The 144,179-nt window shown below is 45.1% G+C and overlaps 1 protein-coding gene across 1 annotated transcript; it reads right to left on the bottom strand.

Annotated features, from left to right (window-relative positions):
• Positions 1–43,719: 43,719 nt before the first annotated feature.
• RYBP (RING1 and YY1 binding protein) lies at positions 43,720–115,754 on the bottom strand. The gene is made up of 5 exons (XM_060163889.1): positions 115,621–115,754; positions 114,751–114,876; positions 44,921–45,097; positions 44,728–44,826; positions 43,720–44,285 (listed from the first exon to the last, which is right to left on the bottom strand). Exons 1-5 carry the CDS (start codon positions 115,650–115,652, stop codon positions 44,033–44,035), a joined length of 687 nt encoding a protein of 228 aa, XP_060019872.1. The 5' UTR covers positions 115,653–115,754; the 3' UTR covers positions 43,720–44,032.
• Positions 115,755–144,179: the final 28,425 nt, after the last annotated feature.

The following is a 144,179-nucleotide window of genomic DNA, read 5'->3' as shown; positions in this document are numbered from 1 at the left end:
ACAGTGAGAGGTGGACGGAGAGGTGAGTGGGGACAGCCCGCAAACACATCTATCTCCCAGCTCCAAGATTCCATCTGGGCTTGCCCCCAGCAAAAGATGACTTCGCTGCGGAAGTGTTCATGGGCCCTTGTGGTGGAGTCAGTTTTCTTCCCCTTGGCCTTTGCCAAGCACTTGACGGAGGGAGCGGAGGAAGCCCCGGCAGCAGACCCCTGGCTGCAGCCCTAAGCATCTTCCTCCCCAAGGAAGCTTTCCTTTGATCCTGCCCAACATGCCCGTTGGAGGACCAGGGGGATAAAAAGAGTCTGAAAAATGCAGTCCTTTTGTGAAAAGATTGGCTGTCTGGGGGGCTGAATGGAAAACAGTCAACTTCAATCCAATGGGAAATTCTTCTTTCCCCAGGCGTTCTATCTGATGAGTTTGCTCAGCCCATCTTGAGGCCCCGGCAGCCCTCTAGGGATTGGAACTGCTTGTGCAGGGGCTGCGGCTCCTGGTGGGAAAAGGCGCCCAAGCTGATGAAACTGCAAGGCTCCCAGTCCACGACCTGCGGCCTCGGACAGGCCAGGTGGTGCCCAAGATGCACAGCCGTGAGGGCTGTTGACCCCTGGAGCTGTCGCTCTGAGTTGAGGGGGAGCCAGCGCCAAGGGCTCGCCAGTCTCTGGTGGGTTCCCAGGGTGAGCTGCTAAGTGACTTCACAGCTCGAGGCCTGGACAGCCCCATCCGTCAGATGGGAGGGGGGACGCCTGCTCTTGCCAACTGGGTGTCCACCTAAAGATCACTGTTCCTGTGTTGTGGTGTGTAGTGTTTTGGGGGGCTGGACACCTGGAAGTAGCACACTGCATCAAAGGGCATACCACTGGATCAAAGGGCATACCACGGAACATGCTGACAGATGGGCAAAGCCCTCACGGTTTTCACTCCTGGGTCAGGCAACTTCTACTGGGTAACAACCTGGCAATTTCAGCGGCACAAAAAACAAGCATTTATCTTTCAGCTCACTTACCTGCAGTTCCGCAGGGGCTGGGCTGCTCCAGGCCACGTCTCCCATCTCCTTGGATTCGTAGCTCCCTGGGGAATGTCCCTCTTCTGGTGACGGCAGAAGGACAAGACGGACGATGGGAAACATTCGAGGCGTCTGAAGGCTTAGGGCACCGTCACCCCTGCCCTCACTCCACTGGGCAAAGCAAGTCCTGTGGCCAAGCCTGGCGTCAATAGGACAGGGAGGCATCCTCCTGTCACAAAGTTCAGAGTAAGGGAGGAGTGAGTACGGGCTGAACTGTGATCTGGTCTATACAAATCTGTCTGTCACGTGTGTGTGTCAGCTTATGCTCACCGTGCACAAAGAGGTGCAGACAAGAACGTTTGCTGCAACACAGATTGTGTTACTGACACCTAGAGAAACAAAAGTATCCATCAGCAAGGAGTGATTAAATAAACTATACCACGTGGCTATGGTGGGATACCATGCAGCAGTTCAAAGGGAATGGGGCCGAACTCCATGAACAGATAGGGCAAGATGCCTTAAGACAGGGTAAGTGAGAAAAGCAAGTCACAGAAAAACAGATTTACTATGACCCCTTTGGGGGCAAAACACCCCACCTATGTGTCTGTGTGCGTGTCTCTGTGTGTGTGTCTGTAACTGTGTGTGTCCGTGTATGTCTGTGCGTGTGTCTTGTGTGTCTATGCGTGTTTCTGTGGTCTGTGTGCGTCTGTGCGTCTGTGTGTGTGTATGTGTCTGTGTGTGGTCTGTGTCTGTGTGTGTCTGTGTGTATCTGTGCATGCATATCTATGTTGCCCAAGAAGGCCATGGGCAATTTCACCTGTAGGGAAAACCTTCTGAATTATTTTAATCTTTTACACAGGGAATGTGTTCATATGTTATATACAAAGTTTTTTTTTCAATTAGAATACCAGAAGAAAAAATTAGAAAATACCCGTGTTAGGGGCTTACGACCTCCTTAGGTGCAAATGTTTTAGAACCTCGGGTGTGCGAGGACCCTGCCGACACAGAGCCACCCACTCTGCCCCGCCACACACACTTCTGTCCCACAAAGTCCCTGTGGAAGACAAACTCACACGAGAGATCAGGAAAGAAAACTAAAAGTGGCTTTTTTATTATGAGCTGGGCTGGTGCCCAGGCAGGCGGAGCCCTTGGCCGGGACACCGAGCTGGAGCATAGGCGCGGCCCCACGACCTCCATGGGCTTCTCCACTGAGCCCCGGCCTCACGTCCTGCTGTCTGCTGGGTGGATAAGACACGGATGTCAGAGATGCTCCTGGGAAATGGAAAACAGAGAGGCCAGGGTGGGCATGTGGGCCCCAAGGGGGCAGCCCAGGCTCTGCTTGGCTATCCAGCCCCGTGAGGAGGGAACCAGGGCAGAGGAGAATAGACTCTTGTCTTTATAACCATGCCAGTTTCTTGCAAATCTCTAGACCTGCACTGTCCACTCAGGCAGCTGCTAACCCCATGAGGCCACTTACATTTAAATTAAATTAACTAAACGATCCCACTGCCCAGCCACACTCAACCGCCTCACGTACTCGATAGCCACGTGTGGCCCGTGGGTACTGTAATGGGTGGCCCGGATGGAGGGCACCGCCATCGATGTGGAGACTTCTAGCGGGCGGTGCTGCTCCAGGCTTTCACAGCAACTCCCAGTGGAGGGCCTGCGGTGTCCGGCCGAGGCTGCCCTTGGTACGGGAGTGCGGGCAGGAGCCATAGACCTGAGTCTTCCGTTGTGAACGTGGTTAACATTTAATTTCAAAATGTCTGTGATGTGCAGTATCCCAGGAGGCCTTCGAAGGACGTCCACATTTCAGCCGCCCTTCACGGGGGCAGGGGGCACTGGCCTCACGCTGGCTGCTCTGTCCCGGCCCCATTCTCTTCTAGGGGCCGCCCTGGTCTGAAGCAAAGACACTGCCATCTGTCTCCCCTTGGTCGTCCCTTGCAAGGAAGGTGGAACCCTTTCGGTACAGGAAGGCGGAATCTGGCTTCTGCCCCTGCCATTCCACAGAGCTGCCTTGTGAGGCTCTCCTGTGAGGCCCTGAAGGCCGCGTTTCTGTTCTAAGACTCTTGGCCCTCGCCTGATGTTCAGCACTTCAACCCACTGCTGGCTGAGCGTCTCAACCTCCTGTGCCTTCGGCCACGCAGCACCCCCTGTGACTCCATCCCCCAGGTTCTGCCTCAGGCCCTTTCCCTCATGATGTCAGCTGATTGCCCATGGGCTGAATCTGGCTCACAGACAGGCATTCTTTGGCCCATACAGCACTTTTGCAAAGCTTGAATAAACTATCTCAAAACAACAATGAATTTCACATGAAAATCCAGATTTCCGGCTTCCATCAACACACCAGAAGCTCTTACAAGCCCAGACCTGTCTTCCCACCTGGCAGTGAGCCGGCGGAAGCCGAGACAGGCTCCACCTTCTCCCGGCAGGGACACGGGCACTTGTGTTTGCTACAGGTCCCAGTCCTCCCTCATGTGACCCGCCTGGTTCCTGGGGGCCTCTGTCCTCACTGTTCTCTCTTTGTTCTCACAGTCCGATCCCTCGGGGCTCCGCCCTCCTGGGATTCCCAGGATTCTTCCATGCCGGGGCTTTCCACTACACCCCGTCCTCACTTCCGTCACTGACCTAGACCTCACTTGGACACCCCAACAGCACCTCCACCTCATCCCACACCAACACAGCATCTTCCTCTCCCTCCACAGCCAGCCAGCTCCTCCCGCTGTGTCTCCAGGGAGGGGAGGCTCCCCGCATGGACCAGAACACCAGGAGTCATCATCACGCTTCCCGCCCGCCACCAGATTCCACACAGATTCACCTCTGTCCTCACCTGGAATAGCTCAATAGTCTCCTACCTGGGCCCCCTGATAATAACAGCCAACAGCCATTCATTCATCACTTGGCAAGTATTTATTGAGCACCTACTGTGTGCCAGGCACTCTCCCAGGGGCGGTGAGCAAAACAGACAAAGATGCCTGTCCTCACGTGCTCACATTCTGGGGGACGGAGACACAGAAAACAAGGTGAATGAGAAAAAAAAGACATCAGTGTGTTTTGTGGTGATGGGTGCCATGGAGAAGAATGAAAAGGGGGAGGACAGTAGAGAAGGGGACTGTCATTTTATTTGCTTTTTGGTTTTCTGTGGTTGTTTTTGGCCGTGTGGCAGGTGAGGTCTTCGTTCCCCGACCAGGGATCAAAGCTGAGCCCCTTGCAGTGGAAGCGTGGAGCCCTAACCACTGGACTGCCAGGGAAGTCCCAGGGGCTGTCATTTTCAACAGGTGCTGAGGAGAGCCCACCAAAAGAAGGTGACATTTGAGCCATGGCCTGAAAGAGGTGAAGAAGTGAACCACGTGGACGTCGGCAGGCAAAGCAATTCAGGCCGAGAAGCAGCCCAGGATGGACCGGCTTGTTCTAGGAAGAGCAAGGAGCTCCTGTGATTGCAGTAAGTACATTGGGCCTGGCGGGCACCTCATGACATGCGTCAGGGCGGAATGTAATGACGAGGGAGTCGCAGATCACGTAGCACCGTGCAGGCCACTGAAAGGACTTGTTTACGCTGACGGAAATGGGCCGTTCCCAGAAAGTCCGGGGCAGAGGTGAAAGATCTGACTCAGGTTTTATCAGGATTTCTCTGGCTGTTTTGTTGAGAAGAGACTGAAGGGACCAGGATGGGAAGGAGGGAGAAGGAATGACTTCCTGCATCCAAAGGAAGTAGCACCAGACGGATGTGCAGACATGTTAGATGGGTGATGGGAGAGGAAGAGAGCATGGCGGCTTCAAGGCAGCCCGACGTCCTTCATGAAGGTTCAAGGCTTCAGAGGCACATGGCTCAAGAAAGGCAGAGCCAGGAGGAAGCTGTACCGCCATCCTGATCTAGTCTCAGAGGTCACATCAGCCATCTCTATCTCATTCTACTCTTCAGAATCCAGTTGTTAATCCCAGCTCGTATTTAAGGGAAAGAGAATCAGACTTCATCTCTTGAAGGGAGCATCAGAGGATTTTCAGGCATGTTTTAAAACCATTCTAGGACTTTCCTGGCGGTGCTGTGGTTAAGAATCTGCCTGCCAATGCAGGGGACACAGGTTCGAGCCCTGGTCCGGGAAGATCCCACATGCCGCGGAGCAATTGGGCCCGTGAGCCACAACTACTGAGCCTGCGCTCTAGGGCCTGCGTGCCACAACTACTGAAGCCCGCACGCCTAGAGGCCATGCTCCACAACAAGAGAAGCCACCGCCATGAGAAGCCTGCGCACCACAACAAAGAGTAGCCCCCACTCGCCGCAACTAGAGAGAGCCCGCGCACAGCAACAAAGACCCAACGCAACCAAAAAAAAAAAAGAAGAAAGTTAATAAAACCACTCTAACAACTTCTGTCCCTCAGTTTCCCCGTCTGTAAAGTGGAGAAGATGATGATAATACCAGTCAACCTCAAAGAGCTATCGCAAGGATGAAATGAGATATTTCAGGTGAAGGATTTATACAAGGCCCCATACATAGCAAGTACTTTTTTAAAAAAAACACATGGTTAATCATTTCATTCAGATCAAAACCAATTAACTTTCAAGCCAACAACCTGCCTTTTCCTAGATTTTTTAGGCACCCACCTAGGTTCTGGCTAAGATGCTCTGAATTCTTTGCAGGTGCCTGTCAGCCCTGGAAGGACGCCGCAGCCGAGTGGCACCTGGCTGGGCCTGGGAGTTGGGCCCTCCAGGTTCTGCTGTACACCTGGCAGATCGAGGTTAATTCACTTCCGGCTTGTTAGTGAATTCAGTTGCCGAGCATAGGTGCCAGGCTTCCAGCCAACCTCCCCCGCTCTCCCTCAAGGAACCATGTGAGAAGGGGAAAAATAATTAGTCATTAAAACAAGTGCTTCAGGAACATGACAAACGTCAAGACCCAGTCTCCCAGCTGGGTGACATCCTGACATTTAAAACAGTTCCACAGCCCCCTCTCGACACACGATGCGTCACCCACCTGGCTTCCCAAGTCATGGCTGGTGGCCCAGAGAACCCTCGGGCTGCCCTGCTGGCTGCAGACTCCATGTGCCCTGGGCTTCCGTACATACCTCACCCTTTGTCGTCTACCTGGCAGAAGTGGCGTCACACACAGAGTGCCCATGCTAACAAGGCCAAAGTCATGGACCTGTCTCCCACCCACCCAGCTGCTTATCTAATCATACACCCACCGACCCACCCAACCATTTCTCTATCTATTCACCCATCCATCCAATTATACACCAACCTACCCATCCATCCATCCATCCACTCATCCACCTATACTCCCACCCATCCACCCAGGTACTCACCCACCCACCCGTCTCTTCATCTATTCACCCATCCACCAACCTACCCAACCAGCCACTCTGCCATCCAATCACCCATCCATCCACCTACAGCCCAACCCATCCAGCCGTGTACCAGCCAAGCCATTTATTCACCCAGCCAGGCAAGAAACACTTAATGAGCACCAACTGGCCATTCAGGTATTCATTAATATATCCAGCAAGCCTTTATTAGTAGCTACCATCTATTCATTCATTCAACCAACACGTCTAGAGAACTTACTATCTCATTCATTTATTCCAGCAATGAGCACCTGCTCTTTATGCATTCACTTAAGAGTGATCAGGCAAGAACCATTTATTCATTCACTCAACAAACATTTAAGTAACCATTATTCAGTCAGCCAGCCAGCTAGCAAGCATTAATTGAGCACTTACTAATGCCAGACCCTGTTCCGGGCACTTGCGATGCTATGAGTTAGGACAAAGTCCATGCCTTTAAGCAATAAACATTCTAAGCCAGCAGACAGACCCATCAAAAGATAGCTATTCTACGAGGCTGCCAGTACACTGATAAAGACACACATGGAGTGTAGTGTGGAATCCAGCGTGGAACCTTCAGGGGAGGCTTCCAGGGGAGTCAGGTGAGCTGTGACTTACCTACGGGCTTGAAATTCAGACCACCTTAAATCCCAGCTGTTCTCTAGCTCTGTGACTTGGGGTTATGACTTGCCATCTGAGTGTCAGTTTTCTCATCACAGAATTGAGTTAGTGACAGTGGACAGAATGTAAATAATAACAGTGCCTACCACATAGCATTGGGGAGAGGGAGGCCTATATGGTTATTCATCACTAAGCAGTCATTCTTACCACCTACACTTAAAACGTGAGTAGCAGTTAGCCACTGCTAACTGGTGGAAGTGGGGGGAGGCGAGGCAGCAAGACCCAGATCCAGGCCAGAAAGTCTTATCGACGGCAAGGCCAGGGCACTGTGGACTAACAGTGATGTAGGGCGGCTACAAGAGGTGATGCGAACGGAGAAGGAAGGGAAGGAGCGACTCGGGGAAAATATGGGCCACAGCATCTAGGGCAGCGGTTCTCAAAGTTTGCTTCCTGGAGCACAGTGTCCGCATCTTGTGGGAATTAACTAGAAATGCGAATCCTTGATTCCAACCCCACACCAGAGCCTGGATGACAAACTCTGGGGCAGGGACCAGCATCCAGTGATTGACAAACCCTCCAGGTAACTGTGAGGTACTCAAGTTTGGGAGTCTGGAGACTGGTCTAGCGGACTGGGAGTTATACTGGGAGGAGGAGGGGCGGAGGTGGGGGGAGCCCAGCAAGCTTTCCGTGGGGGAATGTTTGTCCACAGGTTTACTTTCATTACCAAACAACAGAATACCTTTAGTTGCAAGCTGTTGACAGGAGAACAAGGGGTAGAAAGTGTAGGTAACAGAAAAAACCCCAAAAAACCAAACATCTTTCCTGTTGGCAAAGCAATTCCCTGCCTGCTCCCAGGTGGAAGGATGGGGTCAGAGGGCCCACACGTGGGGAAGCTCTTGCCTTGGGGTCCCCCTACTCCTGAAGGCGAGGGGCGGCTTCCGGCTCGGACCCAAGGGCACCAGGCTGTGGAGCTGACAGCTGTAGGGCCTCTGCCTCCGCCGTGCCCTCACCCTCTGCCTGTCACACACGGGGATGTCACAGGAAACAATGTGCTTTTGCTAGCACCCTGGCTGCGTTGGCGGAATGACTCTCATTTCCTAGGAAACAGGGAGTCGCACTTGTACCTTTGCTGGGAGCCTCCGCATTTGGAGCTGTCATGTGACTCGGGAAGCTATTTTTAGCCTCCCCCAGCCCTGTGTTGTAGGAAGAATGATTTGATGAAAATACTAAACTCATTAAAAGCCTGGGGGGTGGGGACGGGAGGAGGGGCTGCCGGGGCAGAGAAACTGCAACCTCCAAGCTTCTGGTCCAGGCTGAGCAGCACAGAGGGAATGACAGCTGGGAGCCGGCATTTCCTTGGCATCTGTGCCCTGGGGAGGTGGGTGGGGGAGGGACGATTAACTCTAGTACCTGCTACTGCTGCTATGAACTGTGGACCAGGCACCGGGCTCAACACTTTACCTGCATCATACTACTTCCACCTCACAATACTCCTAGAAAATAAGAGCTAACAACATCCCACTTTGCAGATGAGGAAACTGAGGTTCAGAGGGGTTAAAGAAGTTACTCAGGGTCATTAACTAGGAAACTGGGAATTCAGGATTCAAATGCAGTCCACTTGACCCTAGAGCTTGCCCTGTACTCATCCTGCCACAGAGAAGTCCCTCTGTGCAAAGCAGGAGTACAGAGCCAATGACCTTACAGGTGTGTGACCCAAGTGGTCACACAGGTCCTGCACTTAGAAGGGCCACGCATTCAGTTTAATGCTGTGCTGTCGCCATCTTGAAATTCTCCATTGTTTTGTAACCAGGGGCCCCATATCTTCAGTTTGCAAATTATGGAGTCCAGCAAATTATGTAACCAGTCCCGCTGGAGAATTCTCCTGCCCTCTTTGCAAATTCCTCTGAGCTGCGTGCTAGACTAGTTCATCGCTTGGTTTTTCCTCCTGTTCAGAATATAGCAAGACTTTCTTTTCATTGCATTTGTGGAGAAGATCCATATTGTAGAGTCACCCCCCCAGACATGGGTTCAAGCCCAAACTCTGCCACTTATTAGCTGTGTGTCCCCCCGGGAACCTGCTTCTCCTTTCTAAGCCTCAGTTTCCTCATCTATAAAACAAAGGCAGTAATAGTCCCTACCTCATTTCATTGCTGCATGGATAAAATATGATTTTTTGTGGTAAGCACTCAGCATCGTGCCGAGCACGTAGTAGACACTCAGTCAAGACTAGTTTTTGTGAGTAAAACAGCAAAGCATTGGGACTTCCCTGGTGGCGCAGTGGTTAAGAATCTGCCTGCCAAGGCAGGGGACACGGGTTCCAGCCCTGGTCCGGGAAGATCCCACGTGCCGCGGAGCAACTAAGCCCGTGCGCCACAACTACTGAGCCTGCGCTCTAGAGCCCACGAGCCACAACTACTGAGCTCGTGCGCCACAATCACTGAAGCCCACGTGCCACAACTAATGAAGCCTGAGCACCTAGAGCCCGTGCTCCGCAACAAGAGAAACCACCGCAGTGAGAAGCCCGTACACCGCAACGAAGAGTAGCCCCCACTCGCCGCAACTAGAGAAAGGAAGCGCGCAGCAACAAACACCCAACGTAGCCAAAAAATAAATAAAATTAATTTTTTAAAAAAACTATCCTATTAGGGCTTCCCTGGTGGCACACTGGTTTAGAATACGCCTGCCAATGCACGGGACATGGGTTTAAACCCTGGTCCAGGAAGATCCCACATGCCACGGAGCAAGTAAGCCGCCCGTGTGTCACAACTACTGAGCCTGTGCTCTAGAGCCCGCGAGCCACAACTACTGAAGCCTGGGCGCCTAGAGCCCGTGCTCTGCAACAAGAGAAGCCACCGCAATGAGAAGACTGCACACCGCAAGGAAGAGTAGCCCCCGCTCGCCGCAACTAGAGAAAGCCCACACGCAGCAACAAAGACCCAACGTGGCCAAAAATAAAATAAATTTTTTAAAAGAGGCCCAATGCCTTCTTTAAAAAAAAAAAATCTGATATTAAAAAAACAAAACAAAACTACTCTATTAATTAAAAAAAAAAACACAGCAAGCATCGTGTAGCTCCATCCCCACGGCACCACCAGGACCCCTCCTACTCTGCCCTGTTTTCCCTGCGTGTGGTGAGTTTCACACAGTCTTATGAACCTGCTGCCTCCAGAGTTTGCCACGGACACCCTCCCCTCTGCAGCTCCTCCTCCATCAATCTGCATTGCCTGGAGTCTCGGGAGGGGGTCCTCAATCATGTCCCCATTGCCAAGATGGCCAATAGCGTGTGTGCCTCTCTGGATCCTCAAAGGCTCAAATCCTCCAGGAATACACCCCTAGAAGCCTCGGTTCCAGGCTGCAGTGGGGGACACTCTTCAGCCCACTGCATCATTTACCAAACGCATGCAGATCTAGTGCCATGCTCACGTTAGCCCTGCGGGGTAGAGGTGAAGAACTGGCCCCGTTTTACAGATGCAGAAGGATGAGCCTGGAGAAGAAAGTAACTTGTCCAAGGTCACGGCCAGAAGGTAGCTCAGCCAGGCTTAGAATCCAAGCCTGACATCAAGTGCAGTGCCGAGGTCAGGCCCCATCCTGTGCTAAGCAGACAGCTTCTCGCCTCATCCCACAGAGAAGGGTGACCTCAGTCTCTGCTTGTAGCCCCTTGCTCCGAAGGACCCAGAGCCACATGTGGGGCTGCAGGGAGGAGCTGGGGAATGCCAACAACAGGCCAGTGGTTCGTGCCCCACCTCCAGACACCCGTGTAGGAAACCTCCCTCTCCTTTAGCCAAAAATGTTTTAAATGCTCTCGTCCAAACCGGCCCCTCCCAGACCTGTCCGCCAATTTCCCAGCCGGCCCCAAATCTGCAGAGGCTCCGGTGGGATGACCTGGTTCAGAGGCTATGGGGAGAAAACGCCGGAGAAGATGGCAGCAGGAGGAAGGTGGGCTCAGACAGATACCCATCGTTCTGTGGGGACCTTCAGACTGTAAGGGAGGGCGGAAGACCACAGGGTGACCATGCACAGAATCATGTGTTGCCTTTGAAGGACGTCCAGAACCAGGGAGCCCTGAGAGCCCATACTGCACCCATAGGTGCTTCACCTACATCCCTGCTCTGCCACCCAAAGGCTTCTCAGGCAAACACCTGGGCTCCCTGTCCATGGGAGCCCCTGGCCTCTGGAGTGAGCCTGGCCGTGCAGAGTTTATGCCCTTAACGTCCCCAGGAGCAGCCTCAAGCCAAACAGTCGGGAGGTGCGGATCGAATACCCAGCTTTCTCACACCTCACGAGGGACAATTCTCCCGGGGAACCAATGGCACTGAGTCCCAGTTGCCCACAGCAGTGACCTGTTCGTTAACGTACCCTGTCTAGGCTGCTTCCCTTCCCTGTCTCGTTTCTCCACACCCCTACCTCTGTTTTCTGGGGTCCTCCCCGATCTTGGCATCAGAGTCTGCTTCTGAAAGGACCCAGCCTAAGACAGAAAACATCCGTTCATTCATGCGTGTATGTCACAGGTCCTCCTGGCATTTCTGCCTTTGTATGGCCATAAACAGTGATTTCAAGGAGCCCCTCCGTGGGCCCCGCCTCTGACCCAACTCCGTTTCAGGTGCCTGGGAAGCAATGGATACGCATAAAAGTAGACACCTTTACAGAGGGTGTCACGTGTGCCGGGGGTGGTCCTGAGCAAAGACCTCCCCACGCACCATCTCCTTCCCTACCCGCAGTGAAGCACCCATTCTCAGACTCCGTTTTCAGACAGGGAATTGAGCCCTCGGGGAGGTTAAGTGCTTTCCCAAGGGGACACGACAAGTAAGTGGCACGAGCGAGGTCTGTGGGAATCCTGAGTCTGTGGGAGCTTGACGTGGTCACCAAGCTACTCTCTTGGAAGCCGGTCACCATGCTGTGAGGAAGACCAAGCAGCCCCATGGAGAGAGTCACGCGAGAAACCAAGGTCCCTGGCTCCCAGCCCTGGCTGAGCTCCCAGCCAGCATCTACTTGCTGGGCACACGAATGAGTCACCTTAACTCCAGCGTCACTCAAGCCACTTCAGCATTCGTCACATGGAACCGAGAAAAGCTCTCCCCACCGAGCCCTGCCCGAATTGCAGATTTGTGAGCAAAACGTATGATGGTGGTTGTTTTAAGCCCCTAGACTTGGGAGTGCTTTGTTGGCTGCAGTAGATCACTGACTCAGAGGAGGTGAAGGGACTTGCCCAAGGTCACAAAGCTGGTCAGTGGAATAAGCCTTGAACCAAAGTCCCCAGCATCCTGGAGCAATGCTTTTCCCTTTCACAACCCTCGTTGAACACATGGGAAAAACAGGGTTCAGAGAAATTAGGTAACACACCCAAGGTCACAGAGTAATTTTAGGGGTTGAACTGTGTCTGCCCCAAAAGATACCTTGAAATCCTAAGCCCCAGTACTTCAGAATACATACAACCTTAATTAGAAATAGGCTTTTTTACAGAGGTGATTAAGCTAAGATGAGGTCATTAAGCTGAGCTCTAATTCAATATGGCTGTTGTCCTTATAAAAACAGGACATTTGGACACAGAGAGACCACACAGAAGGGAGACAGTGCAAAGACACCGGGAGAAGGGCATTTACAAGGCAAGGAATGCCTGGGGCTCCCACAAGCTAGGGGAGAGGCACGGAACAGCTCACAGCCCTCAGAAGAATCAACTGGGCTGATGCCTTGATTCTGGACTTCAAGAACCCAGAATTATGTGACAATAAATTTCAGTTCTTTGAATCACCCAGCTTACGGTACTTTGTTACAGCAGCCCTAGGCAACTAATACAGCCAGTAAGTGGGAGTCTAACCCAACTGTGCCTGAACTCCTAGCAGTTATAAACTACTGTCCCTCCCCTGAAGCATTCTGGGAAGGTTTCTTGGAGGAAGTGACGTCTCGGTCCTGAGGGCTGCATAGGAGTTGGCTAAAAGCTAATGGGAGGGAAGAGTGTTCTCTAAAGACGGGGTAGCTTGGGGTGCCAGGAGACCTGTTCCAAGGACTGAAGAAGTTCTAGTGGCTGGAATAGGCTGCATGTGACAAGGGCACAGGCTGGAGCAGTGCCCAGGGGCGGGATGAGGATGGCCTTTGTGGATCCAGCAGGCAGGCCATTTGGATGTCATCCCGAGGGCAGTGGGGAGCCCTCTGCCTTTTCCTTCTACCTTGTCACCGCCGCAGGATTCCTCTAAGAGCATTTCACACTGTGGCCTGGCCCTCCTACTTGGAACCTGGAAGCGAGGGAAATGGTGGGTTTGCACTCAGCAGGGGAGGAACCGTCTTTGCAAAGCCCCCTCCTCTTGGAATTAAGGGCTTCTGATGCTGCCTTCCACCCTGCAGGCCCTGCAAAACGTCTCATCACTGCCAAGCGTGAATCGAAATAAAGGCCTCCACGGAGATGCTGGGGACGGGAAGGGGAGCAACGTTGCTGGGAGGCCACCAGAGGGTCCCTTCGAGAAATCTCTCCTACAGGGCAGCCCCATCTCAGGAGGCACTGGGTGGGATCCTAGGCCCTTATTGTTAATGGGCAAGTTTACAGATTAAGACACAACCCTCACCCCCTGCAAAGCTGGGGCCCGTAAAGAGCTGCTGTTAAGATTCCTGTTGTCTGGACCAAGGCTCACATGATGTGGAGATGTGGACGCCGGAAGCCTTTCTCCTACCACCTCCTGCACACCCAGAGGACAGCTTCTCTGTGTCTCCCAGTCTTTGCCTACATTCCTTTCATATCCAAATTCCTCCGCCAATCCAGAGTTTCTGAAGTGTCCCTGGGGCTGCCATGTCCCCCTTCCCAGTCTCGCGAGGGCCTTCTGTCTCCACTGATATCTGCTCAACTGTTCACCCACCCCAGGTCAGCAAATCTCGTCAGCAAACATCCTACCAGGTACCTACGAGATGGAGCAGAAGCCTGGTGGGGGGTGGGGGAGGGAGGCGTCGCTGGGATAAGGAAAACAAGCACCCAGCCCCTCTGCAAAGGCCCCCAGCGCTCTTTCCTTAGAAAAGCTGGAGTTGTCTTTAAACCGGGAGACTGTCCAAGTGGAGGCTGTCAGGAGAGCCTAGACGGCTGGGTGGTGGTCCTGGCGGGAACCTGGTTGAACGGTGCTCCCACGTGGGCCCGCTGCACATCCCCTGCGGGACACAGGGGCTGCCTCCCACACCTACACCCAGACGGGGGCAAGGCTCAACGGAGATCAAGGGCGTGCAAAACAGGGACTTGGGAGCAGAGAGAAGGAAGCGGGTGGGGAGATGTTTAACTGAGACCTCTGTTTATGTATGTTTGTTTTGTCTCTGCTGCCGGGAAGGACCAGAAGGGAGGAGAGCTGTTTGTGCTGGTTCACAGTAGCTCCAGCAGGCAGCCAGGCCCTTCGGGGTGACTGCAGGGCTTGGAGACGGCCTCTGGCTGCTGTGGAATCTAGCAGAGGAGGCTGGGCTCCCCCGAGGGAAGAGAGGGGAACGCTGCCTAGGAAGGGGAGGGAATGGGAAAGTGCTCCGGGCACCCCCAGGGTGGTGGGCGGGGCTGGAGTGAGCCGATGATGGCCTCTCCAGTGGGGTCCCTAAGGACACTGATCCCCCAGATCTGATACCAACAAATGCCAGACCTGACTGTGGCTTAGAAGAAACAGCCCTGGGAGACTTCAAAGGATGGGCTGGACTTGGCGATGAGGCGGCCAGGGTGGGGAAAGGCTGGAGGCGGCCCTATTGTGCAGACAAGCCCTGCAGGAAAGATGCTGGGAAGGCTCCATGGGGACAGACCGACGAGACGATCCTCCCGTCCCACGAGCATGCAGCCTGGGGCTTGGTTATCTTACAGAACATGCAGACGTGAGGGCGGCTCCTGCACACCTGAATTCACCAGAGGAGGAGGGAGGGAAGGAAGGAAGCGGGGGGAGAGCTGAGAGGCAGGGAAGGGAGCCGAGGAGGGCCGGGGAAGAAAGGCCGAGGGGCAGGGGAGAGAAGCTGAGTAAGGACAGTCCCAGGCCCCAGAGCTCCCGGGCAAGCACTCCACAGTCCTCTCACACTGTGCCTGGGGCTGGGCCCGAGGACTGATCCCCCTGCTGCCCCCGGCGCCAGGACTGGTTTACACGGTGGGAGTGGAGACTGAAACCCCAGTCCACACTCAGGTCCCGGGGCTGCACTTTCCAATCTACACAGAGCCAGCCACTGGCCCAGCCCTGGGCCACCGGAGCCCAGGCCGAGACAACCAAAGGCTTTTTCTGATTTACAGAAAAGCCATCCTGAAGCCAAGGAGCAGGCCGACTTTGCATCCTATCAGCCCTAACGCAGGCTACACACTGCACTGCAAGGGCAGCTGGGGAATGTCATCTCGATCCCAGGGCGTCATGTGCCCACCTAGTATTTGGAGGTTCCATTTCTTAAAAAGGAAGAACAAATATTGAAGAACATGAAGCAGAGAGCAGAGTCCCGGGGAGTGGGAGCCAGAAAGGGGAGTCAGGAAGAAAGGGAGGCTGACAGCGAGGCTTCTCCGGGGAGGAAAGACCAGAATGAAATGTTGGGGGCCAGCGCATGGGGTGCGCATGTGGCTCTCAGTACAGGGGGAGGCGTCCCCTGGGCCTTAGGAGTCGGACAGTCCTGGCTCTGCCGCTCACCACTGTGGCTTTGGGCAAATGACTCCAGCTCATGGAAACTCAGTTTCTTCTTCTGTAAAATGGGCACAGCAGAAGCACGGCCTTCATGGGGTTACTTTGCGAGTAAAAGGTTGACAGCCCATCCAGCGGCGCTGGGCACACAGGAAGCCCTCAGCGACTAGAACTGATGACAGGGCCCGCTGTGTGGTGTGTGGAACCAGGTTGAGAAGGACCATGGGAAGAATCTTCCAGGAGCCCCTTTGGCCTGGGCCGTCAGTTTGCCTGCTTGGAAAACATTAGTCCCAAGTCAGCAGGGACCTAATCTCTTTCCATGTTTTCTTAATTTCATCCCCACCCAGACCCTAGGAGGTAGTATCTGATCTCTGAAAACCAACTACTGTGCCCAGTGTTGTCACAAGCCAGTAAGTGGGTGAGCCCAGGTGCTAGAAGGGGTCCAGAGCCGCCCTGCCAGGAGCACGCTCCACTACAGCAGGAAGCAGCCTCCGTGCCTCCGAGATGAACACTCCTCCCCTCAGGCTGAGAAATCCTGGTTGACGCCCCAGCTGGACTGGAGCCAGCGTTTGCCCAGTAATGAGCACCGCTGCCTGGCTCCAGGGAAAGCCTGAGGTCAGCACAGGAGCTCAGGGAGCGGGACACCACCATCCCGGGCTTTTCCTTGTCATCCCTCTCCTCCAGGAGAGCTGGGAGGACGAGGCAGAGGAGGGAGTGGTGAACAAGAGGTGGGGAGAGGCACGAGGGAAAGGAGGGCGCCAGGGATTTCAGGGGCATCTCCTGTTCCCATTGTTCCCCGCCCCCTTCCTCTGGGAAGAGCACTGGGGTGGTCCCTGCTCTCAGAACACCCCCCAGAGCATAGAGGTGGTGCGGGTCGAAACATGTCCCAGGGTCTCCTGCCCTTTCCCACTGGCCCTCAGCATCTCTGCCTGACAAGTGGGTTCCACTGGAGTCCAAAGTCAGCTTCCTTGCCCCTCACCGCCCCCCTTCCTGAAATCAGGAACAAAGGCTGATTTGGGACCATTATTTCTGGACACTGTTGAAGGGGGTTAAGCCATGTTTTGGGTTTGATTTAGGATTTCTCTCGGATTTGCTAGTGATTCATTTGGTTCTGTGAGAAGCCGGCCTACACCTTGGTGTGGACGAGGTTAAGTGACTGACTGATGGTGGCCAGCTGGCTGGGATTAGGATGGACCTGGCCTCAGACCGTGGGAGCCTGCAATGAGCTACAACTGACTGGGCTGCCCGCAATTGGGCTGACGGATGGAGCCTGACTGGCCAAGGGGCGGGGTGACCAGCGCACTGACTCACGGACTCCGTGACTGACTGGCTCCAACGATGGGCCTGGTGCTGGGTAGTTGGCGGGTTGGTTGCCCAATTCAGACTGAATGGATAACTAGGAACTTCCCGGGACTTACTGTTTTGACTGCCCGAGTCCCGTGGCTGACTAGTTCAGTGCGGCTGGTGGCTGATCCAGACCAGGTGACTGGGTGACTGACTGCGACCCCCTACCCAACAGCCTTGATCAGTCATCTTGCCTGAAGGACTCTGGCTGGGGGCGGGGTCGTCTCTTTCGGACTGACTAGACGACTGGATGTCTGCCTGCGACCCCAGGGCCTTGGCTGGCGCTCCTGCTTGCACCCCTGACTCTTGGAGACTGACCGACCGGCTGGCTGGTGTTTTCTTGGGGCTGGAACCGACCTGGCCACGGACGATGGCTGCCGGTGACTCAATGTTCAATGGATAGAAACTGTGCCCAACTGACCGGTCTGGCTGAGTGGACCGACTACCTGCCTCAGTCACTGAAAAGTGACCGTCCAGCCGCCTTGACGGCCGTGGGCAGCCTGAGACGGACCGGACAGACGGATGCCCGCCTGCCTGTACAGCTGAGCCTGGCCGTGAGACAACGTCCTACCAGCTGACTGACTTCGATGGGCTGTTGGAAGACAGAGGATGAGGTGACGCAGGTGATCGGCGGGCTGTTGGAGGTGGGCTGACCGGCCCGGCCTTGACTGACCGACTGGTTGGCAGGAGGCCCGCTGACCACGGCTGTGACCCACAGTGTGAGTGGCCGTGTCTGCCTGGGGCAGCCCTGGCTGTACAGAAAGCAGCGACGGACTGGCCGACTGACACTGGCTGGGCCAACAGTGGTGACTGCGTGTAGCCAAGTCCGTCTGTGAGTCACGGCCCGCCCGGTGGAGGCTAGCCAGGCGCCCGGCTGAGCGCAGCTGTAACTGGAGTCCTGAGGGGCCCTGCCTCACTGTGCGGCCCTGGTTGTGCGTCGGGGGCTGTGACACACAGACCGCCTGCAGACACAGTCCCTACTTGGCCCAGAACCGTCAGGGGCCCTACAGGGAGCCGGCCCAGCCCAGGGGACCCAGCGGCTCCTGTGGAACAGCGGGAGAAGAGAACAGGCCCTGCCCAGGGCTGGGCCCAGGTGGAAAGTTCTGCATGTTACTTAGCCGCCTCACCGGGGCTGGGCCACAGGCACACGTGCTCTGAGCTGTGTGTCTGGAGTCTTACAGCTCCTGTATTAGGGGCAGGGGAACTGGGGGGAACCTGTAAAAATGCTGAGCCGATAACCCCCCCAGAGGACGCCAATTACAGGAGCTCGTCGCGGGGAGGGGAAAGAGGAAAGCCAGCTGGGCCCCCGGGCTTCCCGTTATATACAGGGCTTGGACGGGGGCCACACACGGCCCTAGAAAACGCAGGCTTCGTAGCACAGGGCTGGGGAAAGCTTAGGAAAGAGCGCGAGTCTGCCAGGCGCACCTCTGTTACCGAGGCCATTCTACAGCTGAGGAAACTGAGGCCCACAGGGCCCGGGGCATTTCCCAGAGCACAGCCCTCCCGGGGCCACGGGAGCCCAGGGAAACGGTGAACCCCAGGCCCCTCTCACTCTCTCGCAAGGCACTGGACCGCAGGTTTTCAGGGGCAAAGTTCATGACCTTGGCCAAGGCACTCTACCTTCCTGAGCCCCAGCTTCCTGTCTGTTAAACAGGTATTTCTAGTCGGAGGCCATTTGGTAGAACTGCGATTGGGTTCACAGAGGCCTCTGCTACTTACTGAATACGTGGTTTCCTCGCCCACCAAGGGAATAATATCAATCATGGCTCTTACTCTATAAGCTTCTCATGAGAGAAAAAAAAAACCAATCCAGATGAAGACTGCAGCTCAGGGCCTGGCACCCAGTAAACAACCGAGAACGTGAGCTTTCAGGATTAGGCGCATTCCTATCACAGGAGAGATACTGGGATCAGTGAAGATCTTTGAAGGGAAGCCGGGAAGCTCAGCCCCAAAGCGCTGGGAGCAGCCCCTCAGCCTGGCGACAGACCCTTGACGGAGCCCAGCAGGCCCTCGCTGGCGGCCCTGAGATGCCCCCTGGGCCCCCAAAGGATCCAACAGACTCTCTGTGGACACCAGCTGCTGCTGCCACTGCAGCTACTGGGCCTGGCCCCCGAGGGACAGGGAGGTAAAAACAGGAGGAAATTCTCAGGGGTTCTCCTGGGAAGAGGCAAGGGCCCGGGGGTTTTGAGTAGCCGTGGTAGGGCAGGGGCTTCTTCCAGAAAGGCCCAGGGTCTCAGGCCCTCCAGCGCCAGGAGAAAAGGCCAGGCTCGCCTCAGAGCCAGGGCAGACCGAGGGGTGGGATTTCGCCAGGAGTCTGAGCAGCGGGGTGTGAACCCAGAAACACCCACTCCCCACCCCCGTGCTGCTGCCCTGTTCTCAAAGTGCTACCGATGCGGCCTCATTGGATCTTCCGAGCCACCTGTAGCTGCGAATTCCAGCCAAGCAGGATCAAACAGCCTCCAGGGCACAGCCAAGGAACTGAAGTTCCCCTCCTGACTCTTTCCTTCCTCAGTCATTTCTTCCTGAGGCTTAAGACCTCCGACTCGGGAGCTGGGCAGACCTGCCTGTCTGACTCTGGCAGCTCAGCCAGCGACTTCTCCCCTGAGTCTCACTTTTCCCATCTTAAAATGGGGGTGACTGTAGCATCAATCTCACCGAGTCCCGGAGAGGACTGGACAAGATGCTCCGTCAATGCTTTACAAACGTAAGGCTGAGGGAGCTGAGAGTCTGTCCCTTCTCCCCCACACCAGCTTCCTCGTCTGCAAAACGGGCTTAACCTCACCCTGCAGGTCACTGCGATGAGTAAGTGGTCGCTTAGCACAGTGGCCACCACCTTGCACGGCTCCAGACGGTACTCTTCACAGCCTACTCGATCAGCCATGGCCTCCGCAGCTCTTCCCAGCGACCCTGACTGCACGCAACAAAGGCTGTTTGTCTTCCCCTCAGAGGGGAAAGCAAAGAAGGAGATAAGCCTTTAAATACCAAGGGTGTGCTAAGGGCTGAGTTAAGGAGGGTGAACATGCCTCCACTTAACAGAGGAGGGAATGAGGAAGGACTAGACGGGTCACAGACAGGTAGGGCTAACCCGAGGCCCAGGCTATGCCAGCTGGGGGGCTTCGGCAGAGGGGACGCCCTGTGAAAGGCCTGGAGGCTAGAGAGAGCAGGACATCTGGGGCCACGCGGACCAGCTAGGGGAGCCGGACCTGGAGTTCCAGGGGGACGGGGCAGGAAAAGAAGCCCTAGGTCTGTGGCTGGGGAGGGATACGGGCAGAGTGAAGGACCTCACTCCTGGCCCCCAGAAACACCAGGGGAGGGAACTTTTCGGCAGTGGCCAGGTCAACAGGGAATCTCTGAGCAGCTCCCCTGCCCGGGGAGGGGCTGCTGGGTTCCCCGCACCCCCAATTCTACGGCCCCTCAGGCAGGAGCTACCACTGTTCCATTTGACCAAAGAAAAAAGGAGCTACTTCTTAGATTCATCTCCTCGGGACGCTGTTAGAAATTGCCACAAACGTGATAGTTTAAAACAACACAAACGTACTCTCTTACAGTTCTGGAGGTCCGAGGTCGAAAGGAAATCAAGGTATCAGCAGGCCTGAGCTCCTTCTGAAGTCCTCAGTGGAGAAATTGGTTCTTCGTCTTTTCTCGTTTCTAGAGGCCAGCTACCTTCCCCAGCTTGTGGCCCTTCCTTCGATCACGCGAACCTCTCGCTTCCCTTTTCACGCTGCTTTCTATCCCGCCAATCTCCTGCCTCCCTCTTAATGACGACCCTCGTGATTACACTGGCCTCACCTGGGGAATCTCCCATCTCAAAATCATTAAGTTAATCACATTTGAAAGTCTCTGGTGACCTCAGGGCCTCTGCGCTTGCTTTTTTCACTGCTTGGCATGCTTTTCCCCCAGACAGCCGTTTGCCTCATTCCCGCACCGCCTTCAAGCGCTCGGATGAAACGCCTCACCCACATCCTGGTACTCCTCATTCCTCTACCCTGCCTTACTTTTCTCCATTCCACTCATCACCAACTGGTGTCTTAGAAATTCACGTATTTGTTTATTGTCTCCTCCAACAAGAATGTAAACTGCACAAAGACTGGGATTTTGTCTGCCCTGTTCACTGCTATATCCTCAACACCTGCAATAACCAATAAACAAATGGGGCACCTGAAGTTCAGAGAGGTCAAGTGACTTGCCCAAGATCACACAGCTACTAAGGGGCAGCGCTAGGGATCTGAACCTAGGTGGGTCTGGCTTCCATACCTTCCTGGTTTGGCTCAAGGATGCCTGTCAGCCTCTTAAAATTCACTTACGTAGATACCAGGCCATCAGGCCCTGCCCTCTGCCTTCTTCTGGTTGATGATGGGGTAATTGTGGGCTGCTGGGTGATTCACCCTACGAAATAACCAGAGGAATAAAAATCGTTTCTGTTGGCCCAGGGCATTAGATTTCACAACAGACTGAGGGTACCGTGAGAGCAGGGAGCACGCCTGTTTCACCCGGCGCAGCGTCCTCATGCCAGACAGTGCCCGGAACATGGCTGGTGCTCGAGTCGTCTTTGTTGTCGAATGAATGGCTGTCACTTGATTGCACAGAGAAGACGTGCTCTGTAACTAAGTATCTACGTGTCGATTACCTATCTATCATCTATCTATCTGTCTATCATCTATCGCTCTATTCTTCCATCTGTCATCTCTCTCTCTCTCTGGGTTTGGGGACCACCCATTTTTCTGCCCTGATGTCCTGGCCACACTCCTTGTCTCTCCGTGCAATCTCCTCGCCTCTGCCTCTCTGAGTTTCACGACAGGGTCCCCCCCAGCAGTACCTCAGGAGGAGCCCCGCCCTCCCCTGAAGTACGTGTTCTCCGATGTCAGTGCCCATGGTAATGACCCCCAACAGCAAGGGGAAACGTGCTGGTAAAGGCCCCACATGAGCCTCCCTGTCTCTCCTGAACCGTCCCCCCGGATCGGCCAGAGCATAAGGTAAAGGGGCTCTCCCAGACTCTCCCATACACTTTTCTGTCTTACCTCCCCCTTCCCCAGCCAGGATTTTCAAGAAAAACAGACCCTTACCTTTCTCCGTAGTTTCTTTCCAACGAAGCTGCCGGAAAGAGAAGTCGAGAAATCTCCCATGATGAGAGAGGGGGAAAAAAAGGCACAGGAAGGTATGAACAAGGATTATGGAGTTAAACCCCATCTGCAGCCCAGAGGGGCAGCATAGTGGCAGCTGTGGCTACAAAGATATCTCCCCAAAGGGGGAAGAGAATGCAGGAGCTGGCCATGGCAGGTGAGTGATGCCACACTGAGGAAAAGGGAGGAAAACATGCAGAAGGAACGTCGTCCCCACTGAAGAAGAGGCTCTGACCCACGGCACCGCCAGCTTCATGCAATTCCATGCTCAAGCATTTCAATCAGCCACTGAAGCACCACGACGACCAGCAGGTGGTTAACGCTACTGACCCCATGCTTTCAAGCCTTCGCTTTACACATTCAACCACCTGGTTCCATGCGGTAAGAGAGCAGCTGCCGGTGTGGGGCCACCATGTGTCCAGCTCCAACCACGAGCCCAGGCTCTGCGCTCAGCCCTTTCTCTCCATTAATACTCAGACATTTCACAAATGTTTCTTTGAGGTAAGGTGTGCCCATTCTACAGATGAGACAACTAAGGCTCGGGGAGGTTAGGTCACTTACTCAGAGCCACAGTGCTCTTCTCGTTTCCACGCCGGTCCCCCTGCAACAGGAATCAGCAAACCACTGCCTGCGGGCCAGTCCCACTGTTGCCTGTTTTTTTAAAAAATAAATTGACTATTTATTTATTTATTTTTGGCTGCGTTGGGTTTTCATTGCTGCGCGTGGGCTTTCTCTAGTCGTGGTGAGCGGGGGCCACTCTTCGTTGTGTTGCACGGGCTCCTCATTGCAGTGGCTTTTCTTGTTGCGGAGCACGGGCTCTAGGCGCATGGGCTTCACTAGTTGTGGCTCGCGGGCTCTAGAGCGCAGGGCTCAGTAGTTGTGGCACACGGGCTTAGCTGGCCCGTGACATGTGGGATCTTCCCAGACCAGGGCTCGAACCCATGTCCCCTGCGTTGGCAGGCGGATTCTTAACCACTGCGCCACCAGGGAAGCCCTGCTGCCTGTTCCTATCAAGCTTTATTGGAACACAGCCATACCTGGTTGCTTACAAGTTGCTTCTGGCTGCTTCTGTGCTATAGGACAGCAGAGCCGATAAGTCATGACAGAGATCTGATGACCCCCAAAGTCCAAAATATTTACTCTCTGGACCTTTACAGAGAAAGGTTACCAACCCCCGCCCTGTGATCTATTCTCTGCCCGTTCCCCAGAGGGATCCTTCAGAAAGCTCACTCGTCACGACACAACCTGTTTAAAATCTTTTGAATAAAATCCAAATTTCCTCCCACAGGCCCAGCAGGATCTGTCTCCTGCTAACCTCCTCCCCTCTCACCCCCACAGGTTACACTCCAACCTACTGGACAGTTTTCCGTTTATCTAATGTGCCAGGCTCTTTCTAATCTCAGGACGTTTGCACATGCTGTTCCCTGGTCTGGAATGCTTTTTCCCAGCTTTAAGTCTTAGTTCAAATTCCATTTCCTCTGAAAGGCCTCCCCTCTACTCATGCTCCATCTCCACACTCAGTCTGTTTCCTGGCTAGCAGTGATAAAGGTTCGTCACCATTTTAGCTATAGGTTCCCTTTCACTCTCGTTTTGGCCGGCTGCCAGCCCCGCGAGGGCTGGCCTCTGTGTTCTCTCTCCACTGCCTGGCACCTAGTAGGTGATCTACGAATGTTTGCTGAGTGACAGCAGCACAGACGTGTTAGCGTCCAGGCCTGTGGGGCTCCCGAGCCACGTTGCTCACGCAGATGCTCCCATCCCTTCTGCCTTCCCACGAGCACTCAGAAAGCCATATTCACAAACGTCTGCAGAGGGGCGAGGCGACTCCAGAGAGGTGGATGAACAGATCCGTGCCTCAGTGAAGCCCCGGGGACTAAATCCTCCCCCGGCCCAGCTCCCTTCCCCCTTCTTCAGAACTGCTGGCCAGGGAAGAGGGGCCCATGCTGGCTGCCCCCGGGTAGCCCCGCCCCAGGAAGGAGTCTGCTACTCCTCACTCAGACCCTACCAAATGTCCCCAAGACTGTCACCCCTGAGAGGCTCTGGGACATAGCTGGGCTTCCCTGGAGAAGGTGACACTGCAGGACTGCGGTCGGTGCTCGACAGGGTCCAGACCCCAGGTGTCGTAGGCTGGACAGTGGCCGCCAAAGAGATAAGTCCAAGTCTTAAGCCCCGGAACCTTGGCGGAAAGGGTGTTTGCAGACGTAGGGAAGAATCTCAAGATGGGATCACCCCAGATTACCAGGGTAGGTCCTAAATCCCATGGCAAGTATCCTTTTCAGAGACAGCAGAGAGGAAAACACACACACAGAGGAGAAGGCCATGTGAAGACAGAGGCCGGGATTGGAGTGCCGTGGCCACACGCCCCAGAAGCTGAAAGAGGTGAGGAAGCATCGTCCCCTGAACCTTCAAAGGGAGTGTGGCCCTGCCTACACCTTGATTTCAGATATCCAGCCCCCAGAACTGTGAGAAAATACATTTCGGTAGCTGTAAGCCAGCCAGGTTGTGGTTAATTGGTTAAGACAGCCACAGCAAACTAATACACCTGGGAGAGGCAGGCCCACTTCTGGCTTCAGCCCACAAAGAATCACAGAGTATTTTGCTAGAAGGGACATGGGGTCTGAGTCATCCGGCATCGCTTGGCTCCAGGCAGCCAGTCTCCACCTGACCGCTGTTTCCACCTCCACACACACGCTGCCGCTCATCCCTTAATATTTATCTTCAAACCGACCTAAGATCGTCCTACTCAGATGGATTTCCACAGAGAACTTGAGCTCTGAGTGGGGAGAACCAGAACCGCTGGCCATGTATTCGCTCTACCCTGTTACTCCCTGATTCAGTCAACAAAACATTCATGAAGCGCTGGCTGTGTCTTGGGCAGTATTCAAGGCTCTGGAAACACAGCAGGGATGAAGCAGACAGGAACCGCTCTCCTGTCGAACTGGCTTTCTCCTGTGGAAGGGGCAGGTGGGGATCATTACCCCAAGAAATACAAAGCTGCTGATATTAAAAACCTTCACTGGCATGTGCCCTAAAATTGTCAGTGACCCCTGCATGGGCACGTGCTGACGAAGTCCCACACCTTCCCTCTCAGGGAAGGAGCTGAGGGAGGGGGGGCAGGGCGGTGACGGAGAACAGGGTCCGGATTCTGGGTGTGCGCTTCCTGGCTCTAGAAGAGCCTTGAGGGCCTCCATCTTCCCTCCACCAGAGCAGGACTTCCCAGGCTCCCTAGTTCCCCGTCTCTAAGAGCCTGTGGTTCTGGAGAGGGAGAGGCCTCCCCACCAGGCACAGAGCCAGGGCGGGTCTGTGGGGCTGGGACAGCAGAATTTCCAAGATGCTGAGCCCTGTGGGCCAGGAGGACAGGCCGGGAGGACGGGTCGGGAGGACGGGTCGGGAGGGCGGGCGAGAGGGAGGACGGGTCGGGAGGACGGGTCGGGAGGACGGGCGAGAGGGAGGACGGGTCGGGAGGACGGGTCGGGAGGACGGGCCGGGAGGATGGGTCGGGAGGGCGGGCGAGAGGGAGGACGGGTCGGGAGGACGGGCCGGGAGGACGGGCCGGGAGGGCGGGTCGGGAGGACGGGCCGGGAGGACGGGTCGGGAGGGCGGGCGAGAGGGAGGGCGGGCGAGAGGGAGGACGGGTCGGGAGGGCGGGTCGGGAGGACGGGCCGGGAGGACGGGTCGGGAGGGCGGGCGAGAGGGAGGGCGGGCGGCCGGGAGGGCGGGCGAGAGGGAGGACGGGTCGGGAGGGCGGGTCGGGAGGACGGGCCGGGAGGGCGGGCGAGAGGGAGGGCGGGCGAGAGGGAGGACGGGCGAGAGGGAGGACGGGCGGGCGGGCGAGAGGGAGGATGGGTCGGGAGGGCGGGCGAGAGGGAGGGCGGGCGGGCGGGAGGGTGCAGCTGCCACAGCTCAGAGCCCGTGCCAACCCCATCCTCCCACAGGCGACAGGAAGGGCTGTCGTGTGACTTGCGGGATCTGCGGACAAACAAACCGTGAGGCTGGACGCTGGCCCAGGGAGGGCAGGAAGCCTACTTCTGAATCCTCTGGTTTTAACAACATCGACCATTCACTGAGTACCTACAACTTGCCAAACCCAGACAACCTGTTTTATATAGTTTAGCAGCACAACGATCATCAAACCGATTGTTACTATTCCCATTTTACAGATAAGGAGGCTGAGGCTCAACAAGGCCACGCAGCTCTCAGGGGCAAGGCTAGCATCTGAACCCAAGGCTGGTCTTAGCCATCTCACTCTACCACATTTAGCTCCAGTTCTGAACTAGTAAGGTGTTTTCAGTTGCAAGGGACAATGGTCCAAGTCAAAATGGCTTAAGCCCACTTCCATTCCCCAAAAGAATTTATTGTAGAGTTTAGGGCTTTCAGGCACAGCTGGATCCAGATGCTCAAATGATGTTCTCGCAATTCTGTCTCATCCTTTGGCCTTCTTTTCCTCGGTGTCAGCTTCACCTTACAGTACCAGAGGTACAAAGATGACTACCCAAGGCTTCAGTCTTCTACTCTACTTCACGGAATCTCTGGAAACATGACACTCTGTTCTAATAGTTCTAGCACGAGTCCTGAGTATCAGTTTCATTGACCCAGCTTGGGTCACATGACCAGCCCAGAACCAATCATTTGGTTAAGGGGATGCAGTGTTCCCACTGGCCAGAAATGGATCAGGTGTCCACCCCTGAAGTTGGCAGGTGAGGACAGTATCCCTACCCCCAAATCACAGAGACTGAGAATGAGGCAAGGGACTCACCAAAGCGAAATCGAGAACCACTTACGAGCAGAATGGATTCTTGGCAAGTAGAACCAACAGACGTCCACTATAGCCTCTCTGTTTCCTCCTTCAGTCTTTGGTAAATTTCCTTTGGGAAATCTCCAGCCTTATCCTCATAGAAAGAAGAGGCAAAGCCTTTGCCCACTGCAGCAAGGCGAGGTGGCCTTGGTGTCAGTCGCCTTAGAATGGCAGATGGGATTGGTAGAAGAAGTACATTGTACATCTCCCCACATTGATGGTGTGTGTGGCCATTTGACTGCCTTTGGTCAGCACAGTGTAAGTGAGTGTGTGCGAGTAGAGGTTTTAAATGTCTTTGCTTCATTTCACTTGGTCTTCTGTGCTTCTGCCATTTACCATGAGACATCCTCTGGGTAACCACTTATTCCAGAACAAAGAAACACCTGGAACATACCTGACAATAGACCCAGAGCCTAAAGCAGAGCTACCCCAGAAGGCCACAGACCCAAGAGCAAGATCCATGTGTGGCTATGGCTGTAAGCTCCTGAGATTTGAAGGGAGTTGTTTGTCATGCAGCATCATCATAGCAAAGTCTGACTATCACACTTTGAAAGTTTAGGAGGTTTTATGTTGAGGGAGACCACTATTCTTTGAAGTAAACAGTTTTTCAGGGCCTTAGTACTCTGGGCTGTAGCCAGTCGGTATTCTGCCAAGATGCCCTGGGAACCCAGAAAGGCACAGCCACCAGATCTTAACACAACATCATATTTCAACCGGCACAAAGGCCAGAAAGAGTTTCAGCATCTTTTTTTGGAGCCCTGCAGCTGCCCTACCCTCCCTCCAGGGTCTCTGCATGACCTTGGACAAGTCATTTGCCCTCTCTTAGCCTTAACTGTCAAATCTGTAAATGGGAATAAGACTAATCCTTAGCTTTAGAGGGGAGCTGATCAAGAGAATATATATAAAACACAGTTCCTGGTGCATAGAAATAGCTCAGTAAATGTTAGCATTCTATTTATTTTTAAATTACAACAGGAGTAAAGATGCGTTTGAATGTTGAGTCTGCTCCTCTGAGCCTTGGGAACATCATGCAATAAGCATGTCTGCGCCCCTAACAAGAAGCCCCCGGTGCCTGAAACCTGGCAGAAGAAGAATCTAGAACACGACAAGGCAGGTTTTTCTCTTTTTGTTTTAGTTGCTTGAAATCACACAGTCTATTTATTTTGATCGTTCATCACACAAATAAAAATAAAACAAATCCTTGAGAACAGCGACAGCATTTGCTGCAACTCTGATCCATGAGAAAGAGCCACGCCAGGAGAAGTCACAATTCCTTTCAGTGGGAAAACATTGAGCTCCCACGCTTCCTTTCCAACGGAAATTTCCTGTGAGGTGGGATTTTCATGCAATTGACAGACCAGCCTTGGTCCAGCCCTCTTGAGGCTCTGCCTCTGGGGGCCTCCTGTCCCCAGCCCTGCAGTGTGAGCCTTGGAATGCAGGTGGTGAAGTGGTGGTAGCTGAGCGCGAGCTAATTCAGGGCTTGCCGGGTGCCAGGTGCCACATTACATGCTCGGTGTGCAGGCTCACTTTGTTCTCACCACATCCTGCCGGGCTGCTGCACCTTTTATCCCAGATGAGGAGACTGAGACTCAGAGATTTTAGGTCATGTGCCCACATCCCACAGAAAGCCAGGGGCAGTTCCAGGACTTGAACTCAGCCCTGATTCCGAAGCTTATGCCCCAAATCCCTATTTTAGGCTGCACTGCCTGGTCCTGGGTATATGGTCCTGGCCCTCTTTGGGGAGGGATGTAGCCAAAGCTGCAGCTCCTCCAAGCCCCTGGCTGGCCACATCCAGGAAGGGCATCCTCCAAGCTACAGCCTTGTGCCCTCACAGCAAAAGGCCCCACCCCGGGCTTCTGTGGCAGTCGGCCTTCTCCACTGCAAAGAGCCCTGGAATAAGGGGCTGCATACCTGCTTCCCATTCTTGGAACGACCTCTTCCCAGCTGTGTTGCTCAGGCACTCACTAATCTCCCCGAGCCTCAGTTTCCCCATCTGTAAAAGTTCCCCCATCACACACTTGGCTCAGTGGTTTCCAAACTCTTTCAGGCAAGGACAGCACGACTGCACGAGCACGCAGACCCCCACATGAAAAGCCAATGAAAGAGCAGCTGTTGCAGATAATAGAGGCCTGGGTCTTGGCGCCCCTCAGTCTCCAGGGGAGCTGTCTGCACTTGACTATCCCAGCTCAGCTCTGTGGCTCCATTCAGCTCTGCCATTCTGTGTTTCTCAGATCCTGACACATGCCCCCCAAGAAAGATTTTTCTTACCAGATGTGTTCATCAAGACGGTTTTGCAAGTGACACAAACGATTCAAACCAAGTTGAGCAAAAAGAGAAACGTAGAGGCAGGGTCCCTAGAATTCCTCTTTGGCTTTCTTAAACTTGGCCCTCTCTTCCTTAAAGGCTTCTTGGCTTTCCACAGTCCCAGGGAAATTATGAGTGCCTTCCTTTAGCCTGTAATTCCCTGAGCAACCTGGCCCCTGGTTTTCACTCCAACCTCATTTTGAGGCTTCGTCTCCCTCCTCCGGGCCTTTGCACATGCTGTGCCCACCAAGAACTTCCCCAGATTCTTCCATAGCTGACTCATTCTCACCATGCAGGCTTCAGCTCAAATATCACCTCTTCAGAGAGGCCTTTCCTGTCCACTCCAACTTAGGTAGCCCCTCACCTCTCCCATCACCTCGCCTGGCTGCATTTCCTTACCACAGTCTGGAAGGACCTTATTATCTATGTGCTCCCATGCTTGTTGTCTATCTCCGCATTAGAACGTCCACTGGATAAGGCTCTGCGCTGTTTACTGTGGTATCCCTGACAACCAGCACCGCTCTTGCCCTGGACAAGTACTCCATAAATAGCTGTGGAATGAGCGAGCACACGGTTGACAATAACTTCATGCTTTACTGAGTCTAGACTCCTCTGCCTGAAATGCAACAGCTCACCACCAACCAGACCCTCTTGCTTCTCTCAGAGGGAAGCCACCCCCCGCCCCCACCGGCTCTGCAAGCCAGTCCCTCCTTGGTTCTTCCCTCCCACGCCCACCCACCCATCCCCACGTCCTGCCAACTCTACCCCGACCTCTCAAAGCCGACCGCCTCTCCCTGTCTCTACCACCACCCTCCAGGCCCAGCTCCCGTCTCTCTCCTCGGGGCGCCTGCTGCAGCTTGCCAGGACCTCTCCTGGAATCTCTTCTTGCCCCAGTCCAACCTGATCCCCTCAGCACAACGTTGATTCTGTCAACCTCTGCTGAAAAACTACCAAGAGCATCACCCAGGACACGAGGGGGAAGCTCAGCTGCCTTCCCGTGGGCCACAGGCTCTGCAGGCCTGCCCTGTGCACCCACCTGTGCCTTCCTGCCCCTCTCTTTCTGCTCCAGCCCCAGGTTCCCTGGGACCCCCAGCTGAACAGAACACTTTCTGCTCCAGCCCCAGGTTCCCTGGGACCCCCAGCAGAACACTCACCAGTGTTGGTTCACACACTTCTCCTGGGGCTACTGGATCCAGTCTGCCCTCCTCTAAGCTCATCGGGGCAGGTACCTTGCCTGGCTTTCCGGGCTCAGCCCAGCCCCATTTCTGGCCTTAGGGCTGCTTAATAAATATCGGTAAGTGCATGGATGAATCAGTGCGGCTGAGTACCTACTATGTGTCAGACATGAAGCGAAAAATGTAAATAAGGTATTTCATTTTCTCAGGAATCTTTTTGTTTTTGGTCACGCCACATGGCTTGTGGGATCTTAGCTCCCCGACCAGGGATCGAGCCCAGGCCCTGGCTGTGAAAGCGCCAAGTCCTAACCGATGGACTGCCAAGGAATTCCCTGAGCAATCTTTCAAAGTAAGCACTGTTATGTTCGATTAAACACATGAATGAACGAACGAACTTCTAAATGAGGGCAGGGGCACAAAACCCAAAAGCGTACAGAAGCCAGGAGGGAATGTACTTAGTGAGAGGCACCCAGTAAGAGGCACCAGTGGATAGACAGGGCCACGGCAAATGAAGCACCATGGCGTCCTCAGGAGTTGAACTGTGTCCGCTCAAAATTCATGTGTTGAATTGTACCCCCAGGACCTCAGAATGTGACCTTATTAGGAAACAGAGTCCTTGCAGATGATGGAGTTAAAATGAAGTTGTTAGGGTGGGCCTCACCCAGTGTGACTGGTGTCTTTATAAAAAGGGGGAATTTGGGGCTTCCCAGGTGGCGCAGTGGTTGAGAGTCCGCCTGCCGATGCAGGGGATGCGGGTTCGTGCCCCGGTCCGGGAAGATCCCACGTGCCGCGGAGCGGCTGGGCCCGTGAGCCATGGCCGCTGAGCCTGCGCGTCCGGAGCCTGTGCTCCGCAACGGGAGAGGCCACAACAGTGAGAGGCCCGCGTACAGCGAAAAAAAAAAAAAAAAAAAAAAGGGGGAATTTGGACACAGAGGGACTGACACACATTGAGGGAAGATGATACAAAGAGACACTGGGAGAAGACGGCCACCTGCAAGGCAAGGAGACAGGCCGGGAACAGGCCCTTCCCTCACAGACCTTGGAGGAAACGCTGTCAATACCTTGACCTTGGTTTTGCAACCCCGAGGAACTGGGAGATTTCTGTCGTTAATCCACCCGGTCTGGGGTACTTTATTACGGCAGCCCCAGCAAAGCTATTACAGCACAAATGACATCCACACGCAGCAACACTTTTCAACTCCTGGGGGCCCAATAAGACTTGTCCGGAGGCCGCGTTCTGCCCAGGAGGGCGCAGGTGGCAACTCCTACAGCCTGTCGGGTCCCCAGAGCACACTGTCCCCAGGGAATCGGCTCCGGGGGAAACTGAGGTCAAATGGGAGTTCAATTATGGCTTGGAGACAAGTCCCCGAGGTCACAGATGAAATGAGGCCAGACACCGGAACCGGGCCCCAGGCTCCAGAAGCCGAGTGGACGCTCCCACACAGAGCCAGGCCCGGCCCAACCTGCTTGTAAAGAACAGGAGAAAACCCGAATTAAAGGGAAGAGACAGACTGGATCAGAGACGTGCCTCTCGACCAGTACCCCCAGCATACGGTAATCAATACTCTATAAAGCACACTGGAACTTGTTTACAAGTATCTGTTAATTATTAAAATCGAATCTATTTTTTCTCCCCTCCATTTAGTTGAGAAATCTCACGTTACACAGAAAGGTTAATTACACACCGACTTCCAAGAACCCTTTGTTGGAAGCTTCCGTTTCATTTTCTCCAAGATGAATCCTTGAACTCCACGTTTGGGAATGTAGACGCAGGCCAGCTTAGTGAAATCGTTTCCTCATTCTAGCAGCCCCCAGCTGTAGCCAACCTCTCAGATGGCCTGATGCAGCTGGGATTAACCAGAAACCCCTTCAAACCCCCCCCAAACCGTCTAAAATGTGGTTCTGTTGCTTTTTCCATTGAGACTGAAGACCACCATGTTTTCAACATGTTATCCTGGTTGCGAAAGGAAGAGGGTCTCCAGTCCTGGGACCACAGTGAGAGACATACAATATCCCAGTGGCTACATCAATTAGGTCTGTTTGCTCCCGGCCTTGGGGAAGGTAAATGGCCTGTTACTTGGAGGGTAATGCGTACCACATGGCATTCCTCAGCCTCGAGGAAGCCGGAGAGGCCTCATTTTCCTAGCGAGAACTGGAACGGTGCAGTAGGGAGTAGGCCCCCAGCACCAAGGCTCAGCCCTTCCCCACCATTAGCTGTGCCAGTGAGCTCCCCTGCGCACCATGATCCCTTGGCAGCCATCCCAGATTCACTTCACTCCAGCCGTGCCTGGAAATCGCCTTGTAGCAGGTGGGGTAGTCCCAGCCACCGCCTAGACTCTCTCCCTGGCCAGTACTGAGACTCATCAGGTTGAGGAAGTTGTCTTCTTCTGCTAGTTTGTTGAGTGTTTTCATCATGAAGGTAAAAGTTAGTTTTAAAAAGAGACCTTGAGGGGCTTCCCTGGTGGCGCAGTGGTTGAGAGTCTGCCTGCCAATGCAGGGGACACGGGTTCGAGCCCTGGTCTGGGAAGATCCCACATGCCACGGAGCAACTGGGCCCGTGAGCCACAAATACTGAGCTCTGTGCGTCTGGAGCCTGTGCTCCGCAGCAAGAGAGGCCGCGACAGTGAGAGGCCCGCGCACCGCGATGAAGAGTAGCCCCCGCTTGCCACAACTAGAGAAAGCCCTCGCACAGAAATGAAGACCCAACACAGCCAAAAATAAATAAATGAATAAATAAATTTATAAAACAAAAAAAAAGAGACCTTGAGGCTTTCGCATAAAGATCTCCATCTCCATTTACGTTCAGCGTTTCCCAAAAAACTGTACACGCATATCATTTTGTTCCCTCTTGGCATACCATCTAAACTAGAGTCGAGGTTTTTTGGTTAGGGTTTGGGGGCGGGGGGTATTTTTTGTTTGTTTGGCTGGCTTTTTGTTTTGTTTCAGCAAAAAAACAAAAACCAAAACCCGAAAAACAAAACAAACACACACAAGTCTGGGAGAATGAAGAGGAGACAACGATAAGAAAAGGTTTTAAGCTGGGAAATAGATGGGTAGGTGGCCACCGCCTTAAGAAAGCCAAATCTTAAGCCAAGTTGCAAACCAGCAATCAACCAAATCCTTCCAAAGGTCAGGAATTTGTTCCTCATGTAATTCTAGAAGTCGAGGTGAAGGGTAGGGCTGACTTTATAATAAGGAGAACCGGTTCAAGTTGTTAAAGAAGTGGATGGTTTCCCAGATGGGCTCGCTGGGCCCACCTCTCACTCCTGGAGGCAGGGTGCCCTCTCCTCCCCGACTCCACCCTAGAATGAAAGTTTATTTCCCCAAGAAGGTGAAGCAGACGATGCATGGCTTTACCTGACGAGGACTGAGGCCCCAGACTGTTCCCGGTCGGTCTTTACTTCCAGACGGGAGTTTGGAAGGGTCTGAGACTCCTGAGGTGGGCAGACCTAAAGACATTTACATTCAGCGTTTCCCCAAAAACAGCGCCAGCACATCCCTCAACAGATAACAAGCTCTGCTCTGGGCCTGGTGTTTCAGCTTTTCAGCCCGCCCCTCTTCAATAGGAGACACCTGAGGAAAGCCTCTAACAGGGCATAAAACAAGGACCTGAACAACAGAGACTACTTCTGGGGAAAAAAAGCTTTAAATCATCATTAATTTTCTCAGAGAGATGAGAGAATATACTACAGGCATGATATAAGAAGAGGATGTGACAAAGAAAATATACAGAGAAAAAAACACAACAACAAAAGGCTCTTGGAAATCGGAAACATGACAGAAGAAATGAGCTTAATCGAAGAACTGGAAGGCAAAGAGGAGGTGTATTAGTCTCTGGGAGCTGCTGTAATAAAGTACCACAAACTGGGTGGCTTAAAGCAACGTAAACGTATTGTCTCACAGTTCTGGAGGCTGGAAGTCCAAAATGAAGACGCTGGCGAGGGTTGGGTCTTTCTGGGGACTGTCAAGGGAGAGTCTGTTTCTCGCCTTTCTCCTCGCCTCTGCTGGTTTGCTGGCAACCTTTGGCATTTCCTGGCTTGTAGAAGCATCGCTCCAATCTCTGCCTTCATTTCCACGTGGCGTTCTCCCTATGTGCGTGTCTGTCTCTATGTCCAAATTTCCCCTTCTATAAAGACACCAGTCATATTGGATTATGGCGCATACTACTGACCTCATTTTAACCCAATCCTCTGCAAAGACCCTATTTCCAGACAAGGCCACATTCACAGACACCGGGGTTAGGACATCCACATCTTTTGTGGGGACATAATGCAACCCATAGCATGAGGATGTTTCTTTCTAAGAAAAACAAGAACATAAAAAGATAGAACATGAAAGAGAAATCACAAGAAAATCAGAGGAGGTGATTCTCTGAATATCTGAATAACAGGGGTTCCAGCAAGAAAACGGAGAGTAAATGAAGGGAAGTCATAAGCAAAATATTTCAAGGAAATCTCTGAACACTGAATGACTCGAATTTGGGGTTTCAAAGGGTCCACTGGGCATTCGGGAGAGGGGTGAAAAGAGACCCACACAAAGAGCACAGCCATGAAATATCAGCACACTGGGGATACAGGAAAGTTCTGTAAGTGTCTAGAGAGAAAAAATCGGTCCTGCGCACAGGTCGGGAACCAGCCGGTTTTGGGCTTCTCATGAGCGTCACCAGCTGTGAGGGAGGAAAATGACTTCCAACCCAGAGATTGTGCCAGGCAGGTGTGAAGGAAGAATAAACATGTCATTGGTCTGGAAAGGACTCAAAGAATATGCCTCCTACACATACACTCTTTCTCAGGAAGCTACTGGAGGATGAGCTCCGCCAAAATGAGGGAGTAAAGCAAGAAAAGGAAGACTGAGGTGATTTACACAATCAGACTCCGAATTCACAGGCCTTTAGACTCAGACTGAATCAAGTCACCAGTTTTCCTGTTTCTCCAGCTGGCAGGTGGCAGACTGTGGGACTTCTTGGTCTCCATAACCACGTGACCCAATTTCTATAAAAAAATCTCTCTAGATAGGTAGATATATATAGATATACATATCTGTCATCTATCTATCTATCTACAGTTGAGCCTTGAACAACACGGTTTGAACTAGTCGGGTGCACTTATATGCCGATTTTTTTCAATAAATAGATACGGCAACACTACACGATCTGCAATTGGTTGAATCTCCGGTCGGTTGAATCTGCATTTGCAGAACCATAGATACAGAGGACCGACTGTGAGTTATACTTGGATTTTTTACTGCATGGGGAGGAGGCCTGCATCCCTAACCCTCCCGTGTTGTTCAAGGGTCAACTTGTACATCTCCTGTTGGTTCTGTTACTCTGGAGAACCCTAACTAATACAGAACGGCTTAAATAAAAGTTTAGGTCTCACCTGTGAGAGGTCAGGAGCTAGGCAGGGCATCCAGGCTGCTTATCTTTCAGCTCTTGTTATCCTTACTGTGTAGCTTCCATCCTTAAGCTGACCTCATAGGCCGAGATGACCGAGGACCAGCCATCGCATTCAAGTTCCAAGCTGAAAACTTGAGGAATCAGGCAAAGCTCAAGGACGTTTGCCGCCCTCTCATCATTCAAGGACATTAAGGGTCTTCTCCTGCATAATTGGCAGATGTTACTGTTCTTATATGCACTTATGGCCCTTCTGATCAGACAGGCCTGGGCTCAGGCTGGCTGTGCCCTTTGTGATACTGAGTGAGCGTTGTCAAGACGTAAGGACAGTTCTGTTTGTGTACGGTCCACAGCAGTGGTTTAGCGGGAGGCCAGATCAGACTGTCATTTCCAGGGTGGGCTGACAACTGACAAAGAGAAAAGAAGCCAAGCCATCCAAACAAAACTCAGGAAATAAAATGTTAAGTCTTTCAACATGACGGCGGGAGGCTGGCCACCATCCCGCTCTTCCCACAGGGCCTGTGGCTTCTTGGGATGCGAGCTCCCGGCAGGACTGGTGGCCCTGGAGTGGGAGAGCCTGTTCTCCAGGAGAACTGTAAGGCGAAGCCAGAACCTTCCTTGTGGGGAGGAGTGGGGAAGGGGGGGAGGGTATTGGCTAGCCGCTGTCCTGGAACTGTGTCCTTTACCACCAAACAGCAGCAGAGTCAACGCTGGGCTTTGAGAGGGGGGATGGCTTCATAGCGGGAGAGACCAGCTAAGAACAGAGGGAAGTTACAGGCCGGCTTTCACGTGGTTGAGTGCCAGGCTTTTTAGAGGCACTCAGGCGGATGTGTGAGAGAAGGCCCTGGCTCTATCTGCCGACTGCCGGAGACCAGAAAACGCCCGTAGCAGGGCCTTGGAGCCCATGCCTTGTCAAATATATATTTACTGCCTTCTCCCTCCTCTCTTCAGGCTAGGCTCTGTGCGGTTGGGAGCAGAACAGCTGGCTTCCTCAAACTTTTCAACAGAAGCACCCGTCAAGGCAGCAGAGTATACGGAGAATGTGAAATTTCTTTGAGGTCCTGCTTTTACTGTGAAAATTCACGCTGAAGTAGTACGTCACCAAACCCCAGGCTTCCGGAATTGGTCTTGTGAATTTCGCTCCTCCTGTGCGCCAAGCGGCCTGCCCCCGCCCCTCACTCCCCTCCAGCAGCACCAGCCTTTCCCAGGCAGCGGTGCCCGGGAGACGGGGGGCGAGGGGGGGCCCGGCTCAGGCGGAGCGGGGCTCACGCTGGGCCCGCCAGCCCGGCACACCTCCCTCCAGTGGCGGCCGACTCAAGCAAAATCTTCAGATGTCTGGGTCGCCGGGCGGTGGGGATTTTCGCAGGCACTGAAGTGGATGGTCCCCGTCGAGAGGCTGCCAGCATCTCACCTGCTGTCAGGAAGAAAGGCTTCTGGTGTCCAGGGAGTCAAGAACGACTCACTTAAGCAGGAGTGTGCCTAAGATGAGAGAGGATTCAAGAGCACGGCTGACAGCCGGAGCAGACTGTTAAATCCTCCCTGGTTAAGTGACGGTGGACAAACCCACAGGGAGAGAGCCGGCACCCCGCCAAGGCCACAATGCTGGCATGCAGATGTTCCAGGAGGATTTCCCCATCTGCAATTACAGCGCCAGAACCTTCCCTCTTCTGTGGTGGGAGTTCCGGTTTACAGCTCTGAATGCTCCTATCTCTGCAACTAATTGGTACCTGAAGGTGAGACGAGCGATCCCCTTGCAAAGCTACCGTGGGTCCAAATGTGGCCTCCATGGTGGGAAGTGGCAGATAGAGAGAGAGACAGACAGATAGATAAAGGAGATATTTAAAAACAAGATAAGACAATCACAAAACAAAACAAACCCTTCTCATTCATTCCTGGTGTTAACATCATGAAGCATTATAAGGAACGTTCCGGAAAAGTTTTGCTCTCCATTATTAGAAACATAACAAAATACAAGCAACGACTGGGCCACGGGAACAGGGCAGGAGAAATTTGCTTCAGAGGTGAGGAAAATGAGCCTGAGGAAGCTGACTTGCCCAAGGTCACCCAGTCGGGTGGAGGTGGGAGTCTCACCCAGTTCTGGCTCCAAAGGTGTATCCTGTTGCCTCCAGGAATCACACCCGTTTGGTGTTCTGCCCTGTCACCTGAGAGTCCCCGAGTTGGCAGAGCCGGTGTGACAGCCTGGGCAGGTCCCGCTCCGGCCTCCACGGCGGGCCGCTGGTCTGGCACTCAAAGCGACAGTGCTCGACGTCGGCCTCCTCCTCCGGTCCCGTTGTGAACTGTGTTAAGAGTTGGTGTTGGGGCTTCCCTGGCGGCGCAGTGGTTGAGAGTCCGCCTGCCGATGCAGGGGACGCGGGTTCGTGCCCCGGTCCGGGAGGATCCCACGTGCCGCGAGCGGCTGGGCCCGTGAGCCATGGCCGCTGGGCCTGCGCGTCCGGAGCCTGTGCTCCGCAACGGGAGAGGCCGCGGCAGTGAGAGGCCCGCGTACCGCAAAAAAAAAAAGAAAGAAAGAAAAAAGAAAAACCGAGTTGGTGCTGGGTATTTTGTTCTCTTCTTTCCGGACTCCTTCAAGCCTCTCGGCTGCCTTCTGCTTGGAATCTCTATGGCTCCAGCAAGTGCTCCACAACTGAACGGTTGATTCCAAGCTGCCTTGTAGGGTTCCCCGATTGCTGTGGGTAAGGATGCCTGAGAGCTGTGTTGAGGTTTCAGAGGCTGAACTCAGCTGAAAAACAGTACCGTGATCAATCTGTGATGCCTGGCACAAGCTCGAGGTGGGGAGAACAGGGTGGGTGGTCCAGGTCAAAAGCACCCGTGCACCAATTTCAGCCCGTGCCCTTGTCTCCACACTCTGCCCTATTCGCTGTTTTTCAGAACCACGGTGGATGTGTAACCGGGCACTGGATGCCTTACAGCTTGGCTTCCGCCCCAGCCTTGCGGTTTATGCCTGGAGAGAAGGCAGATTGACCAGGCAGAACACAACAGCTGGATGCCTACTTTCACTCTAGGGTCTACCCGGACCTGAGCCCCCTCCCTTCAATCTCTCTAGACATGGCCTACGATCTCTTCTAGAGAAATCAGAGCCTTCCCTGCAGTATTCAGTAGTTCGTTTCCACTGTGCTTACAGAGCCCAGGCTGCCGGGATGAAGACTGTCCTTTCCTGACAAACGTCATTAAGGGCAGCCAGATTAGAACCTGGCTTCTCTTGACGATTAACAAACAAGACCTTGATCAAGAGCGTTTAAGCCTAACACAATGGCTCTGAAGCTTTCCTTGCTATGATGTTAAAATTTCAGAGGAGCTCTTCAGAACTGCTGGGAAGTCAAGGATGAAACAGATGCAGGGCCTCCCTGACAGCCCTCTTCTCCTCGCTGCCCTTGTTTCCATGTTACAGGACAAGGAAAGCAGAGCACGGCCTGGTCACTTCCTGGCTGAAGACATCATCCTACCCTTGACCAAGATTAATTCAGCAAGAGCTTCTTACCTCGATGGTGTCACACCCCGGCCACGGTATTCCTCAGTAGGGGTCTGGACATGCGGTATCAAGGCTGGGGTTTAGCTAAAGACAGGAGGGAAGAAGCCTTCCCCTCTCTTCTCATCTTCACAACCGGAAGGAATCCACTCTTCCTAAAAGACATCCTTGCACTTTCACTGTAGGAACCAACATCTTGCGGTACACCTCCATCTGGTGTGGGAAGCAGCCTCCGTTCTCCTCAAAAGGTGCTGCCAGTGCCACTGGCAGCAGGGACCCTCAAAAAGGACTCCTCAGGTTTCAAGGAAAGCTGACCGGTCAGGGTACAGCCCATCACTTATCTGAGAGCCCTGGGAAACATCAAAGACACACCACTTGCTCCCTGCTCTTCGATCCTTCCAGATCCTTTCCAAGATTCCCGAGGAGCCAAGAGCAAAGACAAAAAAGAATGAAGTTTGCTAAGTTTTCTTTTACCAGGACAAACCCAATTTCCAACTACAGTCCTGCACCATTTATACTCTCCTCCTCTCCGTGCTAGTTCAAGTGCAGACTCAGGCCAAAGAACAGTAATCACAGATGACTCTTAGGAGTGCTGTAAGTGACTTCCACATTCTTTGGAAGTGACTGTCTCAGCAGCAGTCTCCCTAGCCCCGGGCAATAAGCCGGCTTTGTTTGTGGGGCTTTTAGGTTTGACACTGCATTTCCTTTACATCAGAGTCACAACTTACCTAACTGCAGTTGGCCAGAAATGGGTTGTCGTCTGAGGGTTTTCAGTCATGCACTGAATTAATCATCGTTACCCATCATCTCCACTTCCTTCCTTAAATCACTGCAACCTACCTCAAAGGATGCATTTACAGACACTAGCTCGCTTTCTTCCAAAGTTCGGCCATTCTTTGGTTCCATTATATTTTCTGCTGCAGCTCTGAGCCGTGCACTGAGACACCCAAATCAACTTCAGCATACGATAAACTCAAGTTCTTGGCCTCCTGTTCTACGGGGAATATTACACAAGTGAAGAATCTGAGTACAAAAGTTAACTGTTTTCCTACGGGCTAAAGTCTACACAGACAAAAATAAAGATTTCAATGTAAATTTTACTATTTTATTTGTGAAAAAACTACAAGCAGAATTCATAAATAGACATTTCTATTTAAAGCAGGAAAACGATAAAGTGGCTTCTAATAACATAGTCGTGCACATGCCAGTAACAGGAATATATTAACATCTTTTATTTGCTAGACAAAGAGCAGTGTCCAATATAAATTTCCCCCAAACATTTAAGACCTGTGAATTTCTGACCAGTTCACAAAACCACTGACACTTTAGCATGAAGAAAAAAAACAAACCTAACAGACTGTCAGCTCTAAAGACGTTACAGAGCAGGAACTTCCAAAAGCGTTATACAAGCTGTCTTTCTGAGCAAATGAAAAATATAGCTCGTATAATACATTAACAAAAATTCACAAGGTAAGATTATGTTTTGACATACTTAACAAGCATTCTCTATTTGTCTCCAACAAACAAAGCTAAGGAAATAATGTAACCATCTTTACACAGTAAATTAAGGTTACAAGTCATACACAAGAACAGAACTGCTTGCGCATTAAAAACTGTTCAGCTCCATTGTCATACTCTAAATGTTGGCTCTTAAACCATTTTCGGTTACATACAAGCAAAGGTTATTATATATTCAGCAATTAATAAATTTTCAATAATTTAAGATACGGTAGCTTAAAAAAGTAGACTGAGAATGGTCTTGATAAGGCAGGTGAAACATCTTAGTGGAACTAAACTCACAGAAGCTTCTGCCAATGTTTTGAATATCCAGATTGAAACTGAAAGATTTTGATTAAAATTTTTTGTGGGTGTCAAGATGTCTTTACCTTAATATTACTATTATTATTTTTTGAACTGCATGACTCAAGCAGAGCAGGTCAGATAAGCTCTGTGCGCGCACGCACGAGTGTGAAGGATTGTGTGGTATTAAAACAAATGGAAACTTGCAAGCGTAACACTGTGCTTTTGTTTGTTTTTATAACCTGCTTACTGTGCCGCTGAATACCAAGTATTTCTGGTTCTCTTTTAATATGTATCTTTATCACCTACACTAGTGTTTTTACACACTGCCTACTAATTGTAGGGCAAACTGCAAATGCAGAAAGTTACAGGAATTCCATTTCCAGAATACATGCCTGAGGGACGTCATCAATTTCAGAAATTAAAAGCCTAAAGTACCTACCACCTCACTACCGTAACAGAATTACACAACAGCAGCTAAAGGATGGGCCCAAGAACATCTGATTGCTGAGAGCAGTCCCACCATGCGCTGCAGTTTCTACCAAAATGGCCATTTCATCCTCTCACCTGTTCTAAAGCAATCCTCCCCCTTCCTTCACCCCTCCCCATTCTTTAATTTATTTTTATCATGGAGGCAAAACTGAAAAACCAAGACATTGGCAATGACTCAATTAGCAGCCTCTGAGTAGCTGGTGAACCAGCTTTTCCCACTAATCTCGGGGTCCAATCACTTTACATGAAACTAATTTTGAAAAAGTACACAGTGTTTCTGAACAAAGTGCAAACCAACACTTACTGGTTTCAAAAGCAGTGCAACCCACATGAGTTTGGTGACTTTTAAATTTTTTTAAAAAGTTAATTAAAAAACTTAGTAATTCCTTACACCTCTGGAAAATAAATATGGCTGACTAATTCACCCTCCCTGAGACCCTTAATAAAAGGAATATTAAAACTTTAGAAGGAATGTCTTTGCAATACCCCACTAATATTAAAATGTGGATTTAAAATTCATAGTCAAATCACTATGTATTCTATATCCTGATGCTTACAGAAAGCATCTGATTTCCTTTGGTTCATTAATAAATACTTTAAAAATGTATTTAAAAAGGTAAGTATAGCTTGCATCCCAGATGAAAGCAGTATTTTGAAAAGAGGGGGCGCACTGTCCGTGCATCTGAGTACAGGACCACAGCAACAAGTGGCACTGCTTTATCATCTATACCTTTGAGAGCAGAATTTAAACGATGGTACATTAGTGACTAAGGAATAGTTTTAATGTAAATGTGAAAGGAGCCTTCCTGTTGGCTACTCAAATCAAGCTGTTAATTTTTCTGTTTACTTGTTGCCTCCACAGACAGAAGTTACTTCTATTCTTAAGCAAACCAGGTTTTTCACACCAAAATGTGGCGTTTCATTACTAATCTGCTGCCCTCCCAGAAGTACCGTCAAATAAAGGAAGGTGACATCAAGTTCCCATGCTTGAAATGACTCTCAAGTCTATGAACTCTGCAGATATGAATGTAAGAGTCAAAGAGAAGACAGACCCTAAATCTAAACAAAGCAAAACAGAACATTTTTAAAATGAGGAGGGGTGGATTCATATTAGCGGTCTTTTTTTTTCCCCCCGTTTTTGTTTGTTTTTGCAAGACAGTTTTTAAAAAGAGAGAGTGAAAAGAATCTTTTTTAAAAGAGAGTTTTACTCAAGCCATCTTTATGTTGAGGAAGAAAAAGATCACAGGCTCGCAGGAAGTAGGAGCTTTCCCTGCAACTCTGGCTGCCAGCACTTCAACCATTTATTCACCACTGAGTTCCTTCCCACAGCAGGGAATTGAGACATGTCTCCCAACACTGAAAAGCTCCATGTGGGGACTGGATGTACTGGTTGATAACCTTTGTTCAGTAAAACAACAAGACTAGATTTTAAGAAAGAAAAAGAATTCTCACAACTGAAGGGGTAGGGTAAGGGAAACGAGGGGAAGTGAGGCAAACAAAGTTCCATTAAACAAAACACCGCATGCAAAGTGGAGACAAGGATTTGCTTCTTGTATGGACGAAAAATGCAGGTTACACAGTTTGAATCCTAAAACTAAGAGACAATTTATCAATTTACCTCAGACATGAGTAGAGGTCTGGAAAATGGATGGAATTCGAGTTACAGAATACCATATTTTCATGAATGCTTATGTAAGAACAGCAATGTTAACATGTAACCGTAATTTACACGAATACTTGGCATTCTGGAGCTAGTTTCGTTACTTTTGACTGATCAAAGCCCTCCCAACTAAACCACTTGTGATTTGTCAGTTATTCCATCGCAAATGCAGGCTATCTGGAGCAGTCTTTAATTTGAGACCACATTGTTTAAAAAATATATATTTTTCTATCGTCCAGTACTCTTTAGACAGATGAGAAAGTCAAGTTCCCACGTGGGTTGGAACATACTTCACGTAAGACTGATTTTAACTTAATTTCAGCACTTTCATAGAAGGGACCGTCCCAGATCTGTAACTGTTCAATGTTGTATTCACTTCACAGTGTATCAAGCACCAGCGTTGCCATGGATTGGTTTCAAATAACCCTTTATATATAATTTTATATTTATATATATATAGTTATATCAAAACTGATAGTACATAGTATAACTGGAAGAAAGAACTAAACTTAAAAGGATATGCTGAAAGGATGGAGTCTGTGAACACAATAAATAAAAGCTCCCTCCCCCTCCCACCCCACTCCCCCCCAACAAAACAAAAACAAAAACCAGTTGTAATGTACATGGAAAATTGTGCACAGCAGATTTTTTTTTATATAAAAAGTAGATTCAGGAGCACATCCAATTATAAATGATTGTTAGGAAAATCATATAAAACAATGGAATACATAAAAGTGTCAAGAGTAATCGTCAGGGTGCGAAATTCCTTGGGGGCCAGATGCCCATGGCAAGCAGAAATTATCCTGGCAGCATCACTAAGAGGTCGATGTCCACAGAAGATTCTCCAGGGGTGCAAGCGGCATGGGCAGGTGGAGGATGTGAATTTCATACCCTGATTCATAGTTTTCACAACTCCATGTGCAATTTCAGAAAGATTCATCATTTACTGCTGACATGTCGCCCTTTGGCGTGGAGGAACGGGAGGAACCCTTGTCTGTGCTCTCCGACCCCGAGCTGCTCTGGTTCTGCTGTTCTGACCCTGCACTGGAGGTCACTGTGGATGAGGAGGTCGAGGAGGAGCGAGTCTTTTCCTTAAAGTCTGTGATAATGACGGTGACGTTGCCCACAGTTACTGCCAACTGCTGTGCGGTGCTCCTGTCCACGTTTTTCAGCCGGGGCCTGAAAGCAACACCACAGGGGAAGAGCCCATGAAATCGGCTACGGATGCAAAGGACTTCTGGCCCAACATCACCCCGCCACACACACAGACTGCATGTCGCTGTGGCAATGAATCTAAAACGCCAGCACGGATACCAGCGCTTACTACCATATCTGCTGACTAAGAAGCGTAGCAAGAAACGAAACCGCCAATCAGTTAGCAAAGCTTCGGACCACTGCAAAATTATGATCAATTTATCTTTCTCCTGTTTCGGACTCAGTGATATAAAAGCAGCTCATATCTATGTGCATGTACTTTGAAAGTTAACAGTCCCACCCCCACAGCTCTTCACCCCATCCCTTCTTAGCCTACAAACCCACAGGCACAAAACCACCCCTGACTCTTGATTATGAGCAGGTGAATCAGGGCAGCGACGTGGTATTCCACTCTAGTTTCAAATACCTTGAGGTGTGATTCGTTTCACTGGTCTTTGTTGTAGCATTTGCAGACTGTATACTGTTCGCTTCGCTAGGAGGATCTTTCAGAATATCGGACTTTGGTCTAAATGGGGAGACAGAAAAAGAGGCATTTAAAAGACATCTTTGATTCACCTGCAAAATAACATAGTACTGTACTGAGTCACCGAAGAACTTACTTTGTTTTTTTGTTGGTATTTTTCTTGGTAACACTAGGACTAATTTCTTTATCTTTCTCGGGTTTCTCTTTGTCTTGCTTTTCAACCTTCTCCTTCTTCTCCTTTTTAGGGGGTGGTGGAGTGGCATACTGTTGGGCCACTTGCTGGGCCACCAGCTGAGAATTGATCCGAGGTTTTCTAAAACATTCAAGAAAAGATGTCTCATTATTTGCTTTTTAACTGTTTCTTTAATTTTAAAATTTTGGTCTCATAATTTTTAGGTATTTTATTACTGGTATCCGGCAACTCAAACTAAATTATATGGTGTTTATTATTTCCAGGTAGTATGGTTAAGTCCATAAAACTTTTCCTCTTTCAAATCCACTCTCCGTACATCCACCTTTAATGACATAAACACACGCGCTCACACAAACATACATATCCCTGTGCAGTCAACACTTTCAGCCAATTAAAACATGACGCTGCTTCTAAGAGTGCTGAGAACACTACTTCTTTTGAGCTGTCAAGATTATACTGACTGACAGCTTTCAAATACTTCTGCCGCAGAGGGTTAATCTCATTTTATTAAATGGACACTGGTAATCCCTTGAAAAGAGAATGAAATTAGAAGTGTGACATTCACTCCTCAGTCTAATTATTCCGACTTGGTCTGCTCCCCTGCTGCTCTGTGACTGGCACAGACAACACGTATCGAGCAATAAAAGGTAACTGTGGTTCATACGAGCTTCCAAGGGGGTGAAGACAAAGTCACTATAAAAACATCTTAGACAAGTGATACATTCATTGTGCCATAAACCATTATGTCTGCACCAGTCTCCAACTGACACTGGCTCTTAGCACTATTGTTTACAAATTCTAAACGGTGCCAAACGCTTCTCACAGTGCATGACCATTCGGACCCGAATGGCAAAGGGAGAAAGGAAAACCTAGGCGCTATTTCTATACAATATTAATTTTCAAAGACGTTAGCATCTAGATCGACACTTACAATATAATAAATTCTCCAAGTACAAGGTAGAAAACACATATCTAAGTGGGTTATTAATGAGGTGAAGCAACCACCTGCCATGATGTAATGATCCCCTTCAGACCCCACGTCCCCCTCTGTTCCCAACGATGAAGGCACTGGCCAGAGAAAAATAACTGGACAGACAAGGTCTGCCTCATCAATGAGAGAGCCAGCGGTGGAAGAATGGAAATAGAAAAAAAAATTTAAAAAAAGCCTACGAAAAACAAAACAGAAGTTTCTTTCTTAAATAATTCCGCCATTTTTTTTTCAAGAAAACAAAAAGAGTTGCTAGGTACAGGACACGCTGGCTCCTAAATTAAGCACAGTTACTGAAGCACCTCTTGGGAGGAGGTGTGATGTGGCGAAGAAGAAATACAGGACAAGGAGGGGACAGACACCTACTCCTTGACTTCATCAAGGCCAGCCTGCTAGGGGAAGACACTGGGTTTGTTCTGAGTGTCTCAGTGCTGGCTCCACAATAGTGTGGCTTTGCAGGAAACACACCAACAAAGGAGCAATCCCAGAGCAAGTTTCCTATTGGTCTCCAGCAAACACAGGCCTTGGTTACGGCGGCATACGACGAAGCCCACAACGGGTACGGTCACCTCAGGCTGAACCACAAGCAGCCTCACATGCCACTGAGCAAGGGATTCAAAGATGTGAAGTGCCCCGAGATAAAGGGAGGAAGGTACTTAATATTCTAAACTCCCGCCCCTCAAGTGAAAGGTGAAAGGTAACATTCTTTTTTCACAGGTTCTAACAAAGGCAGCAGCAGCCATTCTAACACATTCTTCTCTTTCAAAGAGGAAGTGTATCTGTTAATACTTACAGAGAAGATAATCACCACTACAAACTATTTCACAAGTATTCACAGGGAACACAAACAGACCAGCTGTCTACAGGGATTACCAAGCAGTTTAAATCAGAGTTTAAACAAACTGTCATATACTAACCAATACTCAGGTGTCAAAATGAAATAACTCAGCCAAGTGAAAACTAACTAAATAAATAAAACTTTATGAAAAACTACACCTTGAGGGAGACTTTCAATTAAGCCAGTATGTGTACTTCACTGCATGGAAGTCTGACAAGAGAAGACAACTGGACACCAGTCCAAGACCACCTGCAACAGCGAGAAGAACCAACGGCACGTGGCACACCAGACGCTTGCCCCAGAGAAACCACCCCCGGCCCCATCACCAGGCCCACCCAGTCTGAGTTAGGGGGGCCTGCCTCACTCCAGCATGCCCTACAGAGTTCTATGATGTCAGTTAGCACGCTGCACTGTAACTGTCAATCAAATGTACACTCCTGAATGGCATGACCGTGTCTTAATCAGCCTTCTCTATGGCATTCAGCACAGTACCAGGTACCCAATAAAATTACCTACTGGATGAATAAAGGATAAACGAAAATTTCAGAGAAAGACAAAGTAGGATAAGGACTGAGGAAAGGGCCCAAGCTTTGGTGATCAAGAAGTCAACTGCTGACTTTCAGGAGAGCAAGCCACACATTATCAGGGCTGCAAAGAGGAAGGAACTACAGGATGTCAGAGGAATAATCTAGAGGCGGCCAACAGGAACCCTTTTGAGAACTGTGGTGCTGAGGTAAAGGACAGCCCTGCCACTGCAGAAAGGGGTCAGCAGGGTTTGAGGATATTTCCTTGGGAACAGGAGGCTTAAATCGTGTTGTACACTGAAGAGGGAGAAAGACTGAAGGCAGGCAGAAGAGAGGGGTTAGCCATGGGGCAAAGGAGAGAAAGCATACAATCAAGAAAAGCACTGGGGGCTTCCCTGGTGGCGCAGTGGTTGAGAGTCCGCCTGCCGATGCAGGGGACGCGGGTTCGTGCCCCGGTCCGGGAAGATCCCACATGCCGCGGAGCGGCTGGGCCCGTGAGCCATGGCCGCTAAGCCTGCGCGTCCAGAGCCTGTGCTCCGCAATGGGAGAGGCCACAACGGTGAGAGGCCCGCGTACCGCAAAAAAAAAAAAAAGAAAAAGTGCTGGGATTGGGATTGACATGTATACACTGATGTGTAAAAAACTGATGACTAATAAGAACCTGCTGTATAAAAAAATAAATAAAATAAAAATTAAAAAAAAGCAAAGCACTGGGAAAGGAACAGAGACTTTCTTCTGAGATGGGAGGGATGCTAGGTACTGGGGGATTATTGGCAGAATATTGGCAGAATATGGGAATGAGAGATCAGAGGAGAGCTCCTGAAGCAATGGACATCAGAAGTGGCGCCTGGGTTGGTGAGCAGCTGGCACTACCAGCAGAACAGAGAGCTAGGGGAGAGCAAAGAGGAAAGGAAGTCACCCCCGTCTCACAAACAGCCCCTAATGGCAGGCACCTGATGCACCTGCAAGCGGCTCTCAACCACCCAGACGCTGTGCTGATCCAAGATGGATTATCCCCTCACAGGCGGCTTGCCGAGGCCATGGGCAAAGCGTGGGCAACAGGCCAGGTGCCTGTCTCGTACTCCTCCTGTGGACGACCACTCTCTAACATTTCAGCAGGGCAAGCAAACCCTCAGAATTTTTCAGTGCACGCACCACAATCCAGCATCTGTAGGACAGTATGTATACACACACACACACACACACACACACACACACACACGGTGACATAAACTACAACTCCTCAAATGCAGCACGTGTGCACAACCGCATGATGTCCTCACTTGTTCCTAAGAAAATGATGTCTGACTAGAATAGTGAAAGAAGTGTGCCTCCTCTCTAATGGGCAACCAAACTGAAACTTCACAAATGAAAAGGACCCAAGGCTCACTGGGATCAGATTATTACCAAGAAATATGGGATGTCTGCTAAAAGCACCTGTTTTGTTTCACAAGTACGTCTGTGTTCTCAACGTCCTCAAATAACAACCTAGTAATTCTTCCATCATCACTTGCTCCTTCCCCACAAAAGCCCTCACCAACAGGTGGGAATCTATTATTTTAATTATTAGAGTGGTTTTTTCAAACTAGTTCCCCCAACAAACCCCACAGTCCTTCTCGGATCAGGGAATGGGGTGAGGTGGGGAAATGCACCGAATTCATTTTGAAATGGTGCACTGCTGCTGAACACAATGCATACCTTTGAAGAAGGTGAAGAAGTGAGAAGGGTCATCGGTGGGAGACTCTCCAAAGGTGCCACCCTGCCAGAACTGCTGTGGCAGCTCCTGCCATCCGTCCCCTACTTATTCCCAGGCCGGAGCATTCTGACGGCATGAGGATGGGAACGTGCCACCTCCACGGAGAGCCACGCACGCCGCACCCCAGCCGGCCGCGCTCTCCAGGTTAGATGCTGTGAACTGCCGTCGAGCAGCAGGCCAGGACCACCTCACAGCCAAAACAGGACAGGCACACTACGGAGCCAGAGTCAGCACAGCATCCTCCAGAGCACAACCGATTGTCTCTGTTTTACCAATTAAGGAGACTGAAAGCAGAAAGATCAAGAACCTTGTCTAAGGTTCACAGTAAGTGGCTAAACTGGGATTTTTTAACCCAGATCCACCTGAACTTTTCAAAGCCTCCTCTTATTTATTTATTTATTTATGGCTGCGTTGGGTCTTCGTTGCTGCACGCAGGCTTTTTCTAGTTGCGGCGAGCAAGGGCTACTCTGTTGCAGTGTGCGGGCTTCTCATTGCAGAGCACGGGCTCTAGGCGCGCGGGCTTCAGTAGTTGTGGCACACGGGCTCAGTAGTTGTGGCTCACGGGCTCTAGAGCGCAGGCTCAGTAGTTGTGGTGCACGGGCTTAGCTGCTCGGTGGCGTGTGGAACCTTCCCGGACCAGGGATCGAACCCGTGACCCCTGCACTGGCAGGTGGATTCTTAACCACTGCGCCACCAGGGAAGTTCCCAAAGACTCCTCTTATGAAAGTAACTTCAAATGAGTCTCCCCACCGTTTGTGCGTGTCGGGGGGCGGGGAGGGGGCACAGGGTACTAGGGGTGGAAGACCCAGGTCAACTCAGGCTACGGTTTCAACAGATACCTGCCCAAGAATTCCAGCACTCTCGTTAGCCCCACCATCTTCACTGGGGTAAGAAGAGGACTACTTGGTTGTCCTTAAGGGGAGAGAAAAGGGCACGGGGAGAGGAGACGGCAAAGTATGTTTTCCAATGTCTTTTAACATTTCCTGTAAGGAAAGAACCCTTATCATGATATTTAACACTGCTGATCAGTGAGAAATAGTTACTTCCCACAGATTTACACTGCTCAGTGCAGTCTTTTAAGTGTCATACAACACACTGTATATAGCTCACTTAATGGGCAGAATTTCCAGCATATTGCAGGATGTCAATTCTTCAATACGGAGCTGAGAGTCTGGGGTTCTCCAAAATTACCTAAGTTTCCCAACTAACAAATCTTAAACTAGCAATTAACAGCTTTCCCAATACAGGGGAAAACATTAGATCAAAGAACATGGCTTATTGCTTCTGGTGACTACACCTCAAAGCCCATTAATCACCACCAACAAAAACAGACAAACGAAAAGCCCTATTTGACCAGAAATACTATACAGTATGTAACATGGGGCCTGGTTTCCTTTATAAGTACGTTTGCCAACAAAAGTTTTTTGCTATCTTCTTCAAAACTGTATTTTTTTAATAAAAAATTTTAGGCTTCTGAAAATTGTTTCATACCTTTATTGTTGCTTTTCCAATAAGAGTTTACAAAGGAAAATCCACTGTGACATTTCAGTAATAGACATCATCAGGAAATCTTGTCTATTTATTTGCATTTGAACAGCTAATATTTCAGAGAAGAACTGATTCCACAAGTGAAGCACATCTTTATCAAGGGACATCCTTAATTTTTGAAAACGAAAAATTTCACACAAACACAAATGAGAGCAAAAAACAAGCTATCTTCCTGGATTGCTCTGGGGGAACATGGGCAAACCATATGTTTCCCCCATACAACACTTTCCTTCTCCACTGTGTGCTCAGGGGAACCTGAAATCTGTGATCATTTCTCACGTGCTTTTCTGTATCTCAGCTCCCACAAAGAGAAACAGGACAAAGCCATCTTCTCGTAGTTCAGGCAACAAAGAGCAGTAACAAATCTTTTTTTTCCTTGATTATGTCCAGCTCTTCCTAAACTAACATTTGTGTGTTTTGTCCACTTATGGAATTCCATTTTCAGTTAAAATACCCTAAAGGCTCTGAAATCAGACAATCAACTTATCCATTAAAAAAAAAAAAGTACCCTGCAACTTACAAAATATCTTTGCCAAGTTAACTGACACTGCCCTTGAGTTCTGCCATCACCCTTACCTCCCCCACCAAGCCCTTCCTCGCTTTGGCAATCTGTTGGTTGAAAAATTAGCAATTTCCAGGACTGAACTACTCTGAAAATGCCTGTCCATTTAGCTCACTCTACCAGGAGCCCACGAGTCTTTGAGATCACATCATGGCTCTGTAATTAAAAGGAGGCTTCTCCACATGACCCATTTCCCCGTCCCTCCAGTCAAAAGGTTATTCTACAAGTGTGCATTGGACTAACTAGGATGCATCTTACCTCCCCACCAATGACTGAACTTCTGTACTACTGAGCCCCCAATACACGCGCGCACGCACGCACACAAACACACACCAGCTGGGAACACAGCAGAGTACTCTGCACAGCCGTTACCGACTAAAATATTTTGAAAATGAAATGGGAATAGAAAATACAACCTCAGGGAAGCGGGTGGGCCAAATGTGTAAAATGCGTTATAAACTGCACAACTTTTTTTCTTTGCAGAAGTACCTGTTAAAGCCATAATTAGGGTAAATAAATCTGATCTCTGTCTGCATACAATATGTATTCCAAGTTAAAAGAAGCTGCGAATCCATTTTCACGCCAGCTATTGCCTGTATTTAGCTCCAAGGCCATGTAAGCGTTAAGATTCAGGGTCTGTCCCAGCAACACTGCTAACCACACACTACTGGCTCCTGGCTTCGGTGAGCGCAACAGAAAAGAGGCCCTACAAGAGCAACTCGCTTTCTGTTCATTTTACCCACCCGCTGCTGACCCATTGTAAGTTACATACCAAAGATAAAGCAGAGGAGAAATGCTGTGAACACAGAAGTCAGGATTCTGGCTCCAACATCAATGACCATGAGATCTCAAAGGGTGAAACAAGACTTCTTTTAAACTCTAGACATGCACAGGTAGAACAGATTTGAAGTAATTAGGCTACTTTAGGGCTCTTTCCCCTCCACCTATACTTATATTTTAGCAACTACTGCCTCACTTTATCCTCAAAATTCTAAAAGGTATGTTACACAACCACTAGTATTCTCAGTTTAAAAAGAGAGAGAGGATTTACAACTACACCAGAGACAATTAGTCTGGTAGTCTTTCAGGTGTACCATGCTAGGCTGAGAGTTTTGTAACAAAGGGTTTTAATCTCATGAAAATTTCTGTACCTTTTCATATTTGATTCACTGTTATAGTACAGTTATTACTAAGAATCACCCAGGTGAGTCAATCCAGCCCAATGAAGAATAACAGATGAGGAAATATGGCAGATGATCTAGTTTCGTAAATAAGTGCCCAGGGAGTTTCTAGGTAATAAGCACTTACTTTGCCACTATTTTAAAGGGCTGATCGTCTTAAGAGACCAATGGACAAATATTCATCTGTTCAGTTATGGGATGAAACCACAAAAAGAGCTCCAGTCAGATTCTTCCCTGACGCAGGAGACATAAGACCTTGTACTAGGTATCAGTCTCAGTGACTAGGATGCTCTTTCAGCTTGCTGATTTAGGCTCACTTCAACATTACTCAGACCTAGCTGGCTTTGCTCTGGAAAGATGAATACTCATGGCCTTCCTTCCCCAGAGCTGCTGTTGCCACAGTCAGGCCACGCTACACCAGGGTAATACGAAACTTCTGTGACCCTGTGACCTTCACTGCTACAATCATACACTGCGTGGCACTATTAAATTCTCTCTGCTCCCCAAATAGTATCTTTTCTTGCTGTTCTTTTCTCTCCTAAATAGTTCTTTGGCCTCTCATGTAAACACCTGTTTTCATGAAATTTCTCAAATCTTCTAGAATGAGCCACTGGGTGGCCTGAAGGGGTCTGAGTTCATCTTCTAGGTTACTCTTTGCTGCCAATATACATCCTGGACTCAGGAGAACCACTCTGCCTTGTACCAGAAAACTAAAATTTCCCCCTTAATTCAGACTCCAACTATCAAATTAAAAAAAAGAAAAGAAAAAACCGTCAAGCCATCCCCTTTATTCCACTTATCTCTCCATCCTCACCTTCACAGGTAAATAGGGCGAGTACAGACTTTGGAGTTAGGACAGCCTTTGGACTTTATCCAGACTCTACTATTGAGCTTGGGTAAATTACTCAAAATGGAAATGGGACCACACCTAATACAACAGGGCTGAAATCAAGATTAAAGGAGGTAAAGTTCTCTTAGCTCGTCATAGTACATGTACACAGAACATGCAGATATTCCACAAAATAATTCCCCTTAAAAGTAATATCTACGTTTCAAAGCACTAACTTTTCCAGCTGTAGATGCATCTACTACCCTTCCACAGACACAGGGAGGGCAATGGAAATATTTACAAATAAAAGAAGCTGCTAAGCTCTGCCCTATGGAAATGGCTCTAGAGACAGAAATCCCTCACGTAGCTTAGTGTCCTAAGTTAATCATGCTGGCTGGTAGCAGAGGCGGCACTAAGGATCCTCACTGACTTAGCTGTCAGTTTTTCTGCATTACTTCAGACAGAATTTTGGTTTTGCAGATATTCCTTTTAAAAGAGAATGCCTTTAGGGGAGGCTACCGGACTTCAATTTTACAATACTATACGTGGTATTGCACAAACTCACCAGATACAACTTGGTTAGAAACAACTGGCTCCAAGAGAACTAACACAAGCATCCTTAACAGCACAATCTGAAATGTTCTACTACAGATTCAAAATTATCAATGTATTCAAATGTCTCTTATGCTCTGAAAACACACTTACTTAAAAAGTACTTGAGCACCAGTAACTGTCGGCACTGTAACTTTTCTGCAACTCTGGAACATATGTTCAGAAAGTAAAAGGAGCTACAAGTGGTTGAGGCTCTTGAAAACAAAACCCTTATTTTATAAACGAAGCTGGCAGCAATGGAGAGCGAGCCTAGTCCAGGTTGGTTCTCAAAGTGTGGTCCAGAGACTCCTGGGGATATTCAAGAACCTTTGAGGAGGGTCCACAAGGCGAAAACTATTTCTATAATAATTACCTCCACAGTAATACTTGCCTTTTCATTTTCCAAAGACTAAATGACACGTGACATCACTGCTCTGAGAGCTAATGAAATGTATGTTTGTATATTCCTGTGTTCTAAACATTGCTCAGTTTTAAGTTCTGATGTGGAAAGTATCTACAGGTATAGCCAACATGAGCAAAAGCTACTTGGGGTCCATAATAATTTTAAACAGTGCAAGAGATCCTCTGACCAAAAAGCTTGAGAGCTGCTACCCTAGGACCATGACAAATATTTTACTGTGCAAGTCTGCTGCTTCATCACAGGTAAAGAAAGAAGAGGTTTTCTTCAGAAGACAACTTCTAAAACAATTCAAGCTTAAATTCTTGCTCAGCAAAACTGCAAAAAAACCAAACAAAAAACAACAAAAAAACCCCACCACCATGAAAAGCAGCATCACCTCCAAACGCAGCTTAAGAAAACATTTCAAAGAAAAAGAAAAAACTTTCAACTTCCTAAACACAAGCACAACTTTCAAGAACAAGGCTTAAAAGTATTTCAACCACAGACTATAAATCTGGCTTCCTTCCATTTCCTCTCCCCTGTGGTGCCTAAAATAACAGAATTTCATTGTGGTCATTCAAATATTTAAAGTAAATGTCCCATAATAAATATGCCCTTTAGATCTCTCACAGCATTTCTCCCAAAGTAAATCCACTGACAAAGAATGGACTAGTTGACATCATGTGAAGAAAAATGTTTCCTAAATTGTTTTCAAAATGGACCTTCTTTGAAGATGGCTAACTGCCATTTCTTTCCGATACCTGCCATTCCAAATTTTCAATACAAATTTTATTCTACAGTAAAAGACTTTGGTGTTAAGACTGGAAAGGTGTTTTGCTGGCTGAGGATTTCTTCTGAGCAGTGTTAGGATCGCTGCCACGCTTGAGGCAGTGTGAGAATTACAGTAGCTGCTGTATTGTGACTACAGAAGTGGTGGAGACACACCTCCCCTCGCCCGCCTCCTTGAGGAGGAGAAGTCCACGTAGGTTACCAAATCCCAACTCTCTGGGCCAGCATCCCTACTTCCGGAAGCCCATCTGAGTAAAGGAGCAGAGAGAGATGTAACATTCCTCGTGCTGTCTCTTGTCCTGGTTTCACCTCCGGCATTTGGGCTTATGTTTCCAAATTCATCAAACAGACTTTTCCTGGTGTCTACTCTATGCCAAGGCAGGCGCTCTGCACTCTGAGTACGGGTGTATGCTTCTTTTCCAAGAAGCTGATAAAATATGACGCTTTAGATTTCAACGGCCAAGATCTCTGTTGAGGGTCCCTTGTGTTTTCTGGGCTGCTCCCTGTCACACAAGTTGGATCATAGGACTTAGCAGGCTGAGGTGCCTCAGCTCTCTCCTCTGCTTTCTGTATTTATTTTAGCATCTAACTCCATGACCTTGGATGAATTACATACTCTCTCCAGACTGCAGTTTCCTCATTGATAAAAGAGATCAGAATAGAGTAAGTAAGCAATCTCTATGGCTCCTTCAGCTCAGATACTTGTATTCAATATTTAATAAAAACAATAGAGTTATTTGTTCTTAACATACAGGCAAGTTTGCGTTAAGTACATTCTACAAACTACACTGCTGGTTTAGTGACTTTGATATGACCTCTCCCAATCTCCCCAGAAGATACACAAAATTACCTTATAAATCATGCAAATGATTTTAAGAAGGATCACAAGACACTACAAATCTCTTCGCAAACCATATATCTTCAGATGCAAATAAACTTGATGATGTATCAAGTCTTTCTCCAAGAAACTATACTAAAGCAACCCAATCTGCTCTGAAAATTACTTTATAGCTGTCAGAGATCCCATTTAAAATGCACGTAACCATTTTGAAATTACAGTTCATGTCACAAAACTGGGCACCTACAAAGCACACAGAAGAATCTGTAATTCTTCAGAGGGAACCCCCCCCCAAAAAAACACTATTTAGATAATTTAAAGAAATCCAAGATCTAACAAACCAGTTGCCCTCTTCAGGTCTTGGTTTTCTCACCTGTAAAATTAGAGGGTTGGACTAAATTAAGGTAATCTTAAGGATTCCCTCAAACCTAATCCTTAAAACGAAAACAAAAACATGTACTAGAAAATAAGAGTTATAACAAACAGGCTAGTTCACGGTCAAATTATAATGGGTTTCCTAAATCGCTGGTAGTCAAAACTTTCTAAAAGCCTATCATCACTTTGGAAGGATGTCTACTGCATGGTCTCTCAACCACAGCGCTGGTGGCATGTTAGAACTCGTAATTCTTTGCTGTGGGGCTGTGCTTAATGCAGTGTGGGATGTTTAGCAGCATCCCTGGCCTCTACCCACCACATGCCAGTGGTGCCACCATCCCCAAGTTCTGACAGACACTGCCAAATATCCCCTGGGTGGCAAAATCAGTCCCAGGTGAGAGACACTGGTCTACAGAAGAATATAATATAAAGGAGTAGAAACATTTACAAACATGGGAAGGCAGCCCAGCAAAAAATAGCACTTGACCCATCAGAATTTTATCCAAAGATATCTACCAAAAACATATATAATATATTCATCATTCTAACTGCTTGGGGTCATAAGAGGGGAGGATTTGGAAAGAAGAATCCCGAGAGCTTTTAATATGCTGATACTGTGTTGTTGTTGTTTTTTATTTATTTTATTTTATTTTATTTTTTGCGGTACGCGGGCCTCTTACCGCCGTGGCCTCTCCCGTTGCGGAGCACAGGCTCCAGACGCGCAGGCTCAGTGGCCATGGCTTACGGGCCCAGCCACTCCGCGGCATGTGGGATCTTCCCAGACCGGGGCACGAACCCGTGTCCCCTGCATCGGCAGGCGGACTCGCAATGACCACACCACCAGGGAAGCCCTGTTGTTGTTTTTTTAAATAAAGTTGTATGATCACTCCTCTCAAACATTTTGCAAGTTTTATTAAAGTTGTACACTGCATAGCAGCACGGAGATATACCCATCGTAAGATAGATCAGTTACAATGATTAAACAGGATGTCTTTGGTAATTCTACATAGCTAAGCATCACACATTTGGTCAGGAACATATCATTCTCTCAAGATCTTATGTAACATTATTTTAATACGCAGAGCCTTTTCTAGGGGAAAAACCCATGGTAAAATGTAAAACAACTTCTGTGTATAATACCATAAGACCAGTCAGTTCAATCACCAAACAGATGCTTGAGGGAAGACTATCTAATGGTCTCTACACAATTTACGACTCTGACAATATCATCTTATACTTCAGGCATTTCAGGTTAATCATAGTCTTTATTTGAAGCAAGGGAAGGAAAATTTTAGGGTATTTTATTTACTTCAAATGGTTGAAAAATTAGATGTAAATGAAGGTGATGACTCTGAAACCACCAGTAGCTACTGGCTAGAGGCATGAGCACTGGCTTGGAGAATTCCTTCAACTCAGTATACATGACTTTGTTGTGCTGGGACAGGGGGACAGTGTGGCACAGCTTGAAGATGGGAATCCATATACCAATTTAAACATACAGTAAATCTTTGAATTAAATGTTGGTCATATTTGCTACTCATGGATGAAACATTTCTCAGGATTCCAGAAAATAATTAGAATTTTTTGGATAGGAATAGAAACTTAAATAAATATGAGAATATTTTGAGGTATGCCATCAATACAGTTGTCCCTCGGTATCCGAGGGGGACTGGTTCCAGGACCTCTGGGGATATCAAAACCAATGGCTGTATTTGCCTATCTGCTCACCCCTTAGCTTCGGAAATGTCAGTTCTCATACTTCATCTGCTACACTCATACCTACTTTAAGACCCAGCTCATATGCCACTGCTTTCCCAATTTCTCCTGGCAAATAATAGTTGGTGGTCAGATTTTCAGGGTTCCCAAACGACCGTGACATACCTCTACCACTTAATGTTCTACATTATAATATTACCCTATTTATCTGTCTCTTTCCACAAGATTATATACATCTCTGAGGCAGTCCCCACCTTTTACATTTTATGCTATACTCTCCAAACTTGCTTCAAAATAGTTACTTGTTTCCCTGACAGTACGGTCTAACAATGTGGTGCAGACAGCAGATGCTGTATCAGCATGTAACATTACGTTGTATTCTAATACTAAACAGTTTCTCTGGGACTCAGAACTGGGAGACTTTGTATAACTCTTCTTTTATACTGCCAAGACCAAGCAAAAAGCCTCACACATGAGAGGTTCTCAATGAATATAATAACTATCTATCCCAGAGATAGAACAGCTCCCAGTTTGTAAGAGGTGAAGAAGAAAATTAACAGATGATGAAATGCGTCCTATGAGGCGGCACTGTGTTGAGTGTTTACATGTATCACCTCATAATTCTCACAAGTTTTTGATGTTTTTGGTGGAATCAAAACTCAAAGGTCCAAGAGCCAATAGGCTAGAGCAGTTTACACTAAGTTTATGCTCCTTCCACTAAGCCACATGGTCCAACCCAAAGAACCTTGAGAAGAAAGGGAATCCAACTGGAGCCAGTGAAAGTGAGGAAAACAAAGGAAAACACTAAAAAGAGAGCCGGAGAAAGTTTTCATGAAGTAGTCAGTAATACTGAAAACTGCAGCAAATGAGAACTTGAAAACAGGTCTCTGAATCTGCCAGTCAAGGAGGTGCCCTTCCAAACGAAGTGTTTCTCTTCCATTCCTTCACTAGATCACATATGTGCCCCTTCACCCTTCCACCTTTCCTCTTACCTCAAATATCTCAACTACTTCAACATACCCCACCTATACTCACAACCATACAGGTATGAAAAATGCAGACTATGACATTCTGTACTGCAGTGCCTGTATTTTTAAATATCTAGGGCTAGGGAATTAGGACAAAATTCTTAGGAAGTCAAGCCTAAGTCCTTCAGGAATGCTCTTGGTCTTCTGTTTCTCTATCAAAGTAAAAAAGATCTATGGGTAGTAACAACTGACTTCACAGAGCATGACATAATTAATAAGTCTGCTTACTTAACCTTAGAGAAACCACATTATCACCAGAGTAAGTACTGTGGAATCAAGTAGGATTCTCACACTACCAGCAAGCTCTCCAGTTACACAGATTTATCTAAATCCTTAGCTTATAAAAAGGGATACTTAAACTGGGACGATGGTATACTGCATACACACACGTATCTGCATCATCATTCCGTTACAGGCACTTTTTTTCAAGTTGGTATTCCACTCTGAAGCATCTCCCTTTGGCATCAAAGTAAGCGAATTTGCATGCCTTGTAGTAAGTTTCCAACAAGGTAAGGCCTGTGTGTGCCAAAAATGACTCTGAAATGTCTTTGTCTGAAAGGGACTTTTTTCTTCTTAAACTACATTGCTGCAAGTGCACTGTCATCAAAGATCTGCTGAACATCTGATTCACTAATTTGGAAGTACAATGGAGATTTTTGCAAGGTTTCTTTTTTAAAGTCTAAAACAAAATTTTAAATGTTTCATCTTAAGCTAGAGTTGCAAAATGGCACAGAGTTCTTCCCACATACCCCTCACTCAGCTTCTCCTAATGTTAACATCTTATATAAACAAAGGATAATTATCAAAACCAGAAAAGTTAACACTGATACAATACTCTTAACTAAACCGAACACTTTTTTGGATTCGCACTCGTTTCCCCACGAAAGTCCTTGTCTCCGTCAGCCTCCCATCTAGGCATCCACACTGCAGTTTGTTTTTCCTCACGTTTAGCCTCCTCCTATCTCTGACAGCTCCTCAGCTTCTTTGTCTTTGACGGCCTGGACACTTCTGATGAGCACTAGTCAGTTGTTCTGGAGAAATGTCTCTCAACTTGGGTTTATTTCATGACCAGAATGAGGTTATACATTCTGACGATTCCAAAGCAAAGATGTGCGTTCTCCTGACTGCATCACAGTAAGGGGTCCCGGATGTTTCCAGGTCTTATCCCCGATGTTAACCATGACCAGGTGACTAAGGTAGTGTCTGTCAGGTTTCTCCACTTTAAAGTTATTATCTATTAAATAAAAGACTTTAAAAGAGTTACCTTGAGACTCTATATACCAATATGCTGTTTCTTCTCAAACTTTCACCCACTAACTTCAGCATTCAAACGTGGACTGCGCAAATACTGCCATTGTTTTGTTTTGGCCCCATGGTGATTTGGTCTTCCACATTTATTAACTGGAATTCTTCTTTAAGTAAGAGCTGTCTCTTCAACTTCATTCATTTATTCAATTATTTTTATCAGTATGAATTCATGGCTATTTATCTTATCTTATGGGTTAAAATCCAATTCTATCGTAATTTATTTTGTTGCTTAAATTGTTCCAGCTTTGGCCATTAGGAACTCTTCCTTCAGGCTGAGTTCTTTTGACAAGCCCCCACCCTTCCTTGATCCCAAAAAGTCTAGAAGTTTTTAGGATCCAATGTTCCTTGGACTATTTTACATTCCTAAGCACCATACTCAAAGAAAACCCTTACGGTCCAGGTAGAGAAGGAACAAAACAATCATTCGAAGTGATGAATCATTTACATATTATCACAATCAGCGTTATATTCCACACAGCATAACCACTAACAAAAGTTGGGTGATAGCTAAGCAAGTGAGAGCTCTGGATATCATAAGGAGTACACTTTCTCAGAATGTTATCCCTTATCTAATGCCTCTACTAATAGAAAACTTTTGTGTTCTAAAGACATACTTCATCATCAAACATTTTGTGGCGAGAGGTGAAAATTCCAGGTGGAATAAGATTCCAGTTAGTTAGACAAGTGTCCTCTAAAAACACACAATGTATTTTTCTGGCATTCTGCGGAGAGAAAGGGAAAAGATTTCAGACTCTGGAATAAGGGATAAGGGTACAAGAGCCAAGGCTGAGTGCATGTTCCAAAGAGTAAACAGCCTGTGGTGGAGGGAAGCAACGACAACACTGTTCCTTTTGACTTTATCGCGCCCTCTCCACGGCTCCCAAAGCACTAAAGAAGAGTGGGATCTCAAAAATTACTCCCTGCTTGCTTACAGATGCCTAATCACCTGCCATCCAAACATCCCAAAAAGGGTAGGGTTGGGGGTGTGGTTGCTAGAAATAGCAACCGCTGCTGAGCTCTGTTGACTTGGACAATCTTTGCCTGGGACAAATCTTAAGGAGATACAATTTACACAACAAAACGCACGTGGTTTTAAGGGTACAGTTTGTTTTGACAAATATATAGAGCAGTGTAATCACCACCCCCAACCGAAGTTCTTTAGTGTCCTTTTCCAAACAAGCCTCACTCCCAGCTCTAAGAGACCACGGATTTGTTTTCCCTCACTGTGGACTGAATGAGTCTTTCCTCGAGTTTCACACAAATGGAATTATACAGTATATATTCGTTGTTTCGTATGGCTACTTTCAGTGATCAAAGTATTTTCTGACATTCATCCCTGTTGCTGTGTGTTTTGTTTACCTAGGCTCCTACTGATGGACATTTGGGCTGTTTGCAGTTTTCAGCTCTCATGAATAAAACTGCCATGAACATTCACATACAAGTCTTAGTGTGGACCTGTTTTCATTTCTCTTGGCTAAAAAAACCTATGGCAAGTATATATTTAACTTTACAAGAAACTTCCAAACTCTTTTTCAAAAGTGACCGTACCGTCTTACACTTCCTCCAGCAAAGTATGGACATTCCAACTGCTCCGTATCCTCAACAGCACTTGCTACTGTCAGTCTCTTTGAGTCCCTCTAGTGCATGTACAGTAGCGTCTCAATGTGACTTTAACTTGCAATTCCCCAATGACTAAAGATGCTGAGCCAACTTTTTGTCCAGGATGCACTTTTACACAAATGCAGTTGATGGTTTCCCGGAAACAATAAGCTTTTATAGTATTTGTGAAGCTCGAGAAGCTTGCCAATATGATAAGTGTGGAAGCTGAGTGATGGGCAGAGAGGCTGATGTCTCTACTTTTGTGTTTAAATTGTGTCCACTGAAAAAAAGTTAAAAATAAACCAGGGGCTTCCCTGGTGGCGCAGTGGTTGAGAGTCCGCCTGCCGATGCGGGGGACGCGGGTTCGTGCCCCGGCCCGGGAGGATCCCACATGCCGCGGAGCGGCTGGGCCCGTGAGCCATGGCCGCTGAGCCTGCGCGTCCCGAGCCTGTGCCCCGCAACGGGAGAGGCCACGACAGTGAGAGGCCCGCGTACCGCAAAAAAAAAAAAAAAAACCAGAAGCCTGCTGGGTTGCCTGCCCAGAGAACATCTTATTGAGGTACAGTAATTACTGAGGTACAATAATTCTCAATAATCTTCTTGAGAATATCTTACTGAGATACCTCAGTTAAGACCTCAATTGAGGTCTTAACTGAGGTACAAGGATTCAGAAAGAAGAGAATGAAAAGTAAAGACAACTACTTGTCTAATTTAGGTACAGAGTAATGGAATAAAAGCATTTTGACTCTGAGCTATAAACAGCTTTTCAAGAACCTACTATCAACTAATTCTTAAAAATTACCCAGCTGATCCAGACGAGTAAGAGTGTATATACGATATAAAGGTCTGTACAAATCAATGCATTAGATGGAGACACGTGGCAAGACTAGAAAGGTGAGCTGCATGGATACCTGCCACCTTGGATGACACAATGGAAATCTGAAAGGGTTCAGTGAACTGGAATAATGGATTTGATATCAGACAATAGGATGTCACAGGAAAGCAATATTTACGGAGGTAATCTGCTTGCTGCATTTCTTAATCTGAATGTAACTGGTCTAGTGAAAAGAGTCATAGATGTTAAGAAAATGGAATTTTACTGCTGGTTCTCTTACCAATTTGCAGAATGATTTATAAGAACCACAGCCTTCAGCCTCAGTTTTCCCGTTAAGAGAGAAAATATTGGGTTGGCCAAAAAGTGCCTTTGGTTTTTAAGTAAAAACATAAGACACATTTTTCATTTTCACCAAGAACTTTATTGAATGTATTCACCCTTTTGTTCCACTACCTTCTGCCATTTTCAGACAACTTCATAATTCCACCTTCCCAAAACTTTTTATCTTTTTGAGCAAAGAAGTGTTCCAAGGTGCCTTTTACAGTCTTCCAGGGAACTGAAACTTTTTTCCATTGAGAGGTAAAGACCGAAATCAATGGAAATCTGAAGGTGCAATGTCTGGTGAATACAGCAGATGAATCAGAACTTCCCAGCCAAGCTGTAACAGTTTTTGCCTGGTCATCAAAGAAATGTGAGGTCTTGCGTTATCCTGATGGAAGATTATGCGTTTTCTGGTGACTAATTCTGGATGCTTTTCACCCAGTGCCACTTTCAGTTGGTCTAACTGGGAGCAGTACTTGTTGGAATTAATCTTTGGCTTTCTGGAAGGAGCTCGTAATAGAGGACTCCCTTCCAATCCCACCATATACACAACATCACCTTCTTTGGCTGACGACCGGCCCTTGGCGTGGTTGGTGGTGGTTCATTCCGCTTGCCCCACGACCTCTCCCGTTCCACATTATTGTACAGCAATCACTTTTCATCGTCATCACAATTTGTTTTAAAAGTGGAACATTTCTGTTACGTTTCAGTTGATTTCAGAGAATCACACGTGGAAATACGGTCAAGAAGGTTTTTTTTGCTTAATTTATGTGGAACCCAAACATCAAAGCGATTAACACAGACAAGCTGGTGCAAATGATTTTCAATATTTGATTTGGATATTTTGAGTATGTCAGCTATCTCCCACGTGGTATATAATGTTGATTGTTCTCAATGAATGTCTCGATTTGATCGCTATCAACTTCAGCTGGTCTACCCGACTGTGGAGCATCGTCCAGCAAGAAATCTCTAGCACGAAACTTCCCAAACCTCTTTTGACACGTTCGATCAGTCACAGCACCTTCTCCATACACTGCACAAATCTTTTTGGGTGTTTCAGTTGCGTTTTTACCTCTCTCGAAATAATAAAGCATAATATGCCGAAAAGGTTGCTTTTCTTCCATCTTCAATATTAAAATGGCTACACAAAAATCCACCAATTTTGATAAGTTTTTTTTTTAATGCACGCTGATATGATAGCTGTCACAATTCAATCTAACAAAATTGTTTCAAACCAAGTTAAAGACAACTAAGCACTACTAGAGCCACCTTACAGAAAAAAACAAATGAACATTTTGGCCAACCAATACCTCTCCTACTTTCTTCCCAGTACAGGCGAGATAAAATGTTGGAACCAGCAAAACATACACTTGGAGGGGGCAAGTATAGCAGAGCTATTTTGGTTTTCACATTCACACACACACACTTTTGTATGCAGTCACAAAGCAAATGCAAGTTTTCAAAACTTTGGTTTTAGTAAAAACAGAAGAATGCTTCCCCAAGTTTCATACCAATATATGCCTCAGAGAGGTGATACTACATAAAAAAATCATTCAATAAGAAAAAAAGACAAGCCTTAATTGCCACACTACATTTACTGAGCACCACCAGTCATGAGCGAATTTGCCAAATAGTTCTTTTTTTAAAGGTTTTCAAAAACTGTATTCCCAATTCCTTGTATTATTAAAGACTACATGGAAAACAATTTAATTTAACCTTCTTCTGGTTACTTTAGGCTATTAAACTGAAATTCCCTGGAGAAGTGCAGACCTGCTCTAGCCCTGTAAAGCCCATACAGCTGTTTTCACGGTGTCGATCAATGATAGTGTCCTATACTCATGCCATCTCTGTTACCTAGCAGCTGTCCACTGTTCCTCCTGTTAAGAGCCATCCACACCCATACCCAGACCTCATTCTGGGAAACTGGAATGCACGTAAAATAACATGCTAGAATTGAGAACACAATTCTTTCAGAAGCAGATTACAATGTATTCAATTTCTGACCACTAATTCAGGGCCTTGTCCAAGTGTCTTTTTTTTTTTTTTTTGCCCTATGTAGGCCTCTCACCGTTGTGGCCATTGCGGAGCACAGGCTCCAGACGCGCAGGCTCAGCGGCCATGGCTCACGGGCCCAGCCACTCCGCGGCATGTGGGATCTTCCCGGACCAGGGCACGAACCCGTGTCCCCTGCATCGGCAGGCGGACTCTCAACCACTGTGCCACCAGGGAAGCCCTCCAAGTGTCTTTTGAAGCAACTTGTTCTCTTACATAAGTTACTACTGCATCAAATCCATCAATCATAAAAAATACATTTAAAACTTCCTCCCATACCTAACAGTTCTTAACAAATAAACCACAGCCATGTAATCTCAATATGCATGCACATGCCAAACTTAAAATCTAAGGAAAACTTCAGGAAGACAAAAACTCATCAGTAGTCATACTCATGTTATAAGGAGAAAATGTTAACTCCTGGGAACAACAAAATAGTAAATCAAGACCAAAACCCTTCCCTTCAAACAGGAGCTAGAAAATAATACTCTTGATTGGCAGGGATACGGGTGAGGACATCAGGACTAACCATTAAAATCTTCATCAGGGTAGAGGTGTTTCCTACCCAACAAATGACTCCTAAAGAGCTAGCAAATTCAATTCAGAACTTTTAGAAAAGCACAAAACTCTAAATAATACTACCAATTTATCTTCTCTATTGTACTTTTAACAGAACTAGCTTCATTCAACCTTCTCAACTACTGAAGAATATGATGAACAGCTTGCTGACCATGTTTTGGCAAAACTATACATACTCTCCCACAGAGTTAACAAAAATATGAACATGTTTAAAATAGAAGAAGTGATAAAGAGAGCAAGAGGGTCAATCGTGGGGGGAGGCACAGCATACAGCGACACCTCCACTCAATTTTTGAGTTGTGAAAAGTTAGTTACCCACAGTGCAAGATCCACAGGCTGCAGAGACTAGACTGGACAAGGGGGCTGAGAGCCACACTCTTCCTAAGTTCCTGAAAACCCCATCTCTTGGTCAACAGGGTCTTGCCTGAAGCCCCAGCACTGCCGGTGCACAGCGAGACGCCAAGAGAGGAAATCAATGGTGCTTAGAAAAAACCAGAAGCCTGTCTCTCACTTTTGTTCCTTATCAGGGAGGATGGAGTTCAAGCGCGTACCTTAAGGGTCTAGTAAATGCAAAACTGGCCCCATACTAGATGTTACAAGAAAATAAAGGTGAAAAAGACAGGGAGGCCATAATGAGATTCAGCAGGATAAATACCCCAAAAGGTACGAAGTGTATCAGAATTTTGTTCAAAGGGGAAAATACATCCAGTTGGTGTGATGAAAAATATGCTTAAGGGGGAGGAGGTTTCAAGTGAAATGTAGGGAATAAACAGGATTTTCAAGCTTTTGAAGACCTTGGACTTGTAGTCATAATGTGACCTAGAGCAGTTGCTAAGTAGTATTTGGTGAGGTAGAAATAGGTGTTTCTTGACGAAATAAATTTGAGAACTATACGTCCTAGTATCCCCTTTAGAGTTCACAACAGACGGTAAACACTGAAGACCAAAAAGCTCTACACTGAATCTGCATAGCATTGTTTTTACCCAATGATCCCACATTGCTTTGATCACAGAACCTTCTTTGGTTTTGCTATTTTCCCTATTACATTCATTGAATTTCTAACTTTCATACGGTGTCCTTTTCATGTTCCATCTGTCTTACCATCGAACTAAATTAAAGTATGAGGATTGGTGCTCTTTTTTTTTTTTTTTTTTTTTGAGGAGAGCAGGATGGGGGTAGTATTTTCTGTTATCCTAAAGGAAGATGTGGTTCACTGTTTTCTCCTTTTTTCTAGTAATAAAAGTTAATTCCCCAAAGTGCTATGTGTCTGTGATAAAAGTTTGAGTTAGCAACCAATAGGGTAATGAGTTTATGCATTTCACACATTACAATTCCCAGGGTAATCTTATTGTGGTTGCATGATCATAACTGCCATCCAAGAATGCAGAGACTGGAGAACACCTGCAGAGGCTGCTGGAGTACACTGGCTACTCTCTCTCCTTTGCTTAGTTTCAAAGTAATTGTTTTTTAATAATAATGAAAAATTTCCTTTATTTTACAGATGAGCAATAGGCTTAGGGAAAGCTTGTAATCTCTTCTCAAGAATTTGGGCTTAATTTGCCTCTCCACACAGTGGTAAGTGCCTAACCAAGACTCCTAAAAAATTTTCCCAGTTTTTAGCAGAAGGGTCAGTGCATAACTAAAACTCTTATGCATCTACTCCAAGCCCCAACTGATGTCATGTTTTCTTAATCTTACCAGAGGTCAAAGGGAAATTTTTACACCTCTACTTTCCAACGCCAACTGAGATGTCAACAATATTAATATGTGCCACCATGTCAGAAAGGTTAAAATATGGGAATGTGACAGAGCAGGCAAAACAGGGTGTGACGTGATTTACTCCTCTGGACCACTCTATGCCTGTCCACAGTCACTGCTACCACTGCAGTAAAAACACATCGTGCTTAACAATAAAACTGGATTAAAAAAACTGAATCAATTTTTAAATACTCTTAATATTCTCGTTTTGAGGTCTGCTTTGATTTCTTCCCCTCTACTCCCACTTAATCCAAAATATTTAAGTATTTCATTAATACTTATCCCCTAAAAGCTTCAGACCACATGTCTATCTAGTGCCTTTAAAATAAAAATTCTCCAAATGATCCAAGAGAAGTGCTCTCCTTAAAAGGTCCTGGGGCCCAAGAAGAGAAAGGAAGCAAAACATGGGTTAATAAAGGGAATCATGAGACAGCTATAGTAATAAAATTTTCCCAGAAAAATACCAGCTTGTATCCCTGGGACATACTTAGTCACTGTGCTAAGTGCTGAGGAAACAGAGATAAAGAACACTACGTGTATCGCAAATATATTCTTCAGTAGTTCTTAACCTGGGTGAGTACATGGGTACCTCTTGGAAACTTCTGCAAATATGCTAACTATTAACCTACTCAGAAAAAAGCACAAACAAGTAAACGTCTGCGTGCAATTTCAGATTTGTAGATCCCACAGTTACAACTGGTCCGGCAAATACCAGTTTGTATAAAAACAAACAAGAACAACAGGGATGACTGGCTAAGATTCCATCTGGGACTTTCAGAATCTCAGGATGTTACTGCTGAAGCTGTCTGACTTTTCCTTTATCAACTATGAAAACTGCAAATGCTGAATTTAAGTTGAATCAGTCCTTGAACAGTATCCATAAACTTAGCTAAATGGAAATGACTGAACATGGCCACACATAAATGCCATCCTACCTTTTTTCTATAGATACAGTCACCGACATTATTCGCAGTACGGTGCGGACAGAACACCCACATCCAAGAATCACCCCATCTTTCCCTCTCCACCCTGGTCCCATCATTACCATTTATTAGAGAAGAATTAACACAGAGTATAGGTTTAAACTTGCTTATCTATTCTTAAATTGAGTTTTTGCTTGTGTATTAATTTCCATAACTAATAAATGGTAAGCATTTTGTGACCCAAGAATAGTTTTTATTCTTTCTTGAAATATAAGCCTCTGTAAAATATTATCTTGAAGATTAAGAAAAATCACCAATGTCTAGTATTACAGGATGTTGTGTTTCTTTTCTCCTGTGACACCTTGGACAATAGCCCTGAATTCAAAATCTGCACTTTAAAGTCCTCTCAAAATAGAAATGTTTTGGAATATGTTTCAACATGAGGGAATAAGACTTTATAAAAAGATTTATTCAATCTCCTTCATAACTGAATCCAATGGCCCAGTTTGAAAATGTACTGGTGATACCTCAAACAGATCCCTGACTGAATTGATCGGGGCAGACTAAAATGGGGTAGCTTGGGTGAGGCAAATTCCACAGGCTTGTGTAGAAAAGCCATCCACATAAAAATCCATGTATATACATACATATATATGTGTGTGTGTGTAATGAAATAATCCCAGTTCATGGACGGCAAAGGCAGCTTCCAAAAGCAGAAACGTAGCCTCTCTTGGAGGCCTCCAAATGAAATCTCAACCTGCCTGGGAGAGTGAAGAGCCTACCTTTTCCCACCAGTCAGCCTTCTTTCCTGATAAGAACAGCATCCCAGTGTTACCTTGTCTCAATTTCATCTAAGACACACCATACCCCTCTTCAGACAGACACATACACATGCCCACCCACGCCCCTTGAGCAATCCCCGAAATCCACCCCACACAAGTTCCACACCCCCCAAAAGCACATGGTCTTCAAACACACACACCATGACACCAACGAAATAAACACAAATACACCACCCAAATAAACCAGTGCTCCTAATTCCACCCGAAAGATACATACTCCTGTACCTTCCTTCTGTCACTTCACTTGATGACATGCATGTAACAAACAGAATATGACTTAAGTGATCTGAGCTGAGAATAAAGAGGGAGTGCAGCTTCCTCCTCATTCTCTCTTGGACCACTGAGAGAAGCCAGAAGTCTTGTGTTGAGGACGCTTACAAAGCCTTAAGGAGAGGTTCATGTGGTGAGCAGCTAAGACCTCCTGCCTTGCCTGCCAACAGCCAGCAAGGAACTGAGGCTTTCAGCCAAGTCATGTAAGGACTAGTTATCTTGAAAAGCAGATCCTCTGGCCCCAGTCAAGCCTTCAGATGACTGCAGCCCCATCCAACACCTTGATACAACCTCATTAGCCAGAACACCCAGCTAAGCCACCCTCAGATTCCTAACCCTTTTAAAAGGTGTGTGAATTTGGATAAAGGTGCTGACAAGGTACAAAATTCCAGTTATAAAATTAAATAAGTACTGAGTATGTAATATACAACATGATGCCTACAGTTAACACTGCTGCTCTATGGTAATTTGAAAGGTGCTAAGAGAGTAAATCTTAAAGTTCCCATCATAAGGAAAAAATTTTTTGTCTCCTTTTGTTTGGTATCTGAGGCAATGGATGCTAACAAAACTTACTGTGGTTATCATTTCACAATATATATTAGTCAAGGGATGCTATATACCTTAAACTTATATACAGTGCTATATATACGTGTGTGTGTGTATACTCAGGTGTCAATTATATATCAATAAAACTGAAGAGAAAAAGGTGTGAGATAACATTTGTTTTAAGTTGCTACTTTGGGGATAATTTGTTATACAGCAATAGATAGTTCAAACAGACACCTGCTTCCCACATTTCTCAAACAGACAACAGTTTAAAAGTAAAGAAAAATGCCTACGAAAGAGGATGCATGTTCCATGTTAAACACATTGATTTTCTACAAAACCTTTACTGTTATACATTCTGATCAGATCTACTCTAGAGGGAATAATGGTTAATTCAAGGAAGCCAGAAGTGAATCTTAATTAATATAAGTAACTCAGCTCTGACCTCCTAGTCAACTCTTCAGATACTCAGTTAAATATTATCAATAATATTTATTGCATTCTTTTAGGCCAGGGGTCAAACTTTTTCTGTAAGAGGCCAAACAGTAACTATTTTTGGTTTTACAGGCCAAGAGCCAAAATCAAGACGATTATGTAGACACTTAAACCACCACCATTTAAAAACGTAAAACCATTCTGAGCTCCCAGGCTCAGAATACAGGTGGTGGGCCAGTTTGCCGATTACAAGTCTAGACTACAGAGAGCATACGGTTTCTCACACTAAAGCAAATCCAAAGCTTTCAGTGTCTGTATGTCAAAGGACTTCCCCATAGGTTGCATGTTATGCAAGTCTTAATAAAAAAGCAACAGAAACTAGAAAAGCTGCTTTTTCATAAGAGAACAAGACTTGCCATTCCAAAGTTAAAACAACATCAACACCAGAGCTCTAAGAACAAAGACACACACATTCCTGTCAAACTGGAAAAAATGTAAATTTGTTTCAGTCAGGATATTAAGGGCAAGAGAACGATGGTGGTAATGTTCCCAGAAAATAAATTTATCATTAAACAAGTAAGGGGTTTGAGTAGTAAAAATGACATACTAGTTAACCAATACAACAAGGAATCATACAATTCACCTTCAACTATTGCCATTATCACATCCTCTCGTTTTAAAATTCCTCAAGTGACAGGTTTCCTAATTTTTTTTTTTTTTTTTTTTTTTTTTGCGGTACGTGGGCCTCTCACTGTTGTGGCCTCTCCCGTTGCGGAGCACAGGCTCCGGATGCACAGGCTCAGCGGCCATGGCTCACGGGCCCAGCCAGTCCGCGGCATGTGGGATCTTCCCAGACTGGGGCATGAACCCGCGTCCCCTGCATCAGCAGGCGGACTCTCAACCACTGCGCCACCAGGGAAGCCCTCCTAATTTATTTTTTTAAAAAAGAGTGTGCAGCTCTGCAAACTCAACTTATTTGGGCCACTGGATGCCTAAAATGAGGTTAATCCTATTAAATTAGCCCTTGTAACAATATAATAGTCAGGAGACTCCCAAGTCTAGTCCTTATACTCTGTGACTAGCTGTTCAAACCTTTCCCAGTCATTTGCATTCTCTGAGATTCAGATTCTACATGATGGACCTCAAGTTTATTACATCTGAATCCTCTGAATGACAAAAGACCATGATTCTTATATTTAAAACAATTATGAGAAAGCCTAAAATAACTTAATCCTGTCTACTTAACTGCTATTAGGCGGTAAGCAGGTGTTCTTATAGTTAAAAAAAAAAGGGGAGAACAATGAAAAAAATTAAGGGCTGGAAGGTACACCATTTGCTTATGTTCTTGTATTATGAAAATTTTCTAAGAAGCCAGTGAAATGTTTTCTAAAGGGAATGCCAATTTCATTGTTTAATTTGCCTTAAGACAGTGTTTTGTCTCTGTCCATTAATCTTCTCAGTAGAAATCTTTTTCCCCCAGTAAAGGTTTCCTGTTAAATGTCCTCTCTTAAGTGGAAATATCACTGACAGTGCTTGCAATCGGTCTCGTGGGCCAATCAATGACCCTGAAAACCCCCATAGGAAATATAACAAGATCAAGATCCATCTGCCACAAATGGGTAGCCAGGTACTCACTGGGAAATTATACATAAAGTCTTGCACTCACTTGGTTAATGCAGTTTTCCTGCTTGGTGGCTGAGAGTATTTAAGGAAGACCTCATTATCCTATCTTTGACATCTAGTGACAGGTAAGGATCCAGTTTGAATCCAAGTATACTACGTATTGAGATATTGTTTAAAGCCTTCAATATTTTAGACATACTTAGCATAAAGCTGTGAATGTATTTAGAGTCCATACTGAAGTAAAATTCTTTAAAAACTGAAAAATATTAAGTACATTAGAGAAATCCAATGCTTTAAGAAAACTTACATTTTCTCAAAACTCTAACCATTATTCTACCTCCACTGTATACCACAAAGGAGGCAGTGGATTATAAATTTTCTTAACCACAGATTAAATATTTATATATCTAAAAAATCAATACTAATGAAAACCAGAGCAGAAAATTAGGACCAGGAAAAAGAATATACAGCACTGACACTGTCACTCTAGTTACTCGAAATTCAAATTTTGGCTGAGTTTCCCATGGCTCCCTGGTACTTCTAAAAACCAATGGGCAACAGTCTCCACTTAGGGCCACTAGATCCTTAAGGGAGAGAATTTAGGGACAAATGGGCTGTTCAGTCTCTCTAATCTTTTGTTATCAGTAATTTTGGGGGGGGGAGCAATTTTGGGGAGAAGCTGAACAAAATGAGCTGGAGGAGGAATTTTCTGATGAGGGCCTGGGTGCCAGCAACCAGATACAGAGGTTAAGTCCTAAGGCATGACAACTGCGGCACTTAAACCAGGCCAACGACCCCCTTGTCAAGTGAACAAGCAGAGGCAGCTGCAGGCAGTCTCGTTTTTTGTTATTTAGAGAGCCCACCTCACCACATGTACAGGTACCAAACTGACCCCCCTAAAGTTCTACATGATAGGCGATGGAGGGTGATTTTTGCCTGGAAACTTTTCAGAAGAGCTGCCCACCAAGATCACAGAAAGGCCTTCATTTTACTGCCATGAATACTGTGGCTTTGCTAATGCTTTCCAGTGAGCTTAAGCCTTAGGCTTCCTGCAAGGCTGGTCATTAGCGAAAAAAAAACAGTGGTGAATCCCCATGTATTTTATTCCCTGGACAATTAAAAACAGGAATTAATGGGGGGTGGGGAGCCATCTATGATTACCTTTTTTTCCTTGGTTTATGTATTACAAGGCGTTTTCTTTTAAGCTGTGAAGTTAAGTCCAGACAAAAAAGAGTAGTAGTTAACCATGTTCTCTTGGTTCTTCCCTGTGAGAAAATACTTAGCTCAATTTCTTCTGTTTTACAGATGACACAAATGAAATGCAGATACCTAGCGGTCTGCCAAAGGCTTTACTGTTATGTAGTGTCTTCTGACTCCTGGGTACAGTGGTCTTGATCCTTTTATCCCATAACATTGCCTTCCTTATAAAATTCATGTAAATATTCTGAAAGTAATATTCATAGATATGTGAAAATACACTCCTAAATATTAGACATGTATCCCAAGACTCATCTGCAATTAATAAGCAGGTGATTTAATGAACAACTGGTTTGCTTGCCAATTTTAAACTTAAAAAGGTATGAATTATCCCCATTTCCTTGAAAAAAAAAGGTGCCCAGAAAAGTCGTAACTACTTAACTTACGTCCATAAATTTTGCTACCACTGAGTAACAATTTCTCTAAAAATAACCACTCTTTATAAACCACTATTTCTCCACAGTGACCCTTTAGCGTCCATCCTGCAAAGCCCATGGAGGACACATACCCAGCACAATTTCTCTCCCTTCCAAACCCAGAGCAAACATAGCAGAGCCCAAATGGGGCTCTAGAATCCTCAAAACAACACTCCTGAAGGCTTTAAGATAAAACCCGTATGCTGCTCAGTATCTCCAGCCTCAGAAGTCTCTGAGTTCCTATCAACTCTCCTATTTATTTGGTTCTATAGACATATACAAGCTAATGGAATTTGTGTCCAGTTACCTTGCATTTTATTCATTCATTCAACACACGCTGTTATCTCAAGCACTGTGCTAGGTGCTAGAAATACCCCATGGTGAGTAAAAACAGGCTGATCCCTGCTCTTAAAGAGCTAGGTCTAAATAGTGAGTCAAACTAGCAAATAATCACACACATACATAGGAAATTACAACTGAGGAAAGCATTCCAAAAGACAGGAACATGAAGGGCACATTCAAAGAAAAGTGGCTTTGGGGGGGCGGTGAGGGAGTTAACCAGAATGGGGGGAGGGAAGAGTCAAGGACAGACAGTCTCAGATAGGCAGACAGACAGTCTCAGATAGGCAAAGTATGGAAAATGGCCCTGTAGTTGGAAGGAAGATAGTATGGTAATACGAAGAGCACGGTGGCAGATTTGCAGAGACTGGGCACCAGAAGATGAGGCCAGAAGGACAGGCAGGGAGCCAGATCAACACTATTATTTAGGGAGCATGTACTCAGCTACTGTAAACCCTCTGTACTGTCTACTATAGTGCTATTTAACCAGAAAGGTAAAATTCACTAGCTGAATGAAAAGTTAAGTTCAACAACAGGAATATGCTGAAATACTAAGAGACACAAAAGTTGCTAAAGAAATGAACAGCTTGGTAGGCAATCCTACCAGATTCATATCACTGATAGCCAACTATGTTTACCACTAGATCAGTGACTCTCAGAACTGACTGCACATTAGAATCAACAGGGGAGGCTTTAAAGAAGAATGAGGCTCTGGTCCCACCAACAGAGACAATGATTTAATGGGTCCGAGATGGGGCCCACCTATGCAAAGATTTTGTGCTCCCCAGGAGACTAACGTGACGTCTGCATGGAGAACCATCTTTCTTAGGGATACTCTCCTAACAAGCCTCTCAGAAATAGCCTTGTGTTTCTCATAGCCCTTCCTTAACTGCTAGACGCTGCCCCCGATTCCCCCTAGACTTAACCCAACTGCTGGGGTCCCCAGACATATCTGAGGAGCTAAGTCGCAGGAACCACATTCATTCTTTCCACACCCTTTCAAACAAGCAAGTTGGTATAAGAAATGAGGTGGGGATGGAGTGACGTGTTAAGCTGGAATAAAAAAAACCACCCTGAAAGTAAGTTCAGTCTTGAATACTCTACTCAAAACTCTTGTCTGTGGGAAAGGAGTAAAATCCCTAAGGTGGCAGACAAAACAAGAAGGGTGACTTCTGTCCAAGAGAAGCTTCCCCCAACCCACAACACCAGCAGAAAAAAAAAAGGAAAAAGAACAGGGAAAGGGAAACCACTGGATTCGTGTCTGCTTGCTGTCTCAGGCAAAAAGGTCTGAGAAACCAACAGAGAATATTAGACAGCAGGATGCCAAGAACAGGAGGAGGAGGGCATTCAAACCTGCTCCTGAAGCTGCAAGCATCAAAACAGTCTTAGGAACTCAAACACAAGTCAATGTAGGTCAACCCTTGAGCTATTAAAATTGCCAGAGTTTAAGCAGAGAGACTTTGCCTATAGCTTATGTTTGTTATATAAGAAAATTGCTTGTCGATGTTATCTGTAATAATAGGATTCCATCCCCGAAGTCTGGTTATATACAAAGATAATGTTTATAATAATTCAAAATTAAATGCAACTTATGAGTAATTTTAGATTTCACTGGCAACTCTGGATTTTCTGTGCGTATCTCCTGAATATGAGGATGATGCACAAAGCATAAAGATTTTAAGTAGGCAGTTTTACGAAGGAAAACAAAATCAGAATTTGCTGAAAATTATCTCAAAAGATGCGATGCAATTTTCACCTTCTCTATTTTAAAAGTGAAGCCATTTTAAGAACAATTACAGGTGACACAATGAGAAAAATTAGCTCTCTCCAAGAACTTTCCATTCTAAGATGAACCTGGGCCAACTGTAAACGACACCATCCTGGCACCATTATTTGAAGTCATTTTCCATTTAAAGAGTCTCACATCAATGGCAGAAGTGCCTTTCGTTGTCTAGCCCACTTAATGCCCCCAATTTCTCCCCAGTTCCACTGGCCAGAACATACAGAGCTGACGTGAGTGACAGTGGATTACTGGGATTCTTAATGCCTTTACTTTTGTTAGCTACAGGCTGAACCCTGGGCACTGTGCCTGAACTAACATTGAACTGTCAGCCTAACATCAAGTGTCTTGAGGTGAGTCCTGAAGGAATTAATGAAATAAAAAAAAAGGTCTGCTCAGCAAAATGCCTCTCACCTCCAAACTTCTAAGTTTCAAACATACATGAAATGTTTATTCTTTAAATCCAGGAACAAGAATATTTCATTCCACCTTTTTGATGACATAATAAAAAACACTTTTCATTCAGATTTTTATTTCCTTCCCGAAAATTACACGTCGAAGAAAAGAGATGACTTAAAAATGCCATCCAATGGAAGTCCTTCTTTTAACGATGGCTGCATTCTTGGAAATGTGTCCTATTTCATCATCACCACCACTAAGGCAACAGTATGTCTTTGTGTTTAGAACGTTAACTTAATATAAATCTTTGGACTGGCAGAAATAAGTCAAAATTATTTTATAATACATCAGGCATCTTTCACAAATACAGTATTTTTCATGTGGTACTTAAAAATTGTTTCTATAAACTCAGCAATTTCATATTCCTAAAATCATATTCTGTACCTTTATATTTCACCCAATTGGTGTAGTTTAAAACACACAAAAAACACTAAATTTTTTTCTTACTAAAACCTTTTTTTTTGTTTGTTTGTTTGTTTTTTTGAAGAAATGAGCCTGTTCACACTAGACTAAGCTCAATGCCGTACAAATGAAAGACTTCACAGTTCCCTTTTGGACATTATGGTCTAGACCTATAAATAAAAATATTCAGAACATACACAGTAAAAAAACGAAAATATCTTATCAAGCTAAACAGTGCATTCGGTAGACTGGTGAATAAATAGGCAAAGGAGTACTAGCAGCATGCTGCAATAAATCATTATGACTCCCTATAGCATAGCTGCACGTCCTGATATTATAGGAATCTACTTGATTCAAATCTCTGGGGTAACGTTACTGAGGGGAGGAAGCTGATAAGCTGATATAAGGCATTTCAGAAAGAAATGCAATTAGAAAGGAGGCTTGCAGACAGGAACAGAAAGCTTAAATGAAGTGGACTGCTGTGTATAAACCTGTAAGATCTATATAAGGCAAAGAAGTGTGAAGACATCAGAGGGGGAAACGTCATCTGTCCAAGGAAGGGGCTTTGGCATATAAAACAACAGAAACAGTGGACACAGCCAAATATTTGAATGATAAAAATTTTACTTTCATTTCTTCTTCGGGTGGTTAATGTAGTTAAGTTACTCAAGTGTCAAGTTAGTTACCGGACAGAGCTCTTCGGTTTACTTTCAAACATATGTAGTAATTGTTATTTTTCTCCCCCGATTCAAAATTTTTACAATACGGTACCATCATTCATTCATCAAATGATCTCTTTAAAACAGGGAGTATGCATTTCCAAAGTGGTTAAAGATCCTTCCTCACAGTAAGGCTAATGTTCAGGATAACAGAACAAACATATAAAGGTCTGACTTTTAAATAATAATTAGTAAACAAAACAAAAACACGTAGTATTTCCAAAGAAATCAAAACGAGCTTCACCAAGCTGCCAGCACCAGCTTGGGTGGTAGTTCTCCACCAAATCTGTAAAGGCAACGCCTCAAGACGCCCACACGTTAAAGGCAGTATTTCACCCCGCCCCAGCTTCCACCTGACCCGCGCTTTTCTCTGCCGTGTAACGCCTTTCTCTACAACTCGAGTTAGTACATCATACTAACACCACGTACGTTCTGGATGGCTTATGTCTATCCTCATCTTTAAAATGGAAGTAACACTAGGTGTCTCCAGGGCTGCTGTAAAGATAAAAGTACATGCCTCGTACCAGACCTGGCATATCATGGGTCCCTCAATAAATGGTTATTATTCCATCTCCCACTGTGGATCAGAGTACAGCTCACCTGAGCTACTTCTACTACAAACCTCCAGGCCTCTAGTATTGTCCTTTCTTTAGTTTACCACAAGAGTGTCAAAGTTCATTCTTTCTCTGTCACTGATTTACACCACTCCCTTCCTCAAATTATCAGCACGAGTTCCCACGTGCACTGGGAGCCGGATCTAAAGTTCTTACCTTCACAATCGATTGCCAGGAAGCACTGACACTTCTAGACATACTCCAGAGGATCCTTTTGTCTGGAACACTCTTCTGCACCCCAATCCAAGCCACAGTGTCATTCTTGTTCATTATATCCCCAAGCCTCACTTGTTTCCTTGACTCAACAAGTATTTACTGAACATCCACTGTATGCAAGACCTTATGTATTAACCTCTTTGACTGACAAAAGAGGTGAGACCTAGAAACCTCTCAACAATTCAAACTTAGAATCTGTTCGGTTTCACTAACACTTCACACTTCTATTTTGCTGCTTTCTCACTTTCAACACACTTGCTCATACATCCTCCTCAAGCAATTCTCTCAAAACAACAATTTCACAAATGAGAAAACTATGAGAGGCCCAAGAATGGTACTGACCATTGGAATATTCCGAGGGATATTCAATGGGAATATTCCGAGGAGGGGGAAATATATGCAAGGGGAGAGACAAACAAGTAAGTGCGGGGAACGCCGAATAATTTGGGCAGCCAAAGCACATGATCACCAGTAACAGAAAGGACTGTAGGTGTTCACCAAGTGTTTGGGCTGCTGGAAAACTAAAAGCATATGCCAGGTGGTGAAGTCTCAAGTACAAAGAACATCTCTGCTGTGGGTTTTGTTTTGCATTTGTAAATTCACATAAGAATTGATTATACCACATCACAGTGTCCACAGCCTTTTTCAACCTGAACCACAGAACACCAAAAAGTCATTTCATTGATTATTTTCTCAAGTCTCCCGAGGATATAGATAGGAATACACACACACACACACACACACACACACACACACACACACACACACACACACGTATGGCTCTGAATGCATGGGAGAGAAGGTAATTCACTATCTCCAATGGAAGCCTTAGAGCAGTAGAGATTAATCCTCTTCAGAACCATTTAAGGAAGTCTGTTGGGTTTAAGAACTCTGTGCAGGCATTCTAACACTGAATACAGAATGTATAGAAACTCAACCTAAGGCTTCTGCTCTTATCTGAAAGTAGTAGACGGTAAGGAATTTCCATTGGTGTTATAGTTTTTTCTCAGAGGCGAAAGGGGGAAAGGCAGCAAGATATGCTAGTTTCCACAGTCTGTAAAGTATTTGCAAATAATTTAATTGCTAAGCATATCAGATGATGTTTTTATTTAGAACAAAACTGGGTAAAAAAATTACAACCCATGAAATTTGAGGATTTGGAGCTGGAAAGCACTACAGAGATCTATTAAATATAAGCCTTTTATCTGATAGGTTAGAAAACAAAAGCCAGGAAAAGTTTAGAGTCACACCCTGCGCTCAGGCAGAGGCTGCATGGAGCTCAGGCCTTTGCAGGCACTCTCCATTTGCGTTCACTACCCGTCCTCTTTACAGCTGACATACACCACTTCAAAATAAAGGATTTATAATGGAGTGATAATTAGCAATTGCAACGATGGGGAAGAAGAAGGATTACTTTATAATGCTTCCCAAATTCAGTGTTTATATTCACTTGAAACACACACTGTAATAACTAAGCTTGTCTGGTTGCATTTCAATGTCAACTTTTTAAAGTCTGAAAATCCTTTTAGATTTGTTTACTTATTGGTGACACTGTTGTTCTCATCAGTGAAAAACTGACTATCAGGAGAAATACACTAAGACCCTCTAACCTGTAGATATCTAATTTTGTAGTAATTCTTGAAAATTAAAGGTAAAAATAAAATACAAATTCCATCTTTAAGGCTTCTATAAGAAAATATTTTACAAATTCAATTTTCATAACATCTCACGTCTTATTTATACCTTCAGAATGAGGAAAGTTTGAATTTACTTGGCTTAAGCCAAAGTCATTTATTTTCACAGTGCCATGGTTTTTTTTTTTTTTTGGTCAGTAACCTGTATTTTATTTTATTTATTTATTTTTTTAACATCTTTATTGGAGTGTAATCGCTTTACAAGGTGCCACGGGTTTTAAAAGTGGTTATTACTTAACTTTTGACAAGATCCACTTAGAAACTTTAAAGTATATTCTAAACTATATAGACACCTCAGAACACAAACTTAAGTATAATTTATATGAGAGAAATGAGCAATCAATCAACTTTAGCCCACATGACAAATTCTAGACCAACGAAGAATAGCAAAACTTAAGATGATTCAGCCAATTTGTAAATCTGTGATGAGAAGCCACCTCAGTATTTACCTCTAGAACCTACTGTAAAAAGAGGGTCCTCCACAGCCCATGAAATCATTTCACAGGTGACCAGGATGACATATGCACCTTGGCAGCTTTAAAGGCCAAGATCTGCAGGGAGGCGACAGCGAGGATGGGCCACTCTTGCCACTCGAGAGATTCAGAAGGGTCCCCATCGACCTTTTTGCAGCTATACTAATGGTGCAAATAAAGGACGACAAATATCTAACATTTTTTCTATATTGCAGCAAATGGGATTCCATTATTTGTTAGCACATTCACTTTCTTTATGCATGTTCGTGCTTAAGTGGAATAGAGCAGCCTAGACATCTACCAGTACAAGTTTCCTGGTCAAATCAAAATTCCTTCCCCAAAAACCCTCCCTGGCGTTTGTCTGACACTGACAAACAAGTGTATCAGAGAATATTCTTCAAAAACAGAAAACTGAAACTCATCATCAGCCCTAAATGCTGCGAAGAAAACCTTAATTATGTCATACAGTGAAAACGCAGCCAGTCAGAGCAACACCATCACTTTGGGGAAGAGAATTAAAGACAGGAAGTTAAGTCCAGTCATCTTGTTAACTCTCCACATTTCCTCAATAGTCTGCAAAACATGCAGCCTGGTTTGTAATTGAGGGAAGGCATCCAAGCCAGGTTGGAGGGCCCTCAGCTTACTAGACTAAGTTGGTAAGGGTGAGACAGGCTGGGACCTGGGACCCTTTGCTGCAATGCTGCAATGCTTGCACCTGGACACACCTCTCCTCCAGCAAAAAAATACAAAGAAACTGTATGGGACTAAAAATAACTGCGTGCCTGGCAGTTGGGGCAAATTCTGGACAAAAGATACAAAGAGACCAAAAAACCCAACTGCCACTTTTGAAGAGCCTGGAACAAAAGCAGGGCATCAGGAGCAAAAGCAGGGCGCTGCTCGCATGCCCCCTGCACACACCACCACCTAAGGGGTGGGCAAAACACCTAAGCCATCCCTCTGGCCCAACCCCTGGACACACCCTTACCCTCACTCCATAGAAGGAACAAGCTCACCACCCCCTGCCCCCCCCCTGGGGAGCGAACAAGCAAGGGAACCTGCTGTTTGTTCCCACTCCCCCCTGCTGCTGCCGGGGCCCCAATAAAGCCTTGCCTGAATTTCTTGTCTGGCCTCTGATCAACTTCTATTGATTAAGGAGGCCAAAAACCCTGGTAGGTAACAAGGGGACAGGATCAGATTGCCTGTATAGCTAGCTAACTGCTGCTTGGCTAACTGCAGCCTAACTGAAAGTTTGTGGTTAACTCAGCAGGACCCATCACCATAGAAGGCTTGAAAACTATTTCGTACTTGAAATACATTTCTGGCAACCTCCAAGAGAGTAGATGTTTAAAAGATTATAGCATGCTTATTAAAACACTTTCCTGTATTTTCACTTTTGTGCTATCAACTATGCTGGGAAAAACTGCACCAAGTTAATTGTTTGAACAAACAGGTGCTCCATGTCTACAAGATGAACCTCCACAGCACAGTGTACAATGCAAAACAAAGTAGACGACTTCCAAAAGGGCACAGCTAATCCTCTGATGGGAATGATCCTGCACAAGAGCTTAACAAGTTACTCTGCCAGCACTCCGGATGCCAGGTACATTCTCCCTCATCGCATTCTCTAAGAGGCACTCAGTGAAGCAACAACTAAACTCCTACTAACATTTCCCCCATCTTACACCAACTTTCGGTGTGACATTTTTCTTCTTACCCAGAAAAATTCTAACTTTTACTGGCAAAAATATGCATATGAGGTAGGAAGTGCACACACAGTTCATACTAATGTGTCCTATCTGAAAGGTGATCTCAGTCCCCTCTGGTTTCTGATCTTCATTATCAGAGTCTCTTATATAGCTTGCTGTCCATACATGATGACACACTGCCCCAAAGCTAGGACTGTTCTGCACAGGGAAAATTCATAAAAGATGGTTGATGCAAAGCAGTGGAAAAAGTACTCAAATAACCTTCAACTTGTACCCATCTTGAAATCCACCTGAGAAGTTCACTTTCAGTTAAGTGTTATCATTCTGCTGCCCTCTGCATATGAAGATGATGAGTGGCTAAGGAAATTCAACTCGAATGCCATAATTAGGTGTACTGCTTGCATTCCTTCCTTTGTCAAGTTTTCTCTTTTTTTTAAACAAAATTTACTCAAGATCTACCTTGCACTTTAGTAAGTTATTACTAGTGAGCCAATGTCAAACTAAGACAAAAGTGAGATATGCAGAGAGGAAAAAGGATGATAAAAACTTGACACTCTCAAGCCAGAATTACATTGTTGTATAATTGATCTCCAGATGGCAATTTCAAAAAAGCTTGCTGCATCAATAAAATATACATTAAAAAGTTACAAAAGGAGAAACTAAAAAGCCATTTTATTTCTTCTGCTGAGTTCTAAACAGAATAAAGAAAAAGAGCTCAAACATAGACACCTGTTCCCCACTACCCTGAATTTCTAATAATCTGACGCCATTTGGTGTTAGTTTTAATATATATTGTGTATCTCAATCAAGCTTAATTACTTGTTGTTCAAGAAACTGTCTTGAACATGCCAAGGGTAGAATTATTTACTGCTTTTTCACTATAAAGTAAAATGATGAAAACCTAACTTTTCACACAAGATTTATAATACATTCAGAAGGTTCTGGGGCAAAAATATAGACAGATGTTATAAGCTGTTGTTTCATTGTTGGGTAAAAAAAGCTAAAAACCAAGAAAATAATCAAGTCAGGAACCCAGTATCATTTTAGAAACAGACTAACAAAGGTCACAATATATCATTTTTCACTAGTAAGACTGCCTTCTTAAAAAATATTTTTCTATAAGAGGATGAAAAAGATAAATTTAAAACTTCTGCTCTTCAAAAGACATCAATAAGAAAATGAAAAGGCACATATATTTGATAAAGGACATACATTCAGAACACAGAAAGAACTCTTACTATTCTAAAAACACAGACAACTCAATTTTTGAAAAGGGGCTAAAATATGTGAATAGACATCTGACCAAAGAAGATACACAAATGGCTAGTAAGCACAAGAAAAGATGCTCTTCGTTAATGATTTCAGAATCACAAATTAAAACCACAATGACGTTCCACAACACATTCACTAAAAAGGCTATAATAAAAAATACAATACAACCAAGTGCTGGTGAGGATATGGAGAAAATGGAACCCCTGTATGTTGTTGGTGGGAATATATAAAATGGTATAACCCCTTCGGAAAGCCCTTTGACAGTTTCTTTGGAGTTAAATATACAACTACAAGTCAGCAATCCACTCCTAGGTTATCTACTCAAGAGACACAACATAAAAAAAAATAATAATAATAACCACACAAACATTTATAACCACCACAATTGGAAACGATCCTAAATCCATTAACTGGTGAATACAGAAAACGAAATACTACAGAGCAATAATGAAACAAGGTGGACAAACCTCAAAAACATTATACTAAGTGAAACCAGACACAAAAGACTATACAGTGAATGATTCCACTGCCGTAACATTTATACAGCGACTAAAAATGTATCAATGATTGCCTGGAGTGAGGACTCACTGAAAACAGGCCCAAGGGAAGTTTCTGAAGTGCTGTGTTCTAAAACTGGACTTTAGTGATGGCTGTAGAGCTGTGTAAGTTCACTAAAACTCACTGAATTGTTTGATGGGTGAACTGTATAGTAAATAATGCAATAAAGCTGTTAACTTTAACCCAATCCTCCAAATTTTTTAAATATACAAGCTAATTTCCAAAATATTCTCACTCCTTATTCTTTATTTACCAATTAGACAACAGACTGTTTTCAAGTATAAATTGTATTGGAATTAAAGAAAACTCAAGATAGTAGCAGTTTCCCATTTAAGACACTATGTTTAGAAAATTCTAACATAGCATACATATTCCAGTCTTATGTGTAGTGTCAAAAAAAAAAAAGAAAGAAAAAAGCATTGCCCAGTAATTGTACTCTTGGGCGTTTATCCTAGAGAAACAAAACTTATGTTCACATAAAAACCAGTACACAAACATTTAGACCAGTTTTATTTGTTCATTATTCAAAACTGTAAATAACCCAAATGTCCTTCAAAGGGTGAACGTTAAAACTGTGGTATATTCATACCATGGAATACCACTTAGCAATAAAAAGGAATGAACTATTGATGCACACAACCTGAATGGATCTCAAAGGAATTATGATGAGTGAAAAAAATCCAATTTCAAAAAATTACATATGTATGACTCCATTTATATAACATTTTGAAAAGACAAAATTACAGAGCTGGAGAACAGATCAGTCGTTGACAGAGAGGCTGGGGGTGCCGGAGGTAATTGTGGCTGTAGAAGAGTAGCTGAGGGGCTCTTGTGATGGCAATTCTGTACCTTGACTTTGATGGTGGTCACACAAACCACGTGTGACAACATTACAAAGAAGCGAATATGCATGCTTTCACACCTACCACCATATGGGTCTGAGTAAAACTACAGAAATCTAAATAAAGTCTGTGGGTTGTATCAGTGTCAATTTTCTGGAAGTGGTATTAGTCATGCAAGATGTTACCACTGGGAAAAACAGGGTAAAAAGGATATATCAGATTTCTCTGTAGTATTTCTTAAAACTTCCTGTGAACCTATAAGAATTTCAAGATAAAGGTTTTTTTTAAGTTAAAAAAAAATCAAGGCACTATATTTGCATTACTTCTTCTGTGGAACACCAATAAATCACATATTCTGAAGCTGCATTATGCTTAAGTCTTGCGATGTATGATTCTTTTTTATGGGGCATAAACCGCCTCATCAGAAGAAAAGTTGTGATCAAAATCAATCATTAACTTTCGACTCCTAAACACCAGAGAAAAAAAGGTATGAAAGAAATTCAGCACTTAAAACTTCTACACCAAGCAACATAAAACCACCTCTGGAAGTAGACTTAAAATTTTCACCAAAAACAAAAACAATCTTATCAATCAGAAAGGTATTTTCTACAGTGTGGTATAAGCCATGTCTTTAAAAAACTGTAAGACACACAAACAGGCACAGCTTTTGTTATGAATTCCAGGTTTACCAAGCAAGTTCAAATCACTAACCTGGATTCCCCTTAGCACCCTGACATGTAACAAAGTGCATCTGATAAGGATATCTGAGCATTCTGGTTAGCAGAAAGAACTATCACCATAAACTGCCATTCTGCTTCTACCTGTCTTCTGTGTGCCTAATTTCTCCTTCCTTCACCTACTATCCCTCACTGAAAGCCTGTGAAGCTCAGCCCCTGGAATCTGGTGACGTACTGATGGCACCATCAAGTCTTCAAATGGAATGGACAGCTGCCAGGAAAAGGAGGTAGAGGTGGGGAAGCCTTCCTGCCCATTTCAAAGAAAGGTGCAGCTGTAAAGTAGCCATTTGAAAAACCGTAACATTACCTGACAGTTATAACAGTAAAAAGAAAAGCAAAATGGGCACATACTGTAGTCCTTTTGCACCCTGAACTCAACAGATAACTAAAGACAAAAGGATACAAAACATGGGAAGAGATGCTAAAGGAACTAAAAGAAAGGAATGCCAAAGTTCAAACTCAGAGAAGAAGTATGTTCAGAAGATTAAACCCTCTCAATGTTCCAACACAGTGAACAAATACAGAAGGATTTCAAATAGCTAACAAACATATGAAAAGATGTTTAACCTTCTTGATAAGGGAAATGTAAATTAAAACAATGAAAAACCCTTTCCCATCCTATAGATTCCATTCTCCCTTCTCAAATTTAAATCTGATAACCCCAAGTGTTGATATTACAGGCATAACCTGGAGATATTCTGGGTTCAGTCCACAGCAATAAAGTGAGTCATGGGAACTTTTTGGTTTCCCAGTGCATATAAAAATTATGTTTACACTATACTGTAGTCTATTAAGTGTTAACGTCTTTAAAAAATATATACACACCTTAATTAGAAAATATTGCTAAAAAATGCTATCAGAGTCTTCACCGCGTTGTAAGCTTTTTGCAATGGTGACATCAAAGATCACAGATCACCATCATCATCATATAATAATGAAAAAGTCTGAAATTACAAGAATTACCAAAATGTGACACAGAAACACAAAGTCAGCAAATGCTTTTGGAAAAATAATGCCAACAGACTTGCTTGACACAGGATTGCTACAACATTCCGTGTGTAAAATGCATCACCTGTGAAGCGCAAAGGAAAACTGGAATTCTGCTGCTGGCAAGAAGAGTCTGGAGCACAATTTAATAGACAGTCAGCCCTCTATCTGTAGGTTCTACATCCATGGATTCAACCAACTGCTGACCAAAACTATTAGAAAAAAATGAAAAAATTTCTAGAAACTTCCAAGACCCAAAACTTTAACTTGTAGCATGACAGCAACTACGTACATAGCATTTACATTGTATTAGGTATTAAGAGATGACCTGAAGTATACAGGAGGATGTTAGAAAGTACACGGGAGGATGTGAGGATGTGCGTAGGTTATATGCAAATACCATGCCATTTTATTTAAGAGACCTGAGTATCCTCAGAGTTGAGTATCCGCAGGGGGTCCTAGAAACAATCCCGTGGTAATACCCAGGGATGACAGTGATTCTTAATACTGAAGAAGCTCGTATCTTATGATCCATCAATTCCACTTAAAAATCTCTAATCTAAAGAAACTCACAAACTTATCACAAGAAAAAATTTCAAAGATGCTTCCAACAGTGCTACCTGTAATAAACAAAAGGAAAAGAAATCTAAGAATAGACAAGCTATTTTACCCAATAAAATACTACATAACAGTTAACATGTGCAAGTCAGATCTAGTATCAACATGGATGTATCTCAAACAATGCTGAGTGAAAAAAATAAGATATAAGACAGGTACTGTACACCATTTAGGTTGATTTTCCAAACAAAGAAAAAAGGTTTATATTGATAATGAATTCATACAAACACGTACTAAAAACGGGAAAATATGCACGTGAATGATATATACATCTGCTTCAGTAACAGTGGTGTACTCACCATTTAAATCCCAACTAATGTACACTAAACATTTTAATTAAAATTTCCCAAAGCAAATGTAGGAAAAAATGCTAACATTTATTAACGACGGGTGGAGAGTACGAAGGTACTTTTTACTATTCTTTTGTACTTTTCTGTTAGCTTGCAGGGTTATGTTTTTTCTTAAGTTTTGAAAGGGGTTAGCATATTAGCCAAGGAAAAAAGAAGAGAAAAAGTCTCTGTATCAGGAATGAAAGAAGAGACATCACTACAACTCTTATGAACATTAAATGCATACGGGAAAATTACAAGCAACTTCACGCTTAATGCTGACTGCTTAGATGAACTATGTGTCAAGGAACTTTTCCAACCAAAGCTCACTCAAGAAGAAAGAGAACATAAATAGACCTATATCTACTAAATAAACTGATTTGTACTTAAAAACCTTCAGCAATTAAAATAACAAAACCAGAAGAACCTCCCTCTCCCCGGCCAAGAAGACTTCATTAGTGAATTTCTACCGAAAATTTAAGAAAGAATTCTACGCAACCTCCTCCAGAAAAAAAAGAGGAGCACTTTTCAATTCAGTGTTACTAGAATACCAAAGGCCAGCGTTACTAGAATACCAAAACTAGGCAAGGACAACACAAGGAAACTACACACCAATCTCTCTCACGAATATGGGTCCAAAACTCGTTAACAAATTCCTGGTAAACTGAATCCAACAATACATAAAAATAATAAAATATGATGACCATGTGGGACTACCATGAATGCAAAACTGTTTCACTATCTGAAACATCAAAATAATTCACCATGTCAACAGATTAAAAAAAACAAAAACAAACAAACAAAAAACCTATATCTCGGGAATTTCCTGGCTGTCCAGTGTTAGGACTCCTCTCTTTCACTGCAGAGGGCCTGTGTTCGATCCACTGGTCCAGGAACTAAGATCCCACAAGCTGAGAGGCGTGGCCAAAACAACAACAACACAACTGTATCTCAATAAATGCAGTAAAAAAGCATTAATAAAATTCAACATCCATTCATCATAATAATTTTCAAAAAGGCAGCAAACTACGGGTTCTCTTCAACATTGCCCATGGTCCTTGCCCATGGAATAAGGGGGAAAAATAAATACATAAAAAGCAAACAGACTTAAAAGGACAAAATAAAACTGTCTTTACTCACAGTCTGCATGACTGTGTATGCAGAAAATCCCAAGGAACATACCAAAAAAATTCTTAAAAAAAAGTGAATACAAAAACCAATTTTATTTCTACATATTAGCAATGAACCACTGGAAATCTGGAGATGAAAAAGTACCATTTACAACAGCATTAAAACACCTGCAATAGATGTATCTAATAAAATATGTGCAAGATCTGTATGCTGCAATCTGCAAAACACTGACAAGAGAATCAAAGACAACTACATAGGGGATATACACCACGTTCATGGACTGGAAGACTCAGTATTTTTAAGAACTCAATTCTCCTCAAAATGATCTACAGTTGAGCTATCCCAATAAAGTAGCCACTAGTGACATGACTATTTACACTTCAATGTAATTAAAATCAAATGAAATTTAAAATTCATTTCCAGACTTCCCTGGTGGCGCAGTGGTTAAGAATCCACCTGCCAATGCAGATCCCTGGTCCAGGAATATCCCACATGCCGCGATGCAACTAAGCCCATGCGCCACAACTACCGGAGCCTGCGCACCTAGAGCCTGTGCTCCACAACAAGAGAAGCCACCGCGATGAGAAGCCGGAGCACCGCAACAAAGAGTAGCCCCCGCTCACCGCAACTAGGGAAATCCCGTGCGCAGCAATGAAGACCCAACGCAGCCAAAAATAAAATTAAATTTAAAAAAATAAAATTCATTTCCTCAGTCTCAATATCCACATTTCAAGAAGTCAATAGGCACATGTTGTTAGTGACTACCACGTATTCGACAGTGTAGATACAAAGCATGACTATCATTACAGAAAGTTCTATTGCTGTTGGGCAGTGCTGATCTCTAGATTCAATGCAATCCCGTTAAAATCCCAGAAAGTTTCACAGAAATCGACAAGATGATTCTAAAATTTAGACGACAGAACAATGGACCTAGTAACGTCAAAACAATTTTGAAAAAGTAGAGCTGTCCCTTGGCATCGGCGGGGGAGTGGTCCCAGAAACCCCCACTTAAAATCATTTCTAGATTACTTATAGTATCTAATACAAAGTAAATGCTACTCAAATAGCTGCTGACAAGGAGCAAACTCCAAGTTTTGCTTTTCTGAAACTGTCTGGAATCGTGTTTTTTTAAAAAAATGTTTTTTCAATCCATGCTTGGTTCTCTATGGATGCGGACCCTAAGGACACAGAAGGTCAACTGTACCAAGCTGAAGGTTACCTGATTTCACGCCAACTGTACCAAGTTGAAATTTCACGATTTACGCTGACTACTTGCAATAGACAGTATGGTATTGGCAAAAGGACAGACACACAGAATCCATGGAAAAACAGAGTGCAGAAATATATCCACACGTCTGATTTTTAACAAAGACACCGATATAATTCGACAGAGAAGTCTTTCAACAAATGGTGCAGAAAAAATTGGGATGTACATATGCAAAAATAAGAGACTCAATCTATACTATGCTCCATATGTAAGAATTAACTCAAAATGGATCATACACCTAATTGTAAAACCTCAAACGTATTATAAAGCTGCCAATAAAACATAAGAGAAAATCTTTATGATCCCAGTTTAAGCAAAGATTCTTTGGATAAAACATAAAAAGTATAAGCCATAAAAGAAAAAAACTGATATACTGGGTTTCATAAAAATTAAAAATGTCTGCTCTTTGAAAGACATTATTTTTCCCCCTTTTCTTGAGAAATAATTCACATACATCACTGTGTAAGTTTAAGGTGTACAGCATGATGGTTTAATTTACATATATTGTGAAATGAGTACCCACAACAGGTTTAGTTCACATCCACCATATAGATACAATAAAAAGATGAGAACTCTTAAGATCTACCCTCTTATCTTTCCTATACAATAGAGTCCCCGTTTATCCACGGTTTCACTTCCCACAGTCTCAGTCACCCGTGGCCTGAAAATATTATGTGGAAAATTCCAGAAATAAACAATTTGTAAGTTTTAAATTGTGGCCCCTTCTGAGTAACGTGATGAAATCTCGTGCTGTCCACTCCATCCCACCCAGCATGTTAATCTCCCCTTTGTCCAGTATATCTCACCCGTGAGTCACTTAGTAGCTGTCCTGGTTGTCTGAGAGAATATCAAAGTATTCCAGCACTTACATTCAAGTTAAGTCTTATTTTACTTAGTAACTACCCCACAGCACAAGAATAGTGATGCTGGTAGTGATGCTGGCAATTTGAATGTGTCAGAGAGAAGCCATAAAGTGCTTCCTTTAAGTAAACAAGTGAAAGTTCTTGACTCAATAAGAAAAAAAAAATTGTCTGCTGAGGCTGCTAAGATCTAGCGCAAGAATGCATCTTCTATCCATCAATGTGTGAAAAGGGGTCGGGGGAAGAGAATCTATGCTAGTTTTGCTGTCACACCTCAAACTACACAAGTTATGGCCACCATGCATGCTAAGACAAGATGAAAAAGGCATTAAATATATACAATAAGGTATTCTGAGTGTGTGAGAGACACCACATTCAGGTACTTTTATTATAGTATATTGTTATAATTGTTCTATTTTATTACTGTTGTTGTTAATCTCTTACTGTGCCTAGTCTATAAATTAAACTTTATCATGGGTATGTATGTATAGAAAAAAACATGGTGTATATATAGGGTTCAGTACTATCCACAATTTTAGGAATCCCTTGGGGGTCTTGGAAAGTACGTCCCATGGATAAGGGGGGACTACCGTATCATGCAGCAGTGATAACTAAAGTCATAATGTTGTACACTACATCCCTAGTGCTTATTTCTCTTATAACTGGAAGTTCGTACATTTTTAACCATCTCATTCCAATTCTCCCTCCCCGCTGAAGGACACTATTAGGAAAATATAAAGCCACAGACTAGGAAAAAACATTTGCAAGACACATATCTGATAAAGAACTGTTATGCAGGATACATGAAAAACTCTAAAAGCTAAATAACAAAGAAACATTTTAAAATGGGCAAAAAACCTCTAAACTCATTTCACCAAAGATACATGGGTGAGTTACATAAGCAAATGAAAAGAGGCTTATCATTATTCATTAGGGAAATGAAAATAAAAACTACAATGTGGTACCACTACAACCTACTACACAAAACAGCAACTGGCAATACCAAGTACTGAGAAGGATAAGGATGCACAGAAATGGAATTCCTACACTGCTGACGTGAATGCCAAGTGGTACTTTTAGGATGAGGAAATATTCTTTTCCTTGTTTGTAATTAAAAGACCAAGTTCAGACCTAATACATGAAAAGGTTTGATACTACTATATACAAATACCTCAATAAACCAGATTTTTAAAAAATTCTCATCTATTTTCTTAAGTATTTTCTCTAAAATATTTTATCATTTCAGTTTTCCATTCAAAAACTCTTTTCATCATGTCTTTCTAGATGGCCTTCTGAGAGCCTCATATAACCAGCTTCATCAAACCTCAACTCTGCAAGACAAGATGACTGGCTGTTCCACATCACTAGACAGTATGTTTCTAATGCACAGAAATGTACAACCAATCAGATAAGCTTCAAAAAGACATGTAAAGCATTCTACCTCTGTCAAAGTATTCCAGCTGCTCCACAATTATCTATAGAGAAAGTCATCAAGACGAGTTATCAATATGAAAGGACTGATTCTAAAAACAAAGGACATCTTACAAAGGGAAAGGAAGTGCTATGGATGTGATACAGATGGCAACTTAAAAAAAACACCAATCACTCTTACATACTTCCCACTGGGGGAAATTAGATGGGTTGAAGAACGGAAACATATGTCAAGAGAAAGTTCACGCCCCGAACCCCCTCATTTCAAATAAGAAGTCTACCTGTCAAGCACACCAAACCACAGACTTCCAAAGACAACATAAATGTTGGAAGTCGAAGATCGTAATAACTGTTTATGGACTATAACATGAATCAATCACCAGCAGACCTGCACTAACAAGAAATGTTAAAGGAAGTCCTTCAGGCAGAAGGAAAATATTACCACATGTAAATCTGGATCTACAGAAAGGAATGAACAGCACCAAAAATATATGTTGGGAAAATATATAAAACTTCTCGTTATATTTTAAAATCTCTTCAAAAGGTAACTTGACAAATTAAAGCAAAAGTTAATTGTGGGAGACTACAACATATGCAGAAGTAAACCTATGACAATAATAGTGTAAAGGCTAGGTGCAGGAAAAGGGCTACTACAATAAGGTTCTTATACTATATATAAAGAAGTGTAATATGACTTAAAGGTAAACTAAGTTAAAAGATGTATATATACTAAAGCAACAACAACCGAAGAGTAATAGCTGAGAAGGTAAGAAAGGACATACGTGAAATAAAAAAACAAAAACAAACAAGCAAACAAAAAAACCTCAAACCAAAAGAAGAGGGGGAACGAAGAATCAAGAATAGGTGGGAAGGGACTTCCCTGGTGACACAGTGGTTAAGAATCCGCCTGCCAATAAATGCAGGGAGTGTCGATCACTGGTCCGGGAGGATCCCACATGCAACTAAGCCCATGTGCCACAACTACTGAGCCTGCACTCTAGAGCCTGCGAACCACAACTACTGAGCCTGCGTGCTGCAACTACTCAAGCCTGTGCCTAGAGCCCACGCTCCACAACAAGAGAAGCCACTGCAATGAAAAGCCTACGCACCAAGGAAAAGTAGCCCCCACTCGGTGCAACTACAGAAAGCCCGCGTGCAGCAACAAAGACACAACACAGCCAAAAATAAATAATAAACTCAAAAAAAAAAAAAGAATAAGTGGGAAAAATAAAAAACAAATAGTAAGACAGTAGTTAAAATTTAAAACCAATAATATCAATAATCACATTTAATGTAAATGGTCTTAACACAATTAAAAAGGCAACGTTGTGATATCTGATCAGAAAAACTAAACCCAACTACCTACTGTCTGTAAGAAACCCACGTCAAATAAAGATACAAATGTGGGAAAGGGTATGCCATGCTAACCCTAGTCAAAAGAAAGCTGAAGTTACTATATTAATATATGACAAAGTAGGTAACAGAGCAATAAATTACCAGGGATAAATATGGTCATTTCACAATGACAAAGAGCTCAATTCGTCAAAAAGACATTATTCTAAATGTTTAGACACCCTAACAACAAAATTGAGATAATTAAACCAGAAGTCAATGAGAAGGATACCTAGAAAATCCTCACACACTTGGAAACTAAGTAACATAATTCTAAATAATGCATCAGTCAAAAAGAAATTAAAGGGATAAAAAAGTATTTTGGATTGATTGAAAAGGCAAACACGTTATCAAATTTTATGGGTTGTAACTATAATAGTACTTGAGAGGGAAATTTATAGCATCAAACGCCTATATTTAAAATGAAGGCTCTCAAATCACTGACCTCAATTTATACCTTAAAAAACTAGAAAGGTATAATAATAGTAAAGACTAAAACAGAAATCAACAAAATACAAAAGAGAAACAAAGAAAAATCAGTGAAATCAAAACCTCACTGCGATCAATAAAATCCTGGTAAGCCCAACTAGACACACCAGGAAAAAGGGAGAAAACACATATCACCAATAAGGAATAAAAGAGGTGACAACTCGGGCTTCCCTGGTGGCGCAGTGGTTGAGAGTCCGCCTGCCGATGCAGGGGACACGGGTTCGTGCCCCGGTCCGGGAGGATCCCACATGCCGCGGAGCGGCTGGGCCCGTGAGCCATGGCCGCTGGGCCTGCGCGTCCGGAGCCTGTGCTCCGCAACGGGAGGGGCCGCAGCAGTGAGAGGCCCGTGTACCGCAAAAAACAAAAACAAAACAAAACAAAAAACAAAAAGGATGATATGGGAATATTATAAGCCACTTTATTTCAGTGAAATGGACAAAGTTCTACATTCCTTGAAAGGCACAAACTGTCAGAGTTTGTGCAGGAAGAAAGAAGTAATCTCAATATTCTTATACCTTTTAAAGAAATATAATTTGTAGTTAAAAACTACCTATAAAGAAGACTCTAGGCCCAGATGGCTTCACTGGTGAATTCTACCAAACATTTAAGGAATAAATAACACGAATTCCATACAAACGCTTGCAAACAATTAAAGAGAAGGAACATTTCCCAACTCATTCTATGAGACTCACATTAGCCTGAATGTAAAACCAAACAAATATAAGGTAAGAAAACTACAAACCAATGTCCTTCGTGAACACAGATGCAAATATCCTTAACAAAATAATCCAACATGGATTATTGCCCTGAGAATACATCATGACAAAATGAGATTATCCCAAAAATACAGGTTGGTTTAAAATTCAAAAAATCAACCAGTGTAATTCAGCATTACACATGAAAACCTGTATAACTGTTTTAATAAATCCAGGGGGTAACTATATTTGACAAAGTCCAACATCTATTCCCCAATAAAAACTCTCAGCAAACCAGAACAGAAACTTCCTCAACCAACCAAAAGAAAACCCAACTAAATACCATACCTAATGGTAAAAGACTGAATGCTTTACTTCCTTAAAAATCAGGAACAATACAAGGATTTTCACTCTTACAACTTCTATTCAACATTGTACTGGACAAATGACCAGTGCAATAGGCAAGTCAGAAAAAACAAACAAAAAAAATCAAGGCATCCAAATTGGAAAAGTAAAACTATTAATTCATAGACAAGATCATCGATGAAAAAAACTACAGAACCTGAAAAAAACAAAAACCCTGTATTTTTATAAACTAGCTACAAACAACCAGAAATTGAAAATTTTAAAGTACCAACATTCACACAGCATCAAAAATGTGATAAATTTGACAAAAATATGCAAGACTTGCACACTGAAAATCACAAAACACTGTTGAGAGAACATTTAAGTAAATGGATAGCTACACCATGTTCAAGGATTGGAATATGGAATCTAATGTTAAGATGTCCATTTCTTCCCAAGTTTCTCTATAGATTCAACAAATCCAAACAACAATCCCAGCAGGCTTTTTTGTAGAAATCGACAAGCTGATTCTAAACTTTATATGATAATGCAAAGGACCTAAAATAATGAAAATTACTTTGAAAGCAAAATTAAAAGTCTTATCAGCCTGCCTCTGTATCCAAGGGCTCCACATCCACAGATGCAACCAAGCAAAAATATTTGGGGAAAAAAAATCCAACAAAGCAAAACGTGAATTTACCATACGTCGTCAACTATTTACATAGCATTTACATTGTGTTAAATAGTAAAACTACTGTAGAAATGATTTAAAGTACACAAGAGGATGTACCCAGGTTACATGCAAATACGCCATATTATATAGGGGACTTGTGCTTCTACGGATTTTGGTATCAAAAGGGGGTCCTACAACCAATCCCCATGGATAGTGAGCATCTACTGTATGCCCCGATTCCAAGACATTACAAAACTATACTAATTAAGATAGTAGTAAAGAAAGACAAACATATCAATGGAACAAAATAGAGTGACAAATACACAGTCCATTGATTTTCATCAAAGATGCCAATGCAATTCAACGAGGAAAGAATAATCTTTTCAATAAATGGTGCTAGAACAACTGGATAGCCATATATGTAAAACAAACAAACAAAAAAAACCAACTTACTTCACCCTTACAAAATTTGTATACAAGTGTTAACCCAAAATAAACTAAAGACCTAAAGGTAGGCATTATAACTATAAAACTTCTAGAAGATGATCTGAGAAAATCTTAGTGATCTCTGGCAAAGATTTCTTAAATGACACAAAAAATTATAAAAGAAAAAGGAAATTAAAATTCATCAAAATTAGTATATCTGCTCTTCAATATACTTCCAAAACATGTATCTGAATCTAGAAGAACTCTCACAATTCATAAGTCAAGCAACCATATTTTAAAATGGAGGAAAGATATAAAAAAGATAATAAAAAGAAAATACACAGATGGCAACTAAGCACATGAAAACACACTCAACATCATTAGTTATTAGGGAAACACAAATTAAAACCGCAATGAGATACCATCAGAAGCCCTCTTAACATTAAAAAGACTGACCACATCAAGGCTGGCAAGATGTGGAGCAACTAGAACTCTCATACACTGCTTTGGAAATTTAAAATAATATAACCACTTTGAAAAAAAAGTCTGGCAGTTTATTAAACACACCCACTGATTCTACTCTGAGGTATGTACTCCAGAGAAGTGAAAGTATACATCTACACCAAGACTTGTTCAGCAAAGTACAAAGCAGCTTTTTGTTTGTAAGAGCCAGAAAACGGAAACTCAAAGGTCCATCAACAGATGAAAGAATAAACAAATAGCAGAATATGCATGCAATGGAATATTACTCAGCAATCAGAAGTAATAAACATGGATGAATCTCAAAATAAGCATGCTGATTGAAAGAAAACAGACCCAAAGAAGTGCATACTGTATGATTACATTTGTGTAAAATTCAAGAAAATGCAAGCTAATCTATAGTGACAGAAAGCAGATTAGTGGTTGCCTGGAGACAGAAAGGAGCGAAAGCAATTACGAAGGGGCAAGAGGAAATTTTTAGGAGTGATAGATATGATCATTATCTTCTTTGTGGTGGCTTCCCAGTTTACTCTTCAAATGTGAAGTTTTTTATATGCCGATTATACCTTAATAAAACTGAGAAGGAAACACAGATGACAAGATGCTGTGCTTTTTTTCCCTGACTGCAGTGTAATACTTCTTGGTTTCTCTTAGATAATACAAAGGATTAAGTAACACAGAGTTAATACAGAAATTATACATTAGTGTACAAAATTTACACAGGTTTTACTGTTTATCATCTTTTAAAATCAGGAGATAAAAAATCTAGCTGTTTAGTACTATCTGACAACACATTCTAGAAATGCTACAAATAGATCCTCTTGTAGAGCAGTTATCTTCTCGCTAGTTTCGAAGTATTTTCAAAATACTCCATCTTCATTCCTAGTAATTTTAACTGGCAATAGAGCCTGACATTTTAGCTGTAAATTTAGTATCAATACCATCATTACCATTACACACACACACACACAAAACACATCCTATAAATTGTAACATGCATCTCTTCAGGAACAATCTGCACTGCCAGAGTTTCACCAAGGCGTAAAGTGGTTTTCCTGATGACTGGAAGAGGTCATAAATCTAGCTTGTTTACAGCTTCGTGTCGTGTATTTGGGGTCGCTATGCTATTTCTCACACTCCCTACAGTAGAGTAATCCTACTCTTCTTATCTCCACACCAGTATCTGATCCAAACAATTTCATGTCCAGCACAAGAAAAGATATGAAAAGAACGAAACACAGCCAGGCTGAATTTACTGAACGGTCAGTTATCTAGTTAGCTCTTCCCTGCTTCACGTCACCTAAAACTTCTCATGGGGCTGGACACGGAGAGTTGGGACTTCTTTCCCTACTTTTGAATCCATGAGTCTTGAAAAGCCAGAGGTTAGCAAAGAAAAGTATGTATCAATTTCCACTTGCCAGAAGCCTCGTGTGTTCTAATTCCAGGGTCTGCTGTTTGGTGTTTTGTTTGGGGATTTTTCTTGGGGTGGGGGGGGGCGGGGAATGATTAAAAAGGTTGAAGCTAAAATGAATTTGGGGGTTAGATGAGGAAATTCTAAATCATATAAGACAACTGAAAACTGGCTCTAATGTTCTGCATTCATCACTCTTACTTTGCTTCATCTCATAAAGCAGAAGCAGGGGAGGCCAACTAAACTGGTTCCTCTGATTCTAAATGCAGCCAAATGTAAAGAATTGAAAAAGTGTTCATCCACAGGTAATAAAATGTATTCCACAAATATTTGCTAAACTGAAAGTCAAACTGTATCCTCAAGAACAGAACTATAGAAAAAGTCTGATTTATCTGCACACTACAAATATTCTGACCCTAAAGAACAATCAGTAAGTCCAAAAGCCTATTCTTTAAAGGAAAATATAAAGAACACAAGAAAACCACATACTATACCTTACTTTCTACAATCCAGATAGGTTTACTCAATTACATAAAGGTAAAAGTGTTTTTAAAATGAAATTCACAGTAGCAGACACCACCATGAAGTCAAAGTTAGAGTTAGCTCTGACCTATCGAAACTCTCATTCACTAGCACTAGGGTTAGAAAAGTTAAAATGACACAAAAATATATATGTCATTATGTCAGACTTTGAAAGGTTTTCCACTTCACCACATTGCCTATTACTAAGAAGCTGGAGAATAAAAACTATTGTAAATTTGAATTTTACTTTATAGACATTTGAACAAGAGTTACAAACAATTTCTAAAGCAGTATTTCATAGAAAACTATAGAGCCTGGATAAAGGAAAGGGGAATAGGAAAAGATAATCAGGACCTGTTTACTTGACAAAATCACTGAACTGGAAATAAAACAAACTTCCAGGGACAGGAAAACAAAACTAAAAAGGACACTTTAAAGATTCTATTGGTCACTGAGAAAAACAAAGCAATATCCTTATACCAATTTTCTGTGAGCATGTTACGAACAAAATCAATTCTGAAAATACACCTCTCAAAACCACAAGAGGATCACAATGACTCGTCAAGTTAGCATAAATTGATTAAGTATTAGGATTAACTCTAATACTAAGTTTAGCAAAAGTTTCCCAATCTACTGAACAGCTTGGTTGCTGTGTACTAAATTTATTCAATTTTGTAAAGACATTTCTTGCTTGTAAATATTCTTTAAAACTAGGTATTGATTTTACAGAAGTTTCTACATTAACATCTATTTAGAAACCTTAGTCTCTATTTTCAATGATAATTTGTTTATTCTCAAAATTCACACTATAGTTATTAAGTGCTTATTAATAGCTAATAGTTTTATTTAAAATGCAACAGGGCTTCCCTGGTGGCACAGTGGTTGAGAGTCCGCCTGCCGATGCAGGGGACACGGGTTCATGCCCCGGTCCGGGAAGATCCCACATGCCGCGGAGCGGCTGCACCCGTGAGCCATGGCCACTGAGCCTGCGCGTCCGGAGCCTGTGCTCCGCAACGGGAGAGGCCACAACAGTGAGAGGCCCGCGTACCACCAAAAAAAAAAAAAAAAAAAAAGCAACAAATTCACTTTTTTACCAAAACATCCCAATTCATCAGGAAAAATATCTTCTCACATGAAATTCATTACTCACATGAAATTCATTATTAGATCAAAGATTTCTGAAAATACTAACAATTCAGAGGCTCTGTTTATAAAACAGTACCAGCTGAAAGGGAAAGATCCGGGACTTCACTGCTGAAAAATAATAGGTAAAATTCCAACATGTCTAAATTATTAAACAATTCAAAAAATTCTCTAGCCTACCTCTTGAACATCCTTTTGCTAAGAGAATTACAATCATTCTGAGTCCTATGTACCTGCAAAATTTCTAAGAAAAATAAAGACTTCACGATCTTGTCAATTTTAATCCTCCTTAAGCCATACTCTTGAGCCTAGTAGACCCTCTAGTCACTGTTTTACAAACCTTTAAAGATAGCTCTGTTTCTAAAACCTTCAAGCAGAATGGAATTTAAGAGGAGGTCATTCTTTAGGAGTTCTCCTGAGAAGGATCACCTTTTTAAAAGATACTGCTTCAGAAGAATTCTATTTCGCAATCACTTGTTGTCTCAGCTGTGAGCAGAAAAGCAGGTATCAACTTGAAAGGGAGATAATCAAGGGACCTATCTAAACAGTAACAACAGAACAGCAACAACAGAACAGTAACAACAGACTATGCAAAGAGTAATGTAAAATTAGAAACTAAAGAGAGGAAGTAAATTAGGGTTAGCAGTATTTCCAAGTCATTTACCAAGGTGTTTTCTTTTTTAAATGGACATACCCATTTGCAGAGAGGGTTAACCAATATACAGCACAATCATTTTAAAAAGGAAACAGGATTCTTAAAAGGGAGATTAGGAGAATGGATTACACTCTAAAGGGTATCATGAAGAATACAACAGCAGCAGCACAGAAGACCCTGCCTCTGAAGACATAACAGTATGTCACTGTACCTGCCCATGAGGGCTTCAAATGTAAACTTGGGGCAACAAACGCAAACAAGAAGTTTCGGTACAAAAATTATGCTATGCTATGCTAGAGCTGCATACAAACTGCTTCAATGATCACAGAAAAAAAGAATCAAGAAAGGATTCCCAAAAGAGCTGACATGAGCTATGTCTAGAAGCAGAAGGTGGCATTTCCTAGGCAACAGTAAGAGGTAAGAATATAGTTCCCTGTGCTATACAGTAGGACCTTGCTGTTCATCCATTCTACAGAGTCTTTCTTTTAATTAAACGATATAATAAAGACCAAATAAGCATACCCCTAAGGCTGCAGGACACCTGTCTGTACTCAAAAAAAAAATTCATCTTCCACACCAGGTGTTCTGTCTCGAAGCCCTTATCTTAAAGATCCTTAATAGGAGATTAAATGAATCTAGTGTTTTGGTCAGTCTGCAGTGAGCTTAATTTATTTGGGAAAATCAGGGACAAGGATTTATTAACCCATAAATGAAGAATTTAAAAATAAAAAGATTAACTATAACTTAAATAGGAAACTATTTAGTTACACATAAAGTTGACAATGCCAAAAAGTTTTAACAAAGTTTTCCTTTTCGAGATTCTGAAATGTGTATCTACTGATATATCTTGGGGGTGGAGGGTAAGACATTACAAATACATTATTTTCTATATATTTTAAGACAAGTTATTTGGCATCATGATATTCAAGAGTCATTATATTAAAAGCTAACAAAACTGACATAAATCACAGTGTTTCAAAACTGGAGGAAACATAGACATCATCTAGTTCTGTGAATTTCAGGGAATTTCAAGTGTTAACTGCAACCCACAGTTTTACATTCCAACCTAGCTCACAAATCCGTACATATAAATTTTACAATATATTATTTTTAAAATATATATAATTGTAGTAGCGGACATCGTGTATAGTGAAACTTTTGAGAAATCCTAGGCGTTAAGATTGCCCCTGCCAAAACAGTAGACATCTTTGTAACATGATTACATCAAACTTCATCCCCAAAGTCAATCAGGATAGCTACATTCCACAAACCTCACAACTCTTCAATAAAGAAAAACAAATACCAAAGCAGAATTTCATGTTGTAAGACATCACCAAGATCAGAAATGATGAGTCTTTCGTAGGAGTTCTGATGGGTTCTTTGTGTAAGATTTACAGCCCTTAACTATATAAGGGTAAAGGCTATATAGACAGGAAGAAAGGCACTGTGAGGCAAATCATGCTGAGCCAAAGTAAAACTATCCGAAAAGGCAGAGAGAAAACCAAGGGGCAAAGAACATTCCACCTACCTCCCCCTGTCATCACTCGGTCCTGAGCACCAAAACATAACTTCCCTTCTATAAATATGCTTCAACGATGCACACCAAAAGTACTTGTGTCAAGATGACTTGATAGTTTACTGTCACACATTCTGTCCCAGGGTACCCAGCAACAAATTGGATGTCCTGTGACTTCCTCAATTTTCTTAATTGAAGAAGAAACCAGAAAAAGGTCAGCAATGCACACACTGAAAGGAGAATCTACATATTAGAACACAAAGAATGAACACCTGATGATATATGCTGCACCTGACTCTGCCCAGGAGACGACTGCCTTGCACTGCACCACCGCACTGGGAGAGTCAATCATTCACAAACTGCCTCTCACCACTGACTTTCAATGGTGGCATGCAATGTTCTTTCAAAGAATTGTTTAATCTTCTGAGTAAGTCAAGCAACGAACAGCACTTCAGACGAATAGCACTTCAAATAATCTGATTTTAAGGCAGTCGGCGTATATAGCATATTCTTAGCCCATTTTTATGGGTATATTTAACCGAGAAACAGATAAACACTCAACTTCACAACAAGCAAAATACATCACCTAATCTACACAGACTTGTATTAACTTTTTACATCACACGTAACCTGATTAGGCTAATAATAATGACGGAATAACTCTGAATCAAAAGAATACAGTTAGGGCTTCCCTGGTGGCGCAGTGGTTGAGAGTCCGCCTGCCGATGCAGGGGACACGGGTTTGTGCCCCGGTCCAGGAGGATCCCCCCATGCCGCAGAGTGTCTGGGCCGCTGAGCCTGCGCGTCCAGAGCCTGTGCTCTGCAACGGAAGAGGCCACAGGAGTGAGAGGCCCGCGTACCGCAAAAAAAAAAAAAAAAAAAAAAAAGAGCACAAAACATTTTTTTCTTAAATGTTTTAGTATTTTTTTCATCCATATTTATTGGAGTATAGTTGCTTTACAATGTTTTGTTAGTTCCTGCTGTGCAGCACAGTTAATCAGCTATATATATACACATATATCCACCCCTTATTTGGATTTCTTTCCCATTTTGGTCACCACAGAGCACTGAGTAGAGATCCCTGTGCTATACAGTAGGTTCTAATTAGTTACCTATTTTATACATAGTAGCGTATATATGTCAATCCCAATCTCCCAATTCATCCCACCCCCATTTCCCCCTTGGTATCCATACATTTGTTCTCTACATCACTGTCTCTATTTCTGCTTTGCAAATAAGTTCATCTGTATTATTTTTCTGGATTCCACATATAAGCGATATTATACAAGAGCACAAAACAATTTTAAATTTACAAACACAACATATTTTAGAGTATACAGATATGTTCCAATAATAACAGCTGTTTTAATACTAAGTTAGTGTAACCAATATAAACAAAACTTTCAAATCCCTTAATCTAAAATTTGATTTTGCTTACTTAAATTTCAATATTCTAGAATTAGATTTTTTTTAATTTCCTATTGTGAAAATTGGTTTTTCCAACCGCAAAACTGATACCAACTCATCCACACTACAGAAATCACAGAAAAGCACACATACAAAAAAACCCCATCATCCCACCAAGCAGAATTAGTATTGTGATCAGTCATTACTTCTAGGTATGTATATTAGGTGAAATGGTATGAAATATTATTTCAAGTGGGATTATATTGTTCATCATTTTGTAACTTGCTTTCTTTCAATATATTAAGAGCATTTTCTTATATTAAACATTATTTCTAAATGTGTTCTTAAATTTTTATTTGGAAATAATTATAGATTCACAGGAAGTGGCAAAAATAGTACAAGGTCCCAAATAACCCTTACCCAATTTCCCCAAAATTGCATCTTCTTGATTATAGTACAGTATCAAAACCAGGAAATTTACATCGGTATACTATATGTAAACAGTTCTGTGTCATCTTATCACACGTGTAGATAGATGAAACCATCACTACAATCAAGATTCAGATCTGTTCCATCACCACAAAGACCTCCCTCTTGCTACCCTTTTCCAATCACATGCATCTCCCTCCTTTTCCCGCCATCCCTGACCCCTGACAACCACTAATCTGTTCTCCCTGTAATTTTCTCATTTCAAGAATGTTAATGGCATCCTACAGTAGGTGACCTTTAGAGGTTGACTTTTTTCCCTCAGCATAAGGGCCCTTTGAGATCCATGCCAGTTGTATGCATTGATAGTTTCTTCCTTTTTAACTGCTGAGTAGCAGTCCATGGTATGGATGTACCATTCACATACTGAAGGACATTTTTGTTTCCAGTTTCAGGCTATTGCAAGTAAAGTTGCCATGGATACTTGTGAACAGATTTTGTGTGAATGTCAGTTTTCATTTACCTGGAATAAACGCCCAGGAGTGAAATTCCTAGGTCACATGGTAAGTTTTATAAAAAACTGCCCAAACTGTTTTCCAGAGTAGTTGTACCATTCTACATTTCCACCACCACTTGATAGAGATCTCAAACCATTTTTAAGAGGTGCAAAATATTTATGGCTATTCGATAGTTTCTAACAATTCCTTGTTGATTCCTATATAAGTAATTTCATTTTTTGTTAAAATAACGATGCAATTAATATACATAACACAGAATTTTCACATGCAGATCACACAAATTCCTGTAAATTAAATTGTTGGGGAAGAGGATACAAATATTTTAAAGGCATTTGCTACCAACTGCTGTGATGGCCTTTGGAAAATTTAAATCAACTTACACACCACCCACCCAAGGGTATGTAAAAATGCCCATTTCCTAGCCTCACTAAAAATTTTTTTTTAATCTTTAATTTTTTACTTGCAAAAAAATGTTACCTTGTTTTGTATTTATTTGAATAATGGGAAGGTTGTATACATTTCCCACACTTCCTAACTTAATTTGCAGTTCTTTCATAAATTACCTGTTCATGTTCTTTGCCAACATTTTACTGGAATGTTGGTTCACTGATTTTAAGACCTGGTTCTGTCTCTCTAACTTACGTTGCAAAGAAATAGGTTTTTAAAATAAACGTCTGAAATTCAAGCCAAGTGTTAGTAATGCAAGATAACTGCTGATTTTAGGATGTAAAAAATAGTTTAGTTGATATGGTCCCCCAATTTATCAATTCCTATACTTCACACAACATATTTATTAATTAAGGAATCACCTCTAATGCCAGCTCTGGATTAAAAACATGGTTCCTAGAACGTTGATCACTTACTTCTCTTAAGCTCACTTCAAAATACTAAGACATAATTTTTCCATAACAGACATCAAAAACGATCTTCACCTTCATGAGGAAGCGTGGCTGGCTTCTCTTTAAAGGAGAATTTAAGGTCATCTAAACCAGTCTTCAAAGTGTGCTCCCCACACCAGCAGCCATCAACATCACCTTGGACTTGAACTTGTAAGAAATGCAAATTCTCAGGATACCCCAGGCCTACTTAATCAAAAACTCATAGCCTACATATGAAATCTGATCTGTTGTTAGAAAACAGTCACCAGGTTTGTTTTCGCCCTCTGAGTAACCACCATGCACTTTTGGGTTTAAGACGCAATAAGCTGATGAAACTGGCATCCTATATCACCCTTAATTTCTTGTCCCTCCCAAAGGCTATCAAAGTTTCCTCTTCAATTGTATTGCTTATGATCTGAAATTACAGAGAAAATGTTTTGAGCAAGTTTTAAGATGCTTCTTTTACATCCCCCTTTCCTAGTTTCTTTTCCCAGCCAAAGGATAATTTAAATAGATTTTCTAAATTGACAGAGAGAGGAAAGGAGAGGAGGAATAAAGATCTAATTGTATTTAAAAATAAAAATTTCACCTGTTTTACCTTGTGATTTCAACTACAGATGGTCCCTGACTTACGATGGCTTTTTCAACTTTACAATGGGGCAAAAGTGATACACATTCAGTAGAAACCACACCTCAAATTTTGAATTTTGATCTTTCCCTGGGCTAGAGATATGTGGTACAATACTCTCTGGTGATGCTGGGCAGAGGCAGGGGCCGCAGCTCCCAGTCAGCCACGTGATCAGCAGGGCAAACAACCGATGTACTTACGACCATTCTGTACGCAGACAACCAATCTGTTTTTCACTTTCAGTACAGTATCGATACATTATATGAAATATTCAGCACTTTGTTAAAAATAGGCTTTGTGGGCTTCCCTGGTGGCGCAGTGATTAAGAGTCCGCCTGCCAATGCAGGGGACACGGGTTCGAGCCCTGCTCCGGGAAGATCCCACATGCCGCGGAGCGGCTGAGCCCGTGCGCCACAACTACTGAGCCTGTGCTCTAGACTCCGCGAGCCACAACTACTGAAGCCCGTGTGCCTGGGGCCTGCGCTCTGCAGCGGTGGAGGCCATCACAATGAGAAGGCTTCACGCCACAACTAGAGAAAGCCTAAGCGCAGCAACGAAGACCCAATGCAGCCAAAAATAAATTTAAAAAATTAAAAAAAAAAAAAAACAGCTTTGTGTTAGGTGATTTTGCCCAACTATAGGGTACTGTAAGTGTTCTCAGCACGTTTGAGGTAGGCTAGGCTAAGCTGTGATGTTTGGCAAGTTAGGTGTACGTATTAAATGCATTTTTGACTTACGGTATTGTCAACTTATGACAACTTATGACGGGTTATCTGGATGCAACCCCATTTAAAGTCAAGAAAAATCCGTACTTATGATTTCTGAGTAACACGGGAGTTTATCTGCAATGCCTTTACTGAGAATTCATCTTTGGCACCACAGTCTGTGTCAATCACTGCACAGAAGTGAAAAAATAGCCACATAAAGAATGAGTCAAGACTTAACAGCAGTAATTAATCCAAATAACAGTAATGTATACCACGTATAAGGTACAACTATCAAGTTATGGGTATGTTAAAACACAACAGACCTTAACACAATGAACAGCATAGCAAAACATTTCCAAGAACACCCAAAATGTTCCGTAGCCATTTTTAAACTCCCTTTAGGTGCCAGCTTACAAGTGCACCCACCTAGTTCCTTATCACATCTCAAAACTGGTTTTCCACAACGTGACTGATCCTCTGCTTTATTAGCACACTTTTCGACATGACTTTTGGCAGCCTAAATCACCAAATGGGCAACAAAAAAGGAAAGAATCATCACTGTTATTTAGTTAAGTGTGCTAAAGCTCTGAAGCCCAAAACCACTCCAGGAAGTACTTTAAATGCATGGCCCAAGGTCTCCAAGGTTGTAAACTCTGTGTTTAATTTCTAGAACATGTTTAGAAAACAAAATCAGAAAAATGAGAATACTACTTCTTAAGGACATGCTTTATAAAGACAAATTTCCCGTAATCCAATAACTTTACAGACAAGACGCAAGCCCTAAAGTGCAATACGTATCAGAACTCTTAACTGCAACAGTTTTAAAGGCGACTCCAAACTTCCAGTCTTCATCTATTCTACATACACTGAGTGAACCCCTACCAAGTGCCTGGCACTGTAACAGACATAGGAAAAGATATGAAAAGAAAGATCGTGCCCTCAAAAAAAAGGTGGAAACATAACAAAGGTAATCAAACAAAAATGCGGTTCAAATGTTATGAAGAGGTATACATGATCTTAGGGCGTTGGAAAAGGCTTCCAGAGACAAATAAGAGTCAGCCAGGCTACAAGGAAGGAGGAGCATTTTAGAAGAAATCCAGAGGAAAAGAACGTGTGAAGGTATGGAAATGAGACATCATGGTCCATGCTAGGAAAACACCAAGCAGTTCGGTATGAAACACACACATGCTGTGTGTGGAGGGCAGATAGGGTGGTGGCAGGCTGCTTCCAGAAATTCTAAAGAAACGTTAGAGGACCATGAAGCCCCTTGTGATGCTCAGGATTTGGACTTTAACCTAGAAGCAATGAGAACCAGGAGATAATTTAAGCTGTCCAAATGGAGAGGCCCAAGAACCAGCCGGATCTGTTTGTCACGTGTATGTGTATATGGGGATGGTGACAGGTGGTTAATAAATAGTATCTGGGAATTACCAGCGTGTGAACAGAAGTGGAAAGGTACGGGTGACATCTAAGGAGGGTGAACAGTTAAAAAGGAGGTAGGAGGAGGCAAAGAACTAACTAACTTGTATCAACCTGTACAACAAACCCTACATCCAAGAACGAAAAAGGCCTAGTTCAAACCTCAGATTCAGTGAGGCCTTCCCCAACACACCCCATGTACTGTCTCTACCTCCTCTAAAAAGCACTTAGGGTCTCTACCAGGTACCCATTCACTCCATGCCTACCATGGCATTCACACCACTGGCTATCTTTTTATGGTCTTATCTTTTCAACAAGTTTGTTAGGTTCCTTGTTTATTCAACCAGTGCCTTGAAATATAAATGACCAATGAACAATATTACTCACGAGAGCCAAAAGTTTACTCCATTTGCATACTCCAGAAAATTCCACACACCAGGTTTATTCCTTTCACCTAATGATGTGTGGACTTTATGCTGCTGCTGGGAGGAGATGACTGTGTTCAACTGTGTAGGTAATGAACAGAAGGTGCAGAGAGATCCCATCTCTCGAATGTGTTAGGGGTCTGTATGTAGAGTTGAGCTCTAAGATATTCTTAGGATAAAACAGCAGTGGTTGACTACACAAGAACCACACAGAACATGGATATTCACAAGCATAACAATGAGTGAAAAAAGCCAGACCCAGAAGTGTACATACTGTATGACTCCACTTAAATAAAGTTTAAGGGGAAGTGACTGCAGCGTGAACAAGGGGCATCTGGGGTCCTGGTAATGTTCTGTTTCTTAACCTGGGTACTGGTTACACAGGTATGCTCACTTTGTGCAAGTTCATCAAGCCTTACAATTATGATTTGTGCACTTCTCTGTATGTATGCTACAGTTCAAAAAGTTTACTTAAAAATAAACAGGCAAGGCTTCCCTGGTGGCGCAGTGGTTGGGAGTCCGCCTGCCGATGCAGGGGACGCGGGTTCGTGTCCCAGTCCAGGAGGATCCCACATGCCGCGGAACGGCTGGGCCCGTGAGCCATGGCCGCTGAGCCTGCGCATTCGGAGCCTGTGCTCCGCAGCGGGAGAGGCCACAGCAGAGAGAGGCCCGCATACCGCACAAAAATAAAAATAAAATAAACAGGCAAAAAGAAAAAAAGAAAAAACGGGAGAGGAGATAGTGTTAGGAAGTATAAAGGAAGATGTCACAAAGAGAAAAGGCCCTGGCGATGGGACAAGAAGGCAAATGAGAACCACAATGACTGTAAAATGTTTTACTTTAAGTTGTAAAGGAGACTTTTGGAGACCCACCATTTCCTAAAGTACTAAGGAACCGAATTAGTGCTAATAAGTATTTTCATAAGCTACAGCCACTTGGAATTTCTTCAGCACCTACGGAAGCACACAATAAATACATGACGCATGAAAAAATACACACTGAATCCATTCAAAACCTCCCATCCTAGTAACAGCTGACCCTTGAACAACATGGGTTTGAACTGCGCAGGTCCACGTATACACGAATTTTTTTCAATAAACACATACTATAGTACCATACAGTCCGTGGTTGGTTGAATCCACAGATGCAGAACTGCAGATATGGAGACCAACTATGGGACTTGAGCAGCCAGGGAAATCCGTGACAGGTCCTGGAACGAATGCCCCTCAGATACCAAAGGACAAGTGTTACGTGGATTTTCAGCTATGCACAGGGCAGTAGGTATCAGCGCCCCTCACCTTCCAGTTGTTCAAGGGTCAACTGCAACAGGATATACTGGCACGTTAGCTGGCCAGACTTTAGTCTACGATGTGTAGCTCAAAGCTGAGCAGCCTATGCAGAAAGGCTCGAACTCTAAACTGTCCCCCACCAAATGAGCTAACTGGCACAGGTAAACCTCCAGAAATAACTATCCCCTTGCTCCAAAAGAAAGCAGCTTTAGTGTTTCCTAAAAAGGCAAATGTGTATCTCGACACTGCCTACAAAGCAGTCGTTCTGCCCAGTACTCACCACTCTGTAGTTCCCTATTCTGCTCTAATTTCTTCGGAGCACTGGTCTCTAGCTGAAATGATCTTATTCTTCTGTTCGCTTGTTTATTTTCTTGTCCTCGCCATAGTACTTTAAGCTCCACGGGAACAAAGATCTCATCTGTCTGTACACCACTGTACACCCAGAGCCCAGATGTCTGTGTGCTCAATAAAAACTTGTCAACTACCCAGGTAATTTACTTTAAGGTCATCAAGTATACATAAGATCAAGTCAGTACTAATAAATCAGTTAAGTCCAGTGTAATAGCAAACACAAAATAAATTATCACTCCGTTTCTGGGTAAGAGTGATCTCTAAACCTGTACCCGCTTTTGTATCACCTTCGAGGCCGAAAGGTTTGACAAGGTTTGATGATTTGGAGAACCGGTAATTTTTCTATGTATTTTATGGAGAAATTTTACAAAAGACAAACACTACAATAAAGCCAGTGTGGCCTAAGGAACAGAACCACTGTGGCGAGTGACCCAGAACTGCGGGGAAGGGCCTGGCTCCTCTCTAGGTCAGGCACCCCTCTGCTTTCTGGGAGGCTTCCTATCCGAAAAGTACCACAGGATGATGCTCTTCTGAAGCTTCCAGCAAAGATCAAAACTTTCACGTTTCACTAAATATGTGTGTTTTCCCCTAAAACTTCTAAAGTACTTCATGACTAGTCAAGAGACTTTCAACTGTCAGGGTATCTGAATTTAAGAGGAGAAAAAGTCCAAAGTTACAACTGCAAAGAATCAGGGAGTTCCTGGACAAGGAAAATATTTTACACACAAACAACTGAGTACTACCAACTTCCCATTCAATATCCTGAGTACCAGAATTTTTTTTTTAAAGCCACACAATCTTATTACACATCTAAAGCAAATTCTTCACTTCTACTTGTCTGTAAAAACTCTAAATACGGTACATTTTTCAGGGGAATAGTATTCAGTGCAGCACTATTATCGAAGAACCACTAATCAAGAAGAAATGCAGCAATATTTTAGTAATTTTAATTTTACAATAGAGATCATTGCATTCAGAGAAATAACAAAACCAGAAGTAAAATATACTTCATTTATCACCATGTCTAGGAAGTTACTCTGCCCAATACTAAAAAACTTCAACTTAGCAGAACAACAGTTAGGTAAATTTGTGAGTTTGTGGTTTTGTTGGTTTTCTTCCTTTTAAAAGCTGATATCCTCTTTCATGAGACAGGCAAAGTGGGCTGGGAAATAGTACTTTGGCTATCACCTAGGGAAGGGGTAGTGTTTCTTTCCCACTCACCACCACCTTCCATAGACATGCCTTTATTTACTACCTTGAAAGGCTCAGAGTACATCAGCATGGTGGGGAGGCGAACTTCTCAGCCGCAGGTGCCTCCTCCATGCTCTAGTGTTAAAGACTTCGTAAAAGTGTATCACAGAACAGGCATGAGGAAGCCATTCAATGTGACAGAAATGTACTAAAACTGGTTTGTGGTGATGGCTGTACAACTTTTTAAAATTTCCAAAAATCACTGAATTGTACACTTACACAGTTGATGCATCATATGGTATATAAATTATGTCTCGATAAAGCTATTAAAAAAAACAACCAGCAGGGTAGAAAGTGGAACAGTATAGGCGGAAAAAGGACTGTATTTAAGAAATAAACAGACCCAAAACAAAATTGGTAATACATCCAAAATAAAGCTCTCCACTGCCCCGTGAACCTCCAAGCAGCCTATTAAGTGTTGTCTCCTTCTTCCTTTAACACGTTCCTTTCGAGCTTCTGACCCTCTGCTCTAAGCTGCTACAGAAAGAAGAAAAGACCTTCTGAAACACTTTCATGACTCCACCCACAGAATTAAATTTATCTAGTACACATGGCAATAATAGTGAAAGATGGCAGGTAATTCTGTAGAAATCAATTCTTCTTATCCAGAAGAATTGAGGGGAGGGGGAATTCTTCTAATTGATGCCCAAGCCAGACTGCTCAGACCTCCCACAGCACTTTATTTATACCTCTCTCAGAGCCTTTATAACTTGGATTACAGCCATTCCTATACATGTCTTACCAACCTTTTAACACCCTCCTCCTATCCCCAATGTCTTCAGCAGACTCTTTCACACCCTAGTAATTTAATAAATGTTCTTTGGATGAGTGGCAATATTTTCCTAATGAAACTGAGGAGTATCAGTTCTATTCTCAAAGAATACAGTTCTATGTCCTATTGGACTATCACTAATTCAAAGCTGACTTCCTTGCTTGATTGGTAGATAGATGATGGCAACGACAGTGACAACAATGATGAACAAACTCCAGAATTACCACTGGCTACCCAACCAGCGAGGCTGTTATAATACAAAACATCAGCTCAGAGCAATAAAACCCAATTTCTATGCCAGTCAACAGGCTAGAAGTCCTTTTATTACTTAAAAATTATTCTAAAAATCACTGATTTTTGCCTATTACCCAGTATCCAAAACCCACCAAGTTTTCTACTGTCATCAATACCAAGTCTGATTAAAACTATACAAGGCAACAGATGTCAAATCTTTGTTGTATCAAGAAAATTACACACACACAAAAAAGGCCCAGGAAAAAAACAAAGCAGTAGTAACTAGTGTCACAGAAAAATTAACAACAGTTAATACACTGGATAACACAGGAGGAAAACCTGTGAAATTCACCCTTTCACATGAAACCCATCCACAGCATAAGAAAGCCAAATGTTATCTGCCTTTTGATCAATGACTTCTAGAACATAATCTTTTATAAAGACTTCCAGATCTAACACATGAAAATACTGACAATAACCAAGATGAAATTAAGTTATGTAAAAGTATCATAAGTTGGTAAGAATTTAAATCCTCAGATCTCTAAAATCTGTGTTCAAATTCTACACAACCACAGACCTAAAAAAGTCACACTCTTCAAGATAGTAGGTGAGTATCCTGTTCCTGAAACATTTTCATTATTAGTAATTTAATATATTTGTTAAAAAACAATTCCAATGTTGTCATCTGTGACTCTGAAAAAATTTTAAACATCTATATTGTTTTTAAAATCAAAACCTTACACGTGCTTCCAAAGAGCTGATGAGTCAGATTTTTTTATACGTGTAGAAACTGAAATGCACTTCATTATGAGATAATTATTCCCAGCAATACACTGGATGTAAACTGAATCTGCTTTAAGTTTCTCTTCACCAGTAAAGTTCTCAAGTTCTTAGGAGTTTCCTAGTCATTTACTTTAACATCATCTACGGTAACACTCAAAGCAAAACCACAATAAAGAGGTTTGGCCTCTGAGGGATTCTACATGTAAAAAAACATTACTCAAATAAAATACAATCACTATTGCTTTAAATAACAAATACATTTCTAAACTTTCATGGCATTTGATGGAATTCCCTGTTTTAGATAGCAAAACAAAATCTACTAAGCTCCCAATCTAAATCTACTAATCTACTAAGCTCCCAATGAGTGTTTTTTATTTTAACTAAATCTACTCTATGATAATACAGAATATTGATATGAATTTACTTTAAAAAGTACCTATGGGGAAATAGGTACTTTTTAGTTCTGGAATACTTTTATTCAAAAGTCTCAGTATTTAGAGTTAGTGGAATTCACAGAACTGTTCCACCAGTAATTGGACAAAGTTGCCCAATATCCTATTTATTCCCAGGTATAAATAAAGCAATGAAACCCTAAGAGGACACATTCATTTAGCCAAAGAACAATAACCAGTTAGAACTGTGCAGTGCTACTACACGGTCATGTTGGAATGCCACCAATTCAAAAACAAGTACCTGATGAAATAAGACTTTTGGCAATCAACTTTAAAGATCCCCAAGGAACTCACTCATTCTGTCTTGCTTTCCCTCTCTCTCTCTCTCTCTCTCTCTCTCTCTCTCTCTCTCTCTCTCTCTCTCACACACACACACACACACACACACACACACACACACACACACAGCCCCCCCCATGTCTGCCCATTAAATGACATAAAGAATAGTTTTTAACTTCAAACTCTAATCACTGAAACAAATTCCAGTTACAAGTTAAAAGATGACCGGAAGACTACAAAATCAGCTTCCACATTTCATTCAAGAATATCTAAATGTTAAATCTGGAGTAGTTCAACTCGTTTTGATACCACACAGTTTACCACCTTCACTAAAATGAGGAATTCCTTCAACATTCTTTGCATTTTAATAAAGCTCTAAACACAAACTTCAGTATAATCACGCTATTCATTCTACATTTTGCAAAAATCGTCCTCCATCACCATTTCTCATAAGCTAATCAGAAACATACACACACACACACACACACACTGACAGTCCAGTCTTCCAAAAAATGCACTTTCTTTATCAAACCCCAGCATTTATCTTCAAGTGCAAGGAAAACAAAAAAAAGACATTTGCAGTTCAAGACAGGAAAAGCACAACCACCGCGTTACTGTACAACCACCACCAAATTTCTCAGGGAAGAGAAGAATAATTCACGACAGGCAACTTAAAAACATTCTGCACATGGCAAAAATAAAAGGTCCAATGTCCTACAATCCATAGCAAAGCTTCCTCTCTTTTGGAGCCAATACCAATAAGCCAATGGATACAAGTGTCAAATAAATCCAGCGTCTGTTTGAAACAAGACGAAACCTGGAAAAATTCCCTCCCATAAATCAGTGAACATGAGGCTTTGCACCCAACATGAAATATACACAACCCAAACCGACATCATCCCCCCCACCCCACCCGGCACGTACAGAAAAAGCCGTAATCAACAAGTTGGAAAGAAAGCAGAAAGTAGAGCTCACAACCCTATAACCCCGCCTTTAAAAAAAAAAAAAAAGTCCTATAACAAAAGGTAACACAGATCTTCAAGTACCTGGTGGAGGTGCCTTTCCTCACATCGCAGATGCTGCATTTAAAGGCTTCCGCGCTGTTTCTGAAGGTGCAGACGCTACAATCCCAAAAGCCTTCGTCTGCGGCAGGTTTTGCTTGTCTTTTTGGCCTTCAGAGGAGTGAGGAGTGGGGGAAAGGGGAGGGAAGAGTCAAGGAGCAGGAAAAAGGGGGAGAGACAGCAAAACACAGGCGCTGGTGAGCCGTCGTAATTTCGCAGGAATCCGGCGCTGGAAACTTCGCCCTGGCGACCACCCACCCACCCTTTTCGGGGCCGAGAAGAGGAACCGGGGGAGGGAACGGGGCGCCCCCACCGGCACCACGCAGCCTCCGGGCCCGGGCCGTGCTGCCTCGCACAGTAGGCGGCGGCGGCGCCCCGGGAAGGGCCGCGGCGGGCGCAGGAAGCGGGCGGACTTGTGGACTTGAGTGGGGCTGGGGGGGCCGGGAGGGGAGCCGCGGGCCGGATCTGGAGGGGGCGCGCAGGGACAGCCCGAAGCCGGCGGCAGGGAGTGGGCCGGCTCCTTCCCTCTCCCCTCCCATGCTCGCGTCCTCCCTCCCTCCCCACCTGGTTAAATCTCCCTTTGTCTGGGAGGAGTGGCGGCGGCGGCGGCGGCGGAGGGCGGCTGAGGAGGAGCCGCCATGGCTGCGGCGCGCACGGCCGCCGGCCCCGAGCGGGAGCGACACCGCCTCCCGCCGCCGCCGCCACCGCCCGCCGCCGCCGCCTCCCCCCGCCCCCGGATCTCCATCTTAGCAGCGCCTCCCCCCGCCCCGGGTGGCTCCGGGGCCTAGTCGTCGCCGGCCCCCGCCCGCCCCCAGCCCTCCCTCCCCTTCCGCCCCCTCGGCTCGGAGCAGGTACCTGGTCGGGCTCTTCTTGTCGCCCATGGTCATGGATGGGCTGTACCCCCGCCCCCCCCAAAGCCGAAACCGGCGCTGCTCGGAGGAGAAACGCCGTCCGGGGAGTCGTCGCGGACCGGCCCCCCTCCCTCCCCCGCGCCCGCCCTCAGCCGCTGGGGCTCGAGCTCCGGCCGCCGCCGACGCCGCCGCTGCCAGTCTCCGGACGAGACTAGTCCCCACCAGCGCCGCCTCCGCCGAGTGACTGACGAGGGGCGGGGCCGGGCGCCGCGCGTCACGCGCCGGGCGGCCAATGGGAAGGCGGCGGCCGGCGCCGCGAGGGCGGGGGCGGGGCGCGGGGGAGGGCGGGGCGTGGCGGACGTGGGCCGGGCCGTTGGTGTGCGTGCCCGGGAGTGTGTGCGCGCTGGGGGCGCGCGTGCCTGCCGGTGGCCCCACGGCCCGGCGCGGTGGAGCGTGCGAGGCCGGCGGGGCGCACGTGGCCGCGCCCGGGTGCCGGGTCTGGGCTTCGGGCCTCGCGCGGCCGCCTCGTGGGACTGTCGCCGGGCCCCGGGCCCCGAAGCCGCCCCGGGGAAGTAGTTGGGCGCAGTTTGCGCGCGCCGCTGGGGCTTGCAACAGCCGCGACGCTCGCAACGCCTCGAGGCTTGCGGTGCCCCGGGAGCCGGCAGGGCCTCTTTTGGCCCGGGTTCCCCCGCGCCCTTCTGCTCCTCTGCCACGCGGAGCTTTGTATCTGCCTCTCGTGAAGTCCCTGTTTCCAGCCGATACACCGCCCCGAAGCCCCTTCCCAGGCCCCTGACGCCGGAGGGAACTGTGCGGAAAGGGTGTGGCACAGCTCAATGTCCCCCAAGGCCCGACACTCAGCTCCTGCTTGAACCCCCGAGAGCCTAAATAGGGCGTTTCCCCTAGGGAAGCTGCTGTTCAGATCCCGGCAGCCACATGCCAACAGTTTAAGCCTTATGTCTCAGCGCCTTCATCTCCAAAATGAGGCTAATAATCATCCTCCATAGGTTCTTTGGAAAATCCAGAGACGTAATGCACGAAAAGCAGGCAGGTCAGCGCCTGGCACTTAGGAAGGACCAACACAAAGTAGTGGGTTGAGAACTATTATAACTGGGCCTGGGTTGCGCACCATTTCCCCTGCTTCAGAAGCTTCTTAGAGGCGAGGAACAAGTAGTACCCTTTACTTTCTGCCCTGCTCCAAGGACTTGAACGTGACTCAGGCCCCTCTGGCCTTAGGCAATGGGGAATCATGGTAGGGGGAAAACCACAGATGATAAGATAAAAGGCTTGACTAGGCTAAAGCCCTGGGTGGGGTAAGGGACAGGCTCAAGGGATAATGCTAGAAGTTGGGGGGTGGGGATAGGGGTGTGGAGGGAAGATAAGACGGGCCCTCAGCTTCTACTGAGACAGCCCCCCTCCCCCCAGTTTATATGCAAACACAAAGTGGGTTGCAGTCAAGACTGCCCCGTAAAAGGGAAGCATTCCAGGGCAGTAGACCAGGGAAGCTCACTTCCCTGAGACAGAGTGCCCAGGGAGCAAAAAGTCCTAGGATCAGTCCAGGGATCAGAAGGGAGAGAATTAAAGAGGGAGGGAATGTGTCAACGGATAAGCTTGATAAGCACACGCTGTCCTTCCCAGGCAGGCACACCCTGGAGGGCCAGCACGAACAACACTGTTCAGCCAGGGTCAGCCACCTCCCGCAACCCTCCAGGGAGGAAAGGAGGAAGAGGAGGGCCAAAGAGGCCAGAGGAAGGCAAGGGGCATGCACACAAGCCATGGTACAGTGCCTGCAGCCTTGGCCTCTGATGTCTGCCTGGCATGCTCCCAAGGATTCTGCCCCTAGCGTGAAGGTACTGCGAGAAAAGGGGCATTAAGAAATCCCGGCTGGAGAAGTGGCCTTGTGGGACGGAAACTTGGGTAGTTGGAAGCCACAGGTAGTGGGAAGGAGACGGACTTTATTACTATTTACCAAGAGTAAAACGCACGAATTGTTTTGCAGCTCCGTGAATTTTTATGTGTATCCACTGCACCTTTGCATGCACCATCTGGATCAAGGTACAGAATCTTTTCATCTTTCCGGCGACTTACTCCTCTCCCTGCAGATTAGCTTTGCCTGAACATCGTACACATGGGTCACACGGTATGGACTGAAGTGTCTGGCTGGCACCTCTTGCTCAACAAAATATTTGTGATATTCATCCATACTGTTGGCTATCTCAGTAATTCATTTTTTTTTGCTTAAGGGTGTGAAATTCCATTGCCAATACACGGTCACTTAGTTATCCATAGGAGACTGACTCTTTTAGTGTATTTGTGTGTGTGTGTGTGTTTCACCTGTTTTATCTCTTCAGAAAAAGAAAAAGTTTAAAAACTGGTTTGAAGAAAAAAGAAGTTCCAGAATAGAGAACTAGTTTCTAGGAACATATCAGACCCACACATCACCATGTGGTTGTAACTGTAGAAGCTCTAAGTTCGTTCACATGTTGGACGTAAATATCTACTGAAAGTCTCCTTGTAGTTACAGGAGCCAGACAAGACTCCTTCATGCTGGAGAACAGCATGACTCTAGGCAGAGCAACAGACGATGATCCTAGAGCGGCAGTTTCAACCTGAGCTGCGTGGGGAATAAATCTTCCTCCACAGCGTAACCTTGAACCAGTGTGGGGCGAAGGGATGAGTGGGAGTTGACAGAGAGCTGCCTTGCTGCTCCTCTGTTTCCTATCTTGAACTTCCACTTCGTATTTCATTGGAAGGAAGGGTGCTACTGCTTTAAAATCTATGAGAAGCCCGTGGTTTTAGAACAGACGCTGGTTAGAAGCACTCCTCAAGAAATGTCTGGTGTAAATGATTCCATGGATACACAGGGCAGATTAAAAGACCACATTTGGACATTTTGCCTCCTTCCCTCTCATTCACTCCACTTCAGTCACACGGGCTCTTCCAGGAACAAGTCGTGCTCCCACCACAGGGCCTTTGCACTTGCTGTTCCCTGTGCTTGGAATGCTCTTTTCCCAGATAACCACATTTTCAGCTGCCTTGCCTCCTTCAGGTCTTTGCTCAAAAGTCACATTCTCCGTGAGGTTTTTCCTGGTCACCAAATCTAAAAGTACCGTCCACCAGCTCCCTGTGTGTCCCTTAACTGCCTTTCTTTTGTCTCCTTTGCACTTATCACCATCTGACATACCATGCTGTTTGCTTATCTTGTTTAGCAGATCTTTACCCAGTAGGATAGAAGCTCTGTAACGGCAAGGATTTTTTTTTCTCTTTTTCTCCTCACCACACCCCACCCCCCCTCCAGAACACACACACTGTGATATATAAATGCCTAGAACAGTGCCTGGTAAACATGCATCGAAGAGGATTTCTTTCATTTAACAGTAATTTATTGCACAGCAACTCCATGCCTTGCCCCATGCCAGGGATGGGAAGATCAGATAAGCAAGATAGACTTAATTCCTGATCTTTTGGAGTTTACATTCTACTTCAGCAGGCAGACTTCATCAGAGTAATTAATTATGATTGTGACAAATGCTACAAAGTACAGGAAGCAAGGCAAGATTGCCTAGGAGAGGAGAAAGGAAGAGCATTCAGGGATGTGGGGCTTTGGAGGAGACAGAGGTGAGCAGCTGTGCCAGGAGCCCTGTGAGAGAGGAGAGATGGGGCCAGAGAGGTAGCCCCTGGCTACGTCCTGTACGGCAGGGTGGGCTGAGATGGGAGCAGGGTCTTTATCCTGAGTGCCATGGAAACCACTGATGAGTTTACCAAGACTGTCTGTCTGCCTGGGACTGTCTTTGGTCTGCCTTCATGAATAAGGGACTGGGAGAGACAGACCCCTTAGAGCAGGGAGGCAGGGGGAGGATCTTTAGATTAGCTTGGGAGTTGGACAGGGAAGGGCAGTTCGAAAAGAGCTTCCCCCCTTTCTTATACTCCAGAAAGAAGCAAAACCTACTGGTGCCTGTCAGAGGAAGGGTCTGGAACGTTATCAACTCAGCTTCCTCCTGCCCTTACATTTGCAAGTGCTACTCCAGGCAGAAAACCTAAACACTAAGACTGGGGCTCTGAACTTCAGCAACACCCAATAAGGGTATTACGCACAAGTGAGAGGGAAAAAAAGCCTTTCTCCAGATACCTTAGGGCTTACTCCGCCCCGCCCCCCCATGTTACACCTTCCTATGGTCTGAGTCCAAACTGTGGTTTGGGGTGAGGTTTTCACCAACCTGCAGTGAAATGAGAAAACTAAAGGGGAAATGTATGAATACTTTCCTACACTCAAGTAAATTACCAATTAGTTGGTTCTCAGCAAAGACTATTTTTTATTCTGAGATTATGTCCTTCCAAGTTTTTTCTTTTCTTGTAGGGTTGGGTAACTTAAACCCTCCTTTTTCAATGGAGCGGCGGCAATAGTAGACGGTACTTGCCTTGCTTAGAATGTCCTCAGTTGACCAAATCACAAGTGGACAATTCTCTGTTGGCTTCCTAACCCCCTCTCCTCATCCAATTTTATTCTTGATGTTTTAAGTGTACCAAGATCTAAATAATTGTAATGAAACTTCTCAAGATGGTGTTATTGAGGGGAACAGTAAGGAAAAAACAGTATCACTTAGTGACTGAAAAAGTCACCCATGAAGGACGGAAGCTAGGAAGGTTAAGATTTTGATCGTAATTGCAAAGCTTTAATGCCCTACTTTGCACTGAATGTTCCTTCAGTGGTTTAAGAGAGAACATTGTGTCTTGAAGCATCTAACTACCTGGAGTATCTTAGGAACTGAGGAAAACCTAGCTCATTTCACTGAAAAACCCAGGCCTGTGCTGAGATCACTGGCGACATCTGTGGAGCTGTTACTGAAGACAGGATTAACTTCTAAAGAAGCAGCCCCGGAGTCAGAAAGAGGTGGAGCTTCCCTGACCGTCTGTGTTTGAACCTTAACCAGATTTTGCAATGAGCCACACTGTCACCTGTGCATGTGCTCATCAGAGATAGGAAGTTTTATTGATCTGCTTCTTGCGCAAGTAGGAAATATCACAAGTCACATTTGCCCTGGGTTATGCCTCACACCATTTACAAAAATTAATTCAAAATAGATCAGAGGGCTTCCCTGGTGGCGCAGTGATTAAGAATCCACCTGCCAATGCAGGGGACACAGGTTCGAGCCCTGGTCCGGGAAGATCCCACATGCCTCGGTGCAACTAAGCCAGTGCACCACAACTACTGAGGCTGCGCTCTAGAGCCTGTGAGCCACAACTATTGAACCCGCATGACACAACTACTGAAGCCCGCACACCTAGAGGCTGTGCTCCGAAACAGGAGAAGCCACCGCAATGAGAAGCCCGCACACTGCATCCAAGAGTAGCCCCCACTCGCTGCAACTAGAGAAAGCCCGTGCGAAGCCACGAAGAACCAATGCAGCCGTTAATAAATAAATAAATAAATAAACAAAACAGATCAGAGACCTAAGTGTAAAACCTAAAACTATAAAACTTCCAGAAGAAAATATAGAAGAAACCTTTGTGGCTTTGGATAGAGCAAGATTTCTTAGATATGATACCAAAAAAACCACATGACCCATAAGAGAAAAAGTTGGTAGCTTGGACTTCATCAAAATTAAAAACTTCTGCTCTTTCAAAGACACTTTAGAAAATGAAAAACAAGTCAAAGACCGGGAGAAAACATTTGCAAAACACATAGTTGATAAAGGAATTGTATCCAGGATACATGAAGAACTCTTAGGATACAATTAAAAAACAAGCAACCTAGTGAAACATGAGGAAAAGATCTGAATGGACATTTTGTCAAAAAAGAGGTATGAATGGTTAATAAGCACATGAAGAGACACTCCACATCATTATTCATTAGGGCAATGCAAATTAAACCACAGTGAGATACTACTGCACATTCAAATGGCTTAAATCAAAAAATCCTGACATTCCCAAGTGCCGGGGACGACATGGAGCCGCCTTCAAACAACACCAGTGGGAGTGCAATACGGTATGAGTCCTCTGCAACAACGGTTTGACAGTTTCTTACAAAGTTAAACATACACTTACCATATGAGCCAGCAATCCCACTTCTAGAAATTTACAAAGGGAAATAAAGACATATGTTCACACAAAAACCTGTACTCAGATATTTATTCATCATCACCAAAATTTGGAAACAACCCAAATGTCTTTCAGCTGGTGAATGGGAAACAAAGAGTGGTAGGTACCTCCACACCATGGAATACCACTCAGCCAGGAAAAGGAATAAACTATTGACACATCTGTGCAGCCCGGGTGAATCTCAAATGCATTCAACTAAGTGAAAGAAGCCGCCTCCAAAGGTCCCACAGGGTGTGATTCAATTCATGTGACATTCTGGAAAAGGCAAAACGACAGGGATGGAGAACAGATCAGTGGTTGCCAGGCGTCAGGGGTGCAAAGGGAGGAGCAGCAAAAAGGGAATTGGGGGCGTGATGGAAGCAGTTTACATCTTGACTGTGCGGGTGGTGACAAGACAAAACGAATTTGTCAAAATTCACACCTAGTCACCCCAAAGAGCACATTTCACTGTACGTAAATTATGCCTCAATAAATCTGACTCTTGATCGTTTTGTGTTGAAAAGGTCCCAAAGCCTCTACATTCTACATTGCCTGCTCCCTTCATAGTACTAAGCAAAGAGCTAGCATTTTGTAGCTCTGCTGTGCACCTAGCGCTGTGGGTAACCCTGTGCTGTCCTGGGTGCTCTTTTCAGTAAGTTACTCAGGCCATAATCCCTGGAGTCATCCGTGACTCTTTACTTTCCCTTATACCCTACCTCCCGTCCGTCAGCAAATCCTTTGTACTTAACCTTCAGTATATCCTGAACCTGACCACTCCTCATCCTCTCTGTTGCTTTCACTCCAGTCCAAGCTGCGATCACCTTCCAGCCTCCTAACTGGCTCCCTACTTCCTCTCTTGCTCCTGGTACCTGTTAGGATAGGTTAGGTTAGGTTATGGTACAGCTCCCAAATCTTCATGATTTATCCTGACAAAGGTTGACTTCTTGCTGAAGTGATGTGCCCACTGCAGGCCAGCTGCAGCTCTTTTCCGTCTCCTCCCCCTGCAACCCAGGCTTCACCTCCAACATTACTGGTTGCCGACACAGAGGAAAAAGGAACTCTGGAGGGTCTCGTACTGGCAACTGAGTGCCTGCCCTGGAAATGACACTCGTGGACTTCTGCCCCCAGCTCACTGGTCAGTTGGCAACAGGAAGTGCAGCCCACCATGTGCCCGAGAGGTGCAGGAAATATTTGGCGATCAGCTTGGTGACTACCATGATTCCTTAAAGTCTCTTCTCCAAACAGCCACCAGAGGATCCTTCTAAGATGTAGATGACAAAGTCACTCCCCTTGCTGAAAATCCTCCAATGACTTCTCATGACACTTTGGTTAAAATCCAGAATCTTTTCTTTTTTTCCTCTAACATTTTCCTTCTGTCTTTACATTTAATATTCTTTATTATGTCAATATAAAATGAATCATGGATGTTGATCTTTTCTTCTTAATCAATTTTGAGATGACAGAGTAAATGTTCTGTTTTTATTCCAACCTCACAGTGCATAAAAAATTAATAAATCATACATTTTCCTGAGAGATTCGCGAGCTAAATGGAATTAATAGCTAAACATTACATATAATGCTTAGAGGTTATAAAATCCAGAATCCTTTTTTATTTTCAGCTGCGCCATATGGCTTGTGGGGTCTTAGTTCCCTCACCAGGGATCAAACCTCCGCCCTCGGTAGTGAAAGTGCAGAGTCCTAACCACTGGACCGCCAGGGAACTCCCTAAAATCCAGAAACTTGACCCTAGTCTTCAAGGCCCGCTGACTTCATCCACTCCCAATTCAGCTCCAGGCACACGGGGCTCTTGCAGTTTCCTGCCAAGTGCAGCCACCTCTTAGGGCCTTTCTACCTGTTCTTCCCCCAGATATTCCCATGGCTCCGTGTCTCTCATGGTTCAGGTGGCTGCTAAATGCTCCCTCCTCAGGGAGGACCTCTCCGACTGAGCCATCTTACATGGTATCACCCCGTCAGTGCCATCCCCTCATCCTGCTTTATTTTTCTTTACATCCTTATCATGACCTGGCATCGCATGGTGCATTGTTTTTGCCTGACTCTTCCACTATAATTTAATTTCTCTCAGGACGGTGGCTTTGCTTCGTTTCATTCTGTATCCTTAGTGCCTAGAACAGTGTAGGAGATGTTCCTACATGTAGCAGGAGCTCAAAAATTATTGGTGGAATGAATGAAGCACTTTTACACCTGTTACCCCATTGAAATTGCAAATGATCCAGTGAGACAAGAACTATTATGACCCTATTTGACAGATGAAGAAACCGAGTCAGTGATGTGCCCAGAGCCAGGGACAGGATTTGAATTTAAACTCGGCGTCTGACTCTCTGACTCCATCCCTTCATCTCTGCTTCTAGAGCACACCTTGCATTGAAAAAGAACCAGTCGGTTTTGGAGGGAGCCTGAGGAAGGTGGACGGACGTGGAAGTTCAAGTGGTCTTTTTTTTTTTTTTTAGTGGTCTTTGTTGACCGAGCATCCCGGGGTCCTCTTAAAGACAAGTAGGTTTTCTGCCCCTTGCACACCTAGTTAATGGGCCCACGTTACTGGGAGTTCTTGCCAAAGCAGACAAGCCCCAGGGACTGAACGATGCACACTGGCACTGCTGCAGTTTGGGCCTTGGGAATATGCGGAGTGGGAGCTTCCCTAAGATGGGCGTGGTTTCCTTCATTGATTCAACAATATCTGCTGATGCCTTGGGCCCAGAAACTGCTTCCCCAGCAGCTTGTTCTTGATGCTTGAATTTCCACCCTTAGAATCACAGTCATAGAGTTTTGAGGATGCAAAGGAGAATCAAGACATTCCATCTAGTTCTGTCTTTTTAGGTCAGAGGCAAAAACCTGGGGATGTGGAGATTGTGGAGGGTTTCACCCACACTGCACTTCTGGTCCTCACAGCCACCCTCAGACCCATGAGCAGGTTTTAAATTGGAGCTTCAAAACCTGCTTCTCTGAGAGCGGGGTCTCTCTACTAAACCACAAGAGAAATCCCCTCAACCCAAACACCCTGGGATTCATTAATTAAGAATTAGGTTAAGAAAGAGGCTCCCCCGAAGAACAGACGTCTAATGGTGGGGTTTCTTTACACGTTGTCATGGACTGAATTGTGTCCCCCGCTCAAATTCATATGTTAAGCCCTAACCCCCAATTCCTCAGAATGTGACTATTTGAAGAGAGAGCTTTTAAAGCAGTGATTAAGCTAAAATGAGCCCGTTAGTGTGCGAACTCATCCAATCTGACCGGTGTCCTTATAAGAAGAGGATGAGACACTGGGGATGCATGTGCACTGAGGAAAGATCATGTGAGGACACAGCAGAAGGTGGCTGTCTGCAAGCCAAGGAGAGAGGCCTCAGGAGAAACCAAACCGGCAGACACCTTGATCATGGACTTCTAGCCTCCAGCACTGTGAGACAATGAATTTCTGCTGTTTTAAGCCACCCTGTCTGTGGTATTTTGTTACAGCAGCCCAAGCAGACTAATAAAGTGTCATGAGTTTGTAGGTAGCTAAAGAGAGGCCACCGCGGGATCATGATAACCAAGGTACTTGGAGCGCTTACAGGCGAGGTGCTGAACAATTTAGGTTTGTTAACTCAGTGAACACTAACAATAATCCTGTGAGATGGCTTCTATGATGATGCCTCTTTTTTTTTTTCTTTTTGCGGTACGCCGGCCTCTCACTGTTGTGGCCTCTCCCGTTGCGGAGCACAGGCTCCGGACGCGCAGGCTCAGCGGCCATGGCTCACGGGCCCAGCCGCTCCGCGGCACGTGGGATCCTCCCGGACCGGGGCATGAACCCGTGTCCCCTGCATCGGCAGGCGGACTCTCAACCACTGCGCCACCAGGGAAGCCCGATGCCTCTTTTATAAACAGGAAATGAAGACAAAAGTCCCTTGCCCTGAGCTGCATATTTGGAAAGTGGCAGGGCTGGGATGTGAACCCAGGCAGCCTGAGTCTAGTTATCATCACTCCCATCTTCCGGATGAGGAAACTGAGACTCAGAAACCTGTCCAACTTCCCACAGCCAGGGCATGGCAGAACCAGAATTCCAAATTCTCTGTACTTTATCACGCACGGAATCCCTGGAACTCAAGAATCCTGAAAGTCATTCACTGGAGGGAGAGTAGGGACCCACCTGGAAGGGTCAGGGCACAAACGTTTGGGCTCACCAAATGCATCTGCAAAGGAGAGGCGTCTGATACAGAAGTTTGGGCCACATGACTAGGGTGAGGGGAGACGATTAAAATGGAGCCAGAATGTGGGCAGGTGAGGAGGAGGGGACGTACAAACGCCAGGGCTTTAAGGAGCACTGTCTCTCACCTCCTCTTCAAGTCCTCGCCTCCCCGTGGCTACTGCCCACAGACAGAGCTGTGGAAACTGGCCCCGGGTCACACCCCCAGGAAGGCAGCTGGCAGGATTCATTCAGCTCTCCCTGGCTCCAACGTCTACTCTCGTCTTACTTTTTTAGCTTTAGATTTGACAGCTGTTTGCGAGGCACCTAGCATGTGCCAGCCTCCAGGTGCTGACAACCCCTGGGAAGGGGAGGCCACGGCGGGCCTGGGCCGCTGGAACGCACGGGCTGGGAGAAATGGGCCAAAAGCCAATAATGACAGCAGGGTGGGGAGGGCAGCAGTGGCCAGGTGATTGTAATGGCCCCTCTGGGTTCTTCTGTCTCCTGGCATTTTCCTCTTTCCCAAGCAGTTAATTCTCTGTCTGAAGGAAGCGACGTGATACAGTACAAGCAAATAAGGCCTGTCAGTCTCTGCCTCTCACGTTCCCTAATTCTAAGCCCTCCACGTTCCCACAGGGGAGCTTAGGGGAAGTAAGGAATAAGCAAATGTTCGGAAGAAGAAAGCAGATGGAAGTGCTTTTTTGAGACAAGAAAACTTCCCAGGTGCTGAGGGAGGGAGAGATGGCAAGGAGGTTAACGAGATGGAGAGGGCAAGGGCCAGAGAGCAGGGGTGTCCGTCCACAAACCCCCAGGAAGGTGGCAAGACCTCAGAGCAGGCAGAGGGGTGCCTACGCAGGCACAGAAAAAGCCACCTTGTAGAGATTTCAGGGACCCAGCATGGAGTGGGCATTGCCAAGATGACTCCTGGACTGGAAGGGGCCATGAACAGAAAACCAGGGATGTCTCTATGGCAACCTGTGATGAACAGATGCCCTGAGACCAGGCAGACAGGTCCCTCAGCACCCTGACACTTGGATACAATGCCGGAGAGTCTAGAACTTGGATACAATGCCAGAGAAAGGGGAAGCACCAAATGGACCAAGACTGAGTTGGGATGGGGGTTCAAAATAAAAACCAAGGGGAGAGAGATGAAAACAAGGCAAGCTATTTCTGGCATGCCTGAAATTCACACCTGCTACATTGTATGAGTGGCAAGCCAAGGTGCATAAGAATCTACTGGCCAACAAGGATTGTCCAGGGAGACAAGTCAGGGAGGACATCCCAGGTCCATGGAACCACACATGCAGCGACACTTGGCTCGTGGACCATAAAAATCAGTGGGCTAGAACTTAGAGCATGTGTGGTGTGGTGGAGGTGAGAGTTCAGAGAGGTAAGCACCATCTTGAAGCATCTTAGAAACCGTGTGGATTGGATGGATTTCATCTTGAAGACAAGGGGACTGTCGACACATTTTAATCAAGGAAGTTGCTGGATTGGTACTGAGTTTTAAAAGTCTCGTTGGGAGCAATATAGATGGTGGTGGCTTGAGTCAAACTGAGAAACGGGGCAGAAAACCAGTAAAATGGCAAAGAACTGAAAAGAACAAGGAGAGGGTAAATGGAAAGAAAACACGAGAGATTTTCAATAGTAGAATCTCCTGGACGTAATTCGTGATCGCACTTTTGCGGGTGAGGCAGAGTGAGGAGTCAAGGATGATGTCCAGGTTTCGGACTTGGGTGAATGAGTCAAACATGGTGCTATTAACAGAGATAGAGGCATAGGAGGGGAGGCTGTTTGGAGGTGGAGATAATGAGTTGAGTCGTAGATATGATGAATTTGATGTGTCACTTAGGATGCTTTTGGCTGCAAACAACAACAAAACAAAAACAAAAACCCACACAAACAATGAGAAAATGTGTTATTTAACATAGCTGGAAGCCCCTGTCCCAGTAAGATACAATCAGCTGGTCATTAAGGACCCAGATTCCCTCCTTCTCTTGTTGGATTCAACCTACCCCTCATGGTTGCTGATGGCTGTCACCACTCCAGTATTACAGGGCACAACATCATCTAGAAGAAGAAAAGGAACCACTTTTCATGTGTCTATTTAAGAGCGCGAATAACCCCTTATCGCTAGACATTCCCAGCAATCTCTCCTGGCTGAATCAGGTCATGCGCCCACTCCTTAAGCAATCATGGACTTTGGTGAAACATCGGGAATGGAATGGTTGTTAGTGAGCCCACCATCACCACCTCCACAAGGTGACTGTGGCACATGCAAATGGGGAAATCTTGGGAACAGCTGGAAACGTGGAGCACAGGACAGATTTCGGCTATATTTTGAAGCTGTCATAGAGGGGCTATAAGAGGAAGGCTGTAGATGAACCTCTACAGGGATGGGGCAGACAGAAGAAACAGGGGCCAAACACAGAGCTCCGGGGAACACGCCTATTTAGGGGGCTACCTGGGGAAGATAAACGGCACTGTGGTCGCTGAGAATTTGACTGCGGATTCAAACAAACCTAGATGGGAATTCCAGTCCAGCTACTTATCAGCTGTGTGACCTGGGGTGAGGATTGCTTCATCGCTCAGAGCCTTACTTTCCTTGTCTGTAAAGTGGAACCACTAAGCCCTACCTCCCAGGGTTGCTGTGAGGAGTTGACAAGAAAATGCACACAGAGCCCGAGCCTGCATGACCTCGGCACACGGCAGCTGCTGGTAGCCGTTGGTGGAAAAGAAAACAGCCTAGAGAGGGTCTAAGAGGGAGTGACAGGGAAAGCTAGAGTATAACCGGGATGGGATGGTGTCATTGAAGGCTCAGGGTGAGAGGATTTCAAGGAGGAAAGAGTGGGCAATTATGTCATCTGCTGAAGAGAGGTCGGGTCAGAAGTGGACTGAAAAATGCCCTTTGGATTTAGCAATTAGAAGGTCACTGGTACCCTTGACAAGAGCACTTCGAATGGAGTGCTGGGGGTGGAAGCCAGGAAGCAGGGGGTCAGCAGTGAAGACCAGAATTCAAGCTGCCTGACTGCCAACGTCAGCGCCCTTTCCGCTATGCCAGGAGCTGCTTCGTTCGGAAAATTCCCGTTTTTTTAAAGTCTTGCCTCAAAAATACTCATTCAGAGAGCAGTAGACAGTAGGATTCCACAATCTGTGAATGAAACGGCCCCTCTTCATCCTTTTTAATTTTTTTGTGGATCAAGCGAAGGTGGTTGTTTCCTTTCATTAGAAATATGTTGCATCCTTTCGGAGGGTTTGTGTTTACATTACCATTTTATTGCTATATGGTTCTTTTCTATATAACATATTTTGCAACTGTAAAAACAAACAAACCAACCCCAAACAACATGTGTGCTTTGCGTTAAATTCAAAAAGTTCAAACCCCTCTCACTCTGCACATTTTTGAGGCAAAGTGTGGGACTTGGAAAACCCTAGAAGAACCATGCAGTTTGGCAAGTCCTCCATTAATAAATGATAGCAGTTGCTTTTGAGACTGATTTGCTCATACGGATCATGTTTGTCAGGGCTGTCATTTAAAGCCTAATATTTTTCCCATTGCAGAATGGCTCCAAGTAATCCGAAGGAGGGCAGCGGCTGAGCACGGTCAATTTCATGACCTCCTTCCTGCTACCCACCTCCCCCGCCTGGCTGTTTCAACTCCCCAGTGGATGATCCCTCATCCCTAGCAACAACTGCAGCTGCTACTGTTTCTTGACTCTAGCGAGGAAAGTGGGCTCGGGGCCAAGTCTACTGTCCAGGGCTCCCCGTGGAAGATGCTAGAAGAACACTGCACACTCTCTCATCATCAGTGACCCAAGTTCATCACCTCCGCTGAACATCTGGATTGCTACACAGTGAGTTCAAAGGTCCAGCGTGTGGGTCTGCACCTGGCCTGGCTGTTTAAACGGAGCTGACCTCAAACCAAACACCGGGCCTCCGTGCTGTTATTTATGCGGAGGATTGGGTGCCAAATATAAATATTAACTTCGGCATCTTCTCCCTACAGGCCTTTGTGACTAAAAAATGCATATTAACCGTCTACTGTGCAGAAAAAGCCACCCAACTCTTCTCTGACTCCTGATCTCTTTTCCCAAGCAGGCTGCTCTCCTTTTTGACCACCGCTTTGTTCACCTGAATACTACAAGGCTCCTTTCCAGCGTGGAGCCCACTGTAGCCTCTTGCGTTTCAAGTCATCAGGGATGGGCATGCTGCAGAGGTGGTCTTTCCCATCCCATCTCCCAGCGGGAGAGGCTGCGAGCGAGCAGGGCAAAAGGGGGCCTTCAAGCGGAAGTCGCTGCTTCGTTCTCAGCAGCTCTGAGACCGTCCTCCTCTTTGAAGTCAGCCGAGGAAGATGGATGAGGGTGTATGGTGGGTGTGGCTGAGAGCAGCCGGGGGCAGAACAGGTGTAGCAGTTTAAGGAAAAGGGAGACCATGCGATCCCTGGGAACAGGAATGGACCTAGTTTTCGTGTTTCTAGAGAAAGGCCTGAAGAGAGAGAGCATGGTTTAATTTCTACCAACATTTCTTAACAAGTTGGTTGTAATTATCATTCAGTGGAATGAGTGCTGGAGGACAGGGGCATGCCCAAAATATTACAGGGTAAAGAGAAGAAAAGATTGTAACGTTCACTCGGATACTTGAGAGTTTCGCAAGGAAACGAGTGTTTGGATGGGATCCTTCGGTCGTTCCTTCACTCAGCAGATATTTATGAGCGCTACTGTGAGCTAGCACCATGCTGGGCGCTAGGCAGAGGACAAGCAAGGTTGCTCCCACCATGGAGCCGTCTCTTCCGTGAAGCTACACTGCATGCCTAGTGGGTGCCAGGCCCTGGGAGATGCCCTCTTGGAGATGACAGTCGGTTGAAACAGATGAGACAGTCAGACGAGTCATTTTAAAACTGCGCCATGGGTGTTATGATCGGGGAAAAACAGGGAGCTATGGGGTGATAAGAAGGGAACTCAGTCTAGTTCAATGGTTCTCAAGGAGGGTGGTGGGACGGTTTTGTCCCCCAGAGAATATCGTGTAGTCTCTGGACGTGTTTTCCTTGCCGCAGCTGTGGGGGGAGGGAGCTCCTGGCGTCGAGCAGGCAGAGGCCAGGGATGCTGCACAACATCGTGCAATGCCCAGGACGGCCCACAGCAAAGCGCTATCCAACCCTGAACGTTAACCGTGCCGAGGATGAGAGACTCCGGTTCAGTCCTAGGCTCAGGGCATGCTTTGGGGAAGAAGTGCAGTTTGATGTGAGAACCAGAGGATGCTAGGAGTTCAGAATGCTGGGGAATGGGGGTCTGGCGCCCAATCAGAGGACACAGCGGAGGGAAAGAGGAGTCCCCGGGAGGTCGAGCTGAGGATGCAGGGAAAGTGGAGGGGAGACGGTAGGAGACGAAACACAAAATGCAGTCTGTTCCCAGAGTGACTAGAGGGTCTTCTGTGCCATGTTTTAAAGTGTGGACTTTATTTGGAGGGCATGATGGGCTGATACAGTCTCCCCCACCCCCACCCCCACCCCCGCCATCCACCTCTCACACACACATTTATCCGCTTGGAAAATTTCAAATCCAACAATCTGATTCAACCTGCTTTTAGAAAATCCACTCTAACAGCAATGCAGATGATTGGGAAGGGAAGAGATCCAAGGTGCACGAGAGGCTTTTGTGATACAGAGATGACGAACAGAGGCCATGGCCGTGAACATGAGGAAGCTGCCACAGACGCCTGAGAACAGAGACATTCTTATACTTGGTGGTGATTAACTGGATGTTGGGAGAGAAGGAATTGCTGAGGATGACTCTGAGGTTTCCAGCTGAGGGCTAGTGTGAGTGGCAAGGTGTGTCATAAAGGACAAGTAGTTTGTAGGGGACATAGTTCAGTTTAGAAATAATGGTGTCTATAGTCCTGAGGGGACGTCCAAGTGGGCACGTTCTGTGCACAGAGAGATAGGTGGATCTGATGCTGAGGAAACACCTCCATGGGAGACACAGATGTGGGGATCACTCGGGCCCGTGGCGGCTTAGAAGTGGAGAAAGCATTCAGGGAAAGCGCCTAGTGAGAGATGAGAAGGAAAACGCAAAGGGCAAAGTGTCGGGGTTCATCCGGTTGAAGGGCAGAAAGAGAAGGGGAAATAGAGGGCCCAGAGACGTAGAAGGAACTGTGACATCTGCCAAGGAAGGGACTCACTTTAAGAATAAGAAAGTGGTCAAGCTGTCCAGTGGATCAGGCTTCAGCAAGATGTGAAATTAGATGAAGCTGTTGGACACGTCAATCAAGAGGTCATTGGTGACCTTTTCAAGAGCCTTTTCACTATAATGGTGAGTAGAATTTATTTAAAGACACTTGATTATCCAAATATAGAGGAAGAAAATGGGAATTGAATGTCTTTATATCTGGGCAGAATTTATACAGCAGTCATTTTCCAGACTTGGCAAACAGAAAAGGAGGGTATCAATTAAGCAGCAGAAAATCAGAGTCACAACAGGCCAAATCGTAAGAACAGTTATTGTACACTAAAACAGAAGTTTGGAGGCAAGCATCCCGAGTCAGCCTGGCAGCTTAGCGATGTCATCAAGAAGCTGGCCTCTTGCTATTTTTCTGCTCTGTCATCCTCGTGCTTATAACCATGTGGTTACAAAATGGCAGCTGTACCTCCAAGCATCACATTCTCACCTGACGGTACCTAAAGCAGGAAGGAAGACAGCAGGGGCCAAAATGAGGCTCACCCCACACTGCTCTCTCCTTTTAGTGGGACACTTTCCCTTGTATCTCACTGGAAACTCAAGCACATGCCTTCTCCTAGACCGATTAAGATAAAGGCAAAGGGGACAGCCAGAAATGGCTTACACCAATTATGATTCCTCTCCTGGGGCCAGGCACATGGCACGTGGCTGCCTGAACAGAACCGGTCTTCTATTCGCAAGAAAGAAGGGGGGCAGGCAGTGTCTGCCGTAGGAAAGCATCCTTTCACAGGGTGAGCATGGGCCGTGGGGAAGCAAACCAGAGAGCTCACAGAATGGGACAAGCCCTTAGAGAGCTTTGAAAAGAATGATTAAATTTCATAGTTGATATTCACAACAGAGATATGACATCCACCATCTATTTACCAACTTTGGACAGAAGGCTGGTTGCTTTGCAGATCATATACTGAGTATCACCAAGATGTAGGTAATAATTACGATGATGCTGGCCACAAGGTATACCTACTGAGTGCTAACTGTGTGCCAGACACTTTACATTCATTATCCCAATTAATCCTCAAAACGTAAGTGAGATAGGTGGATGCTATTAATACTTCCATGCTATAGAGGAGAAAACTGGGCTATATAGCGGTTCAATAACTTGCCAGAGGTTCCTAGTAGCAGCTAACCAAGGGCTGCCTCATCCTGGCATCCACTGACTGCCTCCTTAGATTAAAAAGAAGCCACTGGGAAGTTTTGTCTTATCCCAGACAGAGAAGCAGTTGTGCATAAGAATGGAAAATCTGCTGCCACGAGCTCTGTCTCTCCACCAGTGCCCTGAGTTTTCAGTATTTCATTTTTCCACACAACTTTGCAACTAAATTACGTCCAACGGACGGCCCATTCCTTTCAGCTTTGCACCCTTGGTGACAAGCTCCCTGGCCTAACACTGCACTTCTGGGGCCTGGAGACTGAGACAGAGAGGCATGCTGACGGCTAAGTGCATGTCACGGTAACCAGAACTTCTTCCTGGTGGGAGTAACGACGCGGACAAGGTTTTGGGAACTAGGATTGAATTCCGAAAGCATTCACACGGAGTACAGGGGGTCCTCCAACAAAAGATGACAAACACTGTCTCAGGTGTTCAAGTTCTCAACCAGCATTTTGCTTCCCATCTCGAGACGTGAGAAGAACTGGCATTTACGGGTGCTATGTTCTCGGCCCTGTCCTCACTGTTTTACATGCATTATCTCATGGAACCTCACAATGAGGTTATGGAGAAGAAACTTATTATCTCTGTTTTACAGATGAGGAAAATGAGGCCTAGAGTGTTTAAGCAGTTTGCTTAAGGTTATATGGCTAGTAAGTGGCAGAGATAAGATCTGAACCCACCCAGGTCTGTCCCTTTAGATTGATTGTTTTTTCACCACTATGCATTACTACCAAGGTAATGCTGCGTTATAAATATCTTCAGGTATCGAATGAGCCTGGTGGAGGGGCAGGAGGAAGGGGATCTTGAAACTCATCATCTCTCTGTTTCTTTAAAATCCTCTCTCTGTTCCAAATATATTCCAGTGTGTATATTTCAGGATGAGCACACATGCCTAACTTAAATCATGGCAGCATGTTGGAAAGGCATCTTAACAGTATCTAGAAACAGAAGTAAAGAGGGCATAAATACTATGTAACCCTTTAGCTGTGCCTGTAGTGTCCTGGGGGTTGGGTGGAAGGACTTTCAGATTCCTCAGAAAGAAAGAGCTCTAAGGCAAGCCAGCCTCTCTCGGGGTTAACACTGGCCTGCTCTAAGGCTGGGACCCGTTGTTTTGCTAACTGAGTTTTCCGTTTCTTTCCCCACCATTCCCAAGACTGCTAAGATTACCCACTGTGGCTTGGATTAGGGTTGTGGGTGGAGAGACCAGCTGGGAAGTGTCAAGGAGATGACCCCGCCTTCCCACCAGCATGTGAAAACTCAGTTCTAGGCACCAATGTCAACCCCTCTCTCCCTTGAGAAAGAATTTGGATTCCTCTTACCAATACAGAGATTAGAGGTATTATCCAGAAATGGCATCATCACAAATCATAATCCGAACCTAAAGCAGGGGGGGATCTGAAACAATGTTAAATCCGTTCGAGGCTGCCTCTGGACCACAGGGTGCCCTAGCATGTGAATTAGAGTAGGGCACCTCTCCCTCTAAGCAACACAGCCAGCCTGGTGCCAGGGTACATGACTTGATGAGTGGAGAGCAGCCTGGATTTTAGCCCTCACTGTGCAAAGCACAATAAAAAATGACGGCCCTGATCCAGGTCTTGTCTCGGATTCCCTGGAATGTTTTCCAGTGGTTAAAAGCAGAAAGCTGGGGGACACCTTCTCACCCAGCTTAAAGGGGAAGGAAGAGAATTCTGAGGACTCTTTTCTTGTTGTTGAATTACTGAAATCCTGCAGCTCAGCCTGGAAAGACTCAATTAAGAAGAGTTGTAGGAAAACCTCAGAACCATGAAAGGTACAAGGCCATGTTCAAAAAGCTTTCAAAACCTGTTAGCACAGAACAACTTTGTTTTGTTCACAAAATTGGCATTGATTCAGCCAACACCTCTCCTCTTAGCTTCATCTCTCAGCCTCATTCACAACTCCTCCTGTCCCAGGAGGAAGGCAAAGACAGTGTTTAAGAGGACAGGGCTGCTGGTGGGAATGTGAATTGGTACAGCCACCATGGAGAACAGTATGGAGGTTCCTTAAAAAACTACAAATAGAACTACCATCTGACCCAGCAATCCCACTACTGGGCATATACCCTGAGAAAACCATAATTCAAAAAGAGTCATGTACCAAAATGTTCATTGCAGCTCTATTTACAATAGCCCAGAGATGGAAACAACCTAAGTGTCCATCATCGGATGAATGGATAAAGAAGATGTGGCACATATATACAATGGAATATTACTCAGCCACGAAAAGAAACGAAATTGAGCTATTTGTAATGAGGTCGATAGACCTAGAGATTGTCCTACAGAGTGAAGTAAGTCAGAAAGAGAAAGACAAATACCGTATGCTAACACATATATGTGGAATTTAATAAATTTAAAAAAATGTCATGAAGAACCTAGGGGTAAGACAGGAATAAAGACACAGACCTACTAGAGAATGGACTTGAGGATATGGGGAGGGGGAAGGGTAAGCTGTGACAAAGCAAGAGAGTGGCGTGGACATATATACACTACCAAACGTAAAATAGATAGCTAGTGGGAAGCAGCCACATAGCACAGGGAGATCAGCTCGGTGCTTTGTGACCACCTAGAGGGGTGGGATAGGGAGGGTGGGAGGAAGGAAGACACAAGAGGGAAGAGATATGGGAGCATATGTATATGTATAACTGATTCACTTTGTTATAAAGCAGAAACTAACACACCATTGTAAAGCAATTATACTCCATTAAAGATGTAAAAGAAAAAAAAAAAGAGGACAGGGCTATAGATCTAGGTTTAGAATTGACCATCCTTCTTTGGAGCTATGTGACCTTGGGCAACTTACTGAACGTCTCTGAACTCCACTTTCCTTATAGGGTTATCATAGCAGATAAATGGGATAATGATGTATAAAGCACTTTGCATTATGTTAGGCTCATGGAAAATGGACAATACATAACAGTTATTATTAATCTAAGCAGTGCTGGAAGAAAGAATGCAGGAGTGCTCAGCCCATCTGACCCTGCTTTTCTTGCCTAAACACCCAGATGCGTCAAGACCAGCATGGTAAGGACTATGAGAAGTACATATGACTGGAAGTTGGCATGAAAAACTTTTTTTTTTAACTTATTGAGCATCTTTATATAAGGCACTGAGCTAAGTATGGTGGTGAAGACAAAGATGAGAAAACCCCTCTACCCTTAAAAAGTTTGCAGATTGGTAAGAAAAGAAGTAGCAGAGAGGCATCTTCTATTACCAGTTCAGAAAAAATTCTGGAGGCATCATTTTCTCCCTGCCCTATCCACCACCTGGAGGAGCCAGGCCTTCATGTCTTGTGACCCCGACTCATCCTGGGTACAGCTGATTGGACCAGAACTAGACACGTGACCACACCAAGCCAATCAGATTCTCTCCTGGGAATTTAAAATTGAGTGGATCAGAATTCAGACTCAGGATGGAGTTCATCATGATGGTTACGGGCACAGAACTCACAGTGATGTAAACTCAAGGCTAACAGAATTCTCAGCCTTGCGCACACCAACTAGTAAGCAGAGAATTCCACAGTCAAGCAATGAGGGGAGGCCAGGCGGCTCCAGAAAGAGACAGAGGCAGTAGCCCTTTTGGATTCTTAATGGCATTTCAGTGCCTTGGAGGCTCAGCTATCCTTTCTTCAAGAGGGTTTCATGAGTCTTCTCTTCCAATAAACCCCTTTTCACCTGAGCAATCAACAGCCCCTGGTTCCACAGAAGGGCTAAATGTGTGGGACCCACTGATTAGATATAGAAAGCTGCCAAAGGTCATTCAGATATGACTCCTTTCATCAGAAGAACTGCCTCTTGAAAGCCTGATTAGATTAACTATTTGGATTTAATCCAAACAACTGTTTGGCCATTGATCCCATTTGGACAGACCCAGGAAACCAGGAGGATCCTCCCCTCTTGCTCAGAGCACCACAATGTTATGTGACGGCAGACCATTAGGAAGAGTTCCTTGAAAAACGCATACTCCTGGGGAAATAAAATTCCAAAAGTTGTAGATAAAAGAAAAGTGCAGTTAAGGCTCTTTCAGGCCTGCCTTGTGATCTCTAGAGGGGGGCAACTGCTTGCTTTCAGGTCTTGGGCTTGCAGGTATGTACTTGTTTTCACGGCTGACTTAAGAGACGGTTTATGCCAGCACCACCCAGCTGTGTAGAAGACAGGAACAGCTGGCCATCAGTCCAAAGGCAGTGTCCATCCAAAACATCTTTTTAGAAAGCATAAACACAATTTCTTTCATCCAAGCACACTTTCTAAACACTCTGGGCTTGCTGGTACATTAGCAACATTATTTTGCCATAGCTAAAGCCTCTAAAATTTATTTCAGGGAAGTCTTTGAAAGGGATATTGCATTTGAGGAATATGTATATTGCCTGTACATCAATTGGCATCTTGGGACGGCTCTGGGGCACAGAGGTCAAAGCTTAGTGATGCATGGAGTTGTCGTCCTAATGGTAAGTATTGATTAGTAGCCTCAGAAACAACCAGCAGGCACTCAGTCTTTCTCCAGCCAGACGCCGGGCTCCCAAAGAAGGAGTGTCTTTCCCAGAGAGCCTTGAAAAACAATGCATGGAACACTCAAGCCTGCAGTACAGAGAGGCACTGAGATAGTGAATGAGTGCTTCAGTGGGATAAGTGGAAAATGAAAAATAGCATCGGGAAACATCTGCATAGCTATGATACCTGATAGGAGAGTACTCAAAACCAATAAATATCATAGCCATATAATTACATTCGTTTTCTATTGCTGCCCAAATTACCCCAAACTAAGTAACTGAAAATAACACAAATTTATTATCCCACACCTCTGTAAATCCAAAGTCCCAGTTGGCTGGACTGGTTTCTCCGTTCTGGGTTTCACAAGGCCAAAATGAAGGTGTCAGCAGGGCTGCATTCCCTCCTGGAGACATTCTGGATAAACTGCTTCCAAGCTCGTTCAGGTTTCTGGCTGAATTCAGTTCCTGACAGATGTAGGGCTCAGAGACCGCTTCCTTGCTGGCTGTCAGCTGGGAGCTGGTCTTTGCCCCTAGAGGCTGCCCACATTCATTCTCATGCTGGTCACATTGTCCCCTCCAGCAATGGCGGGGTCCCTCTCACACTTCAAATCTCTCCAACTTCGACTTCTGCCAAATCTCTCCTACCTGCAGCCAGAGAAAGGTCTCTGCTTTTAAGGGTTCATGTGATTCGACTGGGCCCACTGGATCATCCAGAATAATTTCTCTACTTTAGTTTGTAACCTTAATTACATCTGCAATGGTCTTTTGCCATGCGTCCTAACATATTCACAGGTTCCAGGGATTAGAATGTGGACATTTTGGGGGTCCTACTATTTGACCTATCACTATATATATATATATATATATATATATATATATATATATATATAAAAATATGTATGTGTGTGTGTGTGTGTGTGTATGTATATATATTCTTTCATATCCTGAAAAGCAGAGTTACAGCTGGAGCAACAAGGGGGGGTCTGCACTGCAATCTAACTGAGCAAAATGCATTGGATGGTGTATTAGTCACCTATTGCTGCATAACAAATTACCCCCAAAATTTAGCAGCTTAAAACAACAAGACTCCATTATCCCACAAATCACATGCAGCTCAGCTGAGTGTCCCTCGGTCTCTCAAGAGGTTGCAGTCAAGCTGTTTGCCGGGGCTACAGTTTCTTATGAAGACCTGACTTGGGGGTTAAAGATCCACTTCAAGTTTACTCACAAGTTGGCAGGCCTCAGAAGATTCACCCCCAGGTTCACCCAGATGGTTGTTGGCAGGCCTCTACTCCCCACCACATGGGTCTCTCCATAGGCTGTCTGAGTGTCTTCCCAACATGGCAGCTCATGATTTGAACGAGAGCCAGAGCCAGAGAGTGAGCACACCAAGAGGGAGTGAGAGAGCCTGAAATGGAACCTGCAATCTATTTTTTTTTTTTAAAACCATCTTAACCATTTCTAAGGGTGCAGTTCAGTAGTGTCAAGTATATTCACATTGTTGTGCATCAGATCTCCAAAACTTTTTCATCTTACAAAACTGACACTCTATCCTCATTGAACAGCTTCCCATTTCCTACTCCCCTCAGCCCATGGCAGCCACCGTTCTCCTTGAATTTGACTGCTCTAAGGACCTCATAGAAGTGGAGCTGACAGTTATTTGGTTTTTGTGACTAGATTACTTCACTTAATCTAGGAGGTCTTCAAGTTCATGCATGTTGTAGTATGTGATAGGATTTCCTTCTTTTTTAAGGCTGAATAATATTCCAATGTATGTACATACGCCATTTTCTTTATCCATTCATCCATCGATAGGCATTTGGGTTGCTTCTACCCCTTGGCTATTCTGAAGAGTGCAGTTGTGAACATGAGTGTGCAAATATCTCTTCAAGACTCTGCTTCCAATTCTTTTGGATATATACGTAAAAGTGGGGTTGCTGGATCAGATAGTACTTCTAGTTTTCTTTTTTTTTTTCTGGTACGCGGGCCTCTCACTGTTGTGGCCTCTCCCGTTGCGGAGCACAGGCTCCGGACGCGCAGGCTCAGCGGCCATGGCTCATGGGCCCAGCCGCTCCGCGGCATGTGGGATCTTCCCGGACCAGGGCACGAACCCGGGCACGAACCCATCGGCAGGTGGACTCTCAACCACTGCGCCACCAGGGAAGCCCATGCCATTTCTTTTTATGGCTGAATAATATTCTGTTGTATGGATACACCACATTTTATTGATCCATTCATTCGTTGAAGGACCCAAGAGATGCTTATCAGAAGGGAAGTTTGAGAAAGGCTGCCAACTAAGTTTTACAGGGAGATCAAAAGCAGTTTGGATGTCTCAGATGCTCATGAAAATGCAGATTGCTAGACCCAACCCAAATCTCCTGAGTGAGAATCAGAGGAGGGCCTAGAGATCTGTATCTTAAACCAGCTTTTCAAGGAGATTCTTTTGCACAACGAAACTCAGACTTAGAGCAGGAGTGAGGTGCGGTGGGTAGCAGGAAAAGCGACTATTCCCTACAAGAACACTGTTCCCAAGGGGCACCTTTTCAACAGTTTTTAAAGGTAACGTGATGAGATGAACGCTCTTCACTGAGCAATATGACTATGATGAAAAGACCTAAACAGAAGCTTCGTGAACACAAAATCCTGAGACACACACAGGAGGCAGTCAAAGATGAGGCCTCTTACTATTTTTCTTATTTTCTGTTTTATCCCCCTGTAGACCCTGCCCTCTGGCCAGGCCTCAACCCCAGACCAGTTTCCTCTGATATAAGAATTTAACTAAATAGGTGTCATGTCATAGATTCTCAGAGCCGAGAACTTGGGAGCTTATCTTGTTCAGTGGCTCCAAACACAGGTGATCGTCCAATCAGCTTTCAGGATTCTTTTAAAACTCCTTCTTTACAACACTCCTCTCCCCTCCCAAGCTGTCTAGATTCGGTAACTCTAGGATCTTGAAATCTGTGGCTTTACAAAGCTCTCCAGGTGTATCTGATGGTCAGCCAGCTTCGATAACCACTGGTCCAACACCCTCATTTTTCAGAGCAGGAAACTGACTCAGCATCAGACAACTGCAGGAAAGAACTTTCCCTCGAACTTAGGCCTCCTCATCAATATTCTTTCAAACCTGCATTGTCAAAATCTCTAATCGTTGGAGTAAAGACCACATGGAATTTGAGAATTTGTTTGTTGATGCTGGGGTACAAGTCTGTACACAAACAGACTGTCAGGATTTCACTCAGTCCTTGATGTTGTTATGTTAACTGGTCGAGGACATGAAATGGTGAAAGAATGAATGATGGATGAAATGGTCACTACCAATTTAATACCCTTTGGAATCAGCAGCCATTAGTATTTCAGTTCCAGCTATATCTCCTGGTGGTTTGATTATCACTAAGATGTAGAAATTAGAAAACTTGGACTTCAGTCATATCATCATTATGGATAAAATGCTCACGCGCATATATTTACCATAAACCTGGAAATAACAACTTTCCAGCTCAGTGGTTCTCCAATCTTACTGTGTATTAGAATCATCTGGGAGAGTTTAAAAATAGACCCTTGCCCAGTCCCACCCTCAAGACCTCCAGAAACAGAATCTAGGTCCAGAGCCCCGGGTCATACGTTTTTAAATAAAGCTCCCCAAATTATTCCGATGCATGGCCAGGGTTGAGAACCACAAGTCTAGCTCCCTGGATGTCTAATAAAATGAAAATAATTAGAAAACTTTAAAGTTTCACATCATATTCCTGAAAAACATTTTCACCCTGAATGGGCTCATGAAGGATCTCATTCTGTGCTCCTACAGCCGAGGAATTATAATCAGTAACATTTGTGTGCTGTTTTATAATTTACTAAGTACTTTCACATACATTTCACCACCCAGTTACGATTATTTATTAAGTGTCTATCATACCTTTTCTGCTAGAAATTTAAGATGGTAGATTCTCCTGCCCATTCTAAAAAGGACTCCATTAATGAGGCTTTTCTTTTTAGAATTTTAAATAAGGCAAAGGAAAAAATGTCGGACACAGAGTAGAAATCTTTTCCACTGGAAAACTGCACTGTATGTAATGGCACCGGGACTCGAACGCTGTGTGTTGAGATTGTGCTAAATTCCGCCTCGGAGGTTCACAGACCCTTGGAGTTAAAGTAATAGTGGGAAAGGAACCAGGGGGAAAACGTGAGTTCTGGACCAGGGCTTTTCAAAGTCTAAATGCACATGAATCAACTGCGGATCTTGTTAAAATGCAGATTCTGTTTCGATAGGTCTCAGGTTGGATTTGAGATTCTGCATTGTTAAAAGGCTCCCAGGTGACACCAGTGCTGCTGGTCTACAGATCACAGTTTGAGTGGAAAGATTCTAGCACTAGGGACAGGCAGTTGGAAAGGGGTCAGGAGATCTGTACCGCACCCCTACCCCACGTTCTGCCACAAAGTTACCAAGGGACTTTGGAGAGGTCATTTCACCCCTCAAATTCTTAGACTTCTCATCCATAAAATGGGGCTAGGACACCGGTCTCGAACAAAGACGACAACTACTTAACATTTGTGACTGCTTTTCCAGATGCTGTGGAAAGACGGGAAGACCCCGGAGGCGGGATGGACACGATTTCCAGTCCTCCCGCCCGGAGAATTCAGGTGGGATCTGCAGGAAGACCCTAGTTAACCGTAAGTTGTCACACCTTGCAAACTGTGACCCAGTGACTTTTTCACATGGATCTGATTGTCAAAGCAGTTAGGTTTAGCGAGTCATGCTTGGTAGCGATAATTTGTGATGGGGAGAGAAGAAACCACAGTGAGAGGGCCTGAAGCACCCAGACTCCCTTCGACAGGAAATATGCCCAAAGAGAGGGAAGGAGTCCAGCGGCAGGGGAGCCACAGGGCACTTCCTAATGTCCTGGTTCTGGGATTATCGTCTGAAACCTTGGACTTCAGCTTCAGCCCGCAAACCTGGACTTCTGCTAGAGAAGGGACTCTCCAACCCAACCCAAGCAGAAAAAAGGGGATCCCTGTAGTCAGAGCCCGCTCATTTTCTCCTTCAGCCCTGACTGGTCCTGACTGGTGCTGAGAGAGGGTTTCCGGAACTTCCAGGAGGGCCACTCAGCCTCGTTGCCTGGAGCTGTGCTCCAGCATCTTCTAATCTCACAAGGAGATGGTTCTACGTCCATGAATAGAGACGCAGTTTAGTGGGAGCTGTCCAGGGGCAAAACTGATCGATGCACTCCTCATGCAAAAGCTTCAGGAGTCGTGTAGGTGGCACTGCTTTCAGATTTTCAAGGTTAAAGGAGATCTTCCCAGAGGGAAAAGTATATATACTCAGACCCAGACAGTTTGCCGAGGCACTACGCCAGCAACTCTCACTGAAGTAGCTCAACACTGAAAATTTAGTGTTGCTGTTCCCATTTCACAGATGAGGAAACTGAGGCTCAGAGAGGTCAACCAAACTCCCTCCACTCACACAGCTGAAATGCAGATGACACGGCATTTGATTCCCAGGTCATCTGACTCCAAGTCTGCTGCTCGTAACGCTGCTTCTCACTACCTCCTAGATGCTGTACTTGGAGGATGGAATCTGCAGAAGCTGTGACTGACTCCATTTCATCAGTCTCACTCAATTTTATTCCACCTCTCTAGTTGGGGACAGACAGGTGCATAATACATTGGAACACTTCTTACAGTTCTTCAAAGAAAAGATGTAGGCCTGCCTCTTCTGTCTCCAGGTGGTGGCCATCTGACTTTGGTGGGTCTGTGTCACAAACAGATGACGTAGAGAAGGTGCCTGGGACACTGACTGCCCCCCTTGAGCAGGATCTAGTTCCTAGTAGATATGAATTGTGAATGCCCTTGGCAACTCTCTTGTGTATACCCCCAAACCCTGCAGTCAATTCAGACATGTTTTGAGTACGACAACCTGCCAGACAGAGCGGCAGGTGCTGGGAGGTAGGTACAGGTGAACAAGGCAGATGAGGCCCCCTCCTGGGGTCTGACCCTCTGGTTGGGGGAGGGGCAAGGGAGCGGGTCACAAGTAAGACATTTTACATGTAAGGAACATGATGAAAGGGGGCCTTGCGGTGCCCTGGGAGCACATAGGGCCCCAACCTCTCAGCGGGCAGAGTAGAAGGCCAAATGGATAGAATTAAACTGAAACAACCTTCTCCTGCCTGGAGGAACTTGAACCAAACCAGAGGGTGAGCCACTTTGCCGCCCGGAGCCATGGCTGCCCTGCCTCTAGCTTGAAGAAACACTCTCTAAGGTTGTAACAAATGCCCCAGCAACTTGGCTAAGTGTTGGTGTGCCAAACCTCCCTGGCCTGGACAGAGAAGTACCAGGCGTGTACACAAGCGCGCTCGAGAGCGCGCGCGCACGCGCGCACGCGCACACACACACACACACACACACACACACAGCCCACTGCACTCACGAGG

The sequence above is a fragment of the Lagenorhynchus albirostris genome, chromosome 10, assembly GCF_949774975.1.
Source record: "Lagenorhynchus albirostris chromosome 10, mLagAlb1.1, whole genome shotgun sequence".
Taxonomy (NCBI): Eukaryota; Metazoa; Chordata; class Mammalia; order Artiodactyla; family Delphinidae; genus Lagenorhynchus; species Lagenorhynchus albirostris.
This window is presented reverse-complemented; position numbering and strand designations above follow the sequence as displayed.

Coding starts and splice junctions, on each gene's coding strand:
- RYBP (XM_060163889.1), bottom strand. CDS start 115,652: ATGACCATGGGCGACAAGAAGAGCCCGACCAG. Junction 114,877..115,620: donor GACAAGAAGAGCCCGACCAG/GTACCTGCTCCG, acceptor ACTCCTCTGAAG/GCCAAAAAGACAAGCAAAAC. Junction 45,098..114,750: donor AGGAAAGGCACCTCCACCAG/GTACTTGAAGAT, acceptor TGAATGTTTTAG/AAAACCTCGGATCAATTCTC.